The sequence below is a fragment of the Blennius ocellaris genome (assembly GCF_963422515.1).
Source record: "Blennius ocellaris genome assembly, chromosome: 9".
Taxonomy (NCBI): domain Eukaryota; kingdom Metazoa; phylum Chordata; class Actinopteri; order Blenniiformes; family Blenniidae; genus Blennius; species Blennius ocellaris.
The window spans coordinates 7641188-7778041 of NC_137658.1; the positions used below are offsets into that span (position 1 = coordinate 7641188).

The 136854-nt window shown below is 39.7% G+C and overlaps 6 protein-coding genes across 7 annotated transcripts; 1 reads left to right on the top strand and 5 right to left on the bottom strand.

Moving 5' to 3' along the window:
* Positions 1-3673: 3673 nt before the first annotated feature.
* klhl4 (kelch-like family member 4) lies at positions 3674-28458 on the bottom strand (the record flags this gene model as incomplete). 2 transcript variants are annotated; one of them, XM_080502081.1, is made up of 11 exons in its annotated part: positions 3674-4722; positions 5033-5204; positions 6544-6756; positions 7802-7964; positions 9686-9910; positions 10042-10228; positions 10873-11085; positions 13658-13854; positions 14172-14308; positions 15999-16166; positions 28366-28458. In XM_080502081.1, 10 exons carry the CDS (start codon positions 16139-16141, stop codon positions 4663-4665), a joined length of 1710 nt encoding a protein of 569 aa, XP_080358207.1. In that variant the 3' UTR covers positions 3674-4662. The 2 variants fall into 2 exon arrangements, with proteins under 2 accessions (XP_080358207.1, XP_080358206.1); XM_080502080.1 differs by lacking the exon at positions 28366-28458 and adding an exon at positions 23971-24431.
* A 2680-nt stretch (positions 28459-31138) lies between these two features.
* Positions 31139-64373, bottom strand: ahnak (AHNAK nucleoprotein). The gene is made up of 6 exons (XM_080502764.1): positions 64097-64373; positions 56950-57011; positions 53120-53178; positions 52870-53026; positions 52245-52471; positions 31139-51752 (listed from the first exon to the last, which is right to left on the bottom strand). Exons 3-6 carry the CDS (start codon positions 53147-53149, stop codon positions 32085-32087), a joined length of 20082 nt encoding a protein of 6693 aa, XP_080358890.1. The 5' UTR covers positions 53150-53178; positions 56950-57011; positions 64097-64373; the 3' UTR covers positions 31139-32084.
* A 13370-nt stretch (positions 64374-77743) lies between these two features.
* Positions 77744-84729, bottom strand: eef1g (eukaryotic translation elongation factor 1 gamma). The gene is made up of 10 exons (XM_080501973.1): positions 84682-84729; positions 83809-83967; positions 83626-83689; positions 82996-83138; positions 82717-82860; positions 82467-82596; positions 81869-82079; positions 80271-80443; positions 78725-78849; positions 77744-78091 (listed from the first exon to the last, which is right to left on the bottom strand). The coding sequence occupies exons 1-10, from the start codon at positions 84691-84693 to the stop codon at positions 77933-77935; spliced, it is 1320 nt and encodes a 439-aa protein (XP_080358099.1). The 5' UTR covers positions 84694-84729; the 3' UTR covers positions 77744-77932.
* Positions 84730-85136: 407 nt separating this feature from the next.
* Positions 85137-88283, bottom strand: polr2g (RNA polymerase II subunit G). Its single transcript, XM_080502588.1, has 8 exons — positions 88179-88283; positions 87864-87973; positions 86956-87115; positions 86550-86600; positions 86378-86443; positions 85833-85904; positions 85557-85590; positions 85137-85376 (listed from the first exon to the last, which is right to left on the bottom strand). The coding sequence occupies exons 1-8, from the start codon at positions 88188-88190 to the stop codon at positions 85363-85365; spliced, it is 519 nt and encodes a 172-aa protein (XP_080358714.1). The 5' UTR covers positions 88191-88283; the 3' UTR covers positions 85137-85362.
* Positions 88284-88551: 268 nt separating this feature from the next.
* On the top strand, positions 88552-91488 carry LOC308134322 (uncharacterized protein). The gene is made up of 5 exons (XM_080501997.1): positions 88552-88808; positions 88887-89036; positions 89106-89205; positions 89321-89451; positions 89977-91488. The coding sequence occupies exons 1-5, from the start codon at positions 88755-88757 to the stop codon at positions 90262-90264; spliced, it is 723 nt and encodes a 240-aa protein (XP_080358123.1). The 5' UTR covers positions 88552-88754; the 3' UTR covers positions 90265-91488.
* Positions 91489-102894: 11406 nt separating this feature from the next.
* On the bottom strand, positions 102895-133311 carry LOC308134868 (neuronal acetylcholine receptor subunit alpha-7-like; the record flags this gene model as incomplete). The annotated part of the gene is made up of 9 exons (XM_080502707.1): positions 102895-103515; positions 104190-104299; positions 106542-106628; positions 107217-107411; positions 108488-108735; positions 116257-116366; positions 117358-117402; positions 122019-122158; positions 133242-133311. 9 exons carry the CDS (start codon positions 133309-133311, stop codon positions 102895-102897), a joined length of 1626 nt encoding a protein of 541 aa, XP_080358833.1.
* Between the last annotated feature and the right edge of the window lie 3543 nt (positions 133312-136854).

Consider the following 136854-nt stretch of genomic DNA (forward strand, 5'->3'; position numbering starts at 1 on the left):
CCCATGGTGAAGATCTCTCACATGCTGCTTTTTCTCCCCCAGTCTTCCTCAGAACACTGTGTTTTGACATATAAACCAGCCAAATCCTTTTTTTCCCCAGGCTTTCCTCATTGAGGATTAGGCCAGCTGATGTGCACTGAACTTCTGAGAATGTATTTATGACAGCGAGCAATTATGCAGTGTGATCTTTTTTTCTTTTCTTTATCTGGCACAACAATTGTGATTAGAAAACACTGTGTCCAAAATACTGTGTCTGTGACACCAAGCTATATGTTGTGCATTTTATGAAAAATGTATTTGCTCTGAGTCTAAAAATATACATTACATAAGAACTTTGAAAACACATACTGTCTTCTCATCCAACAATCAATATAGTACAATGTTTGCAACTCATGCTGGGTTGTTGCATCTTTCCATCACTTTCCATCTTTGTTCACTGTCACAAATAGAATAAAACACGAGGGAGAGATGTTTCTTCTATCCAGAAAAGACGCACACACCATCAAAAAAAGAAGGTAAAAAAAGAGGCAAGGACCAGAGCTAAAAAATAGAACAATCTGTCAAGATTTGTCACACAATTATGAGACGTACTTCAAACTTTTGTGACGGCACAATCCCCTTTAAAACCTGTCAAACCTTCCCTCAAGACAGGACTCATCTGGATCTCTGGCTCCAAGCTTTCTTTAAAACTCAGCAAGATGCTTACTTGAAAGTAAGAGAATGAGATGCCTTAACATCCAATTTCCCAACATTTCATCATCATGTCTCAATAATTATGCGGGGTTATTAGCTCAAGTATTTGTCCTTGGCATTCTTAATGCAGGCTGACATTTATTATGAACAGTAATGGTATTAGAGATTTTGATTTGCCGTTGCTTTGCTGCGGTGAGAAGCACCTCTGCAGTGCAACAGCACCCTCTCTTGATAATTTATGATATGATGACATCACCCTCCCTGAGCAGTGTGTGTGTGTGTGTGTGCTATCCAACAGTTTTTTTCTTTCTTAACAGCTATATGGCTCCGAATGGAAATATGGACATCCTCTATATCCCCTGCATGCGTGATGGCATTAGCACATATATAAATATATTTTATCATCAGTGCATGAATCAAAATTTGACACAGCAGATGTTTGTTGGGACATGTGCAACAACTACTAATATGCACAATGTATGTCTCTTGTTTTTTTTCCTCAAATGCTGAATTGATAAGTATTCTTTCCCCAATGTCTTCAGAGTCTGTCTCCCATATCCTCCTTCCTCACATCAACCACCTCCATGTCTTCCTTCACTGCATCCATGAGCCTCCCCACTCATTTTAAACAGTTATCATTTCTTCTACATACATGGCCAAACTATCTCAGCCTCACCTATTTCACAGTCCAACCTTTTTGATGAAAGTCTCTAAAGCCATACAACTACTGCCCTGCAGTCTATTGCCTTCCCAGTTATGCTGGCTGTGTTAGAGTTACTCAGAGGCAGGCGCTAGACAACTGATTGTGCTGGGAGAACACAGAAAGAAAACAAGAACAAATCAACCAAAATCACAAAATCCTCAAGATCACAGGAGACAATGATGAGACACTGGAAAATTCCAGAACCACAGACGAACCATCAACCAGAACACACAGACGTGGCCATTATATACCACAGCCACCAGGTGAAGACAATCACACACTCAGGCCCAGGTGAAACACATCAGGGCAGGGGACAATAGTCAGATACAAGGAGGCAAGGTGAAGGAGCCTGAAACAAGAGATTCTGTAAATCTAAAACCATCAAATGTCTTTAATATATCAATTTGAAGCCAAACGATTCAAAATATCAATGGTTGTTTGATTAATAAAAAAAAAAAAAAGACTTCTCATGACTTCAATTCACACATTTTTTTGAAGGAGCACATTCTTCGTTGGATTGGGTTTAATTTGATTGATGTTTAGAGAGGAGCTGTGGTGGAACATTATTCAGATTGGCATTAGTGCATTAAGTACTTTGCTAGTGGGGAAAATTCTACATTCTTGGTGGGGGAAATTAAATTTAAAAGAGGAACTGAGGATCTTTTCTCACAGTGTGATGTTGTTTAATTTCAAAGAAATGTGGGTCATATTAAATACCTGGAAGGGTTAATCAACAGGGCTCCAAAGTTAATCATGATATGATTCCTACATCAGTGTTTCTCCAATAAAACAGCTTTTGAGTCACATTAGTGCTGCACCGCCTTATTGCTAAATTATCACTTAACGTTATTGCTTCAAGGAATCCCAGCAGAACATTAGAACAGTCAAATTACCTCATCCACTGCTTTCTGAATGCTTTATTTATTTGTCCAGCTGTTTTCAGTAAAAGCATAAGGGTGTGCTTTGGCATAAACTGTTTTTCTTGTTCATGGTTTCCTCTCAAGGTGCTGACTCTCAGTATGTATCGCTATTGTTGGCAATATGTGACAAGACTGACCTGTTAAAATGTAGTGTAGTCAAACAGAAGAGAAATTTGTGATTGCAGTAATACTGGACTATTCTGCAGTGCAAGAGGATAACAGGAAGGAAATGAAGAAGAGTGCTCTCCAATTTACAAATTGCAGCAATCTTTGCACGATCAAATTGAATGAAGCTATTCTCATTATTGTTACCTATATTTGCTTCTCAAATTAACTGTACAAAGATACAATGAGATAAATTCGACGTGACGGGGCCCTCAGTAATATTGTGCTGTGAGGAGGTGAGCTTAGGTGAAAGCTATTATCCTTTTATTGATTTCCCTCATGAGATCTGACGGGAGGAGATGCAGATAAACAGAAATAGAAAGTTAGAGAGGGAGGCTAATCTTTACATCAGTTACAATGTGAAAAGTACAAAAGGGCTTTTGTTCTGATGTGTGGCCCAATATTTTGTGCATTTTGAACACCTACAGATTCTCTGATTCATATCTGTACTCATGGACCCTTGAGCCAGTATTTTCAAAGCAAAAATAACTGAAATCCTACCAAACATGTTGGGAGAAGAGGGACATTCTGGGCGGTGCAAGACGAGACAAACAAAGGCATGTGAGCGCCGTCCGTCTTCAGTCTGTGATATCAAGAAACGGGCCCACCTAATTTTACAAGACCAAAACTTGAATCAATGCTGACATCAAAGTAGCTCCCATATTGGTGTAGTCAAAGGATTTGTTATGTTTACTCAAGACAGGACAATGAGAGGAAACAAGATTTGCCCACTGAGGGGTCACAGTGCTGAATATGGACTCCAACATGCAGAGGAGAGTGAAGTTATTTTATTTATAGGTTCCCATGCGGTACAAAATTAGGATTAAAAACATCAAAAGTAACATCTGGCCCCAAAAAAGATGGTTTATTACACATAAAAATTGTTGTTACGTTTAACAAGTTAATCCTTTTTTTCTCCTTTTTTATGAGCAAAAACTACAAATGTAGAAATGTGAATCAGTGGCCTCAGTGAAATGTCGCAGTAGTCAGGTTTTGTGGTATTCCACACCTCCAAAAATATGACAGTGTCATAGTAGACCTAAATAGCTGGTTTGGGTGTGCCTGGTGCCACTAAGTATATTGTGTCTTTATGGGTAATCCAAAGCTTGAGCCATGTAAGTGAAAATTATCTACACGACTGAGAAGGCATTAAATATTCAAAAGAAAAAAGAAGAAAAAAACACTCACACAATGGAACTGTAATCTTTAGCTATCACATTGTATAAATCAAATAAAACATTCAGTCAGCAAGCATGCCCCCCCAAAAAAGCCACTGGTTCAGGCATGGGTCTATTCACACAAATGCAGGTTCAGAAGGTTCACAAAAATCTGTACAGCAAAAGTGAAATATCAATATGATATATTTTCTTAACATTCACAAAATCTGTAAACTTTTTATTTCATGTGTAACAACATATCCAACACAAGCAAATCACTTTGGTGTTCTGCAGCTACAGGCTAAAAAGAAACAAATGTTTCCGATTATTATTCAGCGATGTTTATTTCATTCATTTACTAAAATTGAGCTGGGCAAACACATTATTGAATGAGAGTTCACAGTGGTCTTTACTCCACAAAATAGTAAGAATCTGCTTGGACCACCAATTAGGAAATAATACGGGTACATAGCTACACTTTTTTTTATTTTAACAATGGTTCATAACAGCAGCTTTAAAGTGACAGATGAACCCAAAAATACGCTGTATGTGATGGCACTGATGAGAAAGGTGTGCGTATGTAAATGTAAACTGACCTGCTTGTTTACTCAAAAGCAACTTTCGCATGTTGTTCTTGTCAACATTCACAGAACTTCTCATTAAAGTCATGTACAGAAACCAGTTCAACAAAGGCTTGGTGCTTCTCGGCCAAATCTATGAAAATTCTTGATCGGTTGAGAATGTGGAGAATGTGCAGGCATTCCAGTTTCTCGGCCAGTCCTCCCCAGTGGGCAGAAGTGTCCACTAATGATAGAAACAATGGGTTATGAGCAGGGGCCCTGTCTATGCTTCCCTCTGAAAAGTCTGGAGGGTCGAGTTAAAGAGAAAATAAAAATATATATATATAAATAAATAAAAAGAAAACATGACTCTCAAAGGATGTGTCCTTGATCTGTTGTTTTGTTTGTCCACTCTTCTGTGTTGCTCTCTCATTTGTTTCCCAGGCTGTCGTGAGACAAAACGCTCAAGGCAATTTCACCACCACCACGCAGGCGCCTGCCCTGCCAATGTTGAGAGGGACCTCCTACAGGAAGACAGAGAGGTTAACATGCAGTTTCTCAGCTGAGGTCTTAAAAAAAAAAAAAGAGAAGAAATTCCATTTCACTTCATGCAGATAGGAGGGGTCACAGCAGCAAGATCAGAGTGAAAACAAAAGAAAAACAAGTTTCAATATATTTATATGCTTCATTATCCTCAATGGTACTGCTAACAAGTCTGGCGAAGGAGGAAGTGGCTCCATTATCATTCGAATTATTTTAAATGCCAAATTTGCATTCTATTATTTATCAGCTAAAGCATTCTGGAAATAGTCTGTAACTTCTGGCTGTGTTTACCTCAGTCCATTCATTGTTCTGTGCATCATAGGACTCAACAGTGTTGAGATATGACTGGCCGTCATATCCGCCCACTGCATAAAGCCTGTCGCCCAGCAGGCAAACTCCCACTGCGTCCCGGGGCACGCTGAGAGATGACACAGTGGTCCACGTGTCCGTCTTTGGGTCATACCTGCAATTGCAAAGAAATATTTCAGTGCAAGTTTTTGTACTTCGGTTGGTGTGCTGAGATTTTCTCTCCAGCAACAACAACAAAAAAAAAACGTATTACATCAGCCTGAATCTCAAGAGTAGAGCAACACCCCATCTGCGCACTAACTGGAACACCCTTATGTTCACCCTCTTTAATCACAGATGTCTGAACGGTGACTGCTGAGCTTCTCCCGCAAAGGCAGAGAAACAAATTGAAACATAACAGAAAAATGCAAAAAGCCGCTCTTGAACGGCAGCTGGCAGTCGCAGCCTCCAGAGAGAGCCGGACTCATCAGTGTAAGCAGAATTTGCATCACAAAGTTGGGTTTTTTTTCTCCCCCCCTTCATATTCACCATATTGAAACTTGGGGCACATTATGTTGGTTCGTTTGTATGAAGTCAGCCAACGAATACTGTGTGAGTAACTTTGGGAGAAATTAGTAAAGTGGTGATGGATTTAATGTGCTGAGCAATCGGCTAAGTTATATGGAGTTGGTAGATCAATAGCAGGTTTCGCAAATGGAGAAAACAGGTGATGTAACAGATTTTAGAGTGACATATACATATGCTTAGCAGTTAAACAAGATTTAAATATTGAACATATTAGCTACAGTGTCTGAAAGAGCCCATTTAGAGCCATCTGTGCATGGGTTCTGCTAATACCCTCAAAATTATTTTAACAGCATTTCATAAAATAATTTCTTGTATTTTTATTAATCACTACACTAAAAAGTGGCAAGAGTTAAAAAAAAAAAAAAAACAAGACAATAGGTAAATAATTGACAATAATGAGATCAGTTTGATTTTGGTCATGTATTAATCCAATCCACAGTTCCACATTCAGGAGGATGCTGTGGCCACCAGATGGGGCCAGATACCATGAAATAGAAACATGCAAAGATACCATGACGTCTTCAGTGGAGTATGTGGAATAATAGACGTGTCTCAAAATGCAGGAACAGGGTGGGGATACTTTTCACTCCCCTTTTTTATGTTGTTATGAGAAAGGCAACAGCCAGGCCCATCAAAAACAAACTGAACGCAACAATATGTCCATATGTAATGTGTGTGTGTGTGTGTGCGTGGGCATGTTGTCCTGTATTAATGTCCTGGTCAGGACTTCAACCTGATTGCACACAAACCCCTGATAACACACATTACTGTGGATACAAAAATAAGTATTTACATGTAAAAAAAAACACAAAAAAACCCCCACTAAATATTTTCACATGAAGATGGGTTTTAGAAAGAACTAAGTTAATGCTGAGCTTTGTGTGTTTGTGTGTTGTGTTTTCTCCAGAGACAAAGCCTTAACTGACCTCTCGACACAATCAGAGAGTCTGGAACAGTGGTTGGAGGCGGGAGCGTCATGGCCGCCCACAGCATACAGGAAGTTGTTGTACGTCGCCACACCCACCCCTCCTCGCCTCTTGGCCATGGGCGCACACATGCTCCACTTGTTGGTGTGTGGATCGAAGCACTCCATCGACCGCAGGCACGAACTGCCGTCTCGGCCGCCAACTGCAAACAGTCTGAAAAATGAAACAAAAGTGTTGTCAAGTTTGAAAGATACACCTGGAATTAGTAAGACAGTGACAAAACTGTGACACTTCTGAGTAGATACAGGGGTAAGCAGTGGATAACATTCTTCAAAGATTTTTTTTTTCTTTTTTCTTGAGAGCCATTTCTCACAGAAAGATCACATCGGTGATTTAAAGGGCTTGTAGCGCACAGGCCCAACATCAAGAAAGTAGAGGCTAGGGAAACAGCTTCCTTGTTGTCTATTTTTGACCCAGCTGCAAAAATAACTCTGCATCGACTTTGACACTGAATACTGAATGTAGCCAAGGAACAGCCTGCTCTTTTCTCCTTCGGCACACAAACATATTCAAATTATGCAGAAAGCTGGTTTTGCCTAATTTGCTTCTAAGCGGTGTTGTAAGGCATTTAATATACACTAATACATAAAGTGTTTGGCTTTTAGAAGGTCTGAATTATAGTGTATAAATTACCAGGCTAATCATAGGAGCCTGCGCAATGTGCTGCTGACTGCTACGCAGTAGTTTATCTCACGTAGAACACAAGGCCATTCCAGAATGATAATGTCAAACTAATGGTGCACTGATACTGCACTTTTCTTGGGCAAGTGCACTGAAAATTACAAAACCATGGCCATGACGTTGGTTGCTCCATTCCAAATTATACATTAGGTCAGTGCTCACCATTTCTCAAAGTCTGCTGCAGGGTTTTTGAATTATTGTGTTTATGTGGAACTTGCAAGCCAGCTCACACATTTTACAGAACGTTTAGCAAGGAATGGATGAGATGGATGATTCTATAATGAAACTGTGTAAATCAAATCCATAAAATCACAATGTTTTAAACACGTGTTCAACTGGTCTTCTTTATGTACGAATTGCATAGTCTAGTCAGCCTGTTCAGTATTTCTTGTGAGCTTACACATACATTCAAGGAAAACAACATATTCAGTGTGTATGATTGGGGTTTTTTGTGGGGTTTTTTCCCTCCAAGAGGCAGTGACTATCCAAGAAGTTCAGTGAAAACTGAATGACTCACTTTCCATTGAGTGCTGTGACTCCCATGGTGCTGCGCGGTGTCGACATGCTGGCCACGTAGTTCCACTGTCTGGCCTGCGGGTCCCAGCGTTCCACCGTGTTCAGATAGCTCCAGCCATCGTGACCTCCTACAGCATACATGGGGCCCTCCAGCACAGCAATACCTGCGCAGATGGAGTCAGGAAATACTGTTTGGAAAATGGTAGGTAAGAAACTGTGCCATTTCCTCAGCGTTGTCCCTGTAAATACTGGTGCTTCTTATAAAAGTGTTTTTATATTACAATCTGGTGGAGTAGAAACTCAAATTAGCTACCATAGACTACACTTTATTGTGAGAATAAATATGTGTGAGTCCTTCATTCATATTCTAACCTGCTTTATACAATTCAGGGTTGCAGGGTGCTGGAGCCAAGCCCAGCCGACTGTGAGCAAAGTCAGATGCCACAGGGCAAATGCAGAGAGATAACGACACACACATCTCTGCAGTCAATACCTGGCCACCATTAACCTAAAACATATGGTTGGAAACCAGAGAAAAGACTCATACTGTGTCTGAACTAACCACTGCACCATATGACCATATTGATAATTCAATTAAACTTGCTTGCTTTCTGAAAGTGTTATAATAAAGCATACAGTTCAAAGGAAATGTAAGTGTCATGTTTGTGCAGGGTCCATCTGAATAACAGCTAATAAATCAAACTTTCTTTTGTTTTGCTCTTGGATTGAACTGAAACATATTGTGATTATATAACTGCACCAAGTGAGTCATGCAGATTACTAAATGTTGGGGAAAATAAACCAACAACCCAAAAAACAGGAAAACTGTAAAACTACACTATTATTCTCATTCCCAAGTCACAAAGGAAAGTGGTTTTCACCAGCGACAATGAAAAGGATGTTTCAGACAATGGAATTTTATATCATAACGCTTCCTTTCTTTGGTGAGAGGGCACACCCACATTCAGACAAGCTACAATGACTAAAAAGAAACACTGTCAGACAAAACAATTCCTTCAAGTAAAGCTCTATTTTATTACAGACTGGCTTTGGAATAAAAAAATGAAGAAAAAAAGAACTTGTGTCTTTTTTTGTCTTTACCCATAATGCACTCAGCGGGAAAAAGTCATGCTGGGAAGTAAGCTGGAATGTATTCAGACGTAAAATATTTAGATGATAAGCAAAGCAACAAGAGATATTTGCTACAGAAAAGATAAAAGACAACACAGGTAATCTGGACAGTGTGATCTCCTGCGCATGCTGATACCTCCGACCACACCGGGTGAGCGAGTTGAATGCTTTGACAAGATCTCCCAGTTCTGTTACCCAGACCCATTTCAACTGTGAATCAAAACGCCTCTGATATGGGATTTATTGAGCAGGGAAGAGTAACGAAGAGCAGGACAAGCGCAGCTTGCCAAGCTTTGATAGTGGAATTGGAAAATATCAAAGGTCTACACGGAAGAATTATGTGACACCCCCCCCCCCCTCCATTTTCCCCCCAGCAAGTTGTGACCCCTTCTTAGCAAGTATCCTGCACTTTGTGGCATTTCGTAACATTACATTTACCAACTGCAATAAAAAATTAATAAATAAATGAATAAATTCGTAAAAGGAATGTCTCAATTTGTAAAATTCTTAGAATATATACCAAACCACAACACCTGAAATGTAATTTCTTATAAGTGCATAAAAATCATTTAAAATTTCATTTTGGGGGATTTGTAGTTAGTATTGTATGTATAAATTACGATTATTATTATTATTATTATTATTATTATTATTATTATTATTATTATTATTATTATTATTATTATTATTATTATTATTATTATTATTATTATTATTATTATTATTATTATTATTATGCCAGTTGAGCACTCACCCAGTCCATGTCTGTGAGTTGACATTGGCGGCATGGTGGACCACACTTTGTTGATGGGGTTATAGCACTCAACCATGTTGGACGTCTTAAGTCCATCTCTCCCTCCAACCACATATAGCTTATTGTCGATGACGGCCACACCAAACTGCAGACGGCGTCCATTCATGATTCCAACCTGTACCCATGTGTTGGTCCGCAGGTCATATTTCTCTATGGTGGTAGAGCCTAAAATCCAAAACACAGCAAGCACTTCATTTTAGTTGTGTATGTCATTAAAAATGTCTTCCAATAACAGGATTTAAGTATTGTAAATATTGCCCATGCAGCTTTGTTTTGATACCATGGACGAGCAGTACCTTTGGTAGCATCCATCCCTCCGACGGCGTAAAGTGCACCTACAGTCGACTTCCTTGGTTTTGTTCTTGGACTCTGAAACATGGGCCGCCGCTCAGGCAGGAGATGGTACTTCATGGCCTCCATTAGCAGCTTTTGGCATTCCAGATCATCTGAGAACATCTTATTGTTTTCCAGATCTGCGAGGAGCTGCGTTTACAAGACATCACATCAAAGTTGCATGATAAAGACTTTATTACAAAGTCAAAAAATACAAGAAGAGAGCAAAATGCTGTCCAGTTATACAAGTCAGATGTCACACAGACAACGGAACGGCACAGCCGACAACAGGAAAATGCTTGCATTTATCTGTTATTAAAGAAATATGCACATCAAGGGCTGCATGAGAACCTTTGCAAAACTAATTCTGAAAATAATCACTGTGGTAAAGGAGGTTTCAGGTTGTACGTTTTCAGATTAGACACATTTTAAGCCATTTATTGTTATTTTTTTTAGACAGAAAATACACATTTTTGCATTATAACAGTTCTGTTAAGTTATAATGCTATCATGTTATTGATTCAAACAAGTTAAGATCACCTTGGGTTGGATGTGGCCCCTGATCAAGAGAGATTTTGACACCTCTGATTCAGACAGTATCTACTGCCGTCTTTCAGAAGTTACTTCATAAGAAAAGACACAGTCGTGTACTTGGATCTCAATACCAGCAGGTTACAGAGGAGAAGATCAAGACTCACTGCTCCCACTGACAGACAGGAGACTTGAGTTCACACATACACACCACTGCATAGCACACTTTCTACCCACATCAAATGTCTTCTCAGCTGTCTTACCTGTGGAGGAAGAAGAGGCAAGCGGATGTAAGCAAGCAGCACCCCGAGGTCCTGTTGTCGGTGCTGGACATCATATCTCACCCACATCATCAAAGCCTGGAAGATAGTTTCTTCATCAGGGACGTTGATGTCATCACTGGAGAGCAGCTTAACAATCTCAGCCGTAGGCAGCAGCAGGAACTCCTGGTTCTGGATGACCTCCAGGAAGTGTTCCTGGAACGCAGAGGATACACGGAGGAGACAGATAATCATCAGCTATTAGCCAAGGTGTTTGCTCAGTGCACCGTGCGTGCGTGTGTGTGTGCATGCATGCGCGCATCAGTTTGTCAGTTTCAGCCGATTGCACTTGTTATTTGTGGGCACGGAAAGGCTCAAATCACAATATTTTCCATGCGTTAAAGGGTTATAATTTAGTTTTACAATGTAGTTGAGGTTAAGCCCAGTGTGTGGGTGAGGCATTATGATTGAAACAAGGTGACGGGCAATGCATTATGTTGGTGAATTAGGCTTTATGGGTATGTGTGTTGTTTGTGCACGCAGGTGTGTGGTTGTTTCTATACCTACAGGAACTGAGTAGCACAAGGACAGAACGGTGAAGAAAAAAGATTTCAGAGATAAAGAGTACCAATTTGGAGGTTCCTATCTACCATAACTGATAACAACAGAGTTATATTCTCTCTTTCTCATCAAGTTGGGAATAACAGATGAAACTGTCATCTGTTTCACTTAGCTCATCAAATACAATTATCCACATGACAACAGAAAACAACTCAATCTGGCATCAAACCTTTCCAGAGGTCTTTTCATAAGCTCGCTCGGCATTTTTGTTGCTGATCATACGCAATTCCATTAAGCCTTTTTAAGACTTTTTGATGAGCTACAATAAGGCTTTCCAAGCCTCCATTACAAACACGTTGACGCAGTGTCCGGCTCCAAGTTTGGTGAAAGCAGTTTTCCCATCGCCTCCTTAAAGATTAATCTTCCATTTATTGGCCAGAGGCCCAGGCTATATCACAGCACTGCATGGCTAACTCTTCAAGGTCTTTGTCTCTGGGCAGTTTCATTAGAGATGATATATAAAACTCTCCCTCTGTTCTATGCATCTATGGTGTGTCCAACATTAAAATGCACAAGGAACAAGGGAGCAATGCTTGGCCACAATCCTGCCATGTTTTCCCTTTGAACAAAAAAACAAAAAACAAAACTGAGCACTAATAATTAAGCTGCCACACTAACACACTAACTCTGACAATTGAAGTGCTCACTGTAGAATGAAAGCACCAGAATTACACAAAACAAGCACGCTATTGATCATCAACTTGCAACAAATTACAGTGTCTTGGTCGAATCTATTATGAAAGTGGGTTTTAAGAGCTTAACACAGACAGCCTTAATGAAATGAGGGACAGCTATTGATTTCTGGTGTTAAAGCTCAGGGGGAGATACCATCCAACTTGTTGACGTTACTTAAGACCAATTATTTGTAATTACAAGCTCTGATCCACTGACAAGAAAATTGAAAGCTAGACCAAGTTTGTTTTATAACAATTTAAAAGACGCTGACAAACTCATTGGAAAGTAAACGGCTTGGAAAACAAGAACAGCGGGAGAAGACAGTAATTGATTTAACTAATGTAAAAGTGTTAATTGTGTAATTCCAGCCTTTTGGGGGTGGGGGGGATATTGATGCCTAATTGAAGCCAGGGTCTGAGAATTACCTTCAGCGAACTTTTTGATTACTATCTAATTTGAGAGACGAGGATAAACAAACCGTAATAGATTCTTATTTTCTATGATTTGGATTAATTTACAGAATCAAAATTCCCAAGTGTTACTTCGGATTTGTAAAGAATCTTCTCAAACTACAAAACTTTACATTTGTTTGGACAGCAGCAAACAGACAACTCTTTTCAAAAAGGTGAGACGTTGAAAGCAGATCTTGCGTGCCATGTTCAACTGAGAAACACACAAGCTTATGATTGTTCCACTCAGAGCATAAAGGATGGTCTTCCAGGAAGCCCACAGCTCTCTCTGTTCATTACTGAAGCGATTAGACAGGAAGCTGGCCCTCTTGTGCAGTTTGATGATTAGATTAACCTCCTGGTCTTGGACGGGGGTTGTGTAAACAGGGTGAGCAGATGTCCTTTAGGAGATAACGCCTGCCGCATGCTGTCGCTTCTGCATGACCAGCAAGAAATTATCTGATGAATACGTGGATGAAGCAAATATCCCCTGCGGACCAATGCAGAGGCTGCACGTCTAGAAGTGCACTAATCAGTGTGCTATCTGTTACTGAAATCACATAACCAATTTACTGAACCTGATTGCGGGAAAAAACTATTGAATTTCAATCAAAATATCCTCAAGACCATTTTTTTTTTCTGTTGAAAATTGAATATGATATATAATAAGATATAAATGAGATGGCAGCATATTGCTTCTCCACAGTTTGACTATTCTTAAAACAAAGAACAATCACATATAGCTTATAACATACACGCCCAGCCACTACATTATATATTGTGTATATCAACTGAAATTATGAAACAATTGTCATTCAGTTTTTATCATTGTAGATCAAAGTACATCAGATATGTTGCATCTTATATTATGTGGAGCATAGCTACTTTGATCTCCACTGATGTGGCTCCCTTCCATGTGATCATATGCACCTAATTAAAAATAGAACTCTCCAGATATTGTTAGTGAAAATAGCACAATCCGTTATTATAAACTAAATGATCAGAAATGTGTGAAGGTGGCCAGGCTCTGTTCATAATCCTACCATGGTGTAGTTGTGAGCCACATTGAGCAGGTCCACGCAGCCCTGGGCATCAGCAAAGGAGCGTATTCCCAGGCAATTGGAGGGATGAAGCTGCTTCATCAGGAAGTTACAGCAAACCTGGATGACTTGTGAAAGCTGGAGAAGGCAAGCTGCCGCTAATAAACTCTCAATGGTCTCCTCTTTCAACTCAAGGACACCTGCAATGTCAGGACAAGGAGAAACACATCCTTTATGTCAAGGCTTAACTCAGCAGCATTCACCAAAACAGCAACGGTGGATGTGTTACTATAAAATCTTAATTGAGTAAGTGACAGAAAATGAACAAATACACAAATATTAATATACTGGCATATTCCTCAGAGAGGCTTTGATTCTTATAACATAAAGGATTTGTTATATCTGAGAGCTTCCCAGTCGGTCAGCCCAACCCTATTGATCCATTTTAATTATCTTGGTTTGTTAGAAGTCACATCACTCCTTGCAAGAGCCAGTGAATGTGTTTATGAGCACTCACCCGTGTAAGCAAAATGAACCAGGGATCTGAGGGCGTCTGGATCCACTCCCTCCATCTTGATCTCCTCTTGCTTTGCCTCTCTCACATCGCTGGTGAACATAGCAGCAAAGTAGTCTGACACAGCACTCAGGACCAGTCTGCCGCAGAGGAAAAGCACAATGAATTCATTTTACACACGTCTTTGCGTCTCTGAGGGAGATACAACTCAGGCTGATGAATTCAAGAGCGTGTTTCATGTCTTTCATTGTAGGCAGGGTGCAATTCGCCGGGAGGAATAGGAAGGATCTGCCCTCTTTGGTTGATGCCTCTCCTCTTCTGCTGCATTTATTATTTTTCATCTCAGTAGGGAGAGAATCTGTCTGCCGCTTGATATGATTAAAGTCACTTCACCTGCAAACTGGACATAACATAATAATTGTCTTTTAAAATCCAAGTAAGCAGAGCAGTAACCTGCCAAGTGTTGAGAGTGAATCTCACAGTTGTGAGTTCACAGCAACACATATAATCTCCTGCTAATTAGCTAAATTTGGTTGATTCCTAAAGTGGTTTACATCAAAGGTTTTGTTTTGAATGGCGGTTGAGACCTTAAGCAGTAAAAAGCACCTTGGAAGTCAGGTGGGTATCTGCAACTGCCATACTTGTTACACTTCATTATAGCAGGGTTTTCTTCATCGTTGTGATTTTATTTACAATATATAAGACCCACAAACATGTTTTTCGATCAAATAGATTTTCATACTCTCATACATATATTTCTGTCTCTTCATGAGCCCGCATACTAAAAAAACCAAACTAAAATCCTTGGAAATATTAACCCTCTGGTTTCTTTGCAAATTGCAAATTCATATCAAAAGGCATGTGTTCATATTGTATGACATGTTGAAAGCATATTAACTGTTGCAATACAGGTCCTAACAGTAATATTACGAAGCTATAGGCACTTGCAGCCATGCGCATGAATATTGTATGAGTTCATATTTTCGTTCTATGATAAATTATTTTATCGCAGATTCTTCATGTAGCTAATAGCTGAAATGGTCAGGCTTCTAATTATGTTCACTCATTTGTCAAGTTCATGTAACAAAACGCTGACTTCATACAGGAAAAGAGCTCTCATATGACATTGTGGGGAAATGACTGAATAAATCAGTCGACACTCATTATTCCACAGGCTTGTGGTTTTGAATATCTATCATCATATTTGTTATTATGTCTCGTCTTTTATGCCTGAGCCCTGTTTTACATGGTTTTATCCTCGGAGAATATAATAAAGACAAGGCCACACTGAGAAACAGGCTTTCAATGTGCTGTTCTTCCAAGGTTACCAGGATACTTCTTGTCTGTCTCTGAGGGGTATTGTGTCAGTCTGTTTGTGATGAAATATACCAGCAGACATACAAACAGATGCACTGAGTGAACACAACAGCTCGCACCATGGAGACTATGTCATGTTCTGTTCAGTTTCAGCCATTCACATAACAACTCGATGCCCAAATATTTACATCACTAAGCATTGGATTGCTGTGTGCGTCCATGTATCAAATGTAATTTGCCTAACACGATGGGCAGAGATGTAATTAGATCTCAGCAGACAGGATATTTAGAAGCAAACCAGTGAACATCAGGTTTACCCACAGTTCCTGTCAACCGTTACCTGAAAATCAAAAGAAACTTTGCTTTGAATGTTCAAAGGTTGTCCAGTTAAAGCGCGAGTGACTGCATCACTGACCTAATGAAGTGCATCAAGAGCATTTTCTTCATCTGCAATGTGAAGCAGATGCAGGTGTGATTAACCAAATTAAAGTCAACCAGAGTACAGAAACCAACCTGTGAGCCGGAATCTTGTGATCGCCGACTATCAAGAGGACGTCACACAGCTGCTTGTGCTGGAGGTAGGTCTCCATTTTACGAAACGTCTGTTCTGCATGGTTTGTGGCCTGGAAGAACTCGTCAGAGGAATTGGTGGTCATTCTCGAAAATGTGCTGAGAACCAACCTGTAGATGACAAAAGTCACATGCAAACATATATGTATATTCAAAACAGTGACTGCACTTTTGGTGCTTTTTATTGTACATCATAAAATCACATTTTATGTTAAAATGTTAAACATTTTGAAAACTTTGTTTCAAGCTATTTTTCTCAGACATTTTGTATTACACTGCAAAATAGTAAGCAAACTCAGACTGCCATTTATCCTTCATTTTTGAGTAGAAACATGACACGGAAGGGATGGCCACTTCAAATGACCTCCTAATTATTACAAACATGTGTCTCCTTGTCTTTTTGTTTCCCAGATGTCATTGCAGGGACAGAGGTATCCAGGAGTTTACAAGCAGCAACTTCACAGACAAAGAGAACATGAGCCTCGAGAGGTGAAGCTAACGAGGAAATTTCAATTTGATGGGACAATTTAATTGAACAAAACAATTATCATTACTCACTGTTTACTCTTCCTGACTAAGTATGATGCCAGAAAGAAATGAAATGGCTGTACACAGCAAGATAAGCCACATATTATTGAAGACACAAAGGAGCTTATTTGGACACATGGCACTCCTGAAGCATCTTTTCCCCGTGGTACCTCTGCATCTTTCTTTTCACTCTAAGCTGAAATTAAAACTGTTACGGACTAAACTCCGTTCATAAGTGGATAACTGAGCTCTGCCGTCCGGTGGGATGAGAGAGCCCCGTAATCTATGCAACAGCTTTCCAGACAGAGTGTGTTTGTGTGTGCCTTTTTGTCTGGTCCTATGTGCATTTGCATATCTGTATGTGCATGTCTGCCCCCCCCAAAAGAAAAAACAGGGACTTAACAAGTGAACCAGCCTGTTCCACACAGCCTTATGGAGCGACTGAATCTCCATCCCTACAGGCTGCGAGATTACATGCTGTTTTACAGACATCCAAGTAATCCTTCACACTCATGGCAAATAATGCAGCCCAGTTACTTTGGTGTCCTTCACAGAGAAAGTCCACTCATTGACATTTAGGGTTGTTTGTTATGCTACATAAACACCCAAGCCGTCTCTGCGAAGGAATTTACCGTCATTTCATGGTCCTTCTGCTGTGTAAATACCGATAGGGCTCAAGAAAGAAAAATGTATTTTTTATTGCTATTTAAACCAAGTTTTATGTCGCCGACCCATATGATGATATGACAGCTGCATAAACTAGTCAAGTTACAGATTTGTCAATACAGATGAATTGAAAAATTCTGTAATGCTTGGCAGCACAATATATTGGCACATGGTAAGATTGATGTTGCAGGAGAGATGGAAGGGATGGTGGCCAATATTGATGTTCTGATTATCACACAATTACAAAGTTTTGTAGCAGACTATAAGTTTCTCCTGTTTGATTGGAAAAAGCAACAAAAAATTTTCTGGTGGGAATTGGCTCGCTCTGGTCTGGTGTCCTATACAGGTAGTGTAATCTTTATTGGGAGACTTTATGCTAAATGCAAGTGTAATTTATTGCCCTGTCATGATATTCCCCACTGACTCTGGAGTCTCGAAGAGGAACACCAAACAAGACTGAATAAGCAATTGCGCCATAAAACTGAGATGCATTGCCTTTGTATTGGCTCCAAGGCATGCTGTAAGGATTTTTCATGCCTACCAATCTCTCCGACACTAATTGCTTGGGTATCACATTCTGGGGAGCAGTAAATTTGCTCTGAGGTGTATGTTTCGCTTTCAGTGGTGTGTTGGCTCGTCAAAGGTGTAGCCCAATTTTATTGAGGCACTAAAACCCAGAACACCAAAGAAACTGCTGGAGGGACAAAGCTGCTCATTGCATATCAGTAAGCAATTCTTGGATGGTCACAAAGTCTGAAAGGGCACATAGATTTTTTTTTTTTCTGTGCAAACTAAAATAAAATCTCAATGTCCCTGCTTGCATTTTCAGATGTGAGAAGGCAAACTTAACAAAATAGCAACCTATGAACCGAAATAGAACAGAAAGCTCGGCTTTATTTACCATCACACCTTATCCGACAGCCGATTTGCTTCAGTGTGCACATATCACATGACGTCTTGTCTTTGGCTCTTCACACCCTGTCACCGCTATCACACCACAATGTGACTAATTGCGCCTGAGACACTGTAAAAACACTGCATATTCTAAAACTTATGCTATGCAGGTAAAGCACAGGCTCTGCAGTCTTTTCCCTTTTGTCAAAGCCATGAGCCTGTTTGTAGGTGGTGATACGGCAAAGAAAACAATCTATTTTTTGCCCACAAAGCCCTGACAAATATAGTTCTGATGTAGAGAAAATACGCTCAGAAACACAAATACAATTTAAAAATATGTTTAACAAAAGAATTGCTTAGAAAGCCGAGTTGTGCTTTCTGCAGCCCAAAGCTGAAAAGGTTATAAGTCAGACATGTTGCCGAAAATCTCACAAGTGTCCTACAAGAGGGAAAGTCCGCCTGCCTGTGCCAAATGGGATATACATCTTCAGTATGAATTAGAACAGCCGTTCTCCTCAGAACCCTGCTGAGTCGCTCGGGTTGGGTTGAGAATACGACATTTACAAAGCCTTCTGCAGCATCGACATGATCTATATATTCCATGAGATGTTTATGCCTCTGTACAATGACAAAAAGCTGCCACTTGGCTTTGTGTTGAATGAAATATGCACACTGACGTCAAGTGAAATGATTACAGAAAAGAAAAACACATTTCTACTTCACATTTACTACAACGTGCAACACTAATATTATAATACCATTAGTATATTGGACATACTTGCTTAGTATCATAAATGAAAGTCTGTGCACAAATATCATGTCTCCTAAAATATATTTCACATATTATTAAATGTGGTTATTTTTGGTTTGGTTTCACTGCCACAGCTGTGAACAGGAAAAAAAAGGAAAAACATGGCCTAAGTTTTATGTGGTGGTCCTGTCAGCTCAGCACACTGCTGCTTGTGAAAATGCCAATAGAAAACACATCCAAATAGTGACATGTGCAGCAAATATAGAACGTGGTAAAGGTTAGAGTAAGTAGCAAGGGAATACTTTATGTCGATGAGTGTCCTCACAAAGACAGAGAGACACACCGGAGTGTGTGCTGGAGGTTGGGGGCGTCCTGTAAGTGAAAAATGTGCAGATCTTAGCAGAAAGCTCCTCAGTGCTTTGCTGAGGGAAGGTTAACTTAGCATAGTGTATGAGACTGTCATTGTTGGATTGTCTGTAATTTATTTATAGCTGATGTTAGTGGGTAAACAGATTAATTATCAGCATTGGAAGTTAAACATGATCAACCTATTAGATATCCATGTAGTTGTTTGGGTTCTTTTTGTCCATGATGTCTGTTTATGTTAATTTAATGATTAAACTAATGCAGTCTCAAGTTTCGAGGATTCATCAATGTATTTAGTAAACAAAAACAAACCTATACAGTCTAATACCTTGCTGCAGCTGATTGATATTTTGTCTCTGCGGTCACAGTTTCAATTTAATCACAGATGCCCATTTCTTCTGGTAGTATTTCAATGCAAATAGCTTAGTATGAGTGCCTCAGGTTAGTGTTGAACTAAGTCATGGCTCCTACTAATACTCCCCATGTAATATTTATTAAAAAAAACTGTGTCAGGCACTATTTTCTTTGAATTTGGTCCATTAGGGAGACGTAATGATCCTTCCTATTGCAGACGCTGTCCAGCATATAATGTTTCCCATCATCCATGTTTAATACTATGTACAAAAGCTGAGAAGATTTTTCTCCTCATGACTCTGACTTCATCATGACTATTAACCTCTGCTTTCCTGTGGCATTTTGCTGGTTAGCAAGACTTATTTTAACCGCAACACACTCAAATGACTATTTACAGTAAAAAATTTAAAAAAAGAATCCCAACCCACAGGATGTCATTTTGTGATTACAACAGCTACACTGTGCAGCAGGATTTACGAATCCACTGGTGTCACACGTAGACCTTATAAGCCTTGTGGTGTTATGAGGCATTCAACAAATATCTGAATTACTGCTGTTGACAGGGGGAGAGGTGGTGGTATTTCTTTTCCAAGGCAGCAGAGAGGGAATTGAGATATCATTCAAACTAACAGCCCGCTGACTCAAGCCTCTGTTAGTGTTTATGTGGTAGAGGTCAGGGTTTCCATTCCACTCAGGTTAACTTCTGTCATATATTCTCTGTCAACGATGGGGAGAGGTTATTTGGATCAGAGACATGAGGACAGAACAAATATACCATACACAGTATAGATATGTAGGGGTATGAAGAGCAAGGGAGGAAAACAACAAATGTATTAAAGCCCTGCTTACTTCATTGCATTTGGTTTAACAACTCTGTGGATGTGTAGCAGCCACTTAGATGAGAAAGGTTAAGCAAATTGTTGCGAGATCCCATAGAAGGAGAATAATTACAATGAAACGGATCACAGAATGACTGTGCCTCTGACTTTTTGTGTTATCTTCAGCACACAAGCTGGTGGCTAAAATGATGGGCAAGGCTAATCTACGTACAAAGGTAAAGGTGAGATTCATTCGCCCTGTGGTGCAGTATAAAAATAATGTGAAAATAGTTCTTCTTTCTCTTAGAATAAATCATTGATCCCAACATCGTTGTACTTTTACACTAGATTTTAACTGGCAGTCAAATACAATTTCTAGTGTAAAAGTAAGCTTTAATGATTAAAGGATAGAGACAAATCTAGGCATATGGATTAACGTCTGTAATGTAGATGTGTCAGAATTTTGCCGGGAGGTGCTTCAGGTACAGTACATCCTTTTTCAGTTACCAGCCTGCAAACAGATATGGGTTGTTTTTTTCAAGAGCAACCCTTTTTTTCCAACTGTAAATATTGAAAATTAATTCAAAATCATAATGGCTTCCAATGGGCTACTAATGAGCCACAATGTTATGTTTTGAAACATACGTTTCTGGGATGGTGCTGAATTGTCATGTTGCAGTGGTTCACATGGTCAAGGTTCAAATCCGGGTCGGGCCAGTCAGTCTTTCTGTTTGGAGTTTGCTAGTTCTCCCTCTACATTCATGGGTTTTCTTAGGATACCCTGGTTTGCTCCCCAAAACATGCATTGGAAGTTAATGTGTGCTTTTAAATTGCTTACACGAGTGAATGTGACTGTGTATGATCAGCTTCTTAGTGTTTGCTCTGTAAAGGACTGGCAATTTGTACAGACAGTATCCATAGCTGGGATCGACTCCAGCACACCGGCTGGAGTCTGTCCACGTGGCGTTTGCAGGTTCTTCCTATGCCTTCCTATCCCTTTCTGTATGTGAATTTTCATCAAGAACATTTGCTTCTTTTTGTTTGGACTGCTGGTTGTAAATTGCCTCCAGGTCTAAATGTACGTATGTGTTTCATTGTGTACCCGGCTTTTTAACCAATATCAGTTGTGGTGTGCACCACTCTTTGTGACTCTAATATGAATAAAAACTGGTGTAGAATGGGGATGGATGAATAGATCACATACATTTCTTATTTATGGTCCCTGACTGAGAAAAAAAAAAAGTGGATTGCGCTGTCCCCACAATCTTTACTGCAGTAACAGTAAAGCCACATTGAATTAGCTTTTTCTCACTGGCTTTGCCAGCTAATTCAGTTTGACAGCAATCCGAAACATTATTAACCAGCTTGACAAACCAAATCAATGAAAAATGGAAGAAACTGATGAAAAGGATTTCTTCTCGACAGTCTATAAATGAAACTAATCATTGAGTGGCATGCACGACAACATGATTGGCACATATTTTTCAACAACAGAGGAACGGCTAAAACTTTTTGTGTTTTTCACAGCCGGCCAAACTCATTTCCAGATTCAGCCTGAGGAATTTTGACAAATTATAAGGATTTATAATGCGAGACGTAATAGGGCCACCCAGCTGGTGGAGTAAATGAATGTGCATATCTCAGTGACATCCACACATCTGCTGAGCCGCAGATGAACATGTGAGCCTTGATGTGCAACACACTCACGTGGTCTAATTCGCCATGCTCCCTTGTACACCTAGGGTGGCAAAAATACAGATTTCCGGATTTAGCTTGTTACACAGTTGCTGAGCTGGTGGATATTTATGCACGAAAAAAGCATATATTCTACGATTTCAATCAATGTTCTTGTGTGTGGACTTGAATCTTAAATATTTTCAGTTGAGGTGTGAAGAAAAAAAATTACTTGTGATTAAATTCATAAATGAACAGCATCATAGTGATATGATGTGAGATATTGCATGATCCACAAGAGCAGAGCCATTTCAATATTTCAGTATCATTGTCAAAATGTGATGGCTGTGCTGTATTTTACATGGCCGGCATGAACTCAAGGTCCCTGAGAGCGAGAGACTTACACATTTTTACTGTGAGGCACATCTTTTATGCATGCACTTTTCACACACAGGGACTCCAAAACATGAGCATCTGCCAATTATGCCAACACGAAGAGCACAACGTCGAGTCAATTCCAAAAGTGTATCTTAACTCAGAATAATTCATGTCCTGTTCGTGGAACCCAACCATCCATTGCCTGTGGCAGCAGTTCTATCCACATTGGCACATTTTGGGCTGTAAGGTAGAAACTCTGCCCTCAGAATTACCCATTTAATCACAGCGAGCACAATATCGGAAAAAAAAACAAAGATAGTGGTTTTCTTTTCATTGTTCATTTCATCACCAGGTGCATGTCACAGAGCACGCAGGAGTCAGCGAAGCTTAAGGGCCAATCACCTTCAGAGTGTCACAGACAAGATAAAAGGAGACTTTGTCTTTTCATCTCTCGATGTGAGGTTCTTTTAGTGTTCTGCAGGACAATACACATACACACTCTCATACAGACTTGTGGATACACATGCACACTTCTCCAACCTGTTTACTTCCTGTTAGAAAATGTAGGATCACAATGAAGACAGGGGGTCAGGGATAGACATAACATGGAAATGCAGGGGTTAAAATTCATTGCTGAAGAATTCATTAGTAAGAATTTGACATGGTATGGGGGGGGGGGGGGGGGGGGGGGGTTCGTCAAAACTAAATCAAATATCCTCTGCCAGCAAGCAGCTTTTAGCTCATAAAGTGGATGTAGTAGTGGTTAGCTGTCTAGATAATTCATGTGATTGCACTGCTTTCTCTTTTTATAGGTCCACTATGTGTTGCATGTTGTAATAGCTCTTTGCTGCCATCCACTTTGAACTCATAAAATGCATCAGTATGTTATGCTAAAAACTAATATTCAGGAATATGGTAACTGTGAATGTACTCTTGACCACAGAAGAAGCAGAAAAAGCCTTAGCTTTCAGTTTGTTGAATAATTAAAAGGGTTGGGTTTTTTTTGGGAGGGGGGTGTTTATATTATTTGTTGGTCTAAGCGACTGTGCTTATGACTGTCAACAGACAGTCATAGTATGCTCTGCCCATAGAAGCAACTTACAAGCCTGAATCATATGAGGAACAGTAATTTAAATGTAACTTCATTAAAGGACCTAAACAAGAAATATATGACAGCAATTATGTAACTTGGAAAAGTATCAGATTCATACCGAAAACATAGTTGGTCTTGGAAATGATAGACAGTAATCATGCCACTGAAACTGTCATTCATAATTTCTTCTCACCACAACAAAACATTGGTATTCCTTAATCATAGAGACTGTCTCGGGTATCAGACGTTTCCCTTTTTATTTTGCTATATTTTCTCTGCAAAACAGTGAACGATTTAAGTATTTTCCTTTGCACTGTGCTAGTTGAACCCCCGTTGCTAATGGGGAAGCAACAGTTTCTTAATCTTTCTTAAAGCGCCTTTTGACAATCGTACCTCTCTCTGGCCTCCACATCTACAGGTTCCTCTTTGCTGTTCTTCATATCTTCTTGACCATTCTTTGGCTCCTCCTTTCTTATGTTGCTGGGGGAAGAACTGTTCTTCGAAGAATCCTCGTTGACCTGGAGACCTTGGATGGTGTTCTGCTGGTGATGCCATGACTGTTGACCTGCTCTGACATAGACAGGTGTGGGCCCCGGCGTTGGTGTCAGGATGCTGTGCACCGGGCTGTTTGTCTTCCGCAGCCCTCCAACACCTCGTTCCCGCGAGTGACTTTTCAGCCGTCCCTGGACAGGTGTTCCTCTGTGGTCCAGGCCATCCTGTTGGATGTAGCCTCCCACGCCGCCAACGCTGCCGCCTCCACCACCGGCAGAACCTTGGGATGAATGACTAAACCAGCGCCAACGAAGTCTGAGGATCTGTTTCACGTCAAATTCCTTCTTCCCCGACACGGACATCCTCCTCTGGGTTTGGAGACGAAGGCAATGGTACGCTGAGTCCCCAAAAACATGGAGAGCAGAGGAGAGGAGAGCCTTGGTTTCAGTCCTTCCAGACGACAATGTACCTCTTCTCTTCCGTTATTGTCTCACTCCTATCATGACCACCCCCTCCTTCTATGATACTCCGTTGTTCTTTTAGTGAAGATGGAAAGCAGTCCTCTGCAGCTTTTGTTCCTGTGCCTTAGACTACTACCCTCCCTCCAACTCTCCCTCTGTCTTCCTCTCTCTCTCTCTCTCTTTTCCTTTTCCTCCTGTGCTGCTGCTGTTTCTGTTTGCTGCTGCTGCTGCTGTGCCGCTGGAGCTGAGTTAATGCACATGCATGATCCACCCTCCCTCCTTTTTTCCTCCTCTGTTTCGCTTTCCCTCTCTCACTCTCTCACTCTGCTCGTCTCCCCTGACACACACACACACACACACACACACACACACACACACACACACACACACACACACACACACACACACACACACACACACACACAAGGAGTTACAGTACTAAAATGAGAAAATCTCCCAAGCCTCCATAGACCCGTCTCTACTGCTGTTCTGTGTGTGTGTGTGTGTGTGTGTGTGTGTGTGTGTGTGTGTGTGTGTGTGTGTGTGTGTGTGTGTGTGTGTGTGTGTGTGTGTGTGTGTGTGTGTGTGTGTGTGTGTGTGTGTGTGTGTGTGTGTGTGTGTGTGTGTGATAACGGGGCTGCTTGCTCTTGCAGCGAGGGGGAGGTGGGGTATCAGGGAACCAGGATGATGAGGTCACACCTTAACAAAGTAAATCAGAGCTTGCCAAAGGAGGGGCAGAGAAAGACTAACAACTGTGTCATAGGATCGTGGGGGAAACACATGCATCTATAATTACAAAAGCAAGGATAGATTAGTATTTATGACAGAAAGATGCAACATACGTCAATTCATAAATGCATGAATACATTTCACAACAATACACATCAGTGCAGTCTGCTATTCGATATCAAACAGAATCTCAGGGGAGAATGTCTCAATGTAGGTAGCCATGCAGAAAAAAATATTCTGCTTCAGTCACTACCTTGAAAGCCCCCTGTGATAACATGAGGGAAAAAAAATACTGATGAACCTTCAAGGTCAGTAAGCTGCCTTTACCACTGTCAGTGCATCAGAGAACAAACAAAAAATAAGAAAATCCTTGTTAGGCATAAACTAAAATGAGAAAAACAATAACATTCCTTGACAAAGGACCTCGTGCAAGTTCCCGGTAATCAGGTCATTTAGAGGCATTCTATCAAATGACAGCATCACCCTCAGATAAAAACAGTTGTATGGGGGTTTTCTGCAAATGCTTCCATCAACATTATATTGTCTTGGTCTTGTTACTGTTTTGTCAGGATCACATTGAGGAAACTGAGCCAGTACTACTTGACTATTCATAGAATCACACACGGAAAATTTAGGGTTCATGTCTTTAAACTTAAAGTCTGGTAAAATGAGCCATTTTGTTTTGTTTTATTTATATATATATATATATATATATATATATATATATATATATATATATATATATATATATATATATATATATATATATATATATATATATATATATATATAAATTGTATTCCTGTGAAACGTTCAAAAGACTGTGCTGTTGTTGTGAACCTAATTTCCACATTCATGACAGAGTTGAGAGAAATACTCAAACCGATCTCATCCGCCTACACCACCTCCCACTCTACGTTTGGACTTAACCAGCACCTGACCCATTGTGTTCATGTAATGATGGTATTACATTTACTCAACCTCCAAAAACGAAAACTTACATATATTTTGTCCGCCAAGCCATTGCTTCCCCTTCTGTAATTACAAATTAAATTTGGCAATGAAAATTCTCTCCCCACCAAAAACAATGTAATGATTGTAACCATTACAGAAACATAAATTTTTCAACAGAAGTAGGATCAAAAACTACATATAAAGTGTTCACATTTATGCATTATTCAACTTCGTATCCATGGTCGGATGTGCAGGAGGTTAAAAGGCTGCATGAGGAGTATGGGTAATCTTTGGCATATATCCTTGTGTTTATGCTAATCATATAACAGCGACGAATGAGCTTTTAACATCATCAAGAGGCAAAAACACTGAATTATTCAAAAGTGAATTCTTTCCATTGGAAACTATTGTATATCTTTTGGTGTTATTGCAAGTCCAAAAGGACTCACATATAGCAGCTGAGCGTCCAGAACATTAGTTCCATTTCACAAGGTTTGTCATGAAAGGTGCTAAAAGAAGCTGCCTTGTTTTTGGTATTTTTGTAGAACATCACCTTTTGGCATTGACTGTTTCACAGCAGAGGCTATATAATCTTGGGGTGTACGAAATTATGGATTATAAGCTGAAAGTATACATCACAAACCTTATAGTATAGTGCACGCTGAGGGACGGAGCAGTTTCATTAATGTTAAACCTTAGGATTTATTCTTCAATCGCAACATTTCGAACCTTAGTCAATCGTTCAACTACTAGATATACTCAAGAGAAAGTATGAAATTATAGTATTTATTATTGTTGTTGTTGTTGTTGTTGTTGTTGTTGTTGTTGTTGTTGTTGTTGTTGTTGTTGTTGTTGTTGTTATATATAATTTATTACATACACATTTTACAATCCTGGCCAATAGAGTTCAGTGTTGTAAGTAGCTTGTTAAGCTCAATTTTAAGTCCTTTAAAAGCTTTCATTATGCAAATAATTTTTTTCTTTATTTTATTGTTATATTGATGCACCGTACCCACAGAATATTAGTCCAAGAAATTAATAATAGTAACAGTGATTCTCAAACCTATTTCTTTAAAAATCTGGGCGTAGCATCAAGTAAAAGCCTGCAAATGTAAGATGTGATCTAATGTACAGTGAAAAGCCATCACACTGTGAATGTATTATATTTCCATAGAAGTCAAGGACACCATCTGGCTGCACTCCAGACAACACATGAGATGTCAGGTGTCGGACTGGTATAGTAAATCACGTTATTATACAGCATCTGCCTCCTCAGTGGATGTATGTACGTGCTTATAGTCTGATAATCTTTGAGTATGCAGGACAGGTGGATGAGCCTGATCTGCAGTTGTAATCAAGCTCAACAATTTACCTTGCTTAAAATGTCTTCTGTAGGCTTTTTAAATCAATAAAGTAACAAAGTAAAACCAAATCAATCTACCAAACACATGCCATATTACAGAGATGATAGCTTTGTCTGCTAATTAATAAAAAGAATATTGCTCAGAGGTTTTTGTTTCTATGCTTCACTTGCAGATTTACACTATGAGTCTTTCCTTAAGTGTGACTTACATAAAACATGAATGAGATGCCCTTGTACATACAGATGAATGATTCCAGTATGAATGCTAACTCTTGGAAAGATGAAAGGAATGTGCAACATGTCAAAATCTGTATTTGGTTCAGCACAAGCGTGTAAATCAGTGAAGAAAATTCAACAGAAGCCTAACTTCACATGCAAATGCTTATCAGCTCTAAGCTACTCTCAATTAATGCATTAATCAGCAATGATTTCAAATTTCAGTTATATACTTACATAAAGTACGGCCATTAAATGGATGGTTCATTCATTGGTTTCATGCTTTCTAAACTGCTGTGAAATTGCGATGCAGCAATCCACGCTGTGTCGAGGTAGGAAGAAGGAAGCGGATGAAAATTTATGAGATAATTCTGTTTTATCTTGCTGATCTACAGCGTACAAGGTTAGTATACATTCTGAATCAATAGTGATTATGATATTGGAACCATCCGAACATACCCAAGGTTATATCAAAGTCAGATTTGAGAGATCTATTTGTAAAGTCTTTGTAAAATAAATGCTGATCAAAACATTGGTGCACAAATGTATTATAGATATAGAATTGGTTCTCACCTGAAGAAGTGATTTTAATTCTCCTCTGCAACAAAACAGATTCAGATCTTCCAAACTGAAAGGCCAACAGAGACGATCTACATGATTGTTCCAACTCTTTCTTCTGTGACTCTTTTACTCCAGAAATGTTTTCTTCCATGGAAAGGAAAGGGGCACTTTCCTCTTTTGAAGGAAACTCCCCGATAATTTCCTTCCTTTGCTCCGATGCAACAATCGCATTCAAGCAACCAGGAACTCTGGATTCACATCCTGTGTTTGAGGCAAACACTGCTCCCATAACGCTTCCTGCATGATTTTCTAACACTTGTGTCTATGAAATTTAATGTAATCAAGATTTCTATCTGCATTGACACATCACGAGAGAAATGATCAGTTTATCTATGCATAGTTATATTCTTTATAATAATAAACCCTGATGGATGACATAGACTAGCTATGTAGACATGTAGTGATGCAGGCAATGTAGCCTATTGATAAATAGGCTTTGATGAAAATGAGATACAATACTTAATGTTATTTAATAACAATAACATACACCTCTTCCTTACTTCTTCATGTCTTACTTCCACTTGCCTTTTTATTCAAATAGACACACACGAAAGCAGACGTTCATTTGCTAACAAATTGATCAATGTACACAGAGAAAATAGGATCTATTGAAGTATTTTTTTTCTGCTGCTGGCAAATGAGCAAAAGCAATCCTGAGAAATTCTCACATGATGGCTAATAGTTCATCTGATAATAAAATTCAAAAGTTTGATTGGATGGTAATTTTTGGAATGTGTTTCTGTGTCACTACAATCTATGTGACTTAAATTTAGGTACATTAAACATTTTAACCTTTTAACGTTTATTTCATCTTCTTACAAAGTAGATGCTTTACAAAAACACCATGATATAATATGATTGATGCATGCCGTGTGCCAATAACCAAGGCAAAGTAGCACACGTGAAGAAATAGGGCACAATTTTATTAAAATAGAAAAAAATGTTGTTAAGTGCAGAGGGTTGTGCGGTGGTGTTGTGGCTAGCAAACTCACCTCATGACAAGAAGGTCCCACATTTGGTCAAATTTTGAGAATTTCTATCCATCCAAAAAAATTGCTTGAGAATAATACAGTACTTGGATTCAAAAGTAGTAATGGCTGAGTAACCTCTCGTTAATATTATTGCTAGGATGTGCAAGTTCAGATACAATAAAACAAAATAATGTTTAATGGAGCTGGAAATAAATACATATTTACAAAACAGCATGCCCCATGATCGGGTAAAGAAGCAATAAACGTGATATTGGTTGTGCGTGTGATTTTTTTTATTTTTTTATTTCACTAATCAAGACAAGATGGAAGTCATCTTCTGTTTTACTGACAAGAAAGTATTGGAGGGCGAGTATAGTGTGAAACGCATTAAAAATTTAAATGAGTAGGTTGTCTGTGTAAATAATGGGGCTGCAGACTCAGATCAGCTTACTGAGTTTATTAAGATCAGTACAGGCATCAGGGAAGTCCAGAGGTCTAAATCAGGTAAGAGTCCAAAACACAGAAAAAAGCCATAAAGGAACACATAAGGAAGAGCAGGAGACAAGACAAACTACAACTGACACTCCAACAAACAGACAACTGGAAACAGAGCTTAAATACACACTGGGAGAGAAATACACAGGTGACACAAATCAACTTTAATCAGAGGGTGAACAAGTAGGACAAGTATACAGAGACACGGACAAGACAGGTGACTTCAAAATAAAACAGAAAAAGGGACAAACATGTAAGAGACACAGACTTGACAGAGGCACACAAGGGACCCTTACACTTGGAGAGCACTGTATTTGGAATTAATTACACTCTCAGTGATTGAGAGGGCACAACTCTTTTACTTGGATTTTAAAATATATTTATTTTTTAGGTTTATGTACAGCGTGCTGACAAGTAATTTTGATCATTATGAGGGGAGATACACGCCCACAATTTATTTATTTATTTGTTTATTTATATAGCAAAATGAGTTAAAAAAACCTGATGTCTTTGGAAAGTTTCTTTGCAAAGGGGAAAAGAAGAAGAATAACATACAAGTAAGTAGAAAGACTTACAAGTACACAGTGGATTCACGTCTATAAATATGTTTACAAAATACCACAGTGTTTGTGTTGGTTGTATCATTTTATTTTGTTGTATTTATCCACCATATCCGTGAAAATATTGTCTGACATAAAACCGGTCTGTGACACAAAAAAGGTTGGGGACTACTGTCTTACATCACTTGGCTGCTTCATGACCACCTGTGTTATTCAAAACAGCACCAAAGCTATAGACACTTTAGGGAAACACTTTCAAATTAAGCAATCACATACATTTTATTAAGTAGTCATTTCTATTCACTTCTCTCAAAGAAAAAGGGAAAAGATTGTACTGGTATGTTTTTAATTTGTTGAAAGTATTTACTTTTTTTTCTCTCTCTGACAGTTGTGAATGCCCATACAGTATTACATCATGTATAACTGTATGGCTTATTTGATATAGTTACATTTTCAGATAGTTACATATAGTTACATTTTCAGAATGACACTATTTATGTGCATTGTGAATATGTATATGTAGCTTACACTACCTTGAATGTGGACAATAAGTCCAGCTTCAGTGTCTTGACATTTGTCACCAACCTCTTACCATTCGAAATATATGTCATAGGTACAGTTATAAAAGTAAAATAGGAAATTACTAAATCCTGTAAATATAGTCTTGGGGACATCAGTGTATTGATTCAAGAAGCAGTATAATTTGTATCAATCTTTTATTTAGTTTTGTTGCAGAATGCACAGAAAATAATTGACCCAAAGACTCATGTGGTCATTACAGATCATATTATGTAACTCTGTATTAACACACTTTGTTTACAAAAAATGACATCACAGGGACTGCTTATTTGTATTTTCTAAAGTAAGCAAAACATGTTTTCAAAAAAGTGACAAAAAGAAGCAAAATACAGAGAATGTTCAGTTGTGAAAATAACATATATTTAGGAGGCAGAAGCTGTTGCCAAACAAAATATGTATTGTGGTAAATGACAGTAATCTTAAGCAAAAAGAAAACCTTAATGACAATAAAACACAATGACAGCATTTAAAAGAGTTTTCAAACAGTGATTGTCTTTGCAATTATGGTATATACATCCTCACTCTTCTGAATGTGTTAAAAGTGACCACCTCTAATTTGTGTAAATATCTTTCAGCACTGTTTATATATTATCAAAGCTTGAAAACAAAAATTCATACATTTAAAACTGGTTACTGTTTATGTGTGTCTGAGTGTATAAACATTTTCTTTCTACATGACTATTGTAAGTATATGTTCTTTGCAATAGACCCCTGGATACAAATATACCATACCATTTTATCAAGAACATCCATCTAATAAAATAAAACATAACGCAAAATAAAACCTTAAAAAAAGCTGTTGCTGATTTTTTTTTTGTGAGATTGCAGTTGTTTAATAAATCTGGTCTATATACAAAAACAATATTTTTTTTATTATGATACAAATTAATCTTATTTACATTTTTAAGGGATTTTAAACAATCTCATGCATCTATGCTTAATAAATGGAAAATGCTCAAAAACACTGAGATGACTGTGCATGTGCCCTAAAGAGTCAACATGTGAAAAAAAAAATGTATGTTACAAATATGTGTTTAGGTGTGGAAGGTGTACAGTTTAATTAGCCTCACTGTTTTGGTGAAACAGATAGCTCCAATCTTGGGAACCTGAAACCACCCCTTGAACCGCTGTCACTGCTGGATGATGAAGACAATCGGCTCTTTTTAGAATGTAGAGAAACATCTGCACTCCCCTCTACCCCTACTTGACTCTCATCTCCAAGTGTCACTTCATATGAGCCCTTTGACTTTGAACCAAAGCCTCCAAACGTGCCAAACTTCAACTTGCCTTTCTTTCCCTTTTCTCCATCCAGGTCTAATGGAATGTCCCCACTTTCTGCTTCTAAGTGAGCTGAAGGAGAACCAACTGAAAGTGCTCCCTCATCACTCAGAGAAGAGGATCGATGTCTTGATTTCTTGAAGAGATCCAGTGAAGCTGACTTGCCTTTAGATGACACACTGAGTCCAGGACCACCAATCTTTCCACTAGCACTTAATTCTCCAGAAAGGTCACCTGCACTACTGCCTTTTGCTTTTGATTTACCAAACAGTTTTGGCATTTTTACCTTTATTTTGCTTTCACTATGCTTTACCTCTGCAGTTGGCCCCTCAAAACTTGGTGAACTGATGTCACAACTAACGGATGGACGCAGTACGTTCACACTTCCACTGGCTGCAAATTCTGACTCAACTTCATGGTCTTTGGCTTGAGGCAAAACAATACCAAATTTTGGTATCTTGAGTTTGGGAAATGTCACTGTACCTTCAGGGAATTGAAGGCCTCCAATTCCACGTCTAGTTCCACCTGAAACTCCTGCATTAATTCCTGCACCCCGGTGAGAGCTTGACAATTTCATTTCAGGTGTCTTCACTTTTAGACCTGGAGCTCCCATACCAACAGTTGCAGAACCATCAAAACCAGTATTTAAGCTTGCAGATGACAAATCTCTATCAGGAGTTTTTAATGTCCCAGATGAAGAACCATCACCTTTCAGTTTTGGTGATTTGATATCGAGTTCCACATCTGGGAAATGAAGCTTGCCAAAACGCTGTTTTTTAACCTTTGTTCCTTTGACATGAATATTGGGTGCCTCCAAACCCATGTCTATTGGTGGTATGTCTATGTCAGCACCAGGCTTCTTTGCTTTTGCTTTTACTTTAGGAAGTTTAAATTTACCCTTCTTCCCTTTTACATGGATATCAATATCAGGAGCATCAAGACTTGCTTCAGTGTCTGGAAAGCTAACTTCAGATTTGGAACCTTTGGCTCCTGCACTGAAAGTGGGTGATTTAACAGTGAAATGCGGCCCCTCCACATCTGGCTGTTTCATTTCAAATTTTGGACCTTTAAACTTCGGAAATTTAACACCAGTCTTTTCAGAGTCAAAACTAATATTAGCATTTGCACCTTGACTATCTCCTTCAATTTGAGGTAAAGATGCATCAATTTTCCCTTTGGTTTTGGGCGCTTTTAGGTTGACATCAATATCAGGTGTTTTAAAATCAATATTAGCCTTAGGAAGACTGACATCAATACCTGTTCCATGAACTTTGGGTGTTGTGATGTTCAGTGATGGCATTTTCATGTTAGGTGAGTCAATTCCAACCTTGGACCTCTCACTGCTGAACTGAGGGCTTTTTATGTCAACTTCAGGCAGTTTTACATCTACTTCTGGAAGTGACATGCCACTTTGCCCTTCAATTGTTGGACCTGTCATTCCAAATGATGGCATGTTGATCTTTGGCATTTTAAAACGGCCTTTAATTCCTTCAGTGTCGATGTCTGGTCCTTCAATATTGACCTCAGGTCCTTTGATATCAATATCAGGTGATTTCACGTCAAAGTTTGTTTTGGGAAGATTGATGTCAACATCTGGACCTTCGATATTTGGACCTTTAGCACCAAATGATGGCATTTTAAAACTGGGCATTTTGAAACCTCCTTTGGGACCCTCAATGTCAATGTCCGGAACTTCAATGTCAACCTTTGGAGCTTTGATATCTCCTTTAATCTTTGGAAGTGAGACATCTACATCACCCTCCACTTGTGACCCTTTTAGGTTGATGTCAAAGTCTGGTAACTTTGGTCCAGTGATTTTTGGTATCTTAAATTTGGATCCTTTGATGTTTGCATCAGGCCCTTCAATGTCAACCTCCGGTGCTCTCACGTCAATGTTTCCTTTGGGAAGGTTTATGTCAAGATCTGGTGCTTCAACTTTTGGACCTTTAAACCCAAAGGATGGCATGCTGATATTGGGCATTTCAAATCCACCTTTTGGACCTTTAACATCAATCTTTGGAGCATTAAAGTCAACATCCAATCCTTTTATATCGCCCTCCATCTTTGGTACAGATACATTCATATCACCTTTGAGATTGGGGCCCTTCAAATTGAAGTCCATATCTGGCATTGAGATCTTTGGTCCTGAAATGTTTGGCATGTGGAATTTGGGTCCTTTGAATTTACCACTAGGACTTTTAATGTCAACATCTGGGCCTGTAATGTTTAATTCGGGGGCCTTGACGTCAATTTCAGCTTCTGGGAGTTCAACGTCAACATCTGGGCCTTTAATACTTGGGCCTTTCATCCCAAATGATGGCATTTTAAACTTTGGCATATTTATCCCTCCTTTGTGTCCCTCAATGTCAATGTCTGGACCTTCAATGTCAACCTCTGGTGCTTTGATGTCAATGTTTGCTTTGGGAAGGTTTATGTCAACATCTGGTGCTTCAACTTTTGGACCTTTAAATCCAAAGGATGGCATGCTGATATTGGGCATTTCAAATCCACCTTTTGGACCTTTAACATCAATCTTTGGAGCATTAAAGTCAACATCCAATCCTTTCACATCACCCTCTATCTTTCCTCCAGATACATCCATGTCACCTTTGAGATTGGGGCCCTTCAAATTAAAATCCACATCTGGCATTGAGATCTTTGGTCCTGAGATGTTTGGCATGTGGAATTTTGGTCCTTTAATTTTACCACTAGGACTTTTGATATCAACATCTGGGCCCACAATGTCTAATTCTGGGGCCTTTATGTCAAAGTCAGCTCCCGGGAGTCCAATGTCAACATCTGAGCCTTTAGCACTTGGGCCTTTCATTCCAAAGGATGGCATTTTAAACTTTGGCATTCTGAATCCTCCTTTGCCACCTTCAATTTCAATATCTGGACCTTCAACATCAACCTCTGGAGCTTTAATACCTCCTTTCATTTTTGGAAGTGACACATCTATGTCACCCTCCATTTTTGGACCTTTTAGGTTGATGTCTGGTAACTTTGGTCCAGTGATTTTTGGCATCTTGAATTTGGATCCTTTGATGTTTGCATCAGGCCCTTCAAGGTCAACTTCTGGTGTTTTTATGTCAACGTTTCCTTTGGGAAGGTTTACGTCAACATCTGGTCCTTCAAATTTTGGACCTTTAAATCCAAAGGATGGCATGCTGATATTGGGCATTTCAAATCCACCTTTTGGACCTTTAACATCAATATTTGGGGCCTCAATGTCAACATCCAATCCTTTCACATCACCCTCTAGCTTTCCTCCAGATACATCAATATCACCTTTGACTTTGGGGCTCTTCAAATTGAAATCCACATCTGGCATTGAGATATTTGGTCCTGAGATGTTTGGCATGTGGAATTTGGGTCCTTTGAATTTACCACTAGGACTTTTGATATCAACATCTGGGCCCGCAATGTCTAATTCTGGGGCCTTTATGTCAAAGTCAGCTCCCGGGAGTCCAATGTCAACATCTGAGCCTTTAGCACTTGGGCCTTTCATTCCAAAGGATGGCATTTTAAACTTTGGCATTCTGAATCCTCCTTTGCCACCTTCAATTTCAATATCTGGACCTTCAACATCAACCTCTGGAGCTTTAATACCTCCTTTCATTTTTGGAAGTGACACATCTATGTCACCCTCCATTTTTGGACCTTTTAGGTTGATGTCTGGTAACTTTGGTCCAGTGATTTTTGGCATCTTAAATTTGGATCCTTTGATGTTTGCATCAGGCCCTTCAAGGTCAACTTCTGGTGTTTTTATGTCAACGTTTCCTTTGGGAAGGTTTACGTCAACATCTGGTCCTTCAAATTTTGGACCTTTAAATCCAAAGGATGGCATGCTGATATTGGGAATTTCAAATCCACCTTTTGGACCTTTAACATCAATATTTGGGGCCTCAATGTCAACATCCAATCCTTTCACATCACCCTCTATCTTTCCTCCAGATACATCAATATCACCTTTGACTTTGGGGCTCTTCAAATTGAAATCCACATCTGGCATTGAGATATTTGGTCCTGAGATGTGTGGCATGTGGAATTTGGGTCCTTTGAATTTACCACTAGGACTTTTGATATCAACATCTGGGCCCGCAATGTCTAATTCTGGGGCCTTTATGTCAAAGTCAGCTCCCGGGAGTCCAATGTCAACATCTGAGCCTTTAGCACTTGGGCCTTTCATTCCAAAGGATGGCATTTTAAACTTTGGCATTCTGAATCCTCCTTTGCCACCTTCAATTTCAATATCTGGACCTTCAACATCCACCTCTGGAGCTTTAATACCTCCTTTTATTTTTGGAAGTGACACATCTATGTCACCCTCCATTTTTGGACCTTTTAGGTTGATGTCTGGTAACTTTGGTCCAGTGATTTTTGGCATCTTAAATTTGGATCCTTTGATGTTTGCATCAGGCCCTGCAAGGTCAACTTCTGGTGTTTTTATGTCAACATTTCCTTTGGGAAGGTTTATGTCAACATTTGGTCCTTCAAATTTTGGACCTTTAAATCCAAAGGATGGCATGCTGATATTGGGCATTTCAAATCCACCTTTTGGACCTTTAACATCAATCTTTGGGGCCTCAATGTCAACATCCAATCCTTTCACATCACCCGCTATCTTTCCTCCAGATACATCAATATCACCTTTGACTTTGGGGCTCTTCAAATTGAAATCCACATCTGGCATTGAGATATTTGTTCCTGAGATGTTTGGCATGTGGAATTTGGGTCCTTTGAATTTAACACCTGGACTTTTAATGTCAACATCTGGGCCCGCAATGTCTAATTCTGAGGCCTTTATGTCAGCTTCTGGCAGGCCAATGTCAACATCTGAGCCTTTCACACTTGGGCCTGTCATCCCAAATGATGGCATTTTAAACTTTGGCATCCTTATCCCTCCTTTGTGTCCCTCAATGTCAATGTCTGGACCTTCAATGTCAACCTCTGGTGCTTTGATGTCAATGTTTGCTTTGGGAAGGTTTATGTCAACATCTGGTGCTTCAACTTTTGGACCTTTAAATCCAAAGGATGGCATGCTGATATTGGGCATTTCAAATCCACCTTTTGGACCTTTAACATCAATCTTTGGAGCATTAAAGTCAACATCCAATCCTTTTATATCGCCCTCCATCTTTGGCACAGATACATTCATATCACCTTTGAGATTGGGGCCCTTCAAATTGAAGTCCACATCTGGCATTGACACCTTTGGTCCTGACATGTTTGGCATGTGGAATTTGGGTCCTTTGAATTTACCACTAGGACTTTTAATGTCAACATCTGGGCCTGTAATGTTTAATTCGGGGGCCTTGACGTCAATTTCAGCTTCTGGGAATTCAACGTCAACATCTGGGCCTTTAATACTTGGGCCTTTCATCCCAAATGATGGCATTTTAAACTTTGGCATCCTTATCCCTCCTTTGTGTCCCTCAATGTCAATGTCTGGACCTTCAATGTCAACCTCTGGTGCTTTGATATCAATGCTTGCTTTTGGAAGGTTTATGTCAACATCTGGTGCTTCAACTTTTGGACCTTTAAATCCAAAGGATGGCATGCTGATATTGGGCATTTCAAATCCACCTTTTGGACCTTTAACATCAATCTTTGGAGCATTAAAGTCAACATCCAATCCTTTTATATCGCCCTCCATCTTTGGTACAGATACATTCATATCACCTTTGAGATTGGGGCCCTTCAAATTGAAGTCCACATCGGGCATTGAGATCTTTGGTCCTGAAATGTTTGGCATGTGGAATTTGGGTCCTTTGAATTTACCACTAGGACTTTTAATGTCAACATCTGGGCCTGCAATGTTTAATTCAGGGGCCTTGACGTCAATTTCAGCTTCTGGGAGTTCAACGTCAACATCTGGGCCTTTAATACTTGGGCCTTTCATCCCAAATGATGGCATTTTAAACTTTGGCATCCTTATCCCTCCTTTGTGTCCCTCAATGTCAATGTCTGGACCTTCAATGTCAACCTCTGGTGCTTTGATGTCAATGTTTGCTTTGGGAAGGTTTATGTCAACATCTGGTGCTTCAACTTTTGGACCTTTAAATCCAAAGGATGGCATGCTGATATTGGGCATTTCAAATCCACCTTTTGGACCTTTAACATCAATCTTTGGAGCATTAAAGTCAACATCCAATCCTTTTATATCGCCCTCCATCTTTGGCACAGATACATTCATATCACCTTTGAGATTGGGGCCCTTCAAATTGAAGTCCACATCTGGCATTGAGACCTTTGGTCCTGAAATGTTTGGCATGTGGAATTTGGGTCCTTTGAATTTACCACTAGGACTTTTAATGTCAACATCTGGGCCTGTAATGTTTAATTCGGGGGCCTTGACGTCAATTTCAGCTTCTGGGAATTCAACGTCAACATCTGGGCCTTTAATACTTGGGCCTTTCATCCCAAATGATGGCATTTTAAACTTTGGCATCCTTATCCCTCCTTTGTGTCCCTCAATGTCAATGTCTGGACCTTCAATGTCAACCTCTGGTGCTTTGATGTCAATGCTTGCTTTGGGAAGGTTTATGTCAACATCTGGTGCTTCAACTTTTGGACCTTTAAATCCAAAGGATGGCATGCTGATATTGGGCATTTCAAATCCACCTTTTGGACCTTTAACATCAATCTTTGGAGCATTAAAGTCAACATCCAATCCTTTTATATCGCCCTCCATCTTTGGTACAGATACATTCATATCACCTTTGAGATTGGGGCCCTTCAAATTGAAGTCCACATCTGGCATTGAGACTTTTGGTCCTGAAATGTTTGGCATGTGGAATTTGGGTCCTTTGAATTTACCACTAGGACTTTTAATGTCAACATCTGGGCCTGTAATGTTTAATTCGGGGGCCTTGACGTCAATTTCAGCTTCTGGGAATTCAACGTCAACATCTGGGCCTTTAATACTTGGGCCTTTCATCCCGAATGATGGCATTTTAAACTTTGGCATCCTTATCCCTCCTTTGTGTCCCTCAATGTCAATGTCTGGACCTTCAATGTCAACCTCTGGTGCTTTGATGTCAATGCTTGCTTTGGGAAGGTTTATGTCAACATCTGGTGCTTCAACTTTTGGACCTTTAAATCCAAAGGATGGCATGCTGATATTGGGCATTTCAAATCCACCTTTTGGACCTTTAACATCAATCTTTGGAGCATTAAAGTCAACATCCAATCCTTTTATATCGCCCTCCATCTTTGGTACAGATACATTCATATCACCTTTGAGATTGGGGCCCTTCAAATTGAAGTCCACATCGGGCATTGAGATCTTTGGTCCTGAAATGTTTGGCATGTGGAATTTGGGTCCTTTGAATTTACCACTAGGACTTTTAATGTCAACATCTGGGCCTGCAATGTTTAATTCAGGGGCCTTGACGTCAATTTCAGCTTCTGGGAGTTCAACGTCAACATCTGGGCCTTTAATACTTGGGCCTTTCATCCCAAATGATGGCATTTTAAACTTTGGCATCCTTATCCCTCCTTTGTGTCCCTCAATGTCAATGTCTGGACCTTCAATGTCAACCTCTGGTGCTTTGATGTCAATGTTTGCTTTGGGAAGGTTTATGTCAACATCTGGTGCTTCAACTTTTGGACCTTTAAATCCAAAGGATGGCATGCTGATATTGGGCATTTCAAATCCACCTTTTGGACCTTTAACATCAATCTTTGGAGCATTAAAGTCAACATCCAATCCTTTTATATCGCCCTCCATCTTTGGCACAGATACATTCATATCACCTTTGAGATTGGGGCCCTTCAAATTGAAGTCCACATCGGGCATTGAGATCTTTGGTCCTGAAATGTTTGGCATGTGGAATTTGGGTCCTTTGAATTTACCACTAGGACTTTTAATGTCAACATCTGGGCCTGCAATGTTTAATTCAGGGGCCTTGACGTCAATTTCAGCTTCTGGGAGTTCAACGTCAACATCTGGGCCTTTAATACTTGGGCCTTTCATCCCAAATGATGGCATTTTAAACTTTGGCATCCTTATCCCTCCTTTGTGTCCCTCAATGTCAATGTCTGGACCTTCAATGTCAACCTCTGGTGCTTTGATGTCAATGTTTGCTTTGGGAAGGTTTATGTCAACATCTGGTGCTTCAACTTTTGGACCTTTAAATCCAAAGGATGGCATGCTGATATTGGGCATTTCAAATCCACCTTTTGGACCTTTAACATCAATCTTTGGAGCATTAAAGTCAACATCCAATCCTTTTATATCGCCCTCCATCTTTGGCACAGATACATTCATATCACCTTTGAGATTGGGGCCCTTCAAATTGAAGTCCACATCGGGCATTGAGACCTTTGGTCCTGAAATGTTTGGCATGTGGAATTTGGGTCCTTTGAATTTACCACTAGGACTTTTAATTTCAACATCTGGGCCTGTAATGTTTAATTCGGGGGCCTTGACATCAATTTCAGCTTCTGGGAGTTCAACGTCAACATCTGGGCCTTTAAAACTTGGGCCTTTCATCCCAAATGATGGCATTTTAAACTTTGGCATCCTTATCCCTCCTTTGTGTCCCTCAATGTCAATGTCTGGACCTTCAATGTCAACCTCTGGTGCTTTGATGTCAATGTTTGCTTTGGGAAGGTTTATGTCAACATCTGGTGCTTCAACTTTTGGACCTTTAAATCCAAAGGATGGCATGCTGATATTGGGCATTTCAAATCCACCTTTTGGACCTTTAACATCAATCTTTGGAGCATTAAAGTCAACATCCAATCCTTTTATATCGCCCTCCATCTTTGGTACAGATACATTCATATCACCTTTGAGATTGTGGCCCTTCAAATTGAAGTCCACATCTGGCATTGAGATCTTTGGTCCTGAAATGTTTGGCATGTGGAATTTGGGTCCTTTGAATTTACCACTAGGACTTTTAATGTCAATATCGGGGCCTGCAATGTTTAATTCAGGGGCCTTGACGTCAATTTCAGCTTCTGGGAGTTCAACGTCAACATCTGGGCCTTTAATACTTGGGCCTTTCATCCCAAATGATGGCATTTTAAACTTTGGCATCCTTATCCCTCCTTTGTGTCCCTCAATGTCAATGTCTGGACCTTCAATGTCAACCTCTGGTGCTTTGATGTCAATGTTTGCTTTGGGAAGGTTTATGTCAACATCTGGTGCTTCAACTTTTGGACCTTTAAATCCAAAGGATGGCATGCTGATATTGGGCATTTCAAATCCACCTTTTGGACCTTTAACATCAATCTTTGGAGCATTAAAGTCAACATCCAATCCTTTTATATCGCCCTCCATCTTTGGCACAGATACATTCATATCACCTTTGAGATTGGGGCCCTTCAAATTGAAGTCCACATCTGGCATTGAGACCTTTGGTCCTGAAATGTTTGGCATGTGGAATTTGGGTCCTTTGAATTTACCACTAGGACTTTTAATGTCAACATCTGGGCCTGTAATGTTTAATTCGGGGGCCTTTACGTCAATTTCAGCTTCTGGGAATTCAACGTCAACATCTGGGCCTTTAATACTTGGGCCTTTCATCCCAAATGATGGCATTTTAAACTTTGGCATCCTTATCCCTCCTTTGTGTCCCTCAATGTCAATGTCTGGACCTTCAATGTCAACCTCTGGTGCTTTGATGTCAATGTTTGCTTTGGGAAGGTTTATGTCAACATCTGGTGCTTCAACTTTTGGACCTTTAAATCCAAAGGATGGCATGCTGATATTGGGCATTTCAAATCCACCTTTTGGACCTTTAACATCAATCTTTGGAGCATTAAAGTCAACATCCAATCCTTTTATATCGCCCTCCATCTTTGGTACAGATACATTCATATCACCTTTGAGATTGGGGCCCTTCAAATTGAAGTCCACATCTGGCATTGAGATCTTTGGTCCTGAAATGTTTGGCATGTGGAATTTGGGTCCTTTGAATTTACCACTAGGACTTTTAATGTCAACATCTGGGCCTGTAATGTTTAATTTGGGGGCCTTGACGTCAATTTCAGCTTCTGGGAGTTCAACGTCAACATCTGGGCCTTTAATACTTGGGCCTTTCATCCCAAATGATGGCATTTTAAACTTTGGCATATTTATCCCTCCTTTGTGTCCCTCAATGTCAATGTCTGGACCTTCAATGTCAACCTCTGGTGCTTTGATGTCAATGTTTGCTTTGGGAAGGTTTATGTCAACATCTGGTGCTTCAACTTTTGGACCTTTAAATCCAAAGGATGGCATGCTGATATTGGGCATTTCAAATCCACCTTTTGGACCTTTAACATCAATCTTTGGAGCATTAAAGTCAACATCCAATCCTTTTATATCGCCCTCCATCTTTGGTACAGATACATTCATATCACCTTTGAGATTGGGGCCCTTCAAATTGAAGTCCACATCTGGCATTGAGATCTTTGGTCCTGAAATGTTTGGCATGTGGAATTTGGGTCCTTTGAATTTACCACTAGGACTTTTAATGTCAACATCTGGGCCTGTAATGTTTAATTTGGGGACCTTGACGTCAATTTCAGCTTCTGGGAGTTCAACGTCAACATCTGGGCCTTTAATACTTGGGCCTTTCATCCCAAATGATGGCATTTTAAACTTTGGCATATTTATCCCTCCTTTGTGTCCCTCAATGTCAATGTCTGGACCTTCAATGTCAACCTCTGGTGCTTTGATGTCAATGTTTGCTTTGGGAAGGTTTATGTCAACATCTGGTGCTTCAACTTTTGGACCTTTAAATCCAAAGGATGGCATGCTGATATTGGGCATTTCAAATCCACCTTTTGGACCTTTAACATCAATCTTTGGAGCATTAAAGTCAACATCCAATCCTTTTATATCGCCCTCCATCTTTGGTACAGATACATTCATATCACCTTTGAGATTGGGGCCCTTCAAATTGAAGTCCACATCTGGCATTGAGATCTTTGGTCCTGAAATGTTTGGCATGTGGAATTTGGGTCCTTTGAATTTACCACTAGGACTTTTAATGTCAACATCTGGGCCTGTAATGTTTAATTCAGGGGCCTTGACGTCAATTTCAGCTTCTGGGAGTTCAACGTCAACATCTGGGCCTTTAATACTTGGGCCTTTCATCCCAAATGATGGCATTTTAAACTTTGGCATCCTTATCCCTCCTTTGTGTCCCTCAATGTCAATGTCTGGACCTTCAATGTCAACCTCAGGTGCTTTGATGTCAATGTTTGATTTGGGAAGGTTTATGTCAACATCTGGTGCTTCAACTTTTGGACCTTTAAATCCAAAGGATGGCATGCTGATATTGGGCATTTCAAATCCACCTTTTGGACCTTTAACATCAATCTTTGGAGCATTAAAGTCAACATCCAATCCTTTTATATCGCCCTCTATCTTTGGTACAGATACATTGGGGGCCTTGACGTCAATTTCAGCTTCTGGGAGTTCAACATCAACATCTGGGCCTTTAATCCCAAATGATGGGATTTTAAACTTTGGCATTTTGAATCCTCCTTTTCCACCCTCAATATCAATATCTGGACCTTCAATGTCAACCCCTGGAGCTTTGATATTGATGTCAGCATCTGGTAACTTTGGTCCAGTGATTGTTGGCATCTTAAATTTGGATCCTTTGATTTTTGCATCGGGGCCTTCAATGTCAATCTCTGGTTTTTCTATGGCAATGCTCGGTGCTTTCACATCAATTTTTGCTTTGGGAAGGTTTATGTCAACATCTGGTGCTTCAACTTTTGGACCTTTAAATCCAAAGGATGGCATGTTGATACTGGGCATTTCAAATCCACCTTTTGGACCTTTAACATCGATGTTTGGACGGTTGATGTCAACATCCAATCCTTTTATATTGCCCTTTATCTTTGGTATAGATACATCCACATCACCTTTGAGTTTGGGGCCCTTCAAATTGAAGTCCACATCTGGCATAGAGATCTTTGGTCCTGAGATATTTGGCATGTGGAATTTCGGTCCCTTGATTTTACCACTTGGACTTGTAATGTCAACCTCTGTACCCTCAACGTCTAGTTCAGGGGCTTTTATTTCAATGTCAGCTTTCGGAAGGCTCGCATCAAGATTTGGCCCTTGAATTATCGGACCAGTAATTCCAAATGAAGGAATTTTCAATTTCGGCATTTTAAATCCTCCTTGTGAACCCTCAATATCCAAGTCTGCTCCTTCAATGTTCACTTCTGGAGCTTTTATACCTCCTTTCATTTTTGGAAGTGACACATCTACATCACCCTCAATCTTTGGACTTTTGAACTCAATGTCAAAGTCAGGCAGCTTTGGTCCTTTAATAGCAGGCATCTTGAGTTTGGGTCCTTTCAGTTTTGCGTCAGGGCCTTCAACGTCAATTTCTGGTGTTTTAATGTCAACGTCAGGTAGTTTTATGTCCCCCTTAATCTTTGGTGCTGACATCTCAACATCACCTTTGAGTCTGGGACTTTTTACATTCAAATCCACATTTGGCATTGAGATCTTAGGCGCTGACATTTTTGGCTTGTTAAATTTTGGTCCTTTTATCTTTCCACTAGGACCTTCAATGTCTGGTCCTTCAATGTTCACTTCTGGTGTTTTAATGTCAATATCAGATTTTGGAAGATTGATATCAACATCTGGTAAATCAACCTTTGAGCCTTTGAAACCAAATTTTGGCATCTTAAATTTGGATCCTTTAATTTTTGGACCACTGAGTCCTACATCAAGGTTAAGGCCCTCAGAGCTACCAGTTTTACCTTTAATGCTGATGTCCCCTTGAACCATTTTGACATCAGTTTCTGGGCCTTTTATCTTGGGACCCTTGAATCCAAACTTTGGCATTTTAAATTTTCCTTTCTTTGAGCCAATTTCAGGAGCACCTATGGTAACATCTGGTCCCTCAAGATCAGCTTTTGGTAAGTGAACATCCCCTTTCAAATCACCTTTCACTTTTGGCCCTTCCATATTCATGTCAACATCTGGTAAGGATACTTTAGGACCAGATAGTGTTGGAAAATTAATCTTTGACCCTCTCATTTTCCCCTCTGGTATCTCTACACCAAGGCTAGGACCTTCAATGTCAACCGCTGGAGCTTTGATGCCACCTTTAATCTTTGGAAGTGAGAAATCTACATCACCTTCCACCTTTGGACCTTTTAGATTTATGCCAATCTCGGGCGTCTTTGGTCTTGTGATCGTTGGCATCTTAAATTTGGGTCCTTTGATGTTTGCATCAGGGCCTTCAATTTCCATCTTTGGTGTTTTGATGTCAATGCCCGGTGCTTTCACAGCAATGTTTCCTTTGGGAAGGGTTACGTCAACATCTGGTGTTTCAACTTTTGGACCTTTAAATCCAAATGATGGCATGCTGATGTTGGGCATTTCAAATCCACCTTTTGGACCTTTAACATCAATCTTTGAAGGATTAATGTCAACATCCAATCCTTTCACATCATGTTCTATCTTTGGTCCAGACACATCCATATCACCTTTGAGTGTGGGGCCCTTCAAATTGAAGTCCACATCTGGCATTGAGATTTTTGGTCCTGAGATGTTTGGCATGTTGAATTTGGGTCCTTTGAATTTAACACCTGGACTTTTAATGTCAACATCTGGGCCCGCAATCTCTAATTCTGAGGCCTTTATGTCAGCTTCTGGAAGGACAATGTCAACATCTGGGCCTTTAACACTTGGGCCTGTCATCCCAAATGATGGCATTTTAAACTTTGGAATTTTGAATCCTCCTTTGGCACCCTCAATGTCAAAATCTGGACCTTCAATGTCAACCTGTGGAGCTTTGATATCACCTTTAATCGTTGGAAGTGAGAAATCTACATCACCCTCCGCTTTGGGACCTTTTAGATTTATGCCAAACTCGGGAATCTTTGGTCCTGTGATTGTTGGCATCTTGTATTTAAGTCCTTTGATGTTTGCATCAGGGCCTTCAATGTCCATCTTTGGTGTTTCGATGCCAGTGCCAGGTGCTTTCAAGTCGATGTTGACTTTGGGAAGGTTTATGTCAACTTCTGGACCCCCAACGTCTAGTCCAGGTGTCTTGATATCAATTTCAGCTTTCGGGAGTTCAACATCTGGGCCTTTAGCACTTGAGCCTTTCATTCCAAATGATGGCATTTTAATCTTTGGCATTTTGAATCCTCCTTTGTGTCCCTCAATGTCAAAATCTGGACCTTCAATGTCAACCTCTGGAGCTTTGATATCACCTTTAATCTTTGGAAGTGAGAAATCTACATCACCCTCCACTTTGGGACCTTTTAGATTTATGTCAAACTCGGGAATCTTTGGTGCTGTGATCGTTGGCATCTTAAATTTGGGTCCTTTGATGTTTGCATCAGGGCCTTCAATGTCCATCTTTGATGTTTTAATGCCAGTGCCAGGTGCTTTCAGGTCAATGTTGACTTTGGGAAGGTTAATGTCAACTTCTGGACCCCCAACATCTAGTTCAGGTGCCTTTATATCAATTTCAGCTTTAGGGAGTTCAACATCTGGGCCTTTAGCACTTGAGCCTTTCATTCCAAATGATGGCATTTTAATCTTTGGCATTTTGAATCCTCCTTTGTGTCCCTCAATGTCAAAATCTGGACCTTCAATGTCAACCTCTGGAGCTTTGATATCACCTTTAATCTTTGAAAGTGAGAAATCTACATCACCCTCCACTTTGGGCCCTTTTAGATTTATGTCAAACTCGGGAATCTTTGGTGCTGTGATCGTTGGCATCTTAAATTTGGGTCCTTTGATGTTTGCATCAGGGCCTTCAATGTCCATCTTTGATGTTTTAATGCCAGTGCCAGGTGCTTTCAGGTCAATGTTGACTTTGGGAAGGTTAATGTCAACTTCTGCACCCCCAACGTCTAGTTCAGGTGCCTTTATATCAATTTCAGCTTTAGGGAGTTCAACATCTGGGCCTTTAGCACTTGAGCCTTTCATTCCAAATGATGGCATTTTAATCTTTGGCATTTTGAACCCTCCTTTGGCACCCTCAATGTCAAAATCTGGACCTTCAATGTCAACCTCTGGAGCTTTGATATCACCTTTAATCGTTGGAAGTGAGAAATCTACATCACCCTCCGCTTTGGGACCTTTTAGATTTATGCCAAACTCGGGAATCTTTGGTCCTGTGATTGTTGGCATCTTAAATTTGGATCCTTTGATGTTCGCATCAGGGCCTTCAATGTCCATCTTTGGTGTTTCGATGCCAGTGCCAGGTGCTTTCAAGTCGATGTTGACTTTGGGAAAGTTTATGTCAACTTCTGGACCCCCAACGTCTAGTCCAGGTGTCTTTATATCAATTTCAGCTTTAGGGAGTTCAATATCTGGGCCTTTAGCACTTGAGCCTTTCATTCCAAATGATGGCATTTTAATCTTTGGCATTTTGAACCCTCCTTTGGCACCCTCAATGTCAAAATCTGGACCTTCAATGTCAACCTCTGGAGCTTTGATATCACCTTTAATCTTTGGCAGTGAGAAATCTACATCACCCTCCGCTTTGGGACCTTTTAGATTTATGCCAAATGCCGGAATCTTTGGTGTGATTGTTGGCATGTTAAATTTGGGTCCTTTGATGTTTGCATCAGGGCCTTCAATGTCCATCTTTGGTGTTTCGATGCCAGTGCCAGGTGCTTTCAAGTCGATGTTGACTTTGGGAAGGTTTATGTCAACTTCTGGACCCCCAACGTCTAGTCCAGGTGTCTTGATATCAATTTCAGCTTTCGGGAGTTCAACATCTGGGCCTTTAGCACTTGAGCCTTTCATTCCAAATGATGGCATTTTAATCTTTGGCATTTTGAACCCTCCTTTGTGTCCCTCAATGTCAAAACCTGGACCTTCAATGTCAACCTCTGGAGCTTTGATATCACCTTTAATCTTTGGAAATGATAAATCTATGTCACCCTCCACTTTTGGATCTTTTAGATTCATGCCTATTTTTTGTCCTGTGATCGATGGCATCTTAAATTTGGGTCCTTTGATGTTTGCATCAGGGCCTTCAATGTCCATCTTTGGTGTTTCAATGCCAGTGCCAGGTGCATTCAAGTCGATGTTGACTTTGGGAAAGTTTATGTCAACTTCTGGACCTCCAACGTCTAGTCCAGGTGTCTTTATATCAATTTCAGCTTTCGGGAGTTCAACATCTGGGCCTTTAGCACTTGAGCCTTTCATTCCAAATGATGGCATTTTAATCTTTGGCATTTTGAACCCTCCTTTGTGTCCCTCAATGTCAAAACCTGGACCTTCAATGTCAACCTCTGGAGCTTTGATATCACCTTTAATCTTTGGAAGTGATAAATCTATGTCACCCTCCACTTTTGGATCTTTTAGATTCATGCCTATTTTTTGTCCTGTGATCGATGGCATCTTCAATTTGGGTCCTTTGATGTTTGCATCAGGGCCTTCAATGTCCATCTTTGGTGTTTCAATGCCAGTGCCAGGTGCATTCAAGTCGATGTTGACTTTGGGAAAGTTTATGTCAACTTCTGGACCTCCAACGTCTAGTCCAGGTCCCTTTATATCAATTTCAGCTTTAGGGAGTTCAACATCTGGGCCTTTAGCACTTGAGCCTTTCATTCCAAATGATGGCATTTTAATCTTTGGCATTTTGAACCCTCCTTTGTTTCCCTCAATGTCAAAACCTGGACCTTCAATGTCAACCTCTGGAGCTTTGATATCACCTTTAATCTTTGGAAGTGATAAATCTATGTCACCCTCCACTTTTGGGAGGTTTATGTCAACATCTGATGCTTCAACTTTTGGAACTTTGATTCCGAAGGATGGCATGTTGATATTGAGCATTTCAGATCCACCCTTTGGACTTTTAACATCAGAAGTTGGAGCCTTGATATCAACATCTGATAATTTCATTTCACCTTCCAGCTTTGGTCCAGATACGTCCACGTCACCTTTGAGTTTGGGACCCTTCAAGTCCACGTCTGGCATTGAGATGTTTGGCATGTGGAATTTGGTTGTTTTGATTTGACCACTAGGACCTTTTATGTCAACCTTTGAACTTCCAATGTCTACCTCGGGGGCATTAACATCTATATCAGCCTTGGGAAGGTTGATATCAGCATCTGCTCCTTCAATTTTTGGACCAGAAATTCCAAATGATGGTAGTTTCATCTTTGGCATTTTAAATCCTAGTTTGGGACCCTCCATGTCAATATCTGGACCTTCAACATCTACATCTGCAGCTTTGATATCACCTTCTATGTTGGAAACTGAGACAGCTACATCACCCTTGACTTTTTGACCCTTTGTGTTGATGTCAAAGGCTGGCAGTTTTGGTTCTTCCATCGTTGGCAGCTTAAATTTTGGTCCACCAAATTTTGCATCAGGGCCTTGAATTCCAACATCTGGTCCTGTAATGTCAGCACCAGGTGCTTTCACATCAATGTTTCCTTTAGGCATGTGTATGTTAACATCTGACCCTTCAACTTTGGAGCCTGTGATGTTGAATGATGGCATTTTTACCTTTGGCATTTTAAATCCTGCTTGAGAGCCTTCATTGTCAACACTTGTTCCTCTGTTATCCACCCCTGGAAGTTTTATATCTCCTTCAGTCTTTGGAAGTGAGACATCTCCCTCAACTTCTGCACCTCTTAAATGTGGCAACTTTGGGCCTTTTATTGTTGGCATCTCGATTGTGGGTCCTTTGAGGTTAATGTTTTGACCTCCCATGCCAATCTCGGCTGTTTTGATGTTGATATCAGGTGTGTTCATGTCAATGTTGGGTTGAGAAAGATTTACTTCAACATTCGGACTTTCAATATTGAACGCAGGACCCTGAATGTTAACCTCTGGTGTTACACCTGTCTCCATTTTTGAACCTTTTAGATTCATGCTAAAACCTGTCATTTTTGGGCCTTTTATTGTTGGCATTTTTATTTTAGATCCTTCGAATTTCATATCAGGACCTTCAGTGCCAACTTCTGGTCCCTTAATATCCACATCAGGTGCATTCAGGTCAATGTCTAGTTTGGCAAGGTTCATTTCCACCTCTGGACCTTCTGCATCTGAGTCTTTAAGGCCAAATGATGGCATTTTAATTGTTTGTTTATTGGATCCACTTTTCGCACCATCAACAATAATCTTTGGAGCTTTGATATATCCTTCAGTTTTTGAAAGGGAGACATCTCCCTCAACTTTTGGACCTTTTAGTTTGATATCATAATCAGACATCTTTTGTCCTTTGATTTCAATTTGTGGCCCCTTGAGATTTTCATCAAGGCCCTTGTTGCCACTCTTTGGCGTTTTAATGTCAATGCCAGTTGCTTTCACGTCAAAGCTTGTCTTTGGAAGCTTTATATCAACATTTGGACTTTCGCGTTTTTGAGTTTCAAGGTGAAGTGATGGCACTTTCATTTTAAACTCACCTGTATGTCCCATAGTGTCTATGTCTAATTCGCCCCCGGTTCTTGACACTGCTCCATCATCAGTAGCTTTTCCAGACACTTTTATACTCCCTGTTGTGCAAGGCAGATTGGTATCAACCTCACCTTTCAGTTTTGGACCAGAAAGGTTGAGATCCATGCCTGTCACTGAAATACTGCCTGGTGCTGATGCATATCCTGAGGTTACATTACCTAATGTGATTCTTGTCCCTCCTGTCCTACCTGTCAGCTCAGTGTCAACACCTGTCGCCTCTCCACTCAGTCGCACAGCTGGAACTTCAGTTTGTCCTGACAAGCTTGTCTGTGGATAGGTTATGGTAATGCCGGATCCCTTCACTTTTGACCTGTCACCTAAACTTGGGTCAATACCACCCACCAGTGTTTTGTCAATGGCCGTAGTTGAAATCAGACAACTTTTTCCCGGTAAAGACACAGTGATTGGCCCTCCATTTTCATCAGTTGACGTCATCTCAGCACCTCCTGACCCTCCTATTGTAACATACTGACTACCAGTGTTTCTGCCAACCCTAAGTGTCGTATTTGCTTCTGAAAACGTACTGCTTCCTTGGTTTCCTTCTTTGCCTTCAGATAATTCAGTAACTTCCTGGCCTTTACTGCCTGTCATTACAAAGCCAGGAACCTTAAATCTGTATTCTGAACCTCCTTCTCTTCCTTCTTTTACAACTGTTGTAGTTTTAACACCCCCACCGCCCCAGCTTGTCTTTGTGGAACTACCTTGTGGCCCAGTGTAAGTTACATTGCTTGACTCAAAAACCCCTTCGTCTCCTCCCACTTTACCTGAAGGGCTGCCATGTGAGATTCTGATTGAAGGAGAGCCATCTCCAGATTCATACTTCAGCTTCTTGGACTCGGGGCTTGAATACTCGAGTTGCTCACTTATGCCACCTGGCATATCCACTGTGTATGTAGTTATACGACGGGTTATGGTGGTAATTGTGCTGCCATCACTGCTCGTGCTGCTGTGTCGTTCTGTGCGAACATCAACTCCTTCCGCAAGGTCTTCAGACTTCAGCCTTGGTTTAATCTTTTTTGTGTATATTCTTTTATAGTCCTCATCATCCCCACTCTGTTGATTCAGGGGGGAAAAAAGATTAAGGTTTGGGTTAATGCAAAGTTAAAAAGTTAGTGGACCATGTGTAACAATCAATATTGTAATAATGGCCAATAACATAATACCTTTCACAAATAATTGTATCTTATTTCAATGTAATAAACCCTATAATGTAATAACTTACCTATAGATGAAAAAAATTGAGATTTCAGATTTTGTTCAGGTTTTTGACATCAGAAATAGATACAGTGGAAGAGATGGTTCTTATATTCATTCATTGAGGAAGCTTTGCAACAATCAATTATGATTGTAAACATGTTTTTACTATTTTATTACCGGTATATAATTGGCAAGTTATTGCATTATTGCCTTCATTACATTTATAATGGTCATAATTATTATTTTATTGACAGTTATTATGTTATGGGCCATCATTGAGGTATTAGTGAAAAAAGAGAAATACAAAAATTACAAAAAAAATACAATATATTTTATGAAGTATCTTACAAGAATGATATCTGGACTGGAGCCTCCAAAACGAGTCTTTCCTTCCCATGTGAGTGTGCCTATTGGTGAACGGCACGGTGTGCTCATGGGCGAATATCCAGGAGACTTGTCTCCTTTGTTTTGCAGTTTCAGTCCAACCTTGTGTCGATTCAGTGTCTTCAATAGATCTGCAGTTTCTTCTGAGCTCATATTTTCAAAGTAGATTGTGGCACCCACAATCTGGTCACCTATTAAAAAAAAAAAAAAGTGAAGAGTGTGTCTTTTAAAAAAAGAATAAAATAAAATAAAAAAATCATATATATTTTATGTGTGTGTGTGTGTGTGTGTATATATATATATATATATGTGTGTGTGTGTGTGTGTATATATATGTATGTGTATATATATATATGTATATATATATGTGTGTGTGTGTGTGTGTGTGTGTGTGTGTGTGTGTGTGTGTGTGTGTGTGTGTGTGTGTGTGTGTGTGTGTGTGTGTGTGTGTGTGTGTATATATATATGTGTGTGTCATAGGCAGATCATACCATCTGCCTATGACAACATTTAAGGAAAGACAATGACACACAGTCCAAAAACAAGCATCTGTTAAGCAATGACAACGAAGAAAAGAGGGCATTGTTACCTTCGTACACCTTTCCAGACCGTGCTGCAGGTGACTCTCCTTTCACCTCCTTGACAAAGATCTCCCCTCCACTTGTCTGTTCAATGGTCAAACCAGTTTTGTCGGGACCCTCCCAGTCTGTAAAGAGGACCTCCCTGGTGTCCTCCTCTTCAGCCATCTGTACACATGACCAATAACGCAACAGGTTCAGCATAAGTGGCACGAAATATGTGACAAACGATAACAACAGCATCCAAGATGTCTGAAATACCTTGCACTTATCTTCTTCCATTTCAGCCATGGTGTGATGGAAATCTGGTTTATGTTTTCCTATAATAAAAGAGACAGTGAAAAATATGATAAATATATTGCCTGGAGGTTATGTTGATAAAATGTAAATGACTGCCTATCAAACATTAAAACAAGTTCTACAATTAACTGAAAACCGTCAGCCATTCAAGGTTTCTTGTTTGTAGGACCCCAAGGTGACCACTAGATGGGGGCAAAACTCTTTGAGACGGCATTACCTAACTCTTCCCTAAGACACTGAATCATCATTGCCTGTCCCTTATCCGGGGATGCTTATGTTTTGGAAATTTGGTTAGTCAGACCACACCCTTCCCTAAGGGAACACAGCTACAGTCAATAGAGAGAACAAAGATGAGTAAAGCTGCATTGCTTTGTAATAACAGATGCAGACGTGCAGAAACCGCCAGTCGCAGTGTGGTAGTGCAAAATGTCTTTCAATAACGCCCATGTACATCTCCATGTGCATTAGACTATCTGACTTTTAGATACAGTTGCATTTCTCGTGTGACTTTCTGAGAATTCTCTAATGGAATTCAAACTCCAAGTCATAAATATGTATTCCTTACAGCAAGCAAAAATGACAGTTCACCATGTCTATCATATTATATTGATAAAATTAAAAATAGCTTTTCTGTAACTTTTTTCTGTTCTGAAATTAGCACATTTGAAACAATCCAAACGATGAGAAGATGTGTTTACTTTCATTTTCTGACAGCCTTCCCGCTCCGATCTTGCTAACTAGTTCAATCCACTCTCCTGTTTGAAACAGTCCACCTATTGTGCCCCCATACCGAACCCCTCTCCACAACCCACCACTTGAATTATATAAATCTTTTGAAAACCAGCGTCACAAGCCGGAAGTGATTTGTGTTATTTCACATTATTTGTGTCAGGCGATGTTTGGAAACTGTCATTTTGAACACAACAAAATGACTTTTCAAACAGCATTATTTTTACAATTAATCTGGGACATGATTTAATGTTTGCCTCAACAAACTCATACTTTAAAGATCGACTGACTTGTTTTAATGTAAGCTGTCCTTTAATTAATTGTTGGTTGGGACTGTAATCAGCTATTGCAAAAGGTACATTTCTATCCATGTGTAGCACAAAGGCACCAGATATATTGTGACTGCTTACCTGTGTTTCAATGGGGTGGCCTTCACAATTTAGGGCGTGGTACACCCAATCTCTAAACCTACCCATTGTGTTTGCTCAATATTTTAAATAAGCCTCCTACATGGTCAGAAGTTAAACTAAAGAAGGTGCCTCAGTACCTCTATAATAGAGAGCTATAATAGAGCTATTATGTTCTACCACAGAACATAAGAAACAAACAAAAACTGAAATGAACTTTTTTTTGCCCAGTTTGTTTTGCACTATCCAATATTCATATGGGCAATTCCATAATCTCAGAATGATATGTCACATACATTAGTCATTCAACAGCAATCTGTTATTCATAACACACTGCGATTATTAAACTGTACTATAGACAAATGAAAGCATTCAAAGAAAACACCACTTTAGCTTTGTCAATCATACTACATGTTAATGTTCATAAAGTTGTCAAAGATATGTTAAAGGTGAATAAATGACAAAAACCTACTCTGTTTGGGTCTGTCCAATACGCCACATTCTTTCGTGTCGATAAATAGACCAGTGTTACATTATTCTGAACGCTAGAGAATGCCTGCGATGCTTTTGAGGTCATGCTGAACCTGCTCTCTAAAATAGCATTTTGCAGAGTCCCAAGGCAAAATAACACAAGCCAGGGCCACGGTGAGCGATAATACAGAGGAATGGCATGGTGTTTATGCCATAGATGACGCCAACAAATTGCAGGAGTCTACCATCAAATCCTCCTTTCCTTCCTTTTACAGTTCCCTCCCTGTTTCTCTCAGTCACATTGTGTCAGTCTGACCTAGCTAAACTTGACACGTCATTTGATCAGCTGCACTGTTCTATGCATCTGCCACACATGAAATGTATGGCTATGGAAATCATGCAGAGCCAGTTAGATAATTAGATCCACTCAGGTCTAAGAGAGTTAGGTTTTACCCCAGTGTTCCCAAAATACATCATTTTACGAGTCCGCATCCTTGATTCATTGGTTTGAAAATCAGACAAAGTAACATAAAACTTACAACACAACCTTCGTCCCCATGCTGTTCTTTTCATACAACACATGTGTCTATATTTTGAGTGTTTAAGAGGGTAATTATGATACTGAAACACACTCACTCTCAATCTCTTTGCATATTATTGTAGGCGGGGTGAGGCATTTAGAAGGAAAAGACAGAAGAAAAAGGATAGGCCACCTCCCTTAATGTTCAATGAAACACATCAAATGCAACAAAGGCATCTATTTACCTTTCCTCACCGTCCACTGGACCATCTTCATATGCATCATGAATCCACATAATTTAAACTTTTCAATTACACAAAGAGCCTTCCCACGTTTCCCATGATTGACCGTGAAGTATTTAGGATGTTGTTTTTCCCACAGTTTTGACTTGTATATGTGGGTGTGCATTGGGGGTGGGGGGCGTTCAGATGTGGAGTAAAGGGAGGGAGTTAGAGAAAAGAGGAAATGGGTTAGAAAAAAATTACACAGCGAGTGAGAATGTCGGAGGAAGAATGAAACAGTTTGCTGGAATTTTAGCCTAAAAATTTAATGGCGATGAAACAGGAGCACAACCCTAATTGTTAATGAAACGAAGGGGCTGTTACATTTCATAAATCCATGCTGCACCACATAAATATTTACTTGAATCTGAATGTTTTAATCTTCACCAAACATAGTCCTAAGCTTCTTCCTTCCTTCAAACAAGTTAACTATTATAATAAATAAAGTTAAATTTGTAATGGAATTAGGATTAGCAAGAAATTCAATGCAATATGATCATATGATTATGAAGAGGATTGTGATGTACACAGATAGCGAGTCAATAAGCCTCTGTTCTTAGAATCATAAGACATGCAGGCAGCCTATGACTCACATGGATCAACAACATGACAGGCATGTGCTTTATTTAATTACTTTCAGTTTCTCTCACATATAAGTGCTCAATATTTGATGCCTCAAGTGTGATTAGCGATCAAAGGCATATCTTGAAAATATAATGATTTATAAAGTACCCATGAATGGAGTAGATTAAGTTTAAGGGAGGCAAACAAGCTTAGCAGTCTATCATATTTTATCATGGCTTGTTATGGGAAGAGGGGACACGGGGACAAGGAGACAGACAAAAGCTTCTGTTTAGTAGAGTGTGGCCACAAAGCTTTTCAGGATAGGCCTCTCTCATACTGTGTCACTGGCTGTATAACGTGTGGGTTTTTCCCTCCACTCATCGGGAATAAATTATCCGCAGCTGCCAAAACGTAAACATTGAAAACAGTGTGAGCGTGGCGGACTTTTGACAAGGTTGTTTCATAAGAAGGGGTGAGGGGTTCGCGCGAAACAGGTGGTAGCTGGGGGAGGAAGAAGGGGTGCAAAAAGGAGGCTGAGAGAGAAGAAGCAGCCAAGTGTCAGGTTACCACAAGGCAGGCCTTTCACAGCTGAATGGTGGAGGCATGACCTTCCAGGTTCAAAAGCTTTGCATCAAACATTCCAGAAGAGGCTTGGTGTCTGGATGCATACCAGATTGTCTCTCCGACGTGACACTGGCTAGATAGTCTTGGGATGTGGTGGGTAGTAAGAACATCTTTTTTTTTTTTTTTTTTTACTCTATTTAACCCATAACAGATGTGGTACGTGGACTTTGTTGCAGAATGTGTCAGAACACTTACCTCAGATTGCTCAAGCACAGCCAAGGGCTCCACTGATGCTTTCGTACTTCAATTCTTGACTTCTGTTTACAGAAAAACAAACAGAGAAATGATGTTTACTGAATGTGGAATTGTTATATTAAGGCTGAAAGGATAGAAATGTTTTATAAACCTGTCCTAAAAACAACATGATGATCTGCTTTGGATTAACAAACAGTATCATTGTTGGCATATACGAAAAGCTCTTTCTCACATATTAGTTAGTGTTGCTTCGGGATATATTTTACTGTATCTCACACAAAACCACAAACACAGCGGCAATATTCAGGGTTTACTTTTGTGCTTTGTGCACATACTCAATGGACCTTTCAGAACCAATCGGAGCCTTCGGATGGCTTCTGATTAACCAACCAGTGGCTGCAGTATTGACCCTTGAAAGAGATCAGTTAGAGCCCCCCTAAAGTAAATAAATCCAGCCACCTGGTTAGTTTGTCCCTCCCTTTCGGAGATATACGTTCACGTAAGTACATCAAGCCTTGAAATTCAGTGTTGAAAGAAAGCAAGATGACAATTTGGTCCATATGATTTCAGATGGCCTTGGCTACAACTGTGCAAAGTGTAATTGTAAACCTGGCAACAATAAAAGTCAACATAACACTGAAAACTGTTGTATTCATCATTTGAAGTGTTGCTCTGCATGTCAATTCAATTTTACTTCTACATGCTTTAACCAGCCCAGTGTCCTCCAGGTCCAGTGGGCATTAGTAGTTCAACCTTGAGACATATTGTGAAATCAGTCTTTTTCTCATTCCCAGTACAAACAGACCCAGACTTCATGTGTACAGACAGGCAGCTACTGGTGCAAACATGTCACGCTGAAAATTACTTCAGACAGGCACTCTAACCCCATCATTAGCCTCCCCCTCCCCCTCCCCAAACCTCTATGTTCAATAAGCTAAACTGCTCGTTACTTTGGTGAAAATTAAGCCTAATAACTATGTTTGTGAAACAAAATTCAGTTTCTAAACAGCCTAGGTTGTTCGTTTTTTTTGTTTGTTTTTAAAGCAGTTGTGTTGTCACGGAGAGAAAGTACAAAAACTAATGTTTGTAACTAACACGACAAACAACAGTGCAATAGTACGACAAAGTTTTGCCTAAGAATGTACTGTTAGTGTTTGCTGTGTTGAATACGCCTCGTACTGAAGTAGACAGCACATAGCTGAGATAAAGGCCAGTCAGTGTGTGGTTGTCATTATGTTTGTGTGGGGAGAAACAGCAGCTGTGTACACTCTCCAGCTCATACTCTTGTTACACAGACATATTAATCAGACTGCTATGTCAGCAGTCATTATCGAGCTGCTTTTTTGTGGTTTTGTTTTTAACAAGGACAAGTTGCCATCTGAACTGATAACTAGTTTTTGTAATTTTTTTGTGATTAATTGTAACTTACAAAAGTAACATAACAAATATAGTATTGTGAAAGCAGGCTTTTTTCCCCCCCTAATGGCCTTATGAGATTAAACACTGAAAAATAAGATATAAGTGGCTCAACCTTCTAGTTATACTTTTGCAAGACCACACACACACTCACAAACACATTGCAGGTATTTCAGTGAGGCAAATGTGGTCACCAACAGTGGGGAAAAGCAAATAAAAACACATGCTGTGTGAGTAGAAATATCCCACCACAGTCCACGGCACAAATCACGCTGCTTTGCCTCTCTGCTTTGCTTGCAGAGAGTTCAGTGCAAAGCCCCACCCAGGCCTTCAGTCGCACACATTCCTTGATAGAGCCGTCAGGCCAGCTGGAAGGGAGCCCAGCCTCTCCCCACTGGTGACTAACTCCAAAGAAATGTCCTCTTTCTCTCTGACTTTAGCTTCAATTCACACCGCCCACCTTTCATTCAGTCCAGTGGTCAGTTCACCACACCCCCTAGACCATACAGGTTTTTGCCCAAATATGCAAAAACACCCCATTTAATCACATGTGCATAGTCTATTCAAACAATTAAACTGAGAGAAGTAACACTGTATGTGCTGATTCATTGTTTCATTGTGATTAGCATGGTGAATGTTGTCTTCAAGTGTTTATCTGGCTCTGGGTTGACGCACCAACTGGCATTCATGCTGTGTACTTCATTTTCTCCCCAGGCCTTGTCGTTCTCCTTGCGGGCACATACCTGTACTATTCGACTGTCATAGCTGTTATTTGATGACGCCACAAAACAGTGAACAGTGATCAAAGCTTCAGCAAATCTATTATCTTGTCTGTCAGATCCAATAAATGGTGTGAGCAGAAAAGTGGAGCAACAATTGCAGCAGTGTGACAATGATTACAGCTCAGGCGAAATAATGCTGGAAAGTGATCAGATCTGATTATGAGCAAATGTGAGGATCTCTGTGCAATAAAGAAAAGTCCCAATTCGAAGCACTGACCAAATCCGTCTTGTTTTTCAAAAAAGAAAAAACTCCCTGTTCCGCTTGTCATATTGTTGTTTAACACCGCACGTACAACAAACACAAAAAGATTCACAGTAGGCGACAGCCGTCACTCTTTCCTCAAAAAACACTAATCGGACGTGCATGTGTGACGCATATAAAAATGGAATGATGGTCAAAATAAGCCGATTTTTCTGCACTTCATAGTCCACATAGCCCTAAACCAAACCACAAGGACTGCATGAGGCCAGAGCCTGCCCACTGACGCCAACTTAGCCTGCTTCTGATTAAACCATTGTGACTTTGGCAGGAGATATGTACCAAATGGAAAAACTCGAGAAAGCTCTTAAAATCCTCTTTTCTTTCTTTAACAAGATCACAAACAAAAGCCAATGTTGTGCTGAAAGTGTGTTTAACATCCATTGATATTCATGTGATGTTCAGGCATTTTTCTTTTCCTTCTTAATACTCTGACAAAAAGGTTTTATGGTGTATGAAGATTAAGTATCAGATAAACCATGACTCCTATTAGAACTTAATATTCTCTAATACACCCCTCAAACCGGGAGGATCTCATTTTGAATTTTCTCTCCCAAGGGTTCGTCCATTTTTTCCACATGTGCAAAGATTTTAAAGGGGAATTTTTTCCTTCCCTCTTGAGAGCCACATCATAAACTGTTGCTGTTGTGAACTCTATACATCCTGTTCAGACAATGTATGTAATACCATACGACACACAAGATCATGGCTGTACTTTTTTTTCTCTTTAAATAAATGTGAACTACTAACTTTTTTTGTGAAACGAAACAAAGCTATTGCTAAAGTGAATTTGGTCTGGTGCCCAGGGGCATTTTTATTGCCAAGAACATTGAGTAACTAACAAAGCAAACACAGCTAAGTCACATACAGAGTTACAGAAGTTTGCAAATAGCAAACTGGTATAACTAGTATTACCAAAGGGAGGGAAAGGGGAGCACATTGTTTGTACAGTCCCGTCACATAAATAGGTCATTGTGATCTATGTACTGACTGCATAGAAACTTTACTTTAGCTTTTATAGTTCACAACTTATAAACACTCAGCTTCATGTCAGATGGGTGTCTGTCCTCCACAGAATGACATTTGTTCATGAAGCAAAACAAAAAAACAAGAAAACAGGAAGTTTATGGGAATGACTGTGTAGTAACCCAAGAACATATGGATATATGATGCTTTGAAGCGTAAGGTCTGCATCAGGATAGATATCCAATGCTAATATTTAGATAATACCAGGCTAGTGTGAGGTTGTTTAGAAGAAAAGAGTGCAGCACGATGCAGCGTGCCATCTTGAGTATCTGGCACCAGATAAAGAAAGCCTAAACAAAGCCGAATGTATTTCTAAATTTACATTCCAGGCCCTGCTGCCTGACATTCTGGGCGCTTCACTCCAAATAAAGTTTTGGCAGCAGATGCTGGATGTCACTCCCTGCACGGCACAACATGACTGTGTTTGTGAGGGTCGGGGTGCAGGTAGACCCAAGCATACAGTGACATCTTTGGGAGATCCATTAGATTTAAATGCTTTTTAAAAGTAGCAGATGTTGTTGAGCACTTGAGCTGTGAGACTGAGCAACAGAAGAAAGTTCGCACTTCGTTTTTGAGCTCCATGCTTGCATTAGTTCTCGGTAACAGTATACACTGTTTGAGTTGCATGCACATGCATGTGTGTAACTCATATGGGTATTGAGTGTGACAAGTGATAACTATCACATCATACTTGTGAATCTTTTTTTTCTCTCTCTCTCTCTCAACAAGGCAACCAACAATAATGACAGGTGTTGCTCACAGAAGACATGCTAAAACATTCCAAACCAGCAGAAGATGGGTGAGAAGGGAGTGGCAGCAGGGTGGATTGCCTCGAAGGGCTTTCTGAATTCGCATGCTATTAGTAACTCAGATTTTCTCCTTAATGTGGGTTAAAAAAAAAAAAAAAAAAAAAAAACGCAATGGTTTAACTGCAGTCACCCTGTTTTTTTTTTTTTTTTTTACTTTATTCACAACATCCAAAGTCTGCTTTTTACCAACTCTCATTCCAACCGCCCACCCGACAAACCCGTGAGGAAATGGCAGAGGAAGTGTGTTAGAGACCAGTTTCCTTATGTTTGACACTGGCACGTATGAGTAACACCAATCGTCCACACTGCCAATCATCTGTGCGAGAGAACATACTAGACCTGGTAGACTGCAGTGATAAATATCTAACCGTCTTCCTTTCCACTGAAGGCGCTGTTTGTCACATGAGTGGCAAGTGCAACAAGGTGTGTTTGAGCGCCACTGCGCATGGCCAACAGCAGTTATGACTTAGCAGAATTTGACCAATGCACCTTCTTTTTTTTTCTTGTTTTTTTAGAGGCTCCTGTGTGGTTTAGGCAATTCCAAATGTCTTACGTTACTTTCGGCGACAACATAATGTAACCTGTGTTTACTACTGCACTTGCAGACGGTGCTAGTTTTAGACAAACAGTATCTGCACTAAACCAAGATCCAAGATGAGGCCCTGTTAATCGATGAGCCTTTCAGTTATGGATAGGACCTGCTCTGAAAGTTTGTGAGCTTTACATTTGAATATGGCATGTTTACTTTGTCTGTGTGTTTTCGCGCTCCTGCCCGAGGCGAAAGTCCCGCGGGGAACAACATGTTGAATGCAGCCAAAGCTTCACAGCATGTTATCCCCAAGCGAGACGTGACTTTTCTTCATACTGAGCGCACCTCACATATTGCAGCTTCAGTGACAGCCCACTGTGCAAGGTCCTTACCTTTGCACTTGTGTCACCATTTGGCTTTCCAAGCAGTCTGCATCACAGTCAATCACCTTGACACAAGCAATTTTAGAAATGCCAGACATTTACAGCTGTGGTATGAATGTGGGTTGAGTTCACATTGTAGAAAGGACTGTGCGGAGCGGAGCAGGAAGCTGCCTTCCCTGAACTGAACCGTTGGGTGTGGCTGGAGGGAGCAACAGGCTGCTGCACACAGAAAATTTTAACTTCCAACTAAGATTCAACCAAGGATTACGTCTGCATTGGTACTATATTAGCTTTTTCCTCTACATATACACATGCCTTGTATAGAACAAAACCAAGACGACATGGTGCGACTGTAGTTCAACTCACACCTGAAAATATACTGTTGAAGTTATAAATACAGGCAGAAAAGTCCTCAACTGTTCGGTTGCGTTTTTCCCAATGTGCAAAGTCTTAGCTTCCCCCTCTATGCCTCAAACCTGGTTTCAATTAGCTTGTCTTTCCAAACCACTAAATTCCATTACTCCCCTCCTCTCAACCGCCCCTCCCATCCCCCCTCACTTCTCACTCCCTGACTCTCTTTCCTTGTCTTCCTCCCTTCTTCTCCCCCGCACACCCTGGCCACGGGCCCAGGTTATGAAAACCAAGGTAAAAGAGGGAAAGAGACATTTCTTTGTTGAAAAACTCAAAACTGAAGTCCTAAAAGACATGCACAACTCGGAATCAAGCAGTTTTCAGCTATTTAAAGTATTACAAACTGAAAAGGAGCTGTGTTTGTTAAAAAAAAAAAAAGGCTCATAGTGCAACGAATATTTCCAGACCTTGCTATCGAATTACACTGCATCACTCAAAAAGTTTTTTCTTGGGTTCATCGCTGAACAGAAGTGATATTCACGCAGCAGTGAATGAGCAAGAGAAAAGTTTACACCAAAACTTTTTTTTTCAGCCGGTATGTCCTTGATAGCCTATGAAAGACCTTGGGGAAGTACTTAGAAAGACCCACTGCGACAGTGGTGTGCAGTGTGTCTGTTTTTTCCTCCCTTTTGTCCCCCCCCCCCCCCCCCCCCCCCCCCTAACTGTAAAGGGTGTGCCTCAGCGCGGAGACGGCAAAGCAAAGAGGGAGGGAAAAAAAGAGGGAGGTGAAGTCAAAGGATCCACACCCAAGTTTGTTGTTGCAGAAGCTGTTAGGAAAGTACCTTTTACTTTTTAAAGCTTTAAATGGGCGTTCTCAGAAAACACCTAAATGGCAACAAAATGATATTATATAACCAGACACTTTCGGTCAATATGTAGGATATACTCTTCCTATTAAAATAGTTTTCCTAAGGACTCAAATGACAGTCACGTCACGCAAACCACTACAAAATGAATTTGATTTCACTTAGTTGTGTTTAAAGTTGCATTAAGACACCTCACATGATAATTGTCATTTAACTCTGGCTTGACATCTAGAATAACAACGTTTGTCACAGGGAAAAGTAAAGTGCGCAACTCCAGTCAGGCCCTCCTGCATTCATGTGGTGGCTGTGGGTACACACCCACTTCTCCTGTCCCGCTCTATTTTAAGTACGTATTTAACTTAATTTCCACACAAAATCACTGCCACCTTCCAGTAAAAACATGCAACAATTCAGCCTTCACATAAAATTCCCAGGAAAGTTCTCATGAAGTAGGGGGGGGGGAATCATAGGACATCACTGGAGATAAGCACATGCAATAAAACAGAATCAAGCCATTGTAATCTTACTACTGATACACACTCTCACTTCAAAGAAGATTATAGCACAGGAATGTTGGATAGATAACCCTGACACTTTTGTTAAAACTTTAGCCAAGTCACAACAAATCATATGCTGTTTTTCAGCATGGCAAACATTCATGAGAAGCAACTTCAAAAAACAACTTTTAAATGAAACTGAAGAAAATAAAAAAGGTGCATCAGTTACCTGTGCGCAGCTGTAGCGCCCGAGAAGCCTCACACCAGCTTGAGCATCCTGGAAAACGTGTTTCCTTCTCCCCCTGCCCAAGAAAAGCCTTTCACGCTGTCACAACTTTGCAGCCTGTTAGGATTATGCACACTTCTTCTACTTCTCGATCAACCAGACTTCCAGGGCGTTTTCTCTCCTCTCTCTCCCTCCCTCCTCTGAGTTGGTTTAAACTTTTTTTCTTTTCTTTTTCCTGTGTGGCTGCTCCTCTGGGCTGAGCAGAGTGGTTGGACAGGGAGCTGGGTAGGGTTCCTGGTTTGGAGAGGGAGGGGATCTGTGTGAGGGAGTGGTTCCTAAGACGCTCATAGGACCACCCACTGTTTCACAAAAAAAAAAAAAAAAAAAAAAAAAAAAAAAAGAGGCTGCAGCGACATGTAACAGGAAAAGTTCTACTACAAGATCGAAAAAAATTATTGAATCTGCAATAGTTCCTGATAATGGCCGTGATTTAAAAATTGCTTGATTCAAAGGTGCACCTACAAGTTAAGTCATCCTATAATTGGACTTAAAACTAAACAAAAAAGTTGGATTCACACGTTTTTTTCTTCCTTTTCAACGATGATTTGACCAGTTTTATCTATTTAAAACTGCCCATGATAGCTTTTACTTCACTTTTTCACAAGAACGATGACGCACACAGAGAAACGCACCACAAAATGACTATCATATGATAAACGGTGATATAAACATGTAATTACAGGATTTAAATTTCAGCACATACACTGACACAAAGTTGTCATTAACAAAATGAGTCAGGAGTGAGTCCTTTACTTCGATACAGCACAAGCTGTCTATTTACAAGCCAGGATTTACAGCATTTGGTTGTGTTAACAATGCCCACCCTGGACTATTGAGCTGCTGTGACTGGATACTTTATCTTTTGAACTGTGACGTGTTTTTCAAGCTCACTTTACAAAGGTTGTAATTTTCATGCACACATAAGCAAAATACAGCAACGCAGTTAGTCTCTGTTATTTTTGATCACACCAGTGCTACTGTAATAGTGTCACATGAAATGTCTGAGTGCTCTGTTATTTTCTTCGAGACTTATCTTATTGCAACCATAGTTCAAGTATCTTGTGAGCTTTTCATGCGAGTGCATAACTTCACTTTCTTTTCTGCTGGGGGCAATCATGCAGGCCCTGCCGAAGAAACGGGTTCACTTCAACGTTAAACCAAGAAGGTTGCAGGTTGCAAATGATACCTTGTAAGGAAAGAAGCGATGACATGACAAGTTGTTGAGAGAGAGTTTGACTGGGTGGCGTCTCAAATTATGCTCTACAAATAGATACAATTGGTTCACAAACAGGTTATTAGATGAAAAAATATTTTGTGAAAACACAACTCCACCTACTGAAACTGTGCAATGCGAAAGCTGTTACGTGATTGTCTTTGCCACCGTTTACAAAACAATTTGAATACCACTCAAAAAATGTCACCCAACATTTTCTGACTGTTCATTCGATTTTAATTTTAAATGCGGACGTCCCGTGTAACACTGCGAATGAATCAGTCGATATTGTTGAAGAAGTCGAAGCAGCTTGAAGGGACCAACTTTTTATGATACAGCATACATTAGTTTTAAACGTGAAATGAAGTGTGAGTTGTGGACATTAAACTGGACATATGGATGTTCTAATGTGTGCAGCGGCCTCTCCACTTTTTGCACCAGCGTCCTTGGAAAAGCCTCGTTCACACCCCTCGTCACACCCATGTTTAAAGAAGTCAAAAAGGAAACAACAAGCAAGAAGTAGCGCACACCGAGGAAGTTACTAAGCTGCTTCATAAGGAGCAGACAAAGGAGTGGTGCACACATACACACACACACACACACACACACACACACACACACACACACACACACACGCCTGTACATGTGCTGGCACACACATATTTCATTATCACCACATTACACGTGCATGAGTCAAGAAAGCGAGTTCCCCACTAAAAGAAGACCCACTGTTTTTTGCGTGTGCATGTTTTCAGTTGTGTGTAATTGTGCACATGCCGAGACAAAAGGGAAGGAGTAATCCCAACCATGTGCAAGATAAGCAGAGATCCCGAAGAACTCAGTATGGTGTGTGGTATTGCTTCACCCTTTGGACTGTAACGGTATTTAAAATAAACAATGTTAAAGGGGTGCAACAAAAAAAAAAGTCAAACATGAAACACGTGATTGTGGGACTTTTAAAAGCATGTTCTGTGATGGAGAAGGTAAAATACAGATGTAATTTCAGTTTGAAGACTTTAGTGATCATCTTTTTTCTTTCCTTTTTTTTTTTTTTTAAGTAGCCCCTGAGGGCTCTTTAATGTGAGTTTTTGACTACAGATAATCTTTTTTTAAAGTGTCTTGTGCTGCACCTGCGACTCTGTGCATGTTTGGCCTTTTGATACTGAGGCGTGGTTCTTGTTGCCTCTGGAAGAACAGTTTCTGCATTTCAGCAGTTGCTGTTTCCAGGCAGACAACTGTGTCTTATGTGTCTTCATGTCAACAGCAGGACCCCTCTCCAAATGGCACGCTGTTCAACAACTTTTCAACAGGCACTGAACGTTTATGGTCACGTAACAGCCCAACTTTACGACTCAGGAAGGCCTCAGTCACGCATTTTTACAATTACTCAGTGTTGCACTTTGTTATACTGAGATGGCAGGTAGAGAGATTTTTTTTAATGTCCTGCATCAAATGTTTGAGACAATAAAAATGTAGATTGTGTAAATGTAGAAAGAAATACTTAATATTCAAGAGAGTTTCTCAATTTTTCCCCATGTTTTGAACAAAGTGAGTTGCGACTCTACTTGCCTGGTCAATAGAGCTGAACACAAGGATATGTGGGAATGGGTGTGTTTCCTGGTCTTAGGTGTGTCAGTCAGTGTGAACCAGCACAAATAGCTTGGCACAGACAACCATGAGTCACGGCCCATGACTACAATGAAAACATCGCAGCTCAGACTGCGGAGGGGAGAAAAATCAGAGGATTAGCTGGGGATGGACGTGTGAGTGTGAGTGTGTGTGTGTGTCTATCTGTGTATATGTGCCACCATGTGAGTGTGTGTGTTTGTGTGTGCATGATTAATATCTCACGCGGGATACAGGAAGTCACATGACACAAGCCTGGGCAAGGCTGTAACTTGTGATCTGATTAAAGAAAAGTAACACAACACTTAATGACTATTTAAAATCAAGCAGATATCCTTGAGCAACCGTTTGGCGTTGCCTGCGGCTGTAAGAGCCAGATGGGTGTGATTGTCTCGGCAGGTTTAGTCAGACTCAAAAGATCTGATGTTCCTCAGCTGCTTCCAAACCCCATTTTGAACCAAAAGAAATAAACAAAAACAATTCTTGTGTATTACATTCAGAATGTCAGAATTGTCAAACCATACAATGCAGTGCAGTGTCTTTGGACTAAGGCTTAGTTATATGAGTCATCAGGATGGTTTGAAAAAGCATGCATAAAAGGATTATTCTCAAAGATATCCAAGAGTGTAACACAGTGTTTGCTGCTCTTTTTCCTGTCTTTTGTTTCTCATGTATGTCCAGCACAGGTGGAAATTGTACCACAATTTTAACTTGCTCCTGTAAGATATATCTTCTTTGTGAATGCAAACTGGGCGTTACTACGCAAAACTTGTGATTTACATAAACAGCAAACAAATTCAATGCTTCTTGGTCTTATCATTGCTTGAAAATGTCAATAAACCCTCTTTAACAGTGCTGTTTGCCTCTGAAAAGCTTGTCAAAAGCAGACAATCATTACACTAACCAGATTGTGTGTGAACAGAAGAGCTCTTTGTAATGTGTAAGATTTTTTTTCGACAATGAAACATTGTCAATATTGTGTCAAGTGTGTTTCCAACCACTGCTGGAGACACCAAGTTAAATGTCATCAAAGAGGCATTGTCAGGGTGGAAGAATGTAAAGAGATATTTACTACCATTTTCATCAGTCTTTGATGAATAGAAGCGCTTGTTGTCAAACACGAGGCAAGAAAAAGACTGCAGTAAACAAGCAGCACAAACTGCGATCAGCCAAGTGTGTCCTTCAATCGTTTTGTTTGCATAACAGGGAATCCAGGCTCTGCTTTCATTTCTTCTTTCATATGTTTTCACTGTTTCAAAAGCATCACTGAGTAAACTTTAAAGTCACAAGACAGGTGGCTGTGGGCAACATGTGGACCCCATTCAAGCCCAATAGCAAAAGAATGCATTGTTGTGGATTTATTTTTTTTCTAAATGTTTTTTTTTCTAATTGTACACCGCTATAACAGTATTGAAAATTTAGTAGCTCCCACATTTTTGTGCCCCAATTTACTAAGCCCTCGCATCAAAGTCGCCGAAATAAAAGTTACTTGTTAAAGTACCGTTGTAAAAGTAGAAACTAAACTACTTGAGCTATTTTTTAAATACATGTATTTGCATGGTCAACAACAGGGAGCCAAATCAGTTAATTGAGTTGATGCATGCACTCAACACGCATTTCCCAGATAACTAATAAAGTATATCAGGTGCACACTGTAGTAATTTGATTTTAAATCACTCAGTAAAATAAATATTATTCAATATGTGGACAAAATTTAAAAAGTGGATTGGAGAAAATTGTATTTATGTATGAGTGAAGTTACATAACTTGAAAAAAATATTAAATACGATAAGATGATAAAATTGCAAGCACCCAACAATACAATTGAAGTGCAGTGATGTATTTATACATCGTTACTTCCTCCTTTGCTTATGACTGAGAACACATATAAACTGCAACCGTACAAAAATTAAACCCATTCTAAATTTTAACTGCTCGCTGTATCAAAGTACAACAGAAGTCATGTAGGGACACACACATTGTAACTGGAAGACAATAAAACAGAGAGAAACTCAACACTTCAACAGCCACATGAATAACAGAGGGGGGGGAAAAACACCCTTTAAAAAGGAGAAAATCTCATCACAACCAGACACTCAGAGGTGGGTGGCAATCTGCAGCGACTGGTTTGGCTGAGTGAAGAGTGCGAAAACACAAAGAAGAAAAAAAACAGCATAAACACACAATAAACCCGGAACAGGCTTGTGGAGCCTTCCACAGCAAAGGTGCATAAGAGAGAGGACAGAGAATAGAGCCCGCACTGTCAAACTAAATCACAACCATGACTTTTTAATTTCTTCCATGTTGAAATTTCAATGTAAGTCAAATTAGTTGTTGAACTAATAGTCCTCAGTGTCCTTGAATATCATAATGAAATAAAAAACGTTTCATGTAATGTTTTACTGTGACTGTAGACTGTGTAAAAGGCATAAACAGTTATGATCAATGTAGACATAGTAACATCGAAAATACGGCATTTTTGCGAAACTTTCTTGAGAAAGTGTTCTCAGAATTTAATTTTAAAAAATCAGTAGTATTCACACAATAATGGGATGATAATAGAAAACTAAATAATGGGAAAAACGTGAATACAAAAATAGATATTCGTGAAGATGATTGTAAATAGACTGACCTGAACACTTTCAAATCGCTTATCAAGACCAACCTGTTCTGAACTGCTTTTAATACATAATACTCATCAATCTTTATGATGTGTTTTATTACTTGCTTTATGATGTTCCTCAATAATGATTATGGGTTTTATAATCTAACTATATGAAGTGTAGTAGTAGTAGTAGTAGTAGTAGTAGTAGTAGTAGTAGTGATATAATAGCAATAGTAATAGTAGAACTAGTACTAATAGTATTAGTATTAGTATTAGTAGACTATAATATCATATTAGGTTATAAATGTCTCTTTTGTTAACCTATCATGGCCATACATTGTTGAATAGAATAAAATAGAATAGAATAGAATAGAATAGAATAGAATAGAATAGAATAGAATAGAATAGAAGGTTGGACCATTAAACCAGTGAACAAACCACCTGAGAATGTGAACATTAAATAGATGTACATTTTTAGGTAATTAATGTTCTTAACTTTGTATTGACCTGTGTATAAATTTATTTTGCGACATTAATTCCCATTCTGCTTTTTTCAAACTAACAAACTGCCAAACACTGTAGAGCTTGTCAAGCTTTTCACCTGACAACCAATGAATGTCACTGTTGAAAATTAAGCCACAAGAAGAGTACAAAAAATGTAGTCAAAAGAGTAAACAAAGAGGCGAACATTGTTTCAAAACTCCATGGAGGCTACGAGAAACATGTGCAGTCAAACATTTCTGACGAGAACAAATAAAGCTCAACATTCTTGCGTCTGCTTTCACAAAAGCAGACACAAGATGAAGATGAAGATAAAGATGTTGTGTTTGGCCATATGAGTCTAACTTTGCTTAATTCCGTAGCCTTTTGTTAAATATAATCCTGTCGGCTTAATTTGGCTTGTCTGGATGTTTTCGCTGCTTTTGGGAGCAGGCGTTTCATAAAGCATTGCTTTTGAAAGGTATTACTAATTTTATCCATACATTTTTTTTAAATCCTATTTTAGGGTCGCTGGTCAGTGGAACTGATCCCAGCTGACTTTCTCTCAGTCAGATAATCCAGCAGTTCAGTGATGTATCATACCATTTTTTTGCTGACGACCTTCAATTGTGTTGTTCATTTAAGGCCTCTGAAGCATACGAATTGAGCTCCTTCAACAACTGCTTGGCTCAAGTCCAACAGTGGCTAAGTGACAACAGCCTTCAGCTTAACTCTGAAAAAACAGAGGTGCTTATTATTGTCCCAGACAGTGCCATCCCCGCTATCAAACAACACTGAGGTAAACTCAGCCTCGCTATTAAAACGAAACTGAGGAATCTTGGAGTGACTTTTGACCAAGCTATGTCACGAGAGCACCATTCAAGACAGCTGGTCAAAAACTGCTTCTTTCAACTTGACAAGGAGAACATGCATCATCGTCGTCGTCGTCGTTGTTATTATTATTATTGTTGTTGTTAGAAATATGTTTTACATATTAATTATTTTTAAAACATAGGCTATTTATTTATTTATTTATATGCCATATTTAGTATGTGTATGATGAACTGACTCGATGGCACTTAAACATCTTTGCAAATATAATATTTTTAAAAATCCATCTGCAAGTGTGCAAGCTTCTGAGTTCAACAAGATCTCAATCTAAGAGCACTGATAGAAGTTTAACATCCAAATCAACTGCTCACACATTAAATAGTTGAAAAAGACAAAGAGTTGGTCTCATCCGGTATGTGACAAACTTTATAAAATCCAATTTAGTTCAACTTAATTCAATTAGCCCTGTTAATTGAATTTTCCTCATCCTCTTGGTGAGTTTGTCAGCCGATAGAACTGAACCCTGAGCGATAATGTCCCTGAGCATCACATTATGAGATGGTTTCTCTGTGACTTCATAATCACATGCATCATTACTGAGATGTGATTTTGTGTCTTCCCTGCCCCGGAGCCCTGTAAGTAAGCAGTCCACAAGACAAAGTGGTCCTCAAGTAACTGTTGAGAACAGAGGGTATCCATGGAGAGATTACAACCACAAAGAAATCCCAGTCATACGGTGACGATGTGCAGGACTTCAGATACACTATCTTGCAACATTGAGGCCACGCCGGCTGATATTTGCTGTCACCATAGTAACTCATTGGTAATCTTTTTGGAATTCCCCACAGCACTCCCCCCTCGCACCCATACGCTGCGGATGCACACGCATACATTGATGATTCAGAAAGGCAACCCTTCGCTTTGGTAGAGAGAAGAATGTTAGGGAAAAAAGGAGAATGAGAGACAGATTGGACTGTGGTTTCCATTGCAAGTAGTGAGTCACGAACACGAGGGAGGGACTGAGGGGAGAGGAAAAAAAAAAAAAAAACACTATTCTGGGATGGCCGCTATAGCAACATAATAAGCAAGGGGGGGCAGGTACTTCCAGGGAGGTTTCCATAGCAACAGGCTGTGTGTGTGGAGATAAATATCACATGCCACAAAGCAGTTTGTAATGTAGTAAGGAACTCTGCTCCGCTTTGTTACGCAAACTCTGTAACTGCTTTTAGAGGTGACGATTCCTCACCACTACCTCCCCCATCCCCCCATACACTTTCCTGTTTTCCCAATTCAGCCCGAAGAGCATTTTTGTGTCTGTGCAATAAGGCTCATTCAAACAGGCTGGTGCTAGAAACACCTTCCACAAGTTCAGTCTTGTCTTTGTCGCCACATTTTGTGTCTTGGAAACTGCAGGCCTATCTGTGTTGCTCAATTGTTTTAACACATCAGACTCCACGGAGTGAACTAAACACACAGAATGATACATTGATGTGGACACACATAATGTGTCTGGCTAGATTTCTGTGTGAATCAGTCCTTCTCAATGTTCCACTAGTGACAACTTTGAATCTATTGACCTCACTGATAAAAGTAGGGGCTCGACATCCATACATTGTGATTGAAACAAGAAAATTCGTTGGTGAGCAGCACATTCCAGTCATTGCTACAAATGTCCCAACACTCCTGTTCTTTGTACGGTTGGAACGTTAAACCCCAGCAAGTCAAAACAGGACAACGCAATCAATCGGGTTGGGGTACCTGTTCACAAACTCCCTGCAGTCAGCATTATTTCTGAACAGAATCTGCACGAACACATCTTAAAACATGGCGGATTAACTGAAACCGTAGGTGACATAACTTGAATTGTATTTAAAGAGTTGATCAAAAAGAATATCACGCAGTGGTTTTCTACAGAGCTCTCCCATATTATGACTAACCTAAATTTAAAATAGGGGATGGACACAAGGGAGGGATAATTACTCATAGTATGAGAATAATCTGTTTATGATTTGTGCAGAAATACAGTCACACAATACAAACTATGTGGGATTATAATGAGCATTTAAACTGATCCTGGGTGCAGCATTTCTAATAAACTTTATCTCTACTTAAACATCAAACAGCTGTTTTTCAGTCCGGGGTACAGCTCACTGGGCCGTTCGCTTTCTTCCAGAAAAATATTGGTAACCAGGTAACAAAACTAAATTGTGTTGCTGGCAACAACGATATGAAACATCAAAAACACACTTCCTGCACTCGCTTGGTGTGACAGTTACGTACACCGGACTTCCTGTTTTTTAACATCTTGCAAGATATTTTTAGTGGTTGAAATGTTAAGGCACCAAAAAGTCATATCTCTTCTCATCCTACATATTACATTTTTTATAAATTGTAATTGTTTGCTTTTGTTTTGTTACATGTACAGTTTTGAACCATGTTTTAACACATCTCTAATACACCCACAACAAATAAAAATGTGTGATAGAATAAACTATTAATAAATATTTTAAAATATTTTTTTTTACATTGGAATCATTTGTTTCTATGAGGGTTTGATTTTTTTCTCTCCAGAAATTAAAGGAATAAAACCTGAAACCATATTTCTCCTCTCATTAGGGCCACACCCCTCACTTTGAGAACCACTACATTAAGAGAAAACTCAGTTTTATAGCAAATGAAATAAGAAGATTCCGTTGAGGAAATTTAAACAACGTGGATTCATCACACACCGAACCACAATCATGCAGATGTTATGACAAACCAGGATTTCATATTTCCAAATACAATACTGTGTCTGGGGTAAACAGAGGAACAAGTCTGATGCAAGACAATAAACTTTTGATGGGGAGTTTTTTTTCTTTTCTTCTCGGCATAAGTAAATCTTTCGTTTTGTAGCCATGGTAGTGTATTATTACAGTTTTGTTTGAGTTTGACAACACGCCCCACCTCCACATTCTGGTAATATGAGCCAGAAGCAACTCTGGGGTTTCACGTCCAAAAGCACAGGGGCTGTCTGTTTTCCCCCTGTACCTCTCCTCTCTCTTGTTCCTCGTGTCACACACTGTTTCTCCCCACTTTTACACTGGCAGCCCCTGTTGCAGGGCAACGCAAACTTACAGAAAAAAATATCATTAATAATCACTCCTCTAAACAACACACTTCAGCTGAAGGATGTTGCTCGCACGTCCGTTACTGTTTCTATATATCACAATATCTTGTCTCTCCATGCCTTCTTCAGCTATTTCCCCTCAGCAGACTCACCCCTGACCTCTCTCATTCCATTCCACTGCTGAATTACTGTGCTGTGTTTTAGTGCCGCGCAGACATCAGCAGATCACGCCCCAAAAAGTTCTCTTGGAAGAAATAGAAGAAAGGAGGGGGGAAAAAGCCCCTTACTCTGATGTGAAGGTCAATTTTCTGGTCTGAACATATGCATTATTGTTTCGAGATATGCAATTTTCCTTACTGTGTAAACCTTTCGACAACACTTCCAGTGCATTGTATTTTTTAAAGGACGATTTACTTTAATAGCACTCAATTTGTCCCATTTGCATTTCGGTTTGTACTGTTGCTTGTTCCTCAAATGCAATGAGAGGACAATTGAGGTAAAGCAGCCCGCTGGTGCTGACTAAGTATCCATTTTCAAGCTGGAGGTTGAAGCCCAATTCTAGACTACAGTCTAGGGAAACCCCATAAAAATCTGAGGGTGGGACTGTATATGTAGAGTTTGCTCAGTGCTGTTTCTGTCCGCCTGGAGACGTCCTGCTCGCCCACTGACAGCAGTTATATACTCTCCCATTAGATTCAGACTATAGCAAAGCTGCACGCATATTGTTAGTCTAGGAAAACAATAAAAAAAAAACCTTGCATGTTTCTCAGTTCAAGCATACTATTTTTTTTTTTAAAAAGCAACACCTACTGGAAAAGTGTGCTACTTCTACTGTGTTTTCGAATTAGTGCGCTGTACTGCCTAGTTCTTGGGCTCGCTGTTCACTCCCTTCTGCTGGCTGCCTCACCCTTTTCCAGATGTGTGCCTTGCACAGCCAGATGCTCAGCACATGCATACCATGCCTGAAGCTCCTACTGGGGGCTGACTGCCACACAGGGACCCTGTGTGATCAAACAATACAGCCTCTCTCTGTGTTCTTCCCTCGCCATTGCGACTGCTTTTAAGAAAAATCTCCCCACCCATCCCCTTCTGTATGCACATGAGGACGTAGAAAAATGTCCAAAGAGCAGGGATCAGGGGAGAGGAAGGAAGGAGTAGTGAGTGTGTGGCCAAGAGAGAAGTAAAGACCAAGGGAGAGGAAGGTTGGCAAGACTGGAAGAGAAAATGTTGCTGTTGGCAGAAAACTGCTTATTGTTCTTGTAGCTTGCTTTAGTTTAACATACTTAACTCTGAAGTTCCTAAATACAAACAAGGACCAGAGTCCCATATGGTGTTGATAATGCAGCGATTGCATCAGATAAATTCTCCCCATAAGGTCTAAAAAAGAGTGGTCTGCTCACCTTCCTTTCGCATTTGATTACACGAGGGAAAAGCTTTTGTAACACCACTCCCTCAGCAATCAAAGGGTTAGCCCTTCAGCAGTGTTGTAACTGCTGCAGCGCTGTGGGTGAAGTCAAAGTTATTTGCTCAAGTTACAGCCCTCTTCCACCATGATCCGCAGGATGGGTGAGTCATGTGTTCAAGGACTTGGGTGCTTCACTGTTGTGGGAACATTTCCATTTTCTGATTTCCATGAGACCACAGAACAAACTAAAATGGCTTCCCTGATTCAACACCACGGTGGAAAGATGGTTGCACTAAAATGATCTTGAATCACGCTTAGTAAGTCGGAAAAAATGACACATCTGACTCACTCTGAGATGTGAGCCGTCTCTTGTGCATCTCTCGTGTGTGTGCGGATTATGCAGCGTGCTTCAGATCCACCGAGAGCCTCTAAATTTTAGAGCGGGACAAAAGTAAACCACACATTACTGTGCTTCATTGACCTCTAAATATCTCAAAACTTACCGAGGCAAGACAAAGAAATGAATATACTTCAACTGAATTCATTGTGCTGGTCCAGGCGTCTTCTTTTGCATGCTGTTGAATATACAAACAGTGAAGCGTCAGACAAAGAAAGAAAGAAAGGATTAAGTCGAGCTGCAGGTGTGGGAAAAGTCAGCAACAGTTGATTTAAGGTGTCCTGGATACTTTCATCTGATTGGGTGTGTCCAATGAAAAGAGATGCTTTGTTTCCACAGGCCAACATTAACTCCCAAAAGAGGAATTCTCATACACAGCACCAGTCATTAAAAGAACGGTTTAGCCTCACACTAAATGCTCAGACTGTCACAAAGATTTCTTTGTGAGGAAAGTTAAATAATATTCATGTTTCAAAAATCTCATCATGAATCGAAAACCTAACTTCTTCTTTTTTGTTCGATCATGCAGAAGTAGGCTGCAAAACATGGCATTTCTGCATTTTTCTGGGTGTGGTCAACACATTCAGGTTTTCATATCTGCTTGTCATCGAAAATGCCTGTCCTCAGATGACACCATCCTCAGATGGCACAAATCTTACACTGATCAGAAGTGAAAGTGTGAGTCTGTTGTAAAAAAAACTTATTTTTTTCTTTTTATAATAATATATATATTAAATAACTGTGTGAAGTCCACGAAAATATTTGTGGCAACTATCTGCCTATTGCTTTATGGTTCTGGCATCTTAGTGGGGGGGGGTATTTTTTATCACCAGGAACAAATTTTATGGTAATGGCCCTCATCCTGGGCCCTCCAAGGAGAGCTCCATAAAGAGATGTGTTCCAGGCTTCTTCTCCTTGGGGAAGCACAGACATCAAAACGAGAACCCATAGTTTAACGCAGACAACATTCTCAGCCTAGTAAACCACAGTTCAGCCTACTCATTTTCTCTGACGGACCCTCTCCGTTCAACAAGCTCCTATAGTTTATCTCCGACTGCCCCCTGCAGGCGGAGCAGTGCAACATCTCATGAACGTCAAACAGCAATTTTATCCAGCGTTGGTTCTGGTGATTGACAGGCCGACTAAGATGTCTGCCACTTATGGTCTCAAAACCCATCGTTTCAAATGAGGTAGGATGACGGAACAGGGAAACAGCCTCTTTGGATCAAGGCTGAGGAAACCGATTCAACACAAAATTAAAACAATTTTTAAAAAAGAATTCCAGATGCAATTCAAACCAAGGTTTTCATAATAGAATACAGTCAATGTTATATGCTTTCATTCATAACAAAAGGGGCCGGCCTGGTGTAACATTACAGTAAACTGGCACTATGCAATGGACTGGTTTCACGGACTTCAAGGTTAAAGTTTTAAAAATAACTCCAGCTGGCTTGGATTTAAAGTATTTCCAAGTGTTGTATAAACCTCTATAACCGATTCAAGGTCATTGCCTCAAATTGACTGGATGCCCCCAGAGAGATGCATCTGCAAAACTGTTAAGTTTAAATTTATTCCAACAGTACTCCTGGAAATTATAAATATTGATTTAATAGTTTAATTGGGGTGGGGGGGGGAACTAAACTGGAGTGAGTAAAGAAATTCAAACACCCCAATGCAGTGTAGGTAGCACTAAAAACTGTTTAGCAGTCAAGTACTTCTCTTCTGCACCCCTGGACTTATCACATATGCATCAAGCCTAGAGGAAGTGCCTTTCATCTCAGATGATCCGAGCTTGCAACACTTGCAGTCTTCACACGCTATACCCTGACAGACACCATCTCATATATCCATGACGCCTTCCCCTTGACCTCAATTTCAAATGCACAATTATGAAACACAAAGAAAGTAAATTCCAGAGATTGCATTGAGGAAAATTCACTTTATTTCGCAGGTAAAACAAAAAACCAGTCTGGGGACCACCGAGACAAAATTCAATCCTCTCCAAACACTCATTCTTGTAGTTAAGTAAGCACATGTGGCTGAAAGTCCGTATGTCATAAGTGTTTGAGAGCAGAAGCGCAGAGTGCTTTCGTTGGATCGTCTCAGCGTCCTTTCATTTGAAGACCTTGCCCTGGTTGAAGGGTTTTCCTACGTGCTTGAAATCTCCCTCCCAGGCAAAGTACTCTTTTACCATGGTTTTGCACTCTTCGCTGTCGGGATCCAGCTTGCGCCAGTCATATGATTCATAGTCGATCTGCCAGTCTGGGCTCAGCTGAAAGATATGAAAAGAAATTGAATGAATGCAAAGAAATAAGTACCTTCAGGTATGTGCAACTGCTGTCTAGAGATTACACAAGCTTCCAGGTTGGCCAATAGATAAAAGCATAACATGGTTTGCATGCAAGAGAATCCCTGCAGGACTGAGCGGCGCACATCAAAACGCACAATGATTTTCACAGTTTGAGCAGGTGTAGCCACTTCGCCTAAATGGTGATGACACCGACTTGTAATGTTCAATATTTGAAACTTAAACTTGGATTGTGGCCATAGCATGAACCAGCCTGTTGCTCACGGATTCAGAGATGACTGGGATGAATATGGTCTCAAGTTTCTCTACCCCCATCAGATTAAGACTTAGCGTCACAAGGAGACACCGCCTTGCCCAATGATGGGGGACGTGCTTGAGAACACCAGAACTACTTCCAACGTCAGTGATATGAATGGAATACAGTTTTTGAAGTATCCCAACAGATGCTGAATCCAAAGCAAAACTTAAATGCACAAGTCGGATACAGTTGGAGGACCCCCCCCCCCGACTTTGCAAATGAAATATGATTCACAATACAAAAACTACTGTAAGTAGGTGGCATCTTCAAAGCAGTGTGGGCCCATTTTCAATACTTACAGTGAAGGCCAAGTCCTGCCCTCTGAACACCCAGATACCAGAGATACTGCTTTCGTTGTCGGAGCCAAACAGGATGACACTGGCAAAGGCGGTCTTTCGGAGTTTGTCCAGGCGCTGGAACATGCCTGTGAGGAGAAGCAGAAATTTCAGACATTTATTCTTCTGCTGCTCAAAAAAGAAAAAAAAAGTGGTGCCTCAACTAAACTGACACTCTACCTGTATAGACACGACAAAATGCGGTCACATTGAAGTGTTGTTCACCACCAGTATTAAAGTTACTCTGCCAGAACCCACAGGGGAAAAATGAAAAATTTAGGATCCACTTTCAGTCGTTGAAATGCATTCAACACGTTGTCGGTACTCATACAAGCACGCATTTCCAGCGTTCAAACCTCGTGGAACATACCCGAGTTGTTAACATGTTAGACATCGAAACTCAAAGATTCCCGAGGGAAGATCCTGTTTATACGCGCATCTCAATTTGCACTGGAAAAACGATCTACTACCGGTTCACAACATTCAAGACTATTCTTGTGGTTTAAAGACCCTTTCATATTTTTACTTGATCCGCTGCGATGCCGGCATTGATGTCTCAGAAGACCACGCGGATGGTTTTCAAAGCTGATGTCAGCTGGTGAAGCAAAAGCACATTTTGAAGGCTACAAATTCCAATTCTTTGGAATTCAAATGTTTCTAAACAGACGTGTGATCCATTTAGGAAACTGTGGGTTGGAAATTTGTGGAAATGGTCTTGTATTGGTTTATTCTCTGTGCAGAAGCGATACCTTTTATAGGAAGTATAAAACGTTTTTTTCTGGTAGAGTAACTTCAAGGATGTTTCGGCCTTGTCAGAAAAATGCAACCCCTTTGTTTCAAACCAACCCATTACTCACTGAAACAGGTTTATTTTCCCCGTCAGACCTGAGCTTAAAAACTGTCAGTTTTATTGGCAGACAGTTTAAACTGTGTACCACTTCAACAACAAGTCTAAACCTCAACTGATTTGTCATTTGAGTCAAGCATGTCTATTATTACTTCAGAGCTCTTCCAAGCATTGTCACCAATCAAAGATTCTCAAAAGGATGTTTATGTGCACCAGCTATATCTGCATCTACAGACTTGGCCATCTTATTCCCATTTCATGTTTTTCTTCTGAAACAAATCTATCAATACATCTTCAAATGACTAGACAAACGTGTTTATCTCCAGGTCCGCAGAAGAAAAACCTCAGTTGATGCACATGCTGTGTGCAGTCAAAGCCAACATTGTTGGACAATGACTTCAAACCACATACTTGTAATCAAACAACTTATCGACCATGATTTACTTTAAAATCTAGATGAAAGCTGTCTGAGCCTCAAATGGTACAATTGCCTCCAATAGGGTAATTGGCCCAAGAACCACACAAGCAAATCTTGAAAGTAAATGCAAATAGAAGCAAATGGGCACACCAGTATTCAGCCCAACACATGACTGAATATCCTCCAGATGAAGGACATAAACCCATACCATCAGTCTTCCTAGCTGAAGGTGTTTGCAGACTTGCCTGTGATAAGGTTGCAGCTCTTGAAGGTGAGTGACAGCTCCTCTGGGTATTTGTACTGACAGTACCAGATCGAGAACCCCTCGCGGTCCAAGTTCTCCCAGAAGTGGGGAAGGGCTACTTTCAAGGTGTCCTCGTTGGAATACTTTCTCTTGAACTCATCCATGATAAATGAGCTGCAAAAAGAAAAAGGTGTCAAGGAACATAAGCAAAACATTTGACATTTAGTGGAAGGGAATGGCAAATTTCCAACCCCCCCCCCCCCCCCCCCCCAGGGACCATATTAAGCAACTTTTACTAGTAGTTTTCTAACAGCAATATGCATCCCCACACCAGAAGTGAAAAAATGTCTCATCTTTCCGATTCACTTTTTCTACCCGTTGGTGGATGCGTTTCAAGATAGATAATTTATTCATCCCCGCGGGGAAATTCACAGGCGAGCAAATCAGAAATCAGCCTTGTGCTACGTCACAATCACGTCAGGCTCTTCCCTTTACTCTCCCACCAGTAGTTGAGCAGCAATGTATCCATTGTTCACTGTATCAACGAGCAGAGAAGTCCATTTTAACCCTCTTCGTCTGAGCCTTTCAAAACCCAGTGGATCGAAGTTGATGGAAATTTCCCAACAAAACTTCCCACAGTTTTGCATGTGTGCAACGTGGACTTATAGGAAGCTGGCGTCGCTGAAAAACCATCCATGACTCAACTACATATCTGGGACCGGCAAGTTATTTGATTTTGTTTTGCTTTACTGTGTGGGTCTGCTTCACACAACAGCCTGTTGAAATACTACAGTAGCATCAGCACTGCAGCAAACATGGCTCACTTACTGTTGCATGATGGACATGGGAGAGGCAGAAACAATCCTGCTCAAACAGACACGGCAGACTCAATAGAGCTCATAGAATCGATTCCTCAAATGGCTGAAAATCAAAGAAATGCTGGATTTTGGGCTATAAAACTTTGATATGCTTTTTGACCCACGGCAAATTGTTGAGAAATGGTATAAGGGCACTTTAAAGCTAATTGCTGGCTGTGCCTATAGCCATTTTATCATTTGTATCTCAAAGTCAACATCAAAAACAAATATGAGAATCTGCTGGAATCGAGCTAAACACCAGCTCATTTATAGAAACTACAAGATCAAACTGTTTAAACAAGCCTTGGACGACAACACATTCACAGCTCTTGGAATTACTATACAACATAAACATAAATCCAACTAATCTTTTAAAATCTTACGCATTTATAGCTTTAAGGCTCAAACTTATTTGTGGCCACAGCATGAACCAGCCTTTGACTCACTGAACCAGAGACGACTGGGATGAATATGGTTTCAAGTTTCTCTTTCCCCTGTTAGATTAAGACTTGGTGCCATGATGGGACACTGCCTTGCCAAATAGGGGAATTGACTACTCAAATAATGTGCATACTACAAACCTGCGGTAGAATGTTAAATAAGTCTTGCTACCCAACTAACAATCATTTCTCTTATAGTTTAGACATTTTATTAGCAGCAATTATGTGTACAGAATGGTTTTAGACTCAATTTTCAAGACCAAAAATCCAACATTTCCAGGAGGAGAATGCAATCCTTTTACCTCTTTGGCAGGTGTGCATATGGGTCCTTGGTTTTGGGTTCAGCAGCCAGAGCAGCATCACAGTCGTCCATTTCTGCCTCAGCAGCAGGCTTCTTCTCCTCTTTCTTCTTTTCCTTCTCCTTCTTCTCCTGGGGCTTGGCTGACTCTTTACCGCCCTTCTCTTTCTTAGGTGGGGCCTCTTTCTTGGGCTGCATCTCAGCAAATTTCTTGGCTGAAGAGTCCAAGGGAAATTAATTTTAGTTAAATAGTTACCCATACTCTCCACGGTTTAGCAATGATTTCTAGATTATGAACAATTTAAAGTGATTTGTAGCCTTACAAGTAGATAATTTCCATGCGCAAACAGGACAAGCTTATGCTTGACTATCGGAGGCTCCTAAACTCATCTGCCAGGGCAGTTTGACCCATCTGACAGTGGTGACCATTTCAAGAAAGCCAGAAAGCTAAATATTCCAGATCAACAAGAAATGGAGGTTTGTAAAATATGTTGCTGTGCATAGTTGTTGAGAGGAATGTGTGGATGTTTTTAAACAGAATGTACCAGGTGCCATTTTAGGAGAACCTGATGCGGCCTCTGGTGTCATTGCTTTGGACTCACCATCAAACTGAGCCATCTTCTCACACAGCTTGACTTCTCCGAGGACAGCCTTGAACTGAGGCTGGTTCACACAGGTGACAAACCAGCGAGTTACATTGGTGTAAGGCTGACGGAAGGAAGGCTCAAGGACCTGCAACAAACAGAAGCATTTTAAAAGATTCATTAAAAGCCCAGGCGTCCTGCTAAGGAACAACTACTTGTGCAGTGTGTGGCGCTGAATGAAAAGTGCTGCTTGTACGACATGTCACACCTGTTTGTAAAGCCAGAGCATGGAGCAGACCACAGAGATGTCGGCAAGGCTGATCCTCTCACCCACGAGGAAGGTGCGGGTGTTCAGGTGTTGGTTCAGCACTGCAAGAACCCGCTTCACATCCTCCTTGGCCTGCTCTGTAGCCTAAACAGACAGACGGAAAATTACTTGCATCCAATGCAAAGGGGCGGTTTATGCAGTTGGAAGCCCATGCTTTTAAACCAGTTATCAATTTATCTTTTTAGCCATCAAAGGAACAGAAAATGCAGAGCAACATACCTGCTTGTTGAACTGCATGATTCCCAGAGTTGGGAAAACCCATGCGCTTGCTGGAGGGATGATCTCTGAATCAGCAAAGCTAACCCACTGCAGCACCTGGGATGCAGCCTGAGGAGTGGCCCCACGCAGAGCATCATTGCTCACTGTCGGCAAAAGGTTGGAAATGGTTTAAGTCACCATAGAAAGTAATGTGGAGATCTATTTGTATGATTTTTGGAAAAACAATGCATATCATTTGATTTATAATTCACATTAACGTTGGAAGTGAAATTGTAAATATTGCAATGTGGCCACAACATGAACCAGCCTTTACCCACTGAACTAGAGACGGCTGGGATGAATATATGGTCTGAAGTTTCTCTTCCCCCGTTAGATTAAGACTTTGTGCCATGATAGGACACTGCCTTGCCCATTAACAGGGGATCATATACATATCCTACAAATGGGACTTTAACAAAGTCAGGGAATGTTATAATGAAGGACCTCCTGGGTTTGTCAATTGGATTTTCCACTTAATCTAAGCAGTGTAATCCAGCATTATCACCTGCATTTAACAGCACCTCTAACCAAGCTGTTCCCACATTGACTAAATGACAAGTGCTTTCAATCGTTTCATTCATTAAAACTTACGGTAGTGAGCAATGGCATTACTCTCAAACAGACAGAAGCCGTCATCTCCCTGGTAGGCAGGTACCTAAAAGAGAGCACACCCTAATTTTAGCCAAAGAACCAAGACGTGTGCAGAAGAGTAGTCAAACAGGTTGAAAAGGTTTCGCTCAATACTTTAAAACCAAAGGCAGAAGAAGCAGTCACCTTGCCCAGAGGGAAGTTGCTGATGAAACCAGGTGTACGGTTCGTCTGTCCGAAGGTGAAGGCAGGGGGGTTGCTGGCCACTTTGAGGCGAGCACCGCTGTACTGGGCTGCAATCTGGGCCTTGAAGGCCCGCCAGTTCTCTGGGTAGGTGTACAGAGTCTGAAAACACAGAAAATGACATAAATTCACAATCAAAACACCGTGCAGGTGCTTAATTCCTATCCAAATATTATAGCTGACGATCGAAGCTCCTCCATCATTGTGGAAATGGAAACATAATACCGGGGGATGTGTAACGTGGACAGCTGCTCCAACACCAATGAATGACCCGTACCTGAACAGATGTGGCCATTTAAACCACAGATACCCAAAGCCCCACGCAAGGCAACAGAAAATAAAAGGCTTGACGAAATTGCAATCAACGCATAATTTCAAAATGTGCGAGCAAATCTAAACGAGTTATGATAACGTGGCTATCGATTAGCTTTAGACGCTAATGAGCATAATGTTCAACTAATACAAGCCCCGTTTGCAAGTTGAGAGACAATAGATAGAAATACGGATCGGGTTTTCAGGTGAAACTAAAATCGTGCGAAAAACGCTGAATACGTGGGCCAATATGTTGAAGGTGGGGAATGTAACGTGGCATGAGGAAAAGCAACGTCACTTCAGGATGGCGAAAGCTACCACAGCGTGAGCCCCCGACATCAAATTATTCCCAAATAAGCCTTACAACGGACACTAAACAATCCGGGGATCCGGTCCGTGGGCATAGCTGCTCAATAGGAACTCAGATGGCGCTGATTTACGACCGATTGTCGGATCTCAATACAGAAAAAGCCTGGGAAATGGCCATCTCTCCATCTTACTCACCCCTGCCGCCATCTTCAGGACGAGAGAAAGAAAGAGCGACGGCGCCTGCCGGTGACGTATTTACGCTCGGAGGACGTGCGCGTGCTTGAACCTTGCGCGTCCACGAATGGCTTTCCAATGGATGATATCCCATCTTCTATCAACGCATCTTCTATGTCTTTATCCACATTAAAAACTGAACTTAATCCCCATAAAGAAGTTCCTTTTTCTGCATTTATCCATTCTGTTTCTAGGGTGCGCTGGAGAGTCACATTATGGCTCTGAAGAGCTGATAGGGGTCAAAGGTCTTCCTCGGGGGCCCAAAGCAGTGACTTGTCTGCAGCGTGATTCAAACCTGTAAACTTCCAATCCCACGTCCACTCCACATGTGTACATTTACAGCCAACGCACTTGCAGAGTAACAAGGTAACAAAGACACACGTAAGAACAAATTAAACACTTTATTACAGCTCAAATACAAAAGTATAATGGGAATGATGGATTCTACAATAAACTTCACTTTTATGGACTGCTACTGAACTATGCTCAAGATTACTTAGCATCTCTGTTAGCAGTTTTAAACGAAACTAACTAATGAGACTGTACAACATACTAAAACAGTGGCTGTCTCAAGCTAGCAAAGAAAACAGCAAAAGAGTAAATGTCCCATATAAAAAAAAAAAAGTGCTTCGCTGAGGTGGATCAGCTCACAAGACCTGACAACAAAGAGAAGACAAGTTTGACACTCCAATAAAAAGTTGTATATGTACAGAAAATATTTCTTTCCAAAATACTGAAATTACAAGATGATTCAGATTCTCATTTTTGTAAAGAATATTGGTACGTTTAACAATTGTGACCATAGAAATCACAATGACCCATGATCAAATACTCACCCAGATAATCATCCATGAGAGAGCCAATGGCAAACTAAAAAAGCAGAAACAAAGACAGTTTGTTTTTAATTAAATGCATGTACACATCACTAAAATATAGTACAGATCAGATGTAATAAATGCTTGTCTTATTTTTTTAATGAATTAACTGTATTCATTCCAAACACAGAATTGAATACAGTTCCAATATCGTCGTACATTTAAAAATATCTTTTTTAAATTGTTCTTTTTGACAAAGCAATATATATATTTACACTTAAAAAACAAAACATTTACAATGTCATTCTTGTCAACTCGTGTTCCAACAATCTTCAGTCGGATCTCGTCATCTTGCTGAATTACAATGTCCTTAAAGACAAAAGGGAAACGATCAATAAATGCAAAAAAACAAAACAAGAGGAGCAAAACAACAGCAAGAGCCCTTGCAGATGTTTATACTATACTAATGTTTCCTTTAGAGCAGGGGTGGGCATTCCTGGCCCTCACATCAACACAGCTGACAGTAAATATTGTCTCATTATCAAGCTTTCTGCAGAGCCTCATCATGATAACTCAGGTGTATTTGAGCAAGGAAACATTGCTAATATGCAGGGCTGAAGCCCTTGAGGACCAGGATTCCCCACCCCTGCTTTAGAGCTTACCTTTGCTTATTATCATGGTAACATTTCAGTTTTCTAAATAAAAATACATGTAATTGTCTAGTTTAAAAAATAAATCCGTTTTTTTTCTCCCCCAAAACCCTTTTGTAATAGTATTATTTTTAACAAGAGCTAAAAAAAAAAGAAGAAAAAAAATGACAATAAAGTAAGAAAGATTCGTACCTCATCAACTGTCTTGTAACAGGGTGGATTGGAATTGGGATCAAACTCCATTTCCGAGGGGATTGACTGCAACAACAAATTCCTCATATGATTATAAAGGACGTCAAAAGTAAACTTTGGAGCATATAAAAAAAGAAGATTTAGATTGACTGTAGTTTTCAGGCTGACTCACATGGCGAGAGATGAAGCAAGACATGGGACCAATTTCTGTGAATAATCCAACCTGCAAGACAGAGGGCAAAATAATCAACTTGGAAGCTGCAAGCATTAATAATAGAGAACTATTGTTGAATTGAAAATCCTAAAACCTTTAAAACTGACATATTTGAGCAATTATTGTTATAATTAACCTTTGCCACTCACTTTACTGGGTGACTAACATTTGTATCCATTTTAGCAGTTAAAAGATTAGTTATATTTGGGACATTTAAAAAAAAAGAAAAGTCAACTATTGTTCAGGAAAGAAACAGAAAGAGGGAATGGCTATAAAGAGGAAATTGGTATGTGATGTATAAGAAACTGAACATATGTTCCAGGCTGATTAATGTACTCTGGGTAACCTGCACAGCTCTGCTCACCTTGTTAACTTGAGTGACAACAGCATCAACCACTTCTCCTTTAAATGGGCGAAACACAATGGCCTTGTACTTAACAGGATAGAGGACGAAACCTCTGCCAGGCTGAATCACACCTGCCCCAATGTTGTCAATGGTGGTAACGGCAATGACAAAGCCATACCTGAAAGAGAGGATTAAACAAATTATTAATGTGGACACATCATGCTGCCCTGCCCAGCTTTTAGATTTACCCTAGACTTGGAACTGGGATGAGCTCCAGCCCCCAACGACCTTAATTTGAATAAAGTTGTGGTTTTGCTAGATGGAAGGACTTCTATATTATTCTCCCATGTGGAACCAGCTCCCAGATTCACTTAAAGAGGCAAACACAGTCTCTACTTTTAAAGTTAGTCTTAAAACCTTTCTTTTTAAAATAAAGGTTACAATTGGTGTTGGTTCAGGCCACCCTGAACCACTTTCTAGTGAAATTGCTAAAGGTTTAAACTGCAGGATGACCTGCATTGAACTTCTTTCCTTTCTCATTCTCAATGTTTCACTATTAAATGTCATGAATATTCTGTCTCTCTCCAGTAATATGTGCTCTCTGTCTTTCGTAGTCTGTGCTTTATCACTCTCATTGTAGCGAGTGGATTCATGTCCGTTTGCTTACTCTCTGCCCTGTCGTTTTCTCTCATATCCCCCAAGTACAATATAAAAAGCAGAAAGTCTCTGCAAGGCTTTCTTGTTAAAAATGTGTTTTCCTAAAAATGCCTTGAGGTGACCGTGTCCCATTTGGCGCTATAGATATAAACATTTAACTGAAATTATGCTACCCCAGGTAGGAATGCAATTGCACATGTTAAACTTTGGTAAACCGCAGATTGTTAATATTAAATTTGGTAGAAGATCAAGGAATGTTCACTACTCACTTTCCAGTACATGTACCCTCCACTTCTGTGAACAGCTTCTGTTTCACGGTGTTGAGGAGGTTAGGACCAAAATACCTCGGATGGAGCAGAATTTCATGCTCCAACGAAATCTGTGAGCACAAAGAACACGATTAGTTCCAACATGTGATCATTTTAGTACGAACACTAACTACGTGGATCAAGTATGAGGAGAAAAAAATGACCACAGATATAAACTTTCTCCTTGGAAGTTATGCACATTGGCCGCCTTCACGCTGGGTAATTGTAAGACATCTATAACTGCGATCAGGTCCAAATACAGACAATAAAACGTACGTGGTAAAACATCTTCTTTTGTAAATGTCGGTCCCGTTGTTATTTGTTATTATTGCTTTGATATTTTATCCAAAACGTTTTCGCTCATTGAACGAAGAATTCCTGACTTCCGGGTAGCGGGGTCAAGGGGCGGAGATGACGGCTCTGACATTTGTCATTCAAGAAACTGACTGTAGAAAAAATATTTTCCTTTCAACATGTATAGGAATCCAATTTCTGTAGACAAAAAGTATTTTATTGCATATTCAAATAAAATCAAAATGTATGAGGTTTGTTCAAGATAAATATATGATAATGTTACACTGCCCCTGGCGGTGCGGAGTGATTACTGCACCACATTGAGGTGAGCAGACAGACTGCAGGCGTTACGTAAAGCTGCACTCTGATTGGTTCATGTTAAAAAAGAACTCCGCAGACGTTTGTTTACTAAAGGTTTGCGTACATGTTGCGACGCATAGGAGAGGATATAAATGTGAACCAGACTGACGTGTTTACCTTGTTGGTTTGTGTGATTCTGACAAACTTCCTTGTAATAATTTAGGGGAAACTCAGGTTATTTCTGGTCTTCAACGAGACATGGCGAGTAACCTTGTCTTGAAGTTGTTTCGTCGTCCTCTATTCACTCAACTTGTAAGTACTGCAGCGAGCTTTTCCTTCCTTTTTTGTGTGTTTGTGGGTCGCCATGCTTTTCTCCTGTCCTGTATGCAGGCTTCTCTCCGGGCTGGGATGAAGGCTGTGGCGGTGAACAGACAATGCTCCAGCGGCAGTCCTCCAGAGAAATGCAGTCGCTATCCAGTCCCAATCAAGGCAGACCTGCCCTTTGACATACTGACGCTTATGGAGGACGCGGAAAAAAAGGTTTCAAATATGAGACATTTATTCCATCACCTGATTTTACTCCCTACTAATCCTCATGGTTTCTTACAGGCAGGCTTTTTGCCCAATGTCTTCAAAGTCCTCTCCCACAGGCCAGAGGAGTTCAGAGCCTTCTTCTCATATTACAATGAACTCATGAACAAGGAGACAGGTTCAGTGTGTCTTTATCTTTACATGCTGTGTTTACTGGCACTTTTTTTTCCAAAAAGTTTGTGTGTTTTTCTTTTAAATTGAGATTTAGTATTAATTAGCCTTTTGTCTTCCAGGCAGACTAACAAAGGCAGATCGGGAGCTGATTGTTGTGGCAACCAGTAGCCACAACAAGTGCCTTTACTGCGTGGTGTCCCACAGTGCACTGCACCGCATCTACTCCAAGAATCCCACTCTCGCTGATCAGGTAGTCTTATGTGTTTTGAGTTTTCATTACTCATCTCTGCTTTATTATTCACCATCGCCCTCACTTAAACACAAATGTAGTCGAGAAGACACCTGCAGTTCACACCAAATCTGTATCGAACACTACTTTCAGTTATTGGGATGTCACTTCATCAATAAGTAAGACAATTTTTCCTCGTTAAACAAAGTGGAAAAACTGACCAGAAGTCATTGCGCCTGGAAAATAAAGAAGGATTTCTAACATTTGCAGTCATTTTTTTTTATTATATGCTGTGTTTGTAGTTTTTGATTAAATATAGTTTTTAAATACAATATTTTTTTTAACTGAATATATTTTTCATATGATTATGACATAGAAGTGATGCGAAGTGAATGGAACTGTTTTCCCCAACACTGACCCGGTAATACTCTGAAATGATTCATCCCATTTTTACATAGTTTGTGTTTTAGTTTAGTTTCTTTTTACAATAACTAGTAGTTGACCAAACTTTCCCCACCTTCTTTGCTCTAACTGCCCCTCTCGCAGGTCACTGTTAACTATGAGAATGCAGATCTGACTCCGCGGGAAGTCGCAATGCTGGACTTCGCGATGGCCGTGTGTCGGAGCGACACCATCACAGAGCAGCACTTTGAATCCTTGGAAAATGTTGGCTTTGATCGCGAGGACGCTTGGGACATCGCTGCCATCACCGCTTTCTTTGCCATGTCCAACCGGCTCGCTCACCTTACTGACATGAGACCAAATGTAGAATTTTACAATATGGGCCGTATGCCAAGAGACAAGAGCAAGAACAAAGCAGGAGATGCAAGTTAATAGGAGACAGTTGGAGGTAATGCTGTCAGCGGTCAGAGATCCTGCGTTCTGTTCTGTATCTTTATGTGTTTTATGAAATGAAATGCATTATGGGATTTGCAAGTTCAGAACCTGAACACATAAGGAGTATGAATGTTGTGAGTCGATCTGGTGTTTTTTTTAAATTAATGTGCTCTGTTTTATTATTTTATCTTAGTTGCGAGACACTATGGCCTTTCATTGGACAATGATGGAAACAGTGTGGGAGCCACAGGAGTGGTTTGGGGATGCTACTGTTAGAAATTTACAAGTTCTGCCTGCGTATGTGTGTGTGTCTTTTTTTCTCCTAATGTCCTCTGGTTTGGTCCCACTGATCACAAAGATGTGCTTGACGTTTGTGGCAACTTTCTGCTTCATTGGTCCAATTGAAAATGTAGCCTTTGCATTGTTTTATAACATAATTTAAAACAATTTGTTTTTGTAATGTGGTTATTCCCTGTTTCTATTCTAAACAGAAGGCTTAGTGATTTACCTTTCTAATTTATAAATTATTTTAATCAGGCCTCTAACCTGCAACCATATTCTATAAGAAACTGTCCAGTGTCAAAGAAGATACTATTTTCACAATGCGCATATATAACAATATAGTTTTGCGAGATCCCGAGAGTTTCTTTTTTTTTTTCCTCTTCTTTTTTTTTTTTAGTCCATGTACCTTCGGGGGCTCCGTAACTCCGTAATACGGTCTAAGTAAAAAAAACAACAACAAAAAAAAAAACTCTCCAAAATGATTGATTACATACTGTGTATCACCGTTAGATGGCACTACATCCACATGCACCCTGGAATTAATAGCAGTGGAGGAAAATGTTAAATAGTACAGATATCTGACTTGCATTGTGTAATCCAATTGAAAGTGAAAATTTTAAAGATTTTTTTAAAGAATTTAAATTCCTGAAAAGACTAATAGGTGCCAAGTGACTTTTTTTTTGCGCTTAAAACAAAAAAAATCGAGTTCAATGTATGCATGTAATTGTGTGTTCATGATCTCAGTGCTTTGTGTTGAGCATTATTTCACTAAGTTTATTTTCTCCTATCTAAAGTGACTTGAGTCAAACACGACCCCGGGCGTCACCAGAAGACTTGCTTTGGTGTGTGAGCGATGAATGTCTTGTTGTGCTTCTGAAAACTACTTTGCTCTCTTGAATTTTTAGGCGATGGCTTGTGAACGGAGCTCCGCTGAGTGTCTGTCGGTTCAAAGAGTCATAAATTGTCCCTCACCACCGTGACAATCTGAAAGTCATTCACACTGTGCAGTGGGACATTTAAAGGGGTTATACTCGCTCATTTTTAATTCCTCTGACAGAATATGACACTCTTAGTTAAAACCAAGTTAAAGTTGTTAATGGGCTCATCCTGCCCTGCTCTTGATAAAGAATCCATCTGCATTAAGCACCAACCTTAAAGATCCTCATGCCTCCCATCACTAGCAAAAGGCTTCAGACAAGGCTCATTTATAGTTTGCAGCTTTCCTGCATCATCCAATTGAACTTGTCATATATATATTAAAATAAAGTAGAACTGTGTTGAATAGAAATGAAGGACATAAAATAGAATGGTTTCTGAACACTGCCCACATGACAACAAGAGTAAGAGGAATTTAACTATTTTCCATCACAGCCTGTGCTTTGATGAAAGAATCAATAAGTCAGGGAAGCTTTACACTGCCTTTATTCTCTGGATGGTAATAAAACAAGTCAGAACTCAGACTTGTTAAATGGAAGCATGAGCAGGAAAAAAGTTGATTTTGCAAATAAGCACACAGTTTCTTCAATGCTTGAGATTATTGTAGTTTTAGTAAAAGATTCCCTGAAAATAATGAGGTCACAGATACTCTAGTGATTATAACTGTTATTAACTTCATAAAAGTAATCGGCTATATTGTTATTAGCAAAGGGAAAGCAATGAAGGCGAGCAGAGGTACAAAAGACTACATGCAAGTGGATGGGAAGGAGCATAGTGTTAGGAGTGATCAGCACAATCTGTACGGCAGGTCCCTCCATTAATGTGTCTGTTTGTGTGACTTTGACTATAAATTTACAGCTTCTGAGACGACTTAATCTGTGGGAAAAAATACATGTGAGCCATTGGAGAAATATCTGCTCACTTTTGATGACCTAGGATTCTTTTGCCCAATTCTTGTTCTTTTACTTTTTTGTAAGTTCTAAAGCCTTTATATATCCTCCTCCCATGCAGAACGAAGAGTAAGGAAAATGTTAGTTACGAGCAAAGTTGCTTTTCATGTTTAATGCCTCCATTGTGTATTCGTGAAGTCGTCCTTAATTGAATTCATACTCTCGGAGGGGAAGGAGGCCAAAAAAAAAAGGAAGAAGTGTGACAAATTAACTGATATGAATATTTCAGGAGGGTTTTCATGCTTCAAACTGTGTGTTTAACTTACCCTGTTTGTTGAGGTCTCATCGCACTGTGCAAATAATATATTCACAGTTTGCGTGTAAATGAAATCTTCAGCGATGCATCTCACTTTAGGACTAAGGCACAAGCCTTGGACAACTGAAACAGTTTATGAAAGGATAGAGGAAGAAGCAGGAACATTTACAGCCTGAATTTCACCCTTACTGTGATTACACACTATGGAAAGTCGGAACAGATGGTGATCTTGTGACACTTTCCAGCCATTTTTGTTGTTTGATTTTGCAGGTTCCAGTTGTTTGGAGTAACATTTAGTCATGCATTGACAACTTGTCATTCTAATGTTGTTTCTATTGCTGCTGCAATTGACAGAAAGAAAGCATTAACCATTCACTTACAGTCCTATCACATCAACATTTCAATGTCTTCCAAGCAGCAGGCATGAACACTGAGAAGAGTTAGGAAAAATATTATGAATGTTACAGAATGTTTTATTCCAAAGTACACCAAGGTAATGATTTATGTTATGCAAATCACGGTAGAAGTTGATTACACTTAACAACTAAAGAAAATCATATAATACAATCAGTCACTTTTACAGATATGATTTTAGAGAGCATTTTAAGAGCTTTCCCTGCACTATTTACACACAGGGGACGCACTTACATTTTGTGGCTCATAGAGAACAATACAGACAGGCAGCGGGGCTGAATTCAACCCAAGCAAGCACAGATGGGACATTAGCGAGCAGAAAGACACGGGGATGAGACCATTATCGCTCTTGTTGAGAATGTGTCACTTGCTGTTAAGACTATCTGGGAGCACGGATGTGTGGAAATCGCCATATGCACTTATGCCTCTCTGTGTATGTGTAAGCACTGAATAAGGCTACTAAAAGCCTCTGCAGCTGAGGCCATTTGCAGTCATTCAGTTTGATGCAATTTTGCATGTAACGGCAAAATTGTTCCTTATCTGGTTCTCTGATCAGGAGAGATTTCTCAGTGATTTAACATCACAGCTCATCAGACAGCAACTAAACAGCGACTACTATGGCCTTAAAGTAACACATTTACATTAATTTACTTACATCATTCCTCAATCTGCTTTTAAATAGGGAAAAGAAGTATATGCATATTACGTTGGGCTTTACGAAGAAAAGCAAAAAGCAAGCAAAACTTGTTTAACCCTTTGAGGATCGTCATATTATACCTTGTTAGGTTTAACTCACACACTTCCTATACATATCACCAGAAACTAGAAGATCTTAGCTTTAATTTCATGTGTGGCACAAGGATTGGTGATAAGCTCTGTAGACAATATGTTTGAGCATTTGGGTATGTTCAATCACAAAAAGTCCAAATAGTTGGTTCTTAAGAGGTAATTTTTGGTCAAATAATTTTTTTTTAATAATATTGTATTGATATTCTTCATCACCTGTAAGTGTAAGAATATAATGCCTCATTGCATGCAAAGCTCCTAACTTAGTTTCCCGAGAAACATTATTCACAATCTAATGTACGAATGAGTAAATTTAGTAGTCTGTCATAAAGCATGACACAGGATGATAGATACAACAGAAAAATAAATCCAAACTCTGCTAGGGGAGCCAGTGGAGCTGTCATAGGTGCTGTCACTGGATGCATCATGATGATAAAAGGCAGAAGCCAAAGGGAACTTTAAATAGCAGTCAATGAGCCACTGAGAATAGGTACACGTTTCATACTTGCCGACAGTGGAGGTAGACTCATGTTGCTGCTGGGAAATATAAGCTAAAGCTGCAGACTAAGTAATCTGAATTTGCTGGTTTGTGTTCCAAGCTCAGAGAAATATCTGCTGCCACCAGTCATCATGATATCAGATTCCTTTGCTCCCGCCTCAGGCTTGAAGCTCTTTCATGACCCCTCAAGCTGTCTAACAGGAAAGTGTATCAGATTAGATCACGCAGACTGATAATCCAAATGCACATTCACTCAGATTACTTCATGCCAGCAGATTACAGGCATCAGGCATCTCTTTTTTGACTGCTTTTAATGCATGTGAGATTTTGTATTTGTGTGTCCTCCTTCACAGCATTTGTGTCATTCAGAGGTTGCTCCCCATCTCCTCCCTGATAAAAAATACATTTTCAGCTCCTTCAGCCATCAGAAGTGTGACATGCAGCCTGTCCTCTGAGCTTCTGAACACACTGGAACAAAGAGCTCCACTATTATATGGAAGATTGTTTATTCGCAGCAATTTGTGTGATGCAGTTTTGGCATATTTCACGGCTGAAAGATCAAAGGCTACAATCTGATTTGTTTTTTGTTTGTTTGTTTTTCTGTTTTCACAGTTTAGGCTTCAGATTATGGTTGAATCTAGCTAGTAATACTCCTGATAACTGTTTCAGCCATCTGTTTCTCTCAGGTTGTCCTTGAAACTTGGCAAGGTCATCACTTGGCAGATCTTCTTGTGCCTACTTGCAAATAGAGTGCTCATTTGTGTGTGGCATAATTGTGTTAAATTAACTTTATATCGTTCCACGAGTGGATTTACACATGTCCAAGCTGTAGGTGCCCCCCCTGCCATGTGTGACAGTGTCCTTGAGCAAAATCAAATTGCTCCAAATGGACAGACTGAGTGTCTTGAATGGTGCCTGTCACCACTGATCTGTGAGAATGGGTGAACGCGATTAACAACGTGAGATTGCAGACCCTTGTCACCGATAAAGCACTTAAGCAGCCCCCAAAGTACTTTACTTTGGGGGCTGCTAAGCAGTGGCAAAGTGCTACATCGGTGAAAACAGTCTACCATCTCGCATATAAAACTTGTGTTTTGGTTCTTGCCTGCAGTCATGTCAGCAGTTATCGATACCGAGGCTACCAAGTTTTTTACTCTGTCTGGAAAATAGATCAATAAGGGAGGAGGACTGTGGGAGTCTGGACCCTGATGTCGGTGGAATAGTGTGATACATGGCATAAAAGGGTCATATTGTACAGCATTTCAACACTTTCACATGGGTCTTGTTGGTCTAACAACATTGTATTCACAGTTTATTGCCCCAAATCCAGCTTTTCCTTGATTTTTCAGTCATTTGAATATGGGGCATGCGAGTCGCATTCAAACTCTGCTGTGTCTATGTGAACTAGAGCCAGAGCAGAGCTGCCTAATTGTGGGAGGGGGTCAAAGGTTGGGCCTACCTTGATTGGGATTGGCTAAACCCCGATGACACTAAATAGGTTTTGATTCCTGATTCGCTCATTGGAGCAACACACGTTTGAAAAAATTGAAACAAGCCAGAGTGAGAGATGACAAATTTGTTTCACTTCTGGGGCATCATTCTAGGTATGGGGACACATATTACGATTGGAAACCCATTAGAAAGTGAATTTTGCACAATATGATCCCTTTAACCAGGAATTAACTGAATCATTAACCAGCCTGGCTGTGGAGAAATATGAATGAATCATCTTTTTTGAATTGTAAAGCACCTGAAGCAGAGTGGATTGATTCCAAAAAAGAGCATTAGATGGGGACAAGTGATCACGAAAATGAGAGACTGTTGACTTTTGACAGCGTGGAACAGTGAGAGTGACTTGGAGCAAACTTCTTGAAGACCATTGAGACTGGATGAGTTACTTTAACTATCTTCATGACTGTGGCGCAGTTAGCTGAGTGGTCAGCACTGTGTGGGTCAGTCTAATGGCAGAGTTGCTCATTAAGTCCATCTGAAGGCACATTAGTCTAATTTCTTCAGACAATATTGAACTTTGGTATTGTTAGCTGCACTCGCTCTACTGAACTTCATTCAAAACTAGAACATCTAACCCCAAACATCAGCCGTGAGTGATTTCATGAAAAAGAAACTGAAGCTTTTAAACAACAAACACATTTTGAATGGAAATAAACGTTAGCTGATCTTACGCATACTGAGCACGTAAGATGCCTTAAAAATATATCAGAACATCAAAGATGATGCCGTGAAAACATTCAGTCAATAACAGAAAGACTCTTATTTGGTTGTAAAGTGTGTTCACACTGCCAAGAAGAAATATCATTAAGTGCTAGTTTGAGAATATGCCCAAATGCTTGCTGCAATTGTTTTATCTTTAAAGTTCATGGATTAAAAAGTAATAGTCTCTTACTATATAACATATAAGTTCATTTTTTGTCCTATTTCGCTTTGCTTTTGGGAGTACATTTATCTCATTTTTACTCCATTAATGATTGAGCCTTTCCTTCATACTGCTAGATTTCACCCAGAAGCATGCCATTCAACCTGATGGTGTTAACATGCAGTGGAAAAGGATATTCATGCTTTGGGGTCCATGGAAATTCTCCCATATGCCTTGAAAATTAATCTAGTGCTTGTTGGGGGAAAAAAAAGATTCCTCAAAGAAGCTGAGAAAATCAGAGAAACATTTAAACATCTTTGCTATTCATTAGTGGTTTTAATATAACTCTGGCAAACTGATCAGTTGACACTGAGCATTCCTTTGATTGGGACTAGATTTGCGACACATTTGGAGGCAGTAATGTCTCTGGGTGATGCCCAGCATTTCTGCCTTGAAGTTAATGTGTTGAGGAGACAATAAGATTTGGCTTCCAAGTCCCGCCCACCAACCGTAAACCCAATTTCACCCACCCATAATCCATCTGCCACACACGCAAACATGCAGCGGAGGCGTCTCCCCCCCCCCCCCCCCCCCCTATAAACAATAATGCTGGGCTCGCAGTGCAGCAGGCAGAGGTCACTGCCATATTGGATGGTAATAAGATTAAGCCTCATTCCATAACTGTTTTATGGATTTCAGCACTTTCTTGCACTTCATCTCTCCTTTTCCTGCGGCTTTCTTACCTGTTGGTGGATTGGTTTTCTTAATATAATGATTGCAGAAAAATCAGAGACTGTGGTTTCATTATTAACCTTTAAGTATTTTAGGGATGAAAAAAAAGAAAATGTATATTTAGTCTCGTAAGTTCTTGACTCCCTGTGAGGTATAGATCAGCTGAATGCTGAGCTCAGCAGTCTGACACTCTGCAAACATCCAATCTGTATGTGAGTGGACACCCAAAAGTTAATGCTTTGTTGATGCAAGACAAGTAGAGTCCTTTTTACAACAGGTCATCTCAATGTGAAGGACTGGCTGACATTTTCTCACACTTCAGTTTTAGCAGCAGATGATCTGATCATGCTCACTGGGGGTTTACTGTGTGTACCAGCTGGTGTTGATTAGATTTGGGTACAAGCATCTCCTCTAATTTATTGTTTTCCTGGGACTGTAACGTAATGTGTGCAGAATAGAATAGGATGATCTAATGACTATACACAGTTTCCCCTCCAGGATTTCACTCGATGTCACAACATCTGCCTTTTGGTATAATGCTAAAATATCAATTGCAATCACAACCCAATCACTTTTTGAATAAAAACCGTAAGCTTTATGTGATTATTTCTCTTTAGTTACTGAGCCAAAATGTTCACACTGCTGCTGTGCTAAGATCCCTGTTGAAATTCTTACATCGAGATGAACAAACAGATTTCTAATTAAAATGCAAAACCAATGAGTGACTTCTTTATAACCCACAAATCCCTGAATAATTTTGAGGGTAACTCTGATTTTGAAGATCACTGTTTTCGCAGAAGACAAATACCACCACGTTCTGTTTTCTACATTCACACAAACATCATGGTTTTGATTGGTATTGTCAGAATGTGTCAGACAGGTTGGACTCAGAAACATGGCAGCAGGGAGGCAGGAAATGTGTTGAGTACACCGAATCTGGCAAACACCCGAGGACTCAACAGAATGGGATCAGAAAAATGTGGTCAGACACAGAAGAACATGAAACTTGAATGTCTGACAAATGCACAAGACAATTTGGCCATAAGGCACAAGGGAGAAGCTTTGACAGTATGATGGAGAAACCACAGTGTCTTTAACTCTCTTTTCTGAAATCATGCACAAACCAAAAAATGCATTTTGTATACTGGGTTGGGTGTTTTGCTATGGTCCAGTATATTGGTACCACTGCACAGAGGATTGCTTGTTGCTGCCTACTGAGTACATTAAACTGTGTTTCTTGGTCTTAAAACTGGATTTGTCATTGATATGATTTTTGACTTAATGTACATCCTCACTGACACTTCGGGCCTGCATTAATAAAATGGGAGCAAGATTAACCTTATGCATTATAACTTGAAAGCCTTCAGGAAAAACAGACATTCACACATACGTCAACATATGGCATATTAGAGCCTCTGAACATATGAGACATTAGAGTTCAGCTTTACAATGACCCACACTAATGACCTATACCATTTCCAGGAATGATACTTTTAGCAGGAATCCCCTGTTTATCCTCAGTTATGTAATATGCTTTTGTGTGGCCCACTGACTGTTTGATACCCGGAAGGGTAATCTCTCCCTTTCAAGCACACCATTTCAATCACATAGAAAAAATATCCAAAATATAACTTTTTTCTCTTGCTCTCATCATTCAAATGAAATAGAATTTAATCATAAAATTTGGATTTGCTGGGAAACTTCTTCGCTCCTCAATTTTGCATTTTTTTAAAATTTTCTAAGAAATGTTTTTCTACATTCAGCCTTTTTGTTATAATTCACTGCAGTTTTTAAGATCTCGTACAGATTCATAATTTGACATGTCTTCATTGAAATACGGCATTATGTAACCTCGTAAGCTTTATAAGTAGGGCACACATTGTCGAGTACATACCTCAGTGTGCATAGATCAAAGAAGCAGCACTCATGGGTCATGAAACCACAGAGGGTCTAATACAGTCTCGTTATTGCACTTCTAAATTCAATGTACCATCCCAGCTTAACCGTGCAATTGTATTAGGCCACAGTCGCATACCTACGGCAGCTGCTTTACAGTGTGATAACTAATGTCTGATTATAATGAGTATGCTTCACATTTCTGTGGTTGGATTCAAAACTTTCACTTGAATCTTTTTTTTTTCTTCTTTTTTAAAGCTTGTTCAAAGTGCTGTGCAGGAGCTGCTGAGCTTTCATCTGTTTCGGTCATAGACAGTTTCACTCCTTTTTTATTTCCGTGCCCCCTTAGTAAATGTTTAGAACACCGACATGGTGCAGGAGTACTTCAGTATCGGCACTGTGGTGTGCATACACTGCACACTGAAAGCGGTCCAGCCTTTCGATTGTGAGAGAACAAACACAGTACTGCAACTGAACACGATCACAGTGCTACTCACAAAAATACAAGATTCTAAAACATAACAGGGTGATGATGATGAAAACCCCTCTGAAGAATTGTTCTGTGCGCCACATTCCCAACAGCTGTTAATAATGACACCTTATTAATGACTGCATTACTCAGAAATATTTTAGGTATATTAAATCCCAGCAACGTATCCAGCAATAAAGCTCTTGTCTATCTTAAAAGTAATTGCTTTGAAGATAGTTTCTTACCTCTTTTGATGCCAAGGTTTTACAGTCAAAGTAATGCGCTCAAGAAAATGATATCAGTGATGCCATTTGAAAGACATAACGTTGCTTTGGCTTTAAAACCAGATTTTTTTTATTTAACAGTCCAACAGCCTGCATACTTACTCAACTAAAACTTTATCTTTTAGAGAATAACAATTGTGCCAGCCATTCTGCCTAAAATCTGGGCCCGGTCTCACTGATTGGAGTTCATCCACAAAACATCAAAGAACTTGCAAGAGGAGAGGACGTCTTTGTTGGCCTCACAAAAAAAGAAGTCAGAGCATATTTTCTAAATCACTGAAGAAAAACATAACCCACATTCTTGAATTTTTTTTCGCAAAGATGTGATTTTTAATTTAATTCCTCTTCAATTCCAGCTTTGTTGTCCCCTCTTCAACCAAGCCCAAAGATGTTTTTTTCAACACTAACCCTAGAGCTTGGAACAGGGACTACTGGACATATTCTTGTGGAAACTGGAGAATGTTTTTTTCTTATTTGGTCCAACTGATATTCTTCTATTGTTCCCCATCGTTAGCTCGCATCCATCCACCCGCCTTACTCATATCACCCTGTTCAGTAAATCCAGAGCCAGCTCAAAGACACATACATTCATTCCTATTGGCAATCCATGTACACACAGTGTTTATGACATATGACATGATTGTATATAATTTTAATAAAAGGTTGTATCAAAATCAAAATGCAATTTTGAGATCAAAGCTGTTGGTTATGAGGGACAGGGACAGATGGAGATATTGTGGGTCTCAATGAGCTTATCTTAAAATGTAATTGTTTTGTGAACCTTAATTCCTTATTTCATATTATCGTCATTAGCAGAACAGCTAGCTTTTGTGCAGAAAACATTTGACTCATCTGTTTTCTTCCAATTTAGCAGCTTGCAGTAAAGCTGCATGCAAGCTGATTCAAATTGTAAGTTGAGTTTAATAGATGTACAAGTATTAACTGGTGTTTTGTTTTGTGATCTACACTAAAGTCTGGTACATTTCTCATATGTTGAAATGCATCCTCAGGCATTTTGAACTATTGTTTAGTTAGAATAATACAAAACAAAATGGCTCTCACAAACTTCTCAATGCCATAGTAATCTTCCACCCACACAACTATTGTCCAATGTGAACTTTATCTCCAATGGTTAAATATGGGTCTGGAGCTCGCACAGCTGCAAAAGGGACAACATCTTGACCATATTGGCAGTTCATTGAAGACACCCAGACTTTTCCTGGCCACTCAAGTTCAAATTACAGGTTCACTTTGCTGACATCTGTTGAAACTGGAGAAGTAAATCCAAACAACGAGACAGTAAAACTTGCTTTAATTTGCACTCGTTCCCCACATTACACACGCTGGAGTTGGCAGCTCTCCCACTTTATACTTCATAAGATATAATTTTCCAGATGACTTTGGTTTGAACTGAACTGAAACAAGTCATTTCATCCTTCCACATTTTATAACCACAGATTTATGAGGATCCTGTCATACGGAGAATAAATAGACTTTTATTAACACAGGGAGTCCAAAAAACTCACACTTAGACTGACGGCAATAAAGAGACCAATGACTCGAGCGACAACAAAAATGTGACTGCCGGGAGGTGGAAGTGAAGTAAACATATTTACAAGTTTCAGTGATTTGACTGCCTCAGATTGACAGTAGAAGGACCTTTCATGAAGCACAGCATATTTTTATGTTGATATTATGCCAATAAGGGGTTTGTAAAGATGTTTTCTGTCATCAGATCCAAAAAAGCATGTATGCAAGTATTCATACATCATTTTTCATCGTTGAAGGTCCAAGGAGTGAATATTTGTGTTCATTTTTTTGAGTATGGCTATCCTTTATCCTTGAATCTCACTTTGTTTAGAGATATACAGCCAATGAAGGGCCAATACCCCGTCATGTCAGTCAACACATTTAATATTGTATTATTGTTATAATACACTAGATTGAACTCTTCATGTTAAACTAGTGAGTCATTAAAATTAACAAAGAGGACAAGATGAAAAAAGATCCAGAGAAGGAACCTTTAGAGAGAAGCCACACTTGTGTCAAAGCAATGCTTGATCAAAGTGAAGGCAAAAACAAATAGATTCACAGTGACACATCTCGTTTTAGTAACTACTCTAACATTACTAGGATGATACATCATCTGAAACAGTTTATGATCTCCATTTTAAGAGTTCAAAAGGTAAACGGTTGGTGGGTGAGCTCAGAAATTGTGTTTGTACACATACAGTATGTGGACGTGCACATACAGGACTGTTTTCAAATGAGTAGATAAAACAATGACATATATACAATGTTTTCTGGGTGGAGACATTCAGCAGTATCAACATGTTCCCCATTACTGACACCTTATTGAGAAAAATTATTTATAGTGTCCTCTGCTACTTTCCTGCCAATCTCGAGTACTTCCAGTGTCTTTGTTGTCTCCTCTATAGGTCAAATGTCCTTTATGAATCAAGGTTGGAACAATTAAACAATGCGGAAATTACATTTGGGTGTCTCTTTATTATTTAGAAAGTGCTGATGTCACGTAGTTGTCATAGTTGCCAATTGTCTTGTTTTATTCGTTCAAACTGACGTAGGAGTTCTTTTTATTTTTCTTGCAATGATTTATTTTTGTCATTAAACACGGTGAACTCCATGTTGTATGGAAATGGTCACCAAGTTTGTTGATTTGGGGTCAGCTCGCCCAGCAGTCCACTGTTTCTTCATACCTCGCCACAACCCTTCGTCTTGCGGTAGCCAGTTATGTGAAGTCCTTGGAAACAGCCTCGATGAAGTTGGGTGCTGACATGAGGATGGTGAAGGTGCAAATGATGGAGAAGAGAGAGAAGGCCACCAGGCACAGCCGATCCACCACCGCCGCTGCAAACTTCCACTCACTGCAGATGGCTTCAGCTTCATCCTGGTCCCGAAACCTCTGGGCGATATACGACACCTCCTCTAAGATTCGCTGAATCTCCGGTGGAGGAATGCTCGCAATCCCAGGTCCTACTCCCATCCCGAGACCTCCAATCCCACTGCTGACTCCCCCAGGGGGCTCGGCTTCATCACTCGGGGAGCCGTGCGCACGTCCGCCTAGAGCTACCCCGGAGTCGCTGGAAGGCGGGCAGTGGGGGCTTTCGATGGGATGGTAATTTCCAAAGTAGAGACTCATGGACCCGTTGGAAGTGCCCGTGGGGCAAGGTGGGCATGATGTCTGTGACAGGGGGGCGGCGAGGCTCGGGACTGTGCCCATCTCAATGGAGCTGGTGCTGGAGTGATGCTGGGTGGCATGACGATATTTATACCCGCGCCGCTTGCGCTCGTCACCAGGTTGTTTCATACGGAGAAACCAGGCGCACCAGTTTAACAGAACCACCCGGACCTGAGAAGTGAAGTGAAACACACAATGCAAGGTTTCAATTGTCCTGACAAGGTTTGCTTTTCAGTGTTTTATTTAATGATGGTTTCTGGTTGTCTGTTTGGTTCATGGGGGTCACACATTAGTGTATTGCTCAGTACTCATGCCTCATAGTGAGAATGAGCCTGGTTTGAGCTTGGGTTTGGTTTTCTTTGCTGAGTATGAACATCCTCCCTGTGCGTACGTCTATTTAGTTTCCTCTCAAGGTCCAAAAACATGCTTTTGAAGGTAAGTGGTGATTCTAAAATTGAATGTGAATGTGAGACAGGGAGGTTGTTTATCTGTGTTTTTGACGGGTAAACTGATTGTACCCTACCTTTACCCAAGATCAACTGGGATCAGCTCAAGCACTCAGTGGTCCAAAATTGGATAATGTGGTATAAAAGATAGACGGATGGAAATTTGGGGCCTTAGTTGTATTATCAAGACGTTGATGGCAACAGTTCTTCCGTCGGCCTGCTTCTGGCTCATGAATCAAAACCTGGTGCTGGTTTTAGTTATATAGACTTTGGGTTTTAATTGCATCTTCTAATTATTTTTCATTTATTGGTGTGTCTGAGTTCTGCTTCCTGCCACTGTGATATATACAAATATTTAGAGTGATGAGGACTACCCTAAGCTCAGCATTTGTCACTCACCCATTTCGGCATCTTGCCTCCGTGAGGGTCATGATGATGAAACTGCAGCACTATTACTGTCACCACCACAGACATCCCCACAATCATCATGGTGCTGGCAAAGTATTGAGCTGTTAGAGGCACAAACACATGATCAGAGTTACAACTGAGGTCAGACATTTTAGTACTTGACTTGTTGATTATTTTTACTCTGCTTTTAACAACCTTGGGGTCATATATAACGAGCATGTACTTACAGGTAAAGTTTTTATATTAAGTTTGGACTGAAAAATTGGTTGATTTCACAGTCTAGCATGAAATCAAAAGCCTGCCTGCTCAAATTGGAATAAGTTACATGACCACAGGCAAAAGATGCACATTTGAACTCAAAGATGGTAAATTAAAGCAGTAAAATGAGGGTAAAAAACAGAGTGTGTGAGATATATACATGGCCTGGTTGAGAAGGAATATTTTTGCTGTTTTAGTGAACAAGAAAGATGAGCTGGGGTGGTTGAAATAATTTTACAGGCTAATTTATGTATGAGGGGAAGACCAAAGATAACGCAAATGAAAGGAAAACTAAAAAATTAAAAACAGCACAGATGAATGAAATTTATTAAAAAAAATGCTCATGCTATGATGATCAGTCTCTTATCATTTAGGTTTTCTTCAGGGAAGATGAGTCAGGAAAAGACGTTGGAAATATATGATGCATAATCCTTTAAAACATAACCGCCAGACCTTGCAAACTGGCATTGTCATTCATGGCTGAAGTAACAAAACGCATAATGCATTAGGGAACAGAATTAAAATGAACTGAGCCAAATGGTCTCGAACAAGTTAAGAGATGTCGAACAGAATGAACTAAAATGAAACAAATACATGGGTTTTCTCAGACAAGTTGTTCAAAGTGCAGCGTCAAGTGTAGGCCCCTTCAATAACAACAAACAACCATATTAATCTTAAAAAGACACAAAATATGTTCCATAAAATTGTGTTTGAGTCTTATCTATCTATCTATCTATCTATCTATCTATCTATCTATCTATTTAAAAATATTAAAAATAAAAACATTTGAAGAAGTCATAATTCGTAGAAAATGTTTTTTTCTTCTTTTTTTTCTTTTTTAACTGGTTTGGATGACAGATGACAGCTACATGAGGAGCGTTAACCCCTGCAATATGTCTGCTTCTTTACTTCTCCTCATTATCTCCTCAAAGCCTGTGAAGTTTTTTTTGTACCAAAGCTTAGCCATCGCCTCCTATAACCCACAGTCTCGTTCTCCCTTCATTACTTCTATTGCTGTCCTCAACACCCTTTCATTCCTCTGCAGCAGAGAATCAGACTTTTCTCAGCCTATTAATGACATTAATTAATGACAGCATTAGTTATGGCCACAAAAATTTTACTCAAAGCAGCAATCAGTTTTTCAGAATTATGTACATAGATATGTCCTTGAGCTTGCAAAGAATGGCCAAAGCAAATATTTTATTTTAGTTCAAGGTTTTATATAAATACTAAATGAGGTTGTGCTGCTGAAAGACATGATTGAAAACACAAATGTGTGGAAATTTATATGCATTTGTTTAGGCATAACAAGTAATCAATTAAGATTTGGTAGAAAAAAAAGCTAATCTTTGTGAGGTCTGATTCCAGGAAATGTATTTCTCTTCATAATAGTGAAGTTCAACATGAAGTGGTGAGGTGCTTGACATTAATGAAGATCAACACTTCCGGGAACGAGTGGCAGCAGCGCTGGGAGAGGCGCATCAGTGCAAAAAGGTAAGTAGTAGAGGTAAAGGGCAGAGGTAAAATGAACATCACAGGCATTGAGTATTACTGACACCCTAATTGATGAGTAATGAGTGAATGCCTCCATGGTTTTCATGACTATGTTTTGTTATGTGTAGGAGCAGAGTGTAATGTCAGTTCATTTATCCACCGCTGAATAGCTGTCACAGCATGCTCAGCAGGTAAAATTCCATCAGCTTTTGCCTGCAGACGTTTGGTACCAATCTGAATTGTATTGAAACAAGGTTTACATTTAGTGGATACTGTCACTTCTGGATGGGATTAAATAGACAAGCTGTTCAAATGACACTATTGACTCAGTCTTTCATTCAATGAACACAATAACAAGTAGCACTCAGGTAATTCTGATCTAGCATCTCAGTGGCTTAAAGTTTTTGCTTTAGTGTAATGTGTTGTATATGTCCATATTGTTGATGCATTCTGCACTTCTGTGCTTATGTAATATCTTATGTTTAGAAAAACATATAAAGCAGAAAAAACACAAACTTGTTTGAACAATCTGCTCCCTCTGACACTGACTTCATGATGTTGCATGCGCGCAGACACACAAGTATAACTCACCAATGAGAGGAACAGAGTCGGATGTGGCGGGCATGATCTCCGCGACCAGGAGCATGAAAACGGTTAACGAAAGCAGCACAGTGATGCCTTCAGACAGAGGTTGAGAGAAACACAGGGAGAGATCATGAGAATATATATAACGATGTGATAAGGGTCACTGATGTATGAAATTATTCCTGTAATCACTTATGTATGCAATCAGTTATGTTCTCGTGACTACAACTATTCATCAGCCAGCAGCTCTTGTGACATGTCCACGGTAGGTTCAAGCTCCACGCTCGAAGACAGATGGCTCTTCACCAAGTGACTGCACTGACTGAATGGCTTTAGTAGCAGGTCTCTTATTTTCAAATTCTTTTTTGTCACTGCGATTCATGATGCATGTTTTCATACCCAGGTATATGATGTATATGCATGTTTTTGTAGAAATACATGCATGCTCAAACATGTAAGCACACATTCTTGAGTGTATGTGCTCATGCATATTTATGAATTAATTTACATAAACTGAGACATCTTCAACGCTTCAAAAGTTCAAGGCTTATAAATCTTTTTAATATAAGTTGTTTACAATAGTAAAAATACATGACTCTCCTCAATCCTGTGTTACAATATAAACATAAAATATGATGTTGCAAATTAACACTACATGTATGTTCAGCATCTCGCTCTCACCTAAAGAGATTTTTTCTCCAGAGTCTGCTGGTAAAAGGAAGACCAGCAGGGCCAAGCCTGAGATCAGCACACAGGGAATGAGCAGATTTAATCCATAATAGAGAGTCCTGCGGCGCATAGTGACTGTAAACGTCACATCAGGGTAGGGCTCCTTACAGCACTCGTAGTACAGCTCATTACGCTTGGCTGGCACGCCTAAGAAAGAAGCACACACAGACATCATAGCATTTATCACCTGATCAATGCAAAGATTTAGGTTCCTATCAGCATTGTCAATCTACTGTATATGAATGGACGACTGCATTGAAGAATTGATTCACATGAAATATTCAACATTTACTCTGCTTTTATTTGATCTTTTCAGTTGAATGCTTCCGAAGACATAAATGAGTTTGAAAGTTGTTCGATTGTTTAAGTCCTGACAGAGAAACTTTGTCACCTTCAGGTCTAACTCTGGGGATATGGTTTGCTGCACTCGCATATGGCCTGGCCACACGCCTGCGAGAGTGTCGAACACTCCTACTGCATGCCATCTGGTCCTGTCTGACACCCATTTCCAGCTAACCATCACCTCGGGGCCCCCTTTTTCTACTGTCCCAGCTGGAAACACCCTGCATGGGAGGACTTCCAGAAAGTCTCCCCTTTTACAGTTCATCCAGCTACATTCATCCAAATGTGGTCCCACAATAGTAATGATTATAAAAAAAAACCCAAAAACAACATATTTATATAACATTATTTTACTACACTTTGAACACAGGACATGGGCAAATCCTTGTCAACATGTACCAATAGTTTATGTGGTCATGAATGTTTTACACTGCAGCCTGTAAGGCATCTCCATTATTAATGAATATATTGGTTTTTTTTATTTAAATTGAAATATATAATCATTGAAAGTGGTGCAATACCTCCACCTTCAGGGGTAAAGCCAACCAAGTGGAAATAGAGATGTTTTCTCAAATGTTTTTTTAAGATTGCCTTAATTCTTTGTGGGCAATCACAAAAACATATTTCTAATAGATTGTGATTGAAGTACTTCAAAAGAAATTTGTTATGTAGGATTTTTTTTAAAGTCACATAATAAATTAATAACAACGGTATTAGATAGATAGATAGATAGATAGATAGATAGATAGATAGATAGATAGATAGATAGATAGATAGATGGATAGGTTACACATGGCCACACATGAATGACAGAGTTAAACTTACGGAGCAATATGTCCTGATAGTTATGCCTGTAATAAAAAACACAGATGCTCTCTTACCCACGAGGTCCCACTCCCCATTAGGTATGTAAGTGGATGTGTCCACATCGAGCATCTGGAGGTCCAGAAGCCAGCCGTTGTGGGTCCATGAGCCAAACTTCAGGTCACACTTCTGCACATCGAAGGGGAACCAGCGCACGTCGATGTAACAGGTGCTCTTTAAGATACCCGGGGGGATGTACTGGCAGTAACCCGACGCATTCACCAGTACATTAGTGTGGAAGGTGGCATCGAACCGTTCATCCGCACTGGGGAGAGAGTCACAGAGTAGAGGAATATGTGAGTGCATTTTAAAATGCAATGTGAGCTGAGGCACCTTTTCACTGACTTTGTTGTGTTGACTTTTTAACTGTATTTGAAAATTATGCAGAAGTTCTACAGGCTGGCAATTATGAAAAAAAAAATGGCTTTGTGCACTTGTACTCGTAGAGGAATAGGCTCAAAAAGCACGCTTGAGAGACAATGCAAGATTTTCCACACAATTGCTTGCTCTCTTTAAATTAAAACAGTTTAGTTTTAACAATAAGACGAAAACGGTGTTTGGAGAAATGTCATTAATTCAATGAATAATGTGCCTCTATCTATCATAATTTCAGCACTGAGCTGAACAGATGCATGCGTGCTAGGCTCCTTAATTCTTTTTGTTGAGTTAGTAGAAACTAAAATGAAATGGCATTTAAATAACCTGCAAACCATCATATTTAAACAAAGAATTTCCATTTTTTGAAAGCCCAGAAGGGCCGATGCAGTTAGGATACAGAATCCAAGATCTGTTTCAGCATCTGCACTCAGTTTGAACTCTGATTAAGTATTAAAGAGAAGTGGAAACTCCTTAATAATGCGCCGGAGGGGAAGTGTGAACTTCTGTTGAATTTACTGTATATGAGCAAAGCTACAATACAAAATGATTCACCACTGTACTGATCACATGTAAGACAGGACAATACAGCTTTTCTCAATGTTTGTTTGTTTCTCCACATAGAGAACAAAGAGAAACAATTTGTAGCATCTCAGAGAAGTAACTACATTGTTATATATGCAAATGTTGGCAATTATACTACAGTATAAGAGAAATAGGAGTAAGTATTATGAAGATATGTATTATTTTGTACTATTTCTTACAATAGCATAAACATCACAGTGTATGTTTAGGGTTTGTTCGACGCAGCTGTGTAAGAATGTTCAATTGTGTATTTTCCATCAATGGTGGAAACTTATCGCAACATTAAAGTCTTAAAGTACAAAAATACCCTTCAACAGCACATTAAGGTAAAATTTTACAATTTGCTCATTTTTAGTCGATTAAAGATTTGACAAAATTCCTGAAGAAAGCCTGAAAGGGTGGGGCAACATGCAAACTTTCTAAAAGTTATGCAAAATATAAATGAAAAGACACTGATACATAGAACACAAAACTATAAAAGTGAGGTAGTGAATGGGAATAAGTGAAGTATTATCCTCTTGCATGGGCTCTGCCTAAGATTGTCTAGTTCGAGAATGACTGTCCTCACCTGTCTCATATTGTAGTTCTCTTCCACATACACTTATTCTAACCTGCCTATACTTAAATGTGCTTTCTTACAAAAACTATTAGCTTCTCTCAGATAAACATTTGAAATTATAATTTATGTGAAAGGTTGTCATTGTCATGTCAAAGCAAGTGTTACTTTGCATATGAAACTACGATGGGGCAAATATTAGGGGATGTACAGTATGTGCGTGTAACAATATAGTATAGCGGTATATGAGAGAGCTTAGTTTTCATACTGTGTGTGTAGCCTAAAAAGCCTTTCATACACACAGTGCACACACACCATCAGTGTCAGAAACATCCTGGAGCCTCATTCAGCCCTGATAAAAGAACACAGTATGCAATATCTTTTTTCCTTTCCCCTCCCTTTTCAGACTGAGTGATTTACCTTTTTACCGGAGGGCTGAGTGTTGTAATTCATTTCTCCACTGTGTGTTGCTATCAGCTGGGGCTCTGAGTACTGGGGGAGGGACGTATGGGTTGGCTGAGGTGGAGTCATGCAATGAATTATTCAAGCTTTAGCCTGACTTTTCTGAATGTGTGCCCGTTTCTGCAATTATTGTGTATATATAGGTGCCTCGGAAAGCACACATTGTTCTTTCAACGTGTTTTGGCAATATTTTATCTGAGCCCCTTTGCTGCATATTTAGCTTGTCTGAGGTACATATACAGGTTGTCTTAGTTTAGTTTTTTTGTGTTGGGGGCAGGGGTGGGTAGGTGGGTGGTACTTACAATAGATGTGGATTGACACATTTTCAGTTTAGAGAAGCAGGCTAATCATATTGACAGTAACAATTTGTCTTTCCATTGCATTAAAGAAAAGCCAATTTAGGAAAACCCTAGTCATTCGTCTGATTTCCAATTGGGAAATGGCGTTGTTAACAAAAACATAAATTTCACCTGGCAGGATAAAGAGTTCGGACGTGATCTCATGTCTCACAGTGTCATCAAGGTCACAAAACAATAGAAGACATGGCTGTGTTGTGAAATTAACTGTTTTGAAACTAATGCTTATAACAACTGTCTCATTTAATATTACATTTTATGTATTATACGTCAGCAGAAATATATAGGTTGTGAAGTTTTCTGTGGCGTATGGATTACAAGGCAATAAAAATGCACATGACTGGACAGGTGATATCCCTGAGAAAATGGGAATGAGTCTGAACAACACACTGTCGTACACAGAAAGAGAGAGAGCGCTGCAGACATTTCAGAGGGAGGCAAGAGAGAAACCCAGACAATGATGGCACTGACTGGTCGGTGCACCAGGGGACATGAGTCACCGAGCTTTCCTCTCACTCACTCAACACACACACACACACACACAGACACACACACACACACACACACACACACACACACACACACACACACACACACACACACACACACACACACACACACACACACACACACACACACACACACACACACACACACACGCACTCACACACACACACGCGCGCACACACACGCACATGCACACACACATTTTAAAAAAGTAGTTTAATTGGCAGCGTACACTTAGTGTGTGTGTTTTTTTTTTTTTTGGACAGTGGTAGTCATTATCAAAGACGCAATCATTTATAGACATCCCGTGAAACATTTATCCCCTCGATTTGAATAATCGCTACACATTTATCGTGTAGCGATTATTCAAATTTAGGGGACCCACCATCTTCCCTGTCCCTCGTGAAGAAAAGCAAGCCCAGGGCTTGATGCTGCCATCACCGTGTTTCACAGTTTTTAGTGTGATGTGCCTCCACATGTTTTCTGTGTCTCGAACATGATTTGTTTCAAACTGCACACAGAACTTGTTGTGGCTTTAGTTCAACATCAGTTTCTTCTGGTCTCTCTTCCATAAAGGCCTGATTTGTAGAGTGATAGTTGTCCAGTAGGCAGACTGTCACACCTGAGCTGTGGATCTCTGCAGCTCCTTCAGAGTTGCCACCGGCCTCTTGGCTGCTTTGCTGATGGCTGCTCTCTTTGCCTGGTCCCGTCAGTTTAGATGGACGGCCATGTCTTTGATAGGTTTGAAGTTGAGCCAGCCTTTTATTTTTTAGAACTTAACCTTGCTTTAAACTTCTCCACAACTCTTTCTCTAACCTATCTGGTTAGAGAAATACCTTCATTCCTTCAATTGAGGAACATACTCTCATGTCTGTTTCTTCTATTAAAACAAAAACAAAAGAGAGACCTCACACACTCCTTGGAAAAAAGCACATCAATCTAAATGTCTTTGAATGTTTTCTTTAATTGACAAAAGGTTTCTTCGACAAAAAGAATCACAGTGAAGTCATCAAACTCCAACTTCGGTCCTCAAAACCTTGAATCTATATTCATTTATTTGATTAATCCTCCCGTCAGTTCAGGCCTGTCACAATGGTCAGTGCGTGTGGTACGTCTCACTTCCTGTGCTGCTGGAATTAGGATTCAGTCTGTGCTGAGGTGGACGTCCTTTATGTGCCTCATCGATCGGCAGTCAAGTGAGACCATTGACTTTTCCCTCTAATGGCACAGGAGCTCATCAGCTTGTGGAGCCGTTTCAGAGCTATATGTGTTATATACCAACACTGTGGTTGCTTAATACAAGCACAAACACTCAAAAACAGCCATGTGAATGTGTCACCACACACTCATCCACATTATTATGAGGCTGGAGCCGACACATCAGGCTGTGTTGATGAGGGAAGAGCGTTCTGTCTCACTAAGCGTAAATTGTCCTCTGATGGTGATAGTTCTTAAGTATCTTAATAGTCTCTTCTCTAAATGAGCAAATGGGTTGGTTTTTGTGAGCACATTAAGCAAAGGTTTTACGATTTATTTATTAGTCAGAGCTAAGCTCATAGCCTTTAGTCACATGGTAATGAACCAGAAGATATAATTTGTTAATCAAGGAAGATTTTTGCAAGGAGAGTGAATAACAAAGTATTTTCCTCAGGCATCGTATCACAAATTAGATTCCAGATGTGATCCATGACTTACAGTATGGGTCATTCGTGCATGAAAGTGCAGTGAGAGATAGTGTGAGTCAATGTGCACAGTGACCTGAAAATATGAAACATTTCACAAGAAGAGTTACAACCCTTTATTAACAAACAGAATTCTTCCATTGAAAATAAACGTATTGTATCTCCATAGTCAAGATGCCTTCTGACCTCAGCATTCATAAATATCATTAACACCATATTTAATTATCCGATTTCTATTATACTCTGAGCAGCATGAAAATAAGTGAAAACATCTGTTATTCAACACGGTAGGAGCAGCGTGTTATTGGTTGCGGCCGGATGGCCCCTGTGTAATGGTGTGTGTTGCGCAATTACTGGCAGTAATGGCGGTAAGGCATGAATAGTTCTGCTTCAATTCTTCAGTTTGCAACCTGTGTGCATGTTTATGTGAAGATATTTACAGTGAAGAGACCTTGGAAGTGTGTAATTAGTGTGTTAGGTGTGTTTCTAGAGAAGATCCATATTATTGTTGAAAACTTTAGTATTTCATAGAAATGTAAATCTTTTGGCCTCAGCTGTAAAGTGGGGTTGTCTTTTACCAAATAATCAATCAGTTGCTTGCAAATAGTAAATGCAATAGTACATGCTTAATACATGGAGTCAAACTGTGTCTGAAAATGTATTTAATTTCCACAATACTCAGTCCTTCAGGTCAAAACCCATATTTAACTTCATGATTATCAAGCCAGTGACCATGTTTGGTTATTTCTGCACTTTTTCCTGTTTTGCCATCCTGACGATTATACATTGATGACAATAATATATTACAAGATTAAACTGTGATGTAAAACACCGAGATAGGTGTTGCTGCTGGTATACTTAGCTCTGGCAGACCATCTTTCACCTCCACGGATTGACCCATTGAAAATATCATAAACTGTGAAAATGCGTGCCCGAGCAAAGCATTGCACATATAACACTAGAGTGAGATTTCAAAGATATGCACAATGTTTATTGTTGTATTATGTGAAGAAAAAACCCTCACACATCGGATTTAGTGAGTTTTTAGGCTAGGAATTTTGAAACAACACATGGACTGAAGTATGGAAATGTTCTTAGGTACCACCCTAAAGTTTGATCAAAGAGTGCCATATATAAAGCGTAAAATATATACTTAAGTCTATAAGATTCTGGTTAAACATTGCAAAAACAAATTACAATGTATTAAATATATATGTGCTCTTTAATTAAATGGCTTTGTACTTGAGAAGTGCTGCATACATGACCCTGCCTTGCTTTGCTTTCAACTCGTCTTTGGTGAGTCAGGCCGCTACAAAATGCATTGATCCTAAATTTATTGCAAACATGCACATTCACTAACACTTTACTTAGCAATGACTTTCTTCTGCATATGCTTCAAATGTTCAGTAAAACAACACCTGCTGAATATCAGCATTTTAAAGTTGGCACCGCAACTCTTTTTTGCATGCTGACATCATCTTTCACCAAAGTCACCGCTGTGTCCTCCTGCGAACCTTTTAAAGCGTGACTGCAGGTTACCAGTCTTTAGTGACATCAAAATACAGCAACAGTCTAAACTAGTGGTGAACAAATTATGTTAGTTTTCATTTCAGAATTGTAAATGAGTTTGGTGATTCAGTGCAATGTACATGCACAGCACAAGGGAAGTCAGTCTAACAGACAGGTAGACAGTGGGAGCGGCGCGCTGACACCTTGACGGACAGAAATAGGTAGATTTATAAAGAGGAGTCAGTGAGAGCTGGGACCGATAAAATATGGAGAGAAGAGTGATTGAATAGAGAGAATTATAGTGAGACAGTGAGTTATGAAAGAGGTGGCGGCAGACACAAATAGAACGAGATAAAAAAGAGAGAGTAAAGCAGTGGGAGGAGAGGGAGGAGTGGATGCAAAAGGGAAAAGGCAGAGAGGGGTGAACGCACAGAGATTAGAATGGGTAATCCCAGCAGGTTTGAAAGCAGAGCTTTTAAAATTTAGGTTAATACTGGCAAACCTTTGTTTTGTCCTCATGTTCCCTGTGATGTGTCTGTATTGTCCTTTGGTGCAGTTTGTCCTCTGGTTGAAGTGAAGAGGAATGAACGAGGCTTCTCTCCGCATACCCTCAATAACCAACTTCCTGATGTTCTCCTTTCGAGCTCAGATTACATGTTTACGACTCTGGTTTTGCACACATTTTTTTGCATTAATTGAATCATTTCATATTTTTTTCCTCCCTCCGTCTCAGACACGACTATCCATTGACTCAAGCATGCGAACGCAGAGCAATTAGTGGTTTTAGAGGAAAATATCTGGCCTACATCTTTAATTGACTTGAGACAGTCTCCCAAGAAAAAAAATTGAAAAAAGTTGACGCACAGACATCACCAAATTGACCTAAATAGAAACGCTCAATCACGCACACAAGACAGGGGATTGTCGGCCACGGATCTCACTGTACGTTTAGCACACTGTTATTAACAGTAAATACTTAAAATGTGATGTAAAATTCATAAAATGTTACTGACTTTTTTCCCCCACAAATGAATTCCCATAACAAGAAGTATACAAGTTGCACAGTGGTGCAGTGGTGAGTGCTCTCTCTGCACAGCATGAAAACATCCAATTTGAGTCCCGACTTAGGAGCTTTTCTATGTATAGGCTTATGTGTTCTTTCTGTATGTGGATAGCTTTTCTACAGTTTCTCACACAGACCAGAAACATGAGTTTGAGGTCATTTGGTGACTCTAAATTGCACATGGGCGAGAATATATGCGTGTGTGTCTATCCTTCTGTGATTGTTCCACCCAGTGTAATATGATTTTTGCTCAACACAGTTTCTCTTTTATCAATGAACCAAATCAAAAACCCAACTGAACTGAAAACAAGTCAATTTATTCAACACCATTCATTAATTCCTTTGTAGTCCTTACCATCATTTAAAGTAATCTTTGTCCTATTTTGAAGGGAATTGATGCTGAGTGCGAATATTTTTGGTTTGTTTGCCATTTTGGCTCAGAGAAACGCTAAAGTCTCATTGGTTATGGGGATTAAAAATAGTTCAGTAAAAAAAAAAAAAAAGTGGCATACACAACAGATCATCCTGATATTTAACTCACATTTGTCAAAAATATATATTTCAATGAAAGGTGTTTTTGACACGTGTGTTTATGTGTAACTATTAAAAAGAAATAGAAAAGAAAACATATCAGCAGAAATCTGAAGGGGAGATAATCTTTTCATTGTATGTACAAGAAAGCAGCTCTGACCTGTTGTAAAGGAGGATGTCAGGCGTCCAGACCTGATCTGAGGGGAATCTGAGGTTCTGCACACCAGGGTAATTGTCAGGATTCCAGCTCAGATAGACGTCCGTCCAATACTGAAACACAGTGAAAATGAGTCCCATTTTATTTTGTACAAGGTGCAATAACTTACATGATCACCATACCCTGCAATAACTGCAAATCTACTTTAAGTCGTTTATAAATCACATGACAGAAGCTTTAGCATCTGCCATTTTCAGTGACTAAGCTGCATGAAAGGTTAAATAATTGCTGTTTATCTCATGTGCTCACATCCAAAGCCAGGACAGTAAAGCTCTCCACTGGCACATCAACCCCACAGGTGTCCTCTTCAAAGTTTCTCTGTTTATTTAAAGTTACGTTAAAATCCCAGTGGTTCAACACAACAAACTGTGTTACTTTTTGACAAACTCACACCTGATACAAAGAATAATTCTAATCGAGAGAAAAGAAATCAAGTCAACAGTTACTTAAACGTGCTCCACTTTTATTTCCTTTTTTTCCCTCCTGTCCTTGTCTCACATTCTGCTTGACAATCTGCCAACAGGGATGCAATCTTTAGTATGCTGATGCCAGCATAGAATAATTCTCTCTCTCTTTCTCTCTCTCTCTCGTTTTCTGGCCTTTTTGAAGAGTTGCAGTCAAGAAGTGGGAAATGTGGGGAAGAGAACAGAGCAATAGAGTGCGGCACTCGTCCAGTCGGGATTTAGTGACTTTTTTGTTCGTGGTCTGCACCGTAACAGCCATCTGCTCACTCTCATTTCTACACAATTTTACTCACTTACAGATGCGTGGTTGAGCTCCAGCACTGGGTCATTTGGATGTTTTAGATGGTTGAATTAACCATAAGAAAATTGGAACACAATAATGAATGTTAAATGATTATAACAAATATCACATGTTCCGCTTAGTGTGCACAGTTAAAACCTTCAATTAGAACATGCATTTCATAATGGGGCACCAGCAATTTAAAAAACACATTTAAGTCCTTGGACGATAATTGTGTAATGAAAGTTCGATTAAAGCAGATTAACTTGGTGATAGTATTTCCATCAGACTTTGACTCACCAGCTGCAGCCAGGCGTTGGTCATCAGCACTTGGTTCTTCTCATCCTGAGAAGAAAAACAGGAAGAAGAGGAGTTCCTCTTTCTAATATACACAAAAGGTGTACATTCACTGTTGTTGTTTTTTCCCCATTTAATGACCAATACGCAATAACCACATTTGCACATTGCAAATTAATCTGGGTTTGTTTATTGATTTCTGAGAAATCAACCAAATTAAGGAAGATGACAAACTATCTTCCCAGTAGTGCTTTTTATTCAAAATATTGTTGATTTTGTATATTCAAGAAACACCCATACACTTATGAAATGTGTGCAATGTGCAAAATGATAATGTATAAACCAGTCAAACAATCTTTACCATCTTTGTCCACCCCAGGCCTACTTTGATTGGAATCTTTGATTTTCTTTAAAAGATCAAAAATTTCTGAAATGTTTTCGAAATATTCATGAAGCAGCAAAATCGCCTTGCTCATATTCTAGCTTCAAGGTGAAAGTAACATTTTTGCAAGCATCAGATTATTGTGCTCCCAGAGCGAAGGAAAAAATCAGGAGAAGTCAGTGAGGAATCTTAAGTTACTGTAAAAGCACAGGAGGGTTGAATGGGATCAAAAGAAGGTCTGTAAATCAGCACGACACAACTGTCTCTCCAGTTTGCTGTCTATCTCACTCTTTGTCATTTTCACATGTTATATTGTTCCATAATGTCTCTCAGAAAGAAGATGACCCAGATGATCTTGCAGCTGAGAGTAATGATTGGAAATGATGCACGTCCCTGCAGAGATTTCAAATTCCCTTGTGGTTCGTGTGTGTGTGTGTGCGTGTGTGTGCGTGTGTGTGTGTGTGCGTGTGTGTGTGTGTGTGTGTGTGTGTGTGTGTGTGTGTGTGTGTGTGTGTGTGTGTGTGTGTGTGTGTGTGTGTGTGTGTGTGTGTGTGTGTGTGTGTGAGAGACAGAGAGAGAGAGCAATTCATTGAAAAGATAAATATAGGGCTGTGGGTCATAATAAATGTACATAAAGAAAATATGAACCTGGCTGAACTGTTCATGGTCAGAATGCCTGCAGCAGTTTGTGCTCCAGGGGACTTATACACAATGTATTAACTTCACTTTTCCAAATCTAACTGAAATACAATATTTAATAGTCAGTCACTTCCCTGATATCCTGGGACTCACGTACTGTAGATTGCTAAATGGACTGATTTATTTAGATGTGACTATCAATTTCAGATTTCATGGAAAAGTTTGCTTCATTTCTATCCTTCAGGGGAAAAAAAGGAAAGTCAACCTGGAGCACCGGAAGCGGTTGTTAATCTTTGGAGTAAGTCAAACTGGTTAATGTGAGTGCAAGCTAACTGAGAAAGGTTGATTAGATGTTGAGTGCAGAAGGTAAATGGATTCTTAAATCATCACTGCATTTGGAAAGACATCATTTAGAGAGTGCCAAGACATCCAACCATCATCTACTTACGCAGCAAAGCAGCACTGGCGAGACAGACGCTTGTGCATTAAGGTTGGATTCTGATGAGTCTCTGGGTTAAGTGTTCAGGTCATGCAGGCAACTGCACTGGCTGCTGCAGAAATAAAGTCCAGATGACGTAGCGAGGCAAGTGAAGGCAGCACTCAAGTATGCTGACATTGTTAGGTTTATGCAGTATGAACAAGCGGTCGTGGCACCAGTTCAACACTTGAAATCATTTTGAGATTAATTTGAGCAAAGGAGGGACGGGTTGTGTCAGATACACACTTTAAACCATTTTGTTTTTAACTAATAAATATTTTTTGTGCATACATGATTGTTTAGATCGGTATCTAACTGAGCTCAGTAAACTTTGGAGTTTCAATGAGAAAAAACCCCCCAGTAAAACCACAGTGGAGAAACATGCAACATACTGTTAAATGTCATCCTATTCACTGACAAAGTATGATAATACAAATAGATTTTCATTATTTTTTCATTGCGTTTGAAAATATAATCTTTATCTTGGAAAGCAAATTACTCCAGAGATTTCAGGGAAGATTTGTAGCGATTCACTGAGAGACGAGCTCAGATATTCCGCCTGATCTAAAAGACGCAATTTTAAGTGAAACTGAGTCCTTCTGGCAAGGTTAAATGAGCATCTTGCTGTGCTCCACAAACATCCCCCCTAAATATCCAGTTTACCTTATGTAAGCATCAAAACTGCTGCCTTGACTGAATCTGTAAACAAGCTTTAGTGCATTTCTCAAAGTGTCAGCAAAAAACTGTGAAATTCTTGAATTTTACCTCTCAAAATATTTTTCAAACATTGAGATAATACAGAAATGCCCTCAGCCCCATCGTCTCACAGTCTAACGAGCACATGGACGCAGTTTCACAATGATGCTACTTGTCTGAATGGATCTGTTAGCAGCTCTCTGATAATCTGAGTGAAACATGTGCCGCTTCTCAGCTCTGAGACGGATGAGACCACAACAACTGTCAGGACACAGACAGACAGCCGAGTGGAAAGCATGAAGCCCCTGCGGGAAGAACACACTCCCATACACACACAACACACACACACACACACACACACGCACACAAACACACACGCACACACACATTCTGTTGCATCTGTCTGTCCTGGCAAATGAGAGCAGACATCTGGCTGGTATCAGCACATTCAACACAAAAGCACCTTCATGAGCTGACTTGTCCCTGCAGATGCGCTGATGAATGTATGTCAGGCATGTCACATGTCTAAAGTTTTGATGCTTGTGTCTGGAGCTTAATGAGTCGGGAATTAATTGGATAGCCCCCCCGCTGCTACGTGAGCGATATTTACATTTTGAAAAAAACATCAAAGTTAGCTGCTGAATGGAGTTCTGGGTCGTGGTGTGGAGGACAGATGAAGTTGTTCTTGAGGATCCAGTAATTGATCATAATTGATCATACTTATTAATGCTGTCAGTTTGCTTAGTTCTCAACAAACTAAAAATGATGAGCTTAAAGAGCAGATAGGAGAAAAAGCTAATCTTTGTAGCATTACCTAAAAAAAACACCCTAAACAACATAAAATACAGTAGAACCCTTTGCATCTCCTATTCCCAGTGAGTGCATCTGATTGATGCCTTTATCATCAAAAAATGTAAAAAGATGTGAAAGACTGTCTCGAATCATGCGAACAAACTAATTCAAATGACAGTATCTAATTTTAAATATACCCGACAGGTCTAGTCGGTCATATTTTGTGTACTTTCCTTGTAGATAACACTTTGTAATGTAGCATATTAATACTAATAAATGTAAAAGAAATATCTAAGGAGACAAAAAGCTCCTTTTTTAAGGAGTTTAATAATGAGAAATATTAAAATATATATGATTTTGGTCAGTTTTATGCAATCGATTTGATTATGTAACTTAAATGTATTGATGTTTCTTTGCTGATTAAAAAAACTTTAAAGTATAGAAATATACTTCAAAAATACCTTAGGGATGAAACTCTCAAAACACGCTGATTTTGGTAAGTGGGGAGCATAAAAACATCAACAGCTGATTATATTTAAAGAGTTGACATCTGGAATGTCCAATCTACACAATATGTACAGAATAAAAAATTTAAAAAAAAGCTCCATTAGCAGCTAATCATTTCATGTCAAACTGTCTCAGTGGAACAGCACGAAGACATGGATGCTTTATGATCTGAATTTATACCAAAACAATGTTGCTTCACAGAGGAGGGAATCAGAACCTTCAAGCCGTCAGTTATCGAAGGTCACAGACAAAGGTAGAAAGACGGCTCAACTTAAAATCCTCAGATTAACTTCAAATCCTCTGTATGTGTGTGAATGATAACATAAGAGTGACAGTGTGAATTACAGTATGTCTCCCACTACACTATTACTGTATGTAATATACGTTTTAGCAGGAGAGGCGGATTACTTCTGCTATGATTACAAAGAAAAAAGTTAATGCTGGGTGTCACTTATTCCAGTAAGATGTAGAGCTTCAAATAGGTTTCTCCAAGCATTTATGAAGCGACTCTATAGAATTCTAAACACCTCAAGTGGTGCAAAACAAAAACAACACCGTTATAGCGCTCTGCATTAACACATGGTGTGACTTTTTTTTTCCCAAAAATTTTCCACTGAAAAACATGCAGAAAAATCCTCAAACTAATATCAAGAAACAAATTAAAGGCACTCCTAAGCTTATTGTGTGAGTTTTATGTCTTTTCTTTGATAATGAGTTGCAAATTCAAATAATGGCTGACATAATTTACAAACCATGACTACTGAAGGTCTTTTATTGCACGTGAATAGTGTGATCGCCTGCCTCCCGCAATTCACCTAATGGAACTGGTTGAACACCTTCGCCTTTGCTGTTCTTGTTTATGATTTAGTGGGATGAGCTAAGCTGAGCCAGTTGACGGTACGTATGAGAGTTAAACGTATTTGGTTGTAAATATTGCACTTCATGGTCAGTTCCGGTATTTCATTTTTACTTTATAGTTACAGTTTAGGAGACATATTTACAATATTCTAACTAGTTGTGCTGTCACAGCCGTTGTATTTGTTTGTCTGCTGCTACCGATCCGGGCCTTGACCCCTTCTGCCTTTTTAAATTGATGTCACTTTGCAGGTTTCATATTATACAATTTTTTTTCCACATGCAACAAAAAACCTAATAGAAATGAATACTCACCACATCTATGATCTGCAGCAGTGTGAGGCCCAGCTCCACCAGGATGGCGGCTGAGTCATTGACCACAGGTCTCTCTAATCGGTTGTAGTTCGCCAGCAGCTCCTTGTACAGCCTCCGCTGGTATTCACCCTGCAAAGATCCTGGAGGGCAGAAGCAGGAGAAAAGACAAGTTTGTGTGATGATCAATCCAATCGCAAGGCATGATCTGTTGTGTCACAAACAAATCATTGATATTATAAAACATAATAAACAAGTTTGTGTATCAATACCTGCACAGGTTGGGAAAACTTTAAAAACACCAACAGTGAGGACATATAGCTTGAATAAATATCAAGCCCTCGAGTCTAGACTATTTCTGAAGGTCAATTCTTGATTTATGTCTCTGTGTGCAGTGTTATGTATTTTTACTTCTTCACAAGCACTGGAATACAGATGAGAACGCCTTTTTTTCCATCAGTATTTTTGACTTCTTTTATCCCCTTTTTTGTGTACTGAGACAGAATTTTAATTCAGAGAGTAGCTCTGATGGACTTCTTAACCTTTCGTCCTTCTTTTGTTGGCACCAGCATGCAGTCAGATTATAATTGACCTTGTAGAGGTTAAAGCACGCTGCCTCAGACAGTATCTGCTCACTGTGTTGTCACTCTGCCAACGGGTTTCTGATTCTGACAATACGTCCCGTAAATGGCGTACAATAAAGGCTGTATGTATGTGTATGAAACACACACGCACCGACAGCGCTGGGAGTTGGTGAAGTTTTAGAATCTGAGGTGATTGGGATGACGCGCCTGTTGGCCTGACTCTCATCGCCAGTGCTGATCCTCTCCACCTCACTTTCCATATACACTTAAGACTGTCCAAAAATACACACACACACACACACAGATCGGTATTTATAATGTGGTTCATGGTGTTTTGATTCTTTTATGGTATTTTGCAGTTTGATGGTTTTTTTAATGTTTTTATATGCACTACACAGTGTGCTTTTTAATTGCCCCAAGGGGATGAATAAAGTTATTCGACTTGACTAGACCTGACTTTAGGATTCTTCTCATAATCTGTTGAGTCTCTATCATTTAATGTACTTTGTTTATCTGGTATAAAGTAGGAGAGAACCAGTGTAAATGCTTTCCAATGCCCCATATAAAAAGTATGAATACTTTCAAGCCACTGTATGTACTATATTTGAAGTACACATGCTAATATTGCACATAAAAATGTCACCACAACACTGTAATGTAGAAAATATATGTAAATGTGCTTTTAATGGGTATTTAATCGGGGAAATGTATATACATACACTGCCACTGATGAGCACATACAATATGTATTCAACAGGTGTTGCGCAAACTCATTCTGTCTATACATGCTGAGATGGAAGTAAAACAGATCAAAACAGAAAATCAGACATCCACACAATGTGCATGTGAAAGAGGAAGACAGCAAATGATCATATGAAGAGGAGCACAGCTTTTGCTGGCATGGTGCTGATTAGTCCATTATAGCTATAATGAGGAGAGTTATGGCAGGACCCAGCCTGATGTCAGACACAAAGAAGCAACAAGAAGCTGCTCTGCACAGACAAATCCTTTTCATGGCTTCTATGGAGCCACGCAGATTTGGCTTAACACATCACATCCATGTATACCAGCCACCCACATCAACTTTCTTCTGTATAAGTTGGATTGATCCACAGACACACGCAATGGTTGTTGACACTTTTTTCAAGCCATGCTATTATCTTTTGTTCTCTCTGTAAACATGTTTTGACAGGACTACAAGGCAAATGCTCTCAAGATTGTTTTTCCTCTCAAAAATACAGTCTCAATAAATCAACAAGCAGAACTACAAAGTCTTACGCACAATAACATTTGCATATAAGTGTGCGAAGAAATTCCAATACAGCCGCATCCTGACGTAGCTCCACAGCTGCTATCCCTCCTGAGCTTTTCTCCTCTTTTATTACCGTGGAATGTGGAGTGAGGGGCAAACAAACATAGCAAAACTAATAAAGGCAGTGGAGAAGAATTGAAAGCGCCGGCTCAGTAGCTGCTTGCTCATCTTATAAAACCATATTAACACAGAAATATTCGAACAAAACAAACCAACCTGCCAACTTTAATTTGTGAGCAAACATACACACAAGGGGATGACAGATCAGATCATTCCTACTAATGAAGCCGATGTGAGATGCTGGAATGAAGACATCAGTTTCCAAACACAGTAAGAGGCATCGTCACAAATCTCCAGCAGCGGGAATGAGAGGGGGAGGTAACAGGAGCAGAGCTGATCGCTCCTCTGTTTAACTCCAAGCTTTGCATTTGCAATTCTTCCTGTTTGACAATTTTCCATGAGTAAAACATAATTTGAAGCAATGAAGGTGGTTTGGCTTGTTTAGGATTTCAGATTAGCAAAATTATGTCAATGCATTCATCCTAGTAAAATAAGCTGCGTTGTGTTCTGCCTTTGCCCTTTACTTTGATAAAGCATCTTTTACTCCCACTCAGGGCAACAACATTTGTACTTAGCTAATGAAAGTAGCACAACAGACAATATGCACATCTTCCAACGTAACATGAAAAATCACATTCAGCAAATAACAACAAAAGAACAAAATATTAATACATCTTGAAATGCCTCTCAAACAGTAACCTAAACTTGACATGCTTTATTGAGGAACACCTACAAAGTGTTAAGTAGCAAATCAACAAAGAATTGTCAAGCAGGCTCTAAAAAGTCATATTCCGTCCAACTTTATCCTTAAATTGAGGACATGATTATTTTTCGATTGATCCTGACATTTAAATACCAAAGTCTGTGTGAACATTTATAGCTTAACCTTCTAAGATTGTAGCGCCTTTAGCCTCCAACTTAACGGTGAGCTGTCAACACTGAATCACCAGAAAGAAAGAAATTGGATGAGCGCAACATCAGAAAATGTCTCGTGGTTGGGGGAAAGCCTTTTTCCTAGTTATGGCTTAATCTGTAATATACTTTATGTTTAAATAAATAAATAAATACATACATACATATGAACTGAATTAATTGAAGGTGTAGTCACTATATAAAAATGGTATAATGTTTAAAATAGAACCACTAGTGTAACAATAATGGCGGTTGCAGACTCCATATAAAGGCTATCCAAATATTTACTTAAGCCTGGATAAAAAAACAAATCTAACATTCAATCAAAACTGACTCATTCAAGTGTGTCTGGCTGTGTGTCTGAAGTTATTGTAGCTGTTCTTGTTCATGCCAATATCTTTTTTTTTTTTATTTAGACTTTTGAAAAATCTTCCTGTCATGGTTCATATTGGTTTTTTGTGGGATTCTAACTCTGTTTATGGCTTCTGCTTCTGATTGCTGCCCTGATGAGTTTCACCTGTACCTGAGTGTGTGATTGTCTTCACCTGGTGGCTTCAGTATATGTAGGGCGTCTTCTGTGTGTTCAGGCGGCCAGTCCGTCTGTGCTCCTTGTGAATAATGGTTCTGTGGCTATCTTTGTCTCCAGTGAATCTTCGTTTGCTCTTGTTATAATTCTGTTCCCTTTTTCTTTGTTGTTTTTTTTGGTTTGGTGATGTCTGCGTCTTGAGTCCTCTCCCAAGTCAACTCCAAAACTTCCTCCATACTTTACTTTGCTCCTCAATCACTCAAACATATAAGTTGTCTGATTGCTCGTCAATATCAAAACATTTCTAAACAACAGCAAGCATAATCCTTCCTGAGTTCATGACTAAAAATGTCAACATTTGTCCATACCAAGTCTATGAAAAGGTTAACAATTTGAAGATTTGTCCAAATTAGTGATTATCTAGACAGAGTACAACAGAAACCGTGTGAATCAATCATGGAGTTATGGTAAGGTCAAAACTCTTAAAGGCACTGTGTTATCACTGGACACAGAAGGTCAAGAAATAATTGCTTTAGTCTGAGGAATTTTCTGCAGCTTAGTCGTGTTTTTTTGGTACTTTCTGCTTCTGTCACAAAAGTTTCTCCTGCATCTTGTTGGTACAGTTTTAATATGTTACATAGTGATGTGTAGCTGCACAGCTACAAATAACACTGTTACTGGAAAAAGAAGCCTTTCCCCTCAACCTAAAAGCTCATTTATTGTATTCTAAGTTACAGAACACATTACTTTCAAGATAATAGCACATTTTTGAGCGCTTATCATGAAATATGAACAACACATTTTTTTTAAAGACATTTGTATCCCATTAAGGAATTTTTGAAACAATAACTTGTGAAATATTAAGTCAGTTTTACATAGAAATTGTGTTTGATAATGTTGATTGATGCTGAAGTAAATGTTGCATTCATTAAAAAAAGTAATCAAAAAGCCTTAAACAAAAATCTTAAGTATTTCCATAGGCTAAAATACCTCTCCGAATTATCAACTATTCTAATATGTCACAAAAATTCTCATCTTTGCATTTAAATGTTGGCCTGCTGACAGCTGCCACAAACAGTCATCACAACTTTCTCCTCCACAGACCATTCCCAATTTTACCACAAGACTTTACTGTTAAATGTATTAGATTGAACCTCCTCTGCTGTCAATCTTGAGTTACTTGCAGACAGAATAATATCAGTTTGACTTTACGGAAAATGCAAAAAGAGGCTGATCTCTTGGCACCTCAGCGTCTCAGAAGTCATGCCCACACTAGAGGACAAAAATAAATACATTTCACGATGTGTCCTTTGAGGCCAAACCAATTTAAATGTGCAATTCCTTGACATCAACATTTACTTGAAGAAAATTGGCTGTGACTGCTATCTCACTGATTGTTGTGAATGAAAAATGAAAAAATATATAATTTGGGTCCATATATATATATAAACTGGGAAAGACATCCAGCTCCAGTTGTCAGAATGTGACGGTTTGATATAGAAACATTGACATGGGTGCTGTGAGATGGGATTCGCTTTGGAATATATTAAACCATCAGAACAAACAGTGAGGTCAGGCTTTGAAATTGATACTGACTACAAAAGGCAAACCTATTCGAGAATGGGCACTGTCAGAAAGTGGGTGATAAAAATAAAATAAAAGATTTAAAGGATCATTTTGTTTAGAATGTATTCAGATCAAACGTATGTGAAAGGGACGAAAAAGATCAAACTTCAAATCAGTGACAGTCAGAAATTTGAGATTTACTCAATTTACTCAACTTCCACGGTGTTGAGTGAGGTATTTTTCCCCAAAAAAGTAGCAAGGTTTATTTAGGTTTCTCGGAATGTGAACAAGCACAGCAGGAGATGAGCTGATGATGTGTCTGGAGTGATTTCTCAACACATGACCCTCATTGTACTCAACCTACAAGAGACCTCAGCAACTAAAAATATCACCTAAGCAGTGAAATATTCATAAACCTTCATTCATTGTCAAGTACAATTCTTGTTAAAAAACAAAATACAGGGGGGTGCACAAAAAGCAGATAAGCGTTATTAGAAGTGGTTTTGGAAGTCATGAACAAATCTAAGGTGAAATAAGAAATATATATGATATCCTTGTCTTCTAGGTTTTTCCCACCTCCTTCATCCCACCCACATTTGCTATTTTCCTGTAATTTTTTCATTCTTCTCTGTGTTCACTGCACCTCTCCCGCCTCCATATCCTCCATCCCTTCACAAACATATCCAAACCATTTGAATCAGTCGAGTCTTTCTTAAATGACCCCTTTGTTTGTTTCAGCTCTCTGCATTCCCCCCATCACTTTCAATGAATAAGTGCATAATAGAGTCGATCAGGTTTAAAAGAAACTCGACTAATGCCTAAAAAGCAGTGTGATAATCGATAATGTCACCATCAGGCAAGTCACTATCCTGTACGACAGTCATTCCAGGCAGAGGGCAAATAGGGCTGCACAGGCAGGTAGAAGGTGACCAGTGTAAACTGAGCTGTTCCAACTGTGAATCAACAAATGTTTGTTTGTGATGGTATCAAAGCCTCACAGAGTTACTCTTTTTTGTGACACATGATCATATACTGAGAAATTGAGCGACGCAATATTGCCCCATTTAATATTTTATCTGGTTCAATGCATTCAGATGAGGCTTCCAAGCACACTCATCAGTCTCTCTCTCTCTCTCTCTCTCTCTCTCTCTTTCAGATAAGGTTATTTTAGGCAGAGCACGAAATGACCACAATTACATCAGGGTGTTTTAGTGCCTCTGAATCGTGCAACTAAAACCCATCCTGGCTGAGCAGCCCCGCAAAGCGCATCCAAATTGTGCACGATTCTGGTTTTTGTTCTTCAGTCTCTTTCTGCCAAGGTAATCTGCTATACTTATGTAGATTAGGTAATCTACTATAATATTAAACAGGATTTTAGTACTCTAAGGCTTTGGGGGGGACCAAAAGCGATGACATCAGATTTCTAAAGCTGACAATGACCTTACTAAGATGATAAAAATATAAAATATAGCAGTTTTTAATGTTCCTTACCAAAAGATATACATATAAGAAATAAAGTGGTTTCATATATTTTTAAAGGTCTTTTTTTTTTCTTTTTTACAAAAAGTGCTTGATTTATGACCCACAAGGTTTAAGCTGCTTGACATATTGAAATGGTTATCTCTAAAGACTCTTAAGGGAGGAATCGCCTCAACTGCTGCCATGACAAGAGAAATCCGCACCGCAACTGTTTTAACCTGTGGTGGCTTACAGGGGGATCTGCCCCGTCTCAGCTGGAAGGCAGGTTTCACCCTGGCCAGGATGGTAGCTACTTTTAAACATGTTCTTTCAATGTTCCAAAGTCTGAGTGACCTGGCCACTGCTGTTGCCATGTTTGTCTGCAGCTGAAGTGTAACCGTAGTTCACACCAGTGATCTTGCTGCGAGACAGACGAGGGTTAACACAGGGCCTCCAGTGCAGCCGGGGCCCCTGAGCTTCAAAGTGATGTAACATGAGTCCTGATGAATAAACAGGAAGGACACTGCAATGTTCTGGTGACAGATGAAGGGGACCAGAACAGATTTGGAAAACGTTTAAAAAAAAAAAGAAAAAAAGATATTCACTTATTTTCACATCAGTTTGGGAGAATAGTCATTTAAACGCTGCCAGCAAGTTCTTTTAATGGAGACTTGTCTCTTAAAAAAAGGACATAAAACAAACATAAAATCACACAACACTGCAGAAAGGAAGATTTATCAGTACTTAAGAGGAAATGTTTCACATACATCATGCTCGCGCAACAATTTGACACAAAAGAACACATTTATTATTCGGCTATAAAAGAGAGGCATAAAAGGGCTGTGATCCCAGAATGCATTGAGAAAGAGGAACCAGAGTTGTGAACCTGGGAAGGAGGAGGGCGACAGTGCTGCACAAAGAAAGTGCTGACAGACTGTAACTCCCTGAAGGCTTGGAGAGATGAAACCATAATAAATGCGACATATCTGGATTGTTTTATGAATGTGTGCATCTGTGTCCATGTGGGAAGAGGAAAGAGGGATAAACACTATGCATGTGCACGATTAAATGGTGATCCAGATGGAGACCATGTGACTGACGCCAAACCCAGTAAACTATGTCCGTCTGAAATTATATTACATTCGTTGAACATAATTTACACATTCATCAAAGTCATAAATAAAAATTGCCTTACATTTTATGTAGTTTGTTTGTCAGAATAAGGAAGTAGCCAGTGTAAATCTGGCTAAAAAGATGGATTCTTAAACAAGAAATGGGGAAATGGCAAACAGTAAAGATTTTGAATTGTTTTACTACTAACTGAAAGTCAATGTCAGTAAAGCAACTCATGTGTCACTTATTACTTCTGATATTTTAATATTGTGCGCATCGCTGTGTTCCTGTAGCATTGCTGTGACACATTAGCTGAGCTGTCGGCACTGTTTGGGTCAGTTTAATGGCTGATTCACTCACTAAGTTCAGCTGAAGCTTAGCTGGAGGTCAAATAGTGGCGGACACATGTTGTCTTAGTCTGTTTGAGTTTATCAGTCATTGGAGGGTGAAATGTATCCGGCAATTTCCAGCTGCCATGCACAACTTCAGGCAGAACAACTTTATGAAAGAAACAGATTATTTGACTTGTGAAAACAACAAACGGCAACAACAAACTGAAGATAGACGACCAACATGCCGGCAGCAGCAGGCAGCTCTTTTCGGTCTGGCGGCATTTATTAAGTAGCCCTGAATACAAATACCACAAAAATATCAGTCCCTGTGTTGAAAAAAAGCCAACATATGTTTACCTACTCACAGTCTCTCTATGTGTGCACCGACTTAATTAAGGTCACATCTAAACAGGCAGTGGTCTGGCACCTCATTATTTCATCATCAATCATTTGGCAGGGGAATGAACCAGGCGAGGGAGGTCAGGAGTGAAACATCCAGATGTTCACAGGCTTCAAACCTACATCTTGACCCAGGCGGCCTATAAGCCAATCTGTCTGGAGCTGCAGATGTGAGAGGAGTAATATGAGGTAGAGATGAAGCACGGGCCAAAGAAACAAGTCCATTTGAGTTTAGGTGGAGGAACATAGTGTATTTAAGTAATGAACAGAGGAGAAACTGTTATACAGCCACGCGTTCCTCATTATATAACAAAATTCTACTTGACATATAATTATCCCGTGCAATTTTTTATTTAATGCTTGGCTATGCTCTCAAAGCTTTTATTTTATGCTTAAATGTCATGTAGCGGTGTCTTCAACAAAGTCAAAGCTCACAATGAAAAAAGCTTGTACTTGTACGAGTGTATCCCTCGAATTAAACTCTCTGGAAAGTTCACACACTGAAGTAGATCTGAAAGCATGTCTATTACTCCAAGTAAAAGGATTGGTGAGGGTAAAAAAAGGAGACACATGAACAAGGAATAGAAGAGAATTAAATGAGATTTTAGGAATAAAAGAAAAGATTGGTGGACTCAAGAGTTTATCTCTACATTTACCGCAGTTTGTCTTTTTATTCTTTTGTTTACCGTGTCACTTTGAAACTAAAATGGTTTTCCAACATGCCATTGATCATTTGGAACCAGGGAGACGTTGAACCCAAGTGAGGAGTCACAGATTCATCCATTAACACATCACTCCCAGCATCATCTGACTGGCCGCAGTGGTAAGCGGGGATCAGAATTTATGCTGTTGTGAGTTGATGGAGTTTTGGATGGATGAATTCATATAGGAGAGGTTTATAATCTATGGTTAAGGGCTCAGTGTCCTAAGACCCATGGATGTTTAATCCTAATCCAGGGGGGCTAAGACCTGTGCTGTGGTGCAACACTGAGTGCGTGGCTAATACATCTCACTCCTGTTGACCACAGGCTACTGTTTTTTTAGAGGTAAATCAAGAACTGTCAAATACAATGTGTGTTCAGAGGCTTTAACAGCATATATTTAAACTCTTGCCATTTTATTTCTGACTATGGAGAAACCAGGAGGAGGACACACTGTGTAAGACAGCATGAGAAAATTTTTAAACAGAACAAAAGCAGACACTGAGTGAGATGCTGCACTGAAGTCCACCACAGAGTATTACTGAGTCTTTGCTGGAGTATCTCACTCCCACGAGTCTGACATTCAAGAGAGTGGCTGGAAAAAAACTGTGAAGCTTGAGCAAGTGTATTTAACATGGATGTAACTGTTTTCCTCATTTCTGTCTTCCCTGTTTTGTGAATTAATCACCTGCACACGGAGATGTTGAACATCCTTATCAGACAAGATCACTCGACTGTGTGCCCATTCTGTGTGCTGAACAAACACAGGTTGCTGAAAACTCATCCTTCAGCTGCAAAGAAACGGACGTGTCCTCCATCTTCTGTTTGGGATACTGTCTTGTGTTTCCCTTGACAGATTAAAGCTGCTTATCAAACCACAGTGAATGTTGCAGACTCTTGGGCTTACAAGCGGCCAGCAGGCTCTTTAATCTCCAAACTCGACGCCAAGCGAGCTTCTCTTCAGCCACTGGCGGTCACATCCTGACATTCAAAGATGAGAACGTGCTGAGATATCACTGTTCTTTATTGTGAAGGTATCTGTGATAATTCTTTAATTTGGAGTCTCTTGGTAATTCATGCATTAATGCACACAGTACCATGATTTTTACTACTTTGATTTTTATCCATCCATCTTTTATATTGCTTCATTCAACTTGGGGTGCTGGAGCCAATCCCAGCTCAAGGTGAGAAAGCTACTTAATTTTCAACATTGTTACATTTTAAGATCTAGATTAAAGTGGAAAAACGTAATTGTTAAAATTATGGTGGATATGTCTTTGTACATGTTGCGATTTCGTCATTATCTGCAAACTGATAAACTGTTTATGTCTCTTGGACAGTCCTTAGAGAGTTCACAAGATAACTGCTGAATATTAACATTCTCTCGTCATTAAACAGTAATAAAGCACCTGAAAAAAATTAAACTGAAATCCAATCATGGCTTGTTATGCTGTACATCCCGTTCATTCCTTTTAGTCTTTGCTTCAGTCACTAATGGCTTCTCTCTTCCCCAAAGTGACTGGATCAGCAGATGAAGTGAAGAGAGTGGAAGGTGACCAACTGAAATGCGCACACACACACACTCCGCGCGCGCGTGTGTGTGCGCGCGCAGACGTAGGGGGTCTGAAAGCATATAGCCTCAGCAAAACCACCATGTCAGAAACTGTTGAGTATGCACCCCAGATGTTACAGATGATGCTGATGCTGATGTTGATGATGGGACGCGGCTTATAGGAGATAATTATAGAGTCATACATGCATCTCAGTGCACACGAATGAGCAAACATTCAGGCACACACACACACTCAACATGCGCTTAGAGAGGCATAAACACATGTACACAGTTTTTAAAAACAAACTCTTTAGGGGACAAACTGACAAAAAGTACACAGGTGTACACAGACTAAGAGAAAATAAGGTTTTAACTGATTCACGATAGAATTTTATGGCTCCAGTAGCCTACTTTGTTCAATGGCATTACAGTTACTTTGAGTCAGTACTTCTGTTTGGCATTTACTATGCAAAAATAATAATTTTCACAGGACGGCAACTCAATTACTCAACAATTTAAATAAATCAAAGGAGTATAGATCTATAAAGATTCTCATTTATTCCATTGGCCTTCTGCAAATGCCACATTCACAGCTCATTAACCTTATTTTACTGTCAAAAATACCAGCTCCATCACTCCTGAAAACTAATCTACACTCTGGGGGGGGGGGGGGGGCAACCAAAGTATTAGCCAATGTTTCTTCGAGCATACCTCTGAAAAGGATTGCTGTCCACACGTAAAATCCAATCGAACATGGTCCCCAAAACTTGTGGCACCGCATCCTGGCACCGCTCAGTGAACTCCGCCGGTGCCCGGCAGTGCGCTCTGTGTCGGCTGCACGGGGGGGGCTCTGCTCCGGTGTGGCGGTGGAAGGAGCAGGAGGCTGGATGCAGACTGAAATGAAGAAGAGGGGGGGATGGTGTGTGGGGTATTAAAAAAAAAAAAAAACTGTCTAAGAGTCAGTGCGCTTGAGTGCGGAGTTCAGATTGGCGGGTTGCGCACACGCGCGTACACGCTCCACGCTGCGCTGCGACGCTTCATAACGTCAAAAAAAAGAAAAGTTAATGCCACTAAACGGGCCACTGCATGCTTGTCTTTCACATTATTTATGACATTGTCCCAAAATAAACTCATCATGTGCTATCGTCGTACGTCTTAGTTTTGCGCATTCAGAAATCCCGAGTTCGATTCCGGGCTCCACCGTAACTGCTCACTTTAACTTTACGTTGTGATTGGCTGCAGTCGATCTCAGGTGACATTGAGCAACACGTGAGGGACACCCTGGACAGTTTAACAGTCCGTCACGGGATAAATGACTTATGATCGATTTGGACACAGCAATACACCTACTTTGTTTGACCTCTGAAGAAACCAGAGTGAGAACTGAAACACCATGCCATTGCGAGGGCATAGTGAGAGATTTATGACAGATGTAGCAGATAGTGTTGTCTTGAATAAAAGCCAATTTTGTTGAGCCCTTGAATCCAGATCATCTTTAAGAAACAGTCAATCATCCGGAATACAACAGAACTGAATGTATCTGAAGTCACAGAGCAGGAGTCATTTGAACTATTGCATTACAGAGCAACCATAAAGGAAGGTGAGATTTATGGGATTTGTTTCCTTAGTGTAAAGGACCTGCCTAATAAAGAGGAATTCAACCTTCATATGCTTTAAGAGCTGCTCTGAAAGCATGTTGGAAAAATTTTTTTTACTTCTTGCTGTAGCCATTGTATTTTGGCGCCTCTTTCAGCTTTTTCTTAATTGTTTAAATAACTCTTGCGTTTGAGTACAAAAAATATTGACAACATATATGACGGTCACGAAAAAATTTGGAGAAAGTGAAAACATAAATGCGCACATCCTGTTGGATTGTATTGTCTGTTGAAGTGTCTGCTTATTCAGCTGAGCTACCTGAATATACAGGTTGCTTGAGTAATTTTCCTGACTTGGTCTATACTAATGATCCCACAAAAATCATAGGATTTAGAAAAACTGCAGTCGTATCAATACAATGAATTATGTTGCAAGTTTTAATGTTGATGGTGATGTAACAATGGACCAGACAACAGGAATGGAGGTGGAAGTGAACAGGTCAGTGTGTTCGGGGAGAGACACTCAGACAAAATCACAGGTAAAATAAGGTGAAAATGGAAAATCCACAATGAGGTATTGAGTGTATGGAGCTGGTGGCAGAATGGGTTTTCTCTGCTGGACAGGAGTGAAGATTGCATTTCATGAGGTAGGTATAGTCAGCTTAGTCAACCTTTCTATTCCCCTCTGCTGTAAATTGTTATCCACGAGCCTGTACTGTGTCGCACAGTAATGTTCTGAACCCTGGTGTTACAAAGAGGTTCATCAACTGAATTTTTGTAACATTTGTCTCGTTTTTATGCCAGACTGGCTCCTAATCAAATGACCTATTTATTCCATTCCATAAATAATTTCAGTCGGGAATAGGATTCGACAGGCAATGAGGGGGAACACTGCATACTTTCCAAATATTCTCTCCTCTCAATGGAGCAAAGCTGCATTATCTGAGAGCCAGCTTTGTGCCAGTCATAACAGACCACTTTTTGTCATTTTACTCACCCCATGTGTGTCTTATTGATCAACATCAGACTGGATTTATGTTGTTAGAACTTATTTGGGACAACATGATGTATCAGTCTGGGCTTTAAGCTGGACTGATAGCCACAGTGAGCTTCATGAAACATCTGATCGCAACCTTCATTCTCCCTTATGCGCCCACTTGGCAAACTTAACTTCTGCTGCCAAATGTTTAAAGTTTTTTTTTTCTTATAACCATCATAAACTATACTGAGGGAGAGACCAGCCTTTCATGTTGAACAACTCGCATCCCTTTTACCAGCAGATCTTCGAAAATATAAAATGTAAAAAGACTATCGATTGTATTGATATTACTGATCTATCAAAGACGTACCACATGACTGAGTAATGAAGTCGCCGTTCAAGAAAGCACACAACCATATGAGTGCTATTATCCAATTTACAACCCCTGGGCACACGTTCAAATACAAGCTGTGCATGTGGGGAAGAACATGCAAACCTTGCACAGACAGGCTGTCAAGCCAGCAATTGAGCTTGTGATCGAGAAAAATTATGCAAAGGGGAAATAATAAATACTTTTGTGGCTCAGTACCAAAGAATAAGATAAACATACCTTCAATGGCCCTACGGCAGTAGGACCATTGGTTGCATTTTTTGTAGAAATGAGTCTCTTAATTTAAAGGAAGCATTAATGTAAATGCTGACTGCCACCTCCTCAAATGAAAGACAATAGAATAATATGACAACATATATGAAATGGCCAACTTTCAAACTCTTAATAAATCCCTGCTAACATGTTTATATCATTGATATTGAAGCCTAAACTCATCCACTTCATTTGCTCAAGATAAAGGAAAAAGACACAACACAGATTAATATATCCATAAATATAGTGCAGTCTGAACTTGAATAAATCACATGTAATTTTATTATGAAACCTGAATTTCAAATGAGGCCCTTTGTTTATGAATCCGAAGGTTTTTCGAGGGTTTGTTGCTGCTCCCTGCCGCATTTGATTCACACAGCAGTATTTTAATCTTTTTTTGCTGTTAACTATTTAAATTACAGTAAACATAATAAATTATAGTGGCTTAACTTTGCTGGCATGCCTCCATATACATCCAATGTGTGTAACTCAATAATATCATCAGTCTTGATTGTGAATGCTTTAAAATCATTTTGTTTGCATGTGTTTTCAGACTTTGAAAGCTTTTTCTTTTTTTCTTTCACACACAATTCAGTCACTTGTCAGGCTTTGATCTGGTTTGGATGAACGACACACAGCTTGTACTTTGTTAACCATGATCAGATTTGTTTGGTGTGTATGACAAAATGAGGTGTATGACAAGATAAACCACGTCAAATCTACTTCAAAAGTGGTGAGAAAAAAAGACTTTGAACTAAAATCTGACTGCCTGATGTTTTACGGCTTCCTGGTATTGTCTCAAGGTGGATTACAGTGTTGCTCCATGAGAATGTAATTTCCCTCGTGTGTTAAGATGAGCATGCCGACAGTATCCAAACAGCTTTGTGTGCATCTGGACCATAGATGTGTTTTTCTCTCTCCTGTAACATGCTGTACATAATTTTGCCTCCTGGGAAAAGATTTACAAGCACTTGAGAACACACGTTGTCACACCGTGCAGCTGTTTCCAAATACAAATGACAGAAATGCAGTTTGTCCCTGCATTTCTAACCATTGAAGTTCATATAATTTTTGAACTGTCTGCCTTGAGTATGTCTATTACTTCAT

Excerpts from the sequence above, each read along its gene's own strand:
- ahnak (XM_080502764.1), bottom strand. The coding sequence starts at position 53,149 with ATGGCTGAAATGGAAGAAGATAAGTGCAAG. Across the intron at positions 53,027-53,119 it reads TGGAAGAAGATAAGTGCAAG|ATGGCTGAAGAGGAGGACAC; the intron begins GTATTTCAGACA and ends TCATGTGTACAG. Across the intron at positions 51,753-52,244 it reads CCAGTCCAGATATCATTCTT|AGTGGGGATGATGAGGACTA; the intron begins GTAAGATACTTC and ends CTGAATCAACAG.
- eef1g (XM_080501973.1), bottom strand. Across the intron at positions 83,690-83,808 it reads GCAACTTCCCTCTGGGCAAG|GTACCTGCCTACCAGGGAGA; the intron begins GTGACTGCTTCT and ends GCTCTCTTTTAG. Across the intron at positions 82,861-82,995 it reads TCATGCAGTTCAACAAGCAG|GCTACAGAGCAGGCCAAGGA; the intron begins GTATGTTGCTCT and ends CTGTCTGTTTAG.
- polr2g (XM_080502588.1), bottom strand. Across the intron at positions 87,116-87,863 it reads GAGGGTACATGTACTGGAAA|GTATGGCTTTGTCATTGCCG; the intron begins GTGAGTAGTGAA and ends CCTCTCTTTCAG. Across the intron at positions 85,591-85,832 it reads GAGTTGACAAGAATGACATT|TTTGCCATTGGCTCTCTCAT; the intron begins GTAAATGTTTTG and ends CTGCTTTTTTAG.
- LOC308134322 (XM_080501997.1), top strand. The coding sequence starts at position 88,755 with ATGGCGAGTAACCTTGTCTTGAAGTTGTTTCGTCGTCCTCTATTCACT. Across the intron at positions 88,809-88,886 it reads GTCCTCTATTCACTCAACTT|GCTTCTCTCCGGGCTGGGAT; the intron begins GTAAGTACTGCA and ends TCCTGTATGCAG. Across the intron at positions 89,037-89,105 it reads TGGAGGACGCGGAAAAAAAG|GCAGGCTTTTTGCCCAATGT; the intron begins GTTTCAAATATG and ends GGTTTCTTACAG.